The sequence below is a fragment of the Danio rerio genome, chromosome 2, assembly GCF_049306965.1.
Source record: "Danio rerio strain Tuebingen ecotype United States chromosome 2, GRCz12tu, whole genome shotgun sequence".
Taxonomy (NCBI): Eukaryota; Metazoa; Chordata; class Actinopteri; order Cypriniformes; family Danionidae; genus Danio; species Danio rerio.
This window is the reverse complement of record NC_133177.1, coordinates 24746664-24853933: the sequence shown is the minus strand read 5'-3', so window position 1 is coordinate 24853933 and position 107270 is coordinate 24746664. Positions and strand designations below refer to the sequence as shown.

The window sequence follows — 107270 nt, the reverse complement described above, 5'->3', positions numbered from 1 at the left end:
ACTTGCTACTTTTAAATGTAGCATGTGAATGTAATATAATATTGATATTTTTTATTTCAGTAGTGACCATTCATTAGTATAGACAAGTCATGCAGTCAAGCCTGCAGTTATTTATATCAGGGATATGAATAATTTATGGCTTGACTGTATATTTATGTAGCGTATTTCATGCACAAAGATAATTATATGCATAAAGGTGATTTTACTGATATATATGAAACTAAAAAGATAAATTTTTTGCCAGTAGTGACCATCTTTTTTGTTTGTATGTATATATATATATATATATATATATATATATATATATATATATATATAAATATAAAAAATTATCATTTATTCTAATGATATTTGATAGCAATAGTTGAAATCTATCCATTTTAATTATTTATTAAAAACTAAATCATATTAGCCAGCATTTTATTATCCAGTTTAATAATTAATTGAAAGCTTAAAGATATTAATAAGCAACTAACATGTATCCCAAATTTAAATAGTAATTGCTATTGTTAGCCCTATTGTAATGTTATGATAATTTTTATCTAAAGAGTTGGGCTGAACAATATATTGTTTGAGCTTTGGTATTGTAATGTGTGTATCCGCAACAGTTACATCGCAGGATTAGATTGAAGATTAAAAGATAAAGATATTATTAAAAACTATACATTAGCAATTCCATACAAATGTCAACCTTGCCATGAACAAAATTAAGTTTTTTGTGTAGGCTTGCATTTCACAGTACTGTAAAATACTCAAAAATGTCTTTGTCGATGTTTTCAAACTATTATATTTGATTTACCGTCACACAAGTGGCAATTTTACATCTGTCACATCCATAATGGAGAGGTGTCACACATCAATAACAAAGCTTTTTTTCTCATAAATGCAAAAATGTCAAATGAAATAAACTCAGTCATTTTAATTTTACATAGAGCCAAGTTTCATCCTTTTGATGAGCGTTGTTTCTTTTGGGTTGTGCACTTTAATTCAGAGAATTTCTACAATGTATGTTATATACTATACTGTAAACTCGCAAACTTTTTTGGCCACATCTATAACGCATGTTTATTTTCCACATTTAAAACCTAAAAAAATGTTTACAGATTGATATTTTTTGATCCCATAACTCTGTGGTTATTTGTTTTGGAAAATATGAACTGATGTTTCAATATAATGTTAGCATGTAGCCATGTACTTCATCTGTGAATTTATGTTTTGAGTTTTTACTGCAAATGTCACATCCATAACGCTGGAATTGCATATACAGTTGAAGTTAGAATTATTAGCCATTCTGAATTATTATATATATAATTTAATATATAATTTTTTCCCCAATTTCTGTTTAACGGAAAGAAGATTTTTACAACACATTTCTAAACATAATAGTTTTAATAACTCAGCTCTAATAACTAATTTATTTTATTTTTGCCACGATGACAGTAAATAATATTTTACTAGATATTTTTCAAGACACTTCTATACAGCTTAAAGTGACGTTTAAAGGCTTAACTAGGTTATTTGGGTTAACAAGGCAGGTTATGGTAATTAGGCAAGTTATTGTATAATGATGGTTTGTTCTGTAGACTATCAAGAAAAAATAGCTTAGAGGGGCTAATAATTTACTTGCTAAAATGTTTTATAAAAAATTAAAAACTGCTTTTATTCTAGCCGAAATAAAACAAATAAGACTTTCTTCAGAAAAAAAAAATATTATCAGACATACTGTGAAAATTTTCTTCCTCTGTTAAACATAATTTTGGAAATATAAAAAAAAAGAAAAAAATTCAAAGGGGGGCTAATAATTCTGACTCCAACTGTATATACCCCCCACCCCCCATTTATTTCCCCCCCAATTTCTGTTTAACGGAAAGAAGATAGCTGATTTATTATATCTTCTACATAATGACAGTAAATAATATTTTACTAGATAGTTTTCAAAACACTTCTGTGCAGCTTAAAGTGACATTTAAAGACTTAACTAGGTTAATTCAGTTAACTAGGTTAAGTTATTGTACTATTGTTGTATTGTATTATTGTACAGGGAATGTTATTGTATTGTTGTGCACTGTATAGAAAACAACTTGATCATCCCAGTTTACCCAAATTAACGAAATATTCCCAAATAGAGCTATTCAAATCATGTAGTGAAATTAAATTCATATCGCATTATATATTACAAAAAACAAAATATTAAAATGTCCGATTTGTCCAATGTAGTGCAGCCTTACTAGAGAGACACTGAAGGAAAGGAAATCATTTTAAATGTGAATTCTTTGTGATTGTTAAAACATTCTACTGGCCAGTATATTCCAGTTATAAACAGTAACATTTGTAATCTTAGAATTAGTGTAAATAAACTATAGTATAGACTTATAAGACTTTTTATCTACATTTTAGAAATATTTGAAGAAACAAAAGGATGTTTAACAGAGCAAGGAATTTTTCACAGAATTTTCTTTTATATTTTTTCTTCTGGAAAAAGTCTTATTTGTTATATTTTGGCAAGATAAAGACCAGTTTTTAACTTTTTTTTTTTATAACCATTTTGACCAATATTATTAGCAATATTTTTTTAATTTCTACAGATCAAACCATCATATACAATGACTTGCCTAGTTACCCTAACTTTCCTAATTAACCTAGTTAAGGCTTTAAAATGCACTTGAAACTGAATACCAGTATCTTAAAAAATATCTAGTGAAATATTATTTACTGTCATCATGGCAAAGATTAAAGAAACAAGTGAATAGAAATGAGTTATTAAAACTATTATGTTTAGAAATGTGTTGGGGAAAATATTAGTGTTAAACAGAAATTGGGGGAAAAATATAACTACTAATAGTCTACTAGGAGGGCTAATAATTCTGATTTCAACTGTATATAACTAATAAAACTAGCAGTTATCATTAAACTGGGGAAAATGTGTTTATTATAATATATAATGATGTTTTATACAGGTATATCAACACATTTAGTGCTTATTTAAAGCATTTTCTTTCTCATCACGCAGAAATAATGTTCAACAGCAATGGCTACTTACAACACGCTGCAGGATCGTATCAGAGTGGCTAAGGAGCTGCTTGAGCGAGTGGATAAAATCTGTAGCCGCCAAGGCCGAGAGGTCGAAGGACGTGCAAAACTGTGCAGTAAACTCCGCGCTGAGCTCAAGTTCCTGCAGAAGGTGGAGGCCGGCAAGGTCGTGATCAAGGAATCGCACCTTCAAAGCACAAATCTCACTCATCTGAAGGCCATTGTTGAGTCTGCCGAGAGTTTGGAGAAGGTGGTGAGCGTCCTGCATGTGTTCGCCTATGAGAGCCCCGACGGCCAGAAGCAGACGCTAGTAGTGGATGTGGTGGCCAATGGAGGACATACGTGGGTCAAATCCATCGGGCGCAAGGCGGAGGCGCTGCACAATATCTGGCAAGGCCGTGGGCAGTATGGGGATAAAAGCGTCATTCGGCAAGCGGAAGATTTTCTTGAGGCAAGTCGGCAGCAGCCGGTGCAGTACAGCAACCCTCACATTATATTTGCCTTCTATAATGGTGTTTCCAGCCCGATGGCAGACAAGCTCAAAGAAATGGGCATTTCGGTGAGAGGCGACATCGTTGCTGTTAACACGATTGAAGGTGGAGAAGAGGAAGATGAAGAAGACCAGGAGGGAGATCACGAAGATCTGGTTGAGGAAGAAGAGGATGGTGAAGATGATAATGATGATGACAGCGATGATACAGACCTCACGCACACTCGAGTCGATCGAGACACCATTGTGGCCAGTCTTGCCTTCCCTACCGAGGTGAAAGTGGACGTGTGCAATAGGGTGAACCTCGACATCACCACACTGATCACATACGTGTCTTCTCTGAGCCACGGCAACTGCCACTTCACTTTTAAAGAGGTGGTTTTGACGGAGCAGGCCGCACAAGAACGGCAAGAGAAAGTCCTGCCACGGCTGGAGGAGTTCATGAAGGGAAAAGAGCTGTTTGCTTGTCAGTCTGCGGTGGAGGATTTTCGTGTGATTCTGGACACTTTAGGGGGCCCGGGAGAGAAATCCCGAGCGGAGGAGCTTCTGGCGAGGCTCAAAGTTGTTCCGGATCAACCGTCTGAGCGCACTCAGCGATTGGTCATGAGCTCGAAGGTGAATCGCAGATCGCTGATGATCTTTGGGACAGGGGACACGCTGCGGGCCATCACCATGACCGCTAATAGTGGATTCGTTCGAGCTGCTGCTAATCAGGGTGTGCGCTTCAGCGTGTTCATCCACCAACCTCGCGCTCTCACTGAGGGGAAAGAATGGAGAGCCACTCCTATTTGACTAAAGACATACGTCAGCATTTAGTGTTTAAGGTTATGTCGTATTAGAGATGTGCGTATATGTAATCTTGCTTAAAACCAGAGGCACTACTGTATAGCAAATGTATCACACAGCTGGTTGCAGATTCAAACATTCAGCAATCTTTCTCGAAACTCCGTGAGCTCTGTGCCTCGATTTCAGCACTTCAACGCAAAGCCAGAAAAGATGTCAGATTAACCAAATGTATGATTATATACAAAAACAATAAATAAATATAAATATAGTGTCAACAACTGTTTTAAAAGAGGCATATACTTTTTTTCACAGTCATTCCCTACATGCCTCAGGGTTTGTTTTTTGTTTCACATCCATTTTCATATTTACAATAAACACTGTTCAAATTGCTTTACCTCATGAGAAAGATCTTGTTGTTATTCATTAAAGCCAAGAGAAATTGGGGTGATTGTAAAATGATACATGGAAGGCTTTCATTTACAATAACTGGTCTTTAAAACTTTCTATTCATCAAATAATCTTGAAAAATGTATTTCGGATACTAGACTGATGTCTCAATAACAGTCTTCCAAACCAGCATTATGAAATTATTTCTGAAGGATTGTGTGACACTGAAGCCAGGAGTAATAATGCGAAAATGTATGCTTTGCCATCACAGAAATTAAAATAAAATAAAATATTATAATGCAAAAAAAAATTATTATATTAAAAATATATTTATCAATATCAATTGATTTAATCAAAGCATTTCCAAATATTATTGTCATATTTTTATTTAAGGTGTGCAGCCAAAGTGTCCATAGAAGCCAATTATTCCTGACTTTCAGAAATACCAACCCTATATTTTTGATAGCTGGTATTGTTACAATGTTACACACGCATGCACCTACATAAATAAAAAAGATCAAACACCCAAAACCCAACTGTTGATAGGCTGCAAAAGTGTGCTGGGCCTTGGTCTGATACTGGTCGAAAGTGCTTTTCAAATGTTGCTTATTAATGCACCTTTATTGTGAGCTACACTTGTGTGAACTTTGGTGGAAATGAGTTCATACCCTCAAAATGACCCCAAGACATATAACTGACTAAAAATTATTTTAGAAATCCTTCAGAAAAGAGAACTGATTTGGATATAAATGTACAACTTGCATGTTTTGCAATGAATATTAGACAGAGAAATGTGTTATTCTGTTTGAGATGAGGGCAGCACGGTGACTCAGTAGTTAGCAGTGTCACCTCACAGCAAGAAGGCAGCTAGTTGGAGTCAGTTGGCATATGTGTGGAGTTTGCATGTTCTCCCAGCGTTCACATGGGTTTCCTCCGGGTCCTTTGGTTTCCCCCAAAGTCCGATATAGCTTAATTGAATAAACTAAATTGGCTGTAGTGTATGAGTGTGTATGAATGCTTCACAACACTGGATTTCAGCTGGAAGCCCTGCTGAAAAAAAAAAAAACAGTTTAAAACAACCTAGGCTGGTTGATGGATTTTAGCTGGTTGACCAGCATAGTTTTAGAGGGGTTTTGGCCATTTGCCATTGGTCATAGCTGGTCAGGCTAAAAAATGACCTATAGGGTGGTTTTACTTGGTGATCTCCCAGCCTGACCAGCTAAGGCCAGGTTGAAAATGGCTGAAACCCCTCTAAGACCAGGCTGGTTGACCAGCTAAAACAAGCCAACTAGCCTAGGCTGGTTTAAGCTGGATTTTTCAGCATGATGGCCATCCACTGTGTAAAACATATGATAAATTGGCAGTCCATTCCGCTGTGGCAATCCCTGATAAGTAAAGGAACCTAGCCAAAGGAAAATGAATCGATGAATGTTTGAGATTAACTGGTAAGTTTAAATCATGATTTAAGTACATAACAACGTGAGCAATGGAACTTCAGCTTCATACTGTTGGCTGCTCGAGCGCTTTCCTGCTAGTACAGTAGGAGACCTCTAGGCGGACAATTTTCTGGTAAAGATGACTAAAAGCAGATGCTAGATTGTGTCTACAGTAAACCCCGTCCAGTAACGTTATATGTATGGAGTCATTGTAATAATTTAAAAAGTTGCAAGACAACACTAAAACGGTTTTGTATCTTAGAAAGTAACGCAAGTCTGAGACGTAACCCATCGAGTTTCGTGGCGTTGACTAGTTTAGATATTCGCATACATTAACAACATTTCTTTCCGTTCAGAAGTAAATTCTTAGTCCGAGTGAGGAAGACCAAGCCCAGTCAGCCGAGGCTGTCAGCAGTGCTGCTCCCTTCTCTGAGTCATCATGCACTGAGCAAAACAAATCTGCCGTAGCAGCAAAGCTAACAACACCTTCAACACACCAGTGCCTGTTTATTTGGTGAGTATCTGTAAACACTTATAATACAACTTTTACTGCGCTAACACAACTCGTTTACTTGCTTAGCTGCGGATATAGCACTTAGTAGTACTCGGGCAACTCGTTTCTCTGTTAGCTACAAAGTGCTAAAACGAAATCCTCTATAAACACGGAAGTGATGTTTAACGCACTTCGTGTATTTAAATAATACAGGAAAATCACTCATGATTTTACACCCATGACCAAGTGAAGTACAACAGCTCGTACTACGTTTCATTTCGAAATAACGATAACGGATTTAGCTTGCTAGCTCATCAGCAGTCATAAGCTCTTTCTGTGAACTCTTGAATTTGTCGGGATTTCCTGTTTGAATGATGCGACTGGGGCGAAATGATAATGATTAAAATATGTTGATTAAAATAATTCACTTATGTGTAAATATTAAACCAGTTCATTGTAGTTTTCATGTAAACAGATGTACCAACGGAACAGGTGTCAAATATCACGCGCATGCAGGCTGTCGTTTAATTGTTGGGGAGTGTAGCACTTATCTGGGAGAAACGAGTCATGGACAAGTTTTGAACCTAATATTAATCACCATTCATATGTACCAGCAGCAGGAGATGCAACCTATCTTACACGAGTGTTGCTGTACGTGAACTTTTGCATTATAGTTTGTTGTGTAGTGAATGTCAATTTACATTGAAATGCTTGTAGTCAAATCAAAGCAATCCTCTGCTCTGGGCCAGTCAAGTGTCATATCTAAAAGAAGCATTCATAAGCAAGCTTGAAACTTTGTTGCTTGTACATGCTGCTAGTCTTCATGTAGCTACAGAAAAAAAACATTCTAAATCTATGAGATACAGCTTTAATATTGTCATACAGCTTTTTCTGTTATCTTTTCTAAAATCTTGTTATCAAACTCTGTTATAATAATTACAGATTTAAATTATTATAACAGACCTTGATGACAGGATTTTAGTGAAGATACATTGTATAATGTATCAATAATAAGAGAATTTGTGATGGAATTTGTAAACCCAGCACAAAAATGTGTTTTGAGCAGATTATAACTAATGTTAATAGCTCTGATTGCTCATTTTATTAAAGAAAAAATTATATCTGTAATTGCTATTGTTGAGCATAATGAGAAAAAAATGTAAATAGAAACCTTTGATGCTCTCAAATGCACAAAACGAACACAATTGCACAGAAAAAAAACTAAATCTGTTTGACCAGTATCACGTTTTAGGCATATAGGAATATTACGGTTTGATAACCTTGGATTAAAAAAAAAATCACGGTTTCACAGTATTGCTGCTCTAAAATATATGTTCTTTTTAAATGTCTGCGTAAAAAACAAACTTTTTCTACCTTTGAACAAAAATATTTTAATTAGAGAAAAATGTAAAATATTTTGGAGCAGTAAACATGTCAGGGTAAATAAAATAAAAAAAAACACAGATTTCTTTACAAATTAATGGATCTCTTTTCTGCTGGAGACAGTGTTGTCCTAAAACACTTTATACAAAACATTAAAAAAATCTTACTTTTTTCCAAAGGAACGTTATAGCAGGAAATTTTGGCAGTTTTAAAGCCTTAACTTTAACCAAACCAAACCATGGAATACCTGAATATGGTAATCGGCCCATGCCTAATCAAATTGGTGATTCCCTTGAGCTGTAAGTGAAAACTTACCTTGCTTATTGTCCCACCCTGTAGATGAAGGCTGTTACAGAATCTGCAATAAAGGGATTGAAAATTAAAATTATGTCATCATTTACTGTAATAATAGACTACTCTGTTTATCTAATGCATGTGCAGGTTTTTGATGATAGTCTCTTTTATTTATATATTTTGTAAAGTGATTTAAAAATCAAAAATTCTGTTATCATGTACTCATTCTAAGCCTGTTTGAGTTCCTTTCTTCTGTTGAACACAAAGGACGATATTCTGAAGAATGTTGAATTAAGCAGCAGCCATCCACAGTACTTTTTGTGCTCTACTATGCATGTCAGCGACCATGACGAAGGAAGAAATATAAGTGAACCACTTAAGTGTAAATAAATGGTGAAGAAACTTTTCAATTTTAGGTGAACTACTGTGTGTTAGCTATATTGTCAGAAAAAAAAAACTAAAAACAATAATTAGGGGTACAACAGCTTTTCATGCAAAAGTAACCTTAAAGTCCCAAGGAACCAGAAGCGGCAACTATTTTTATTACTATTACTTTTTTATTGTGATGCAGTTCCTAGAGAAACATAATATTAAATGAGAAAACAGTGGGCGTGGCTTTAAATTTCTACCGTATTTGAATTAATGTAGTACAGTAGGCATTTCATTCAGAAAGATCAGCAAAAGGGTTACAGGACAGTTATTACAAACTAACAGACTCCTCCTGCTCAACATTTCTGTTTGTTGTCAAAACGGACAGTTAGAGCAGCGTGATTAAATATGTTAGCAACGCTCATTTCCTAAGATATATGTAATCTGAAAATTTAACTGAAAAAAAAAAACAAACAAACAGGAAGTGCATTTTTAGATTTAAATTAAAGATTAGAAGGGCAAACTTTTTTTTTCTTATTGACGTGAACAGATGAATTGTTCAGCATAAAACTGGCAAAAAGTTAACAAAATCATATGGTTACTTTTTATTTTGGGGGGACTTTGAAGGGACACATGCTTTTTCTATTCCTAAAAGAACATAAGTAGTAGACATTTGCACTTCAGTTAATTCCATCTAGCAAGCCAGCTATTCTTAAATCATCAAAATGTTTGTTAAACTTTAGTCCTTGTACTCTGACATGCACAGGCTAACACAAAAATGTTAATTTGGAAGCAAAGCTTATCTTTTGATAAGGTGCTTTCTTGCATATTTCCTCTGACCTTGACATCTGCATGAATTAACAAAAGACCTTTTCATCAGCACTGTCCTCAAATATTCATCAACCAGTTTAAAACTGCAGTCTTTGGTTCAAAATTAATTACTCCTATCTTCATGTAACTACTTAGATTGCAAACCTGCAACATTCTCTTCTATTATGAAAATGAGCCCAAGGCCTCAAACAAAAGCCCACCGAGACACATCAGTGCCCACTCAATCAAGTGCTCATTTCAATTTTATCACATTCTTTATACTAACAAACTTGTCAATGTGGCGTCAATCACGTGCAGTCGTTCAACTGTGCTGCATAATGTAGATCACCATTACCCACACCCTTTGCATATACACCACAGACGAGCTGTGTAAACTGAGTATACCTAAAACAACTGCTGTTGTTAGCAGTCTGCGCTTGAGCCAACAGCAGTAAGCCTATATTATTGTGTGACTCCACCAGGATTTTTGTGTATAGTGATTACATTAGTAAGACTGCACATGACATATGGTCTCACAATCAGGGGTGAGTTTCCCAAACAACGACGCAACTCGCAGCTGAACTATCATGGTATGATGCATTGTTTTGGGAAAAGAACGATGTAGTGACGAGTGTTTCCCAAAACGCATAGTTTCTCGGTCGCAGATCCATCGCTTGAACCGCGTCAGTTATAAAGTAAAACGCCCATAATGATGCTCTAAACTGGGTGGAGTAACAACTTCTTTATAGAGGAACCCCATCATTTCTTTGTGCAAATTATATTATTTTACACAAACACGCATTTAAAATAAAATCCAGTAATAGATTTGGTAAAAACATGCTCTCACTTTTCATATTAATTGAAATATATGGCACAAATAGGGCCTGTTTGCTTTACAAGTATTATTGAGAATGACATGTCATATTCTAAAACATAAAATTACTTACAAAAGCTAACACGTGTTCTAATATCATATATAAATCATATAAATAAATAAACAATGAGGCTATTTATTAGGAAATAAAATGTATTAATTATGTATTATAAATGAAAAATAATATTAATAGTATTAATGATGATGATGATGATTATTGTTGTTGTTGTCGTTATTATTATGTAGGATATTGTTTATTTATTTATATTTTTAAAAGTCTACTTTTGCAATTTGACACATGTAAACCACAGCAGAAAGTTCTAACCAGCAGGCCCATGTCATATACTGTACAGATACTTAATAAACAACCTACAATAAATGAAAATAATTAACTTATGCTTTTTGTTTTCACAAGCTTTGGAGACGTAATAAAAATTACGCTTTTAAATAATAGGTCACCTATAGCTTTCGCCAAGAGGTTGTGTTCTAAATGACATCAATGTTTTGAAAGTGCACAGCGAAGGGAGCACAATTGTAAACATGAAGATCGCTAAAACTGAATTTTAAAAATAGTTAGAAAGCAAATTACACCTAAGAGAGATGACTTTAAAGCTTTTTTAATTTTCATAATTCCAACTTTAAATGGAATGTTGCGAATGTTTGTTGGAGCGACGGATTTGGGAAACAGCAAATCAACAAACTATGTTTGTAACAACGGAACTTGCAACGTTAGTTGGCTAACAATGGTGTTGGGAAACGCACTTATTTGTTTGTTGTTAAAGTTAGGACTGGATTTACATTCATTCAGAAATATATTTTAATATTTAATTTCTTTTAAACCTTACTAAATTCTTTTACTTAACAGATTCTCAGTTAAAATTGGGGTTTGATTTACATAAAATCAATGTACATTAACTCACCTATTATATGGTTCTAATCCAAATCCATGACTGACTTTTTGAATATATTTTGAGACATGTCTTTTTCTTCTTGTCCTTACAATGGAAGTCAATGGATAGCCAGTTTTAATGGCTATCTATACTACATGGTTATATATGGAAATCATACATGTAAGGAACAACATTAAATGGAAAACGATGATGGTAATCGTATATAATATGAACTATTGACGCTCTTTAAAAAGAAATTAGGAGTTTGAGTGTGTGTTTTTCCCTTGCTTGAGTGAGCAATGATGTCAGTATCAGTTAGGAAGGGAACCGACAAACGCTACGCTAGCCTTCATGAGAAGCCGCATTGTCTTAGCATTTTCTCAAGAGCCAGAAAGAAAGTAGGCCTGTGTTATCATCATTACATGCAGAGTGACTACTGATGGGAACAGAAGAAAGCTGATTATTTATAAGTAACTGCTCAAACACGTTTAACTGGCTTAAAAGGCTGCAGGGATATTATTAATGAATTATGGCTAAATTACCAGTTTCAATGAGTGAATTACTAGTCTTATGTAGTTAAAACAGCAATAACATGTGCTTTCTTGTTCTAGGGCTCACCTAATACCCATCTACCTCTGACCTTACTTCAATACACTGCCATTGTCTCGCTGCTTGAAGCCATGGCTGCCAACAGGAACGCTTTGGCTCTTCACAAAGTGATAATGGTGGGAAGTGGCGGTGTGGGCAAGTCCGCCTTAACTCTGCAGTTTATGTATGACGAGGTAAGATGGATGTCACGTCATGGTAAAATGCACATTACCCGTGTAAGACAATAATTATGTTGACCTCTTTCAAGTTTGTGGAGGACTACGAGCCCACTAAAGCTGACAGCTACAGAAAAAAGGTGGTTCTGGATGGAGAGGAGGTGCAAATTGACATCCTGGACACGGCGGGACAGGAGGACTATGCTGCAATTCGGGACAACTACTTCCGCAGCGGGGAGGGATTTCTCTGCGTGTTCTCCATCACAGAATCTGAATCCTTCGCTGCTACAGCAGATTTCAGGTTGAGATGACACTGAAATATTGATCAATTCTTGTGTTATTGAATGTTCATGCTGTAAATGCATTCTTATTTATTACTACATTTTAGAGAACAGATACTTCGGGTTAAAGAAGAGGAGAATGTACCTTTCCTTCTGGTGGGAAATAAATCAGACTTGGAGGACCGAAGACAAGTTGGTTTGGAGGAGGCCAAGGCCAGAGCGGAGCAGTGGGGAGTCAGCTACGTAGAGACTTCTGCCAAAACCCGTGCCAACGTAGATAAGGTAGGCCTTCACAGCCATTACATGCAATAATTATGGGACAGTTCACCAAAAAATCAAACCTAAGGGTATGTTCACTCTTGTTGAAACAATACATTTTGTCCTTGTTCACTTAGCATGCACAGTCGTTTGTTTTTTTTTTTTTTTTTAAATAGACCCTGTATTTTTGGCATGTATTTTCTGACAACTTAAAGAATATATGCAAATAATGCTAGGTAAAACACACTTGTGTGTGTACATAAAATTGAACCAATTTATTTACCAGTTCAGATCTTATAAAGAACTTAGAAAAAAAGTCAAAATAATTGCAAGAAAATACTTTGTTAGATGAAGATCTACTGCAACAAGCACATCTACGTTGAAAGGTTACAAGTCATGATAAGTCAAATAAGTCATGATTCATACAAAATGTATTCTTAAACAATACCACATATATGCAACTAAAAAACAAAAATCTGCTCTCTGTTAAACAGAAATTTGGGGGAAAAAAATGAACTAGGGTGAATACATCAGGGGGGCTAATAATTCTGACTTTATGAAGAGCCCTAAATATAATTTGATTCACAGTGTGAGCGAAAAGTAACATGAAATGAAAAAATTCTAATACAATATGAATTGAATTATTACGTTTGACGGTTGTCAAATTAATGAAATAACTTACCAAACTAACTGCATTCATCATCAGGAGGTGGTACAAATCACTCCCGTAGGAGAATTTTGGCTTTTACAATCCAAAATAAAATAATCCAACGTCAGCGCGTGAAAGTTCCGCCCCTTCCGCTACATGAGCAAAGCTGCGACCGTCGAGTGCATGAAGTGACCAACATTTCACACTTAATTTTATCTGTTAAATAAGTGCATCATCTGGGTATTTAATATGCACTTAATATTTTTGGAATAAAAAGAATATTTCAGTGTGAATGCACTACATACACTATTTATATTACAAGATGGCGTAGAATAGCGCACAAGTAAGCAATTTAAGATGCACCTCATATACTTGGAGGCCTGGCTTTCTTTGCATTTTGTTTCAGTGGCATTTTGAAGAAAGCCCTTATATGGAGCTGGTTTAGGCGTGTATTATGCAAATGTGGATGCGCAGTTAGACACACAAATTCACTAACAAAAGAACAAGTTTAAGAATAAGCTCATGTGCGTGTACACACGTTTTGAATTAGATTTAGTGTATGTATGTTTTGAAGCATGTTTAAGTGGACAATTATTTCGTTGACAAAAGGTTTCAACAGGCAGCATTTATGTAAAATAAGAATTTTTAAATCAATTATAATATATAAAAAACTGGATCATATTGTTATCTTATATAGACAAAAAACATTCTTCATAATAGGGTTGTGTAATTAATCGCAATCGAATAGCAATCATAATTTGAAATGTTGTGATTAGCTAATTGCAAGAGGCTGTGAAATGAAATATATTTGTATTATTTAATTTTCCCCGCCTAGAACAAATGCGTGACTGTCGTCTGTGTGTGATAGTCTCACTAGCCAATTGAGTGAGCACACTTTTGTTCTTCCCAATCAGAATTGCGCAACCAAACTATGCAGAACAGCCACAATAAATAAAAAAACACACACACACAAAAAAAGTGCGGACAATTGAAATAATGGCCTCTGCTGCATCAGAAGCATTAATAGACAAATTAATATCTAAGAAAAGAAAAGCATAGGTAATATGGGCAAATTTTGGTTTCAAAGTCACAGACCCAGAACAAAAACAGGTCATTTTTTTAAGAGATGTCGCAGAATTGTTGCCACTGCCTACAGGTTATTGACCTGAAGTTTGACTATATAATTAAATCGCAAATCTAATCAAAATCGCAATATGTGTCAGTAAAATCTCAATTAGATATTTTCCCCAAACCCACAGCCCTACTTCAAGATATACTTTTGTTCCCCACAGGAGGTGGTCACAGAATGTTACATTAAAATACTACATTAGGGACTATAAAACAAATTATTGACATTTTTGTGTGAACTATAACTTTGCACAAGAAATAATTTAATATCAGGGGAACTATATAATGATGCATCATACAAACTTGTTAATGTCTCCAGGTGTTTTTTGATCTCATGCGTGAGATCAGAGCCAGAAAAATGGAAGACGGCAAAGAGAAAAATGGAAAAAAGAAGAGGAAAAGTTTGGCAACGAGGATTCGAGAAAGATGTTGCATTTTATAATGACTGGATCATGCAATATCGCTGACATCTCTACCCTTTCACTGCTTCCAAAAAACCCATCAGGTTTCATCCCTCTTCAGACAAATGCTGAAGATCATCTCCTACAAACACATCTCTCCATTTCCTCCGGTTGTTTTTCTCAATGGGTATAAAAGGGCAAAACTTCAGATATGCATTAAATAACAAATAATGTCAAAGGTCTGACATATCAGATACAACATTTCATTTCCCAACTCTCTGTAATAGACTGTTAGATTGTGTTCACTCTTTAGTTGCTTTTAGTTAAATGTGCTAAACTTTAACACTGTAAGAACAAAATACTACTCCAAGCTGTTTGCTTTTGAGTTCATGGTGTGTTGACATTTAACCTCCTGTTGTTAAACTAACTAAAGTAAAGCCTAAATAAGATTAATCTAAAATTTAAAGGTAAACTGCACAGATGCATTTAGGATATCGTTTAAAAGTATACATTTCTTCCAAAAATGGGCACTGAAGCAAATGCACAAATTATTAAATGAATTACTAAATATTGATCTTAATTTATCACTTTACCATTTTTAACACTAAAAATGATAACTCATTCCTTCAGCAATGCTAAATATTTTATATATTTCCAAGTTTGTCCTTTTACCAAAACCTTTCCAACATGCTTAGCTATAACATCCTGTTCATTTCAGAGAAGCTGGCACTTTTATTTCAGTTGAATAATTGTAGTGTAACAGTATATAAAACCTGTTTTAAATGTGATATATTATGACCCAATCTCTCCTTGAATACACATACATTAACTATTTGTAGTCAAAGGGCTTATTCACTTCTATTTGTGTGTGGCAGCAGATTTGGAGTTTTGGTTTTGTGCTATCTAGGGGTCCCAAATAACACATGAATATTTCTAAAAAGCGTCATCTTGCTTGAGTCAAATGTACTGTGAAAAACAGGTTGGAATGTTTTATTACACAGACTGAATTGTGTACTTTATTATAACTTATTGAAATTTTATTGTAACTTATCCAGTGTAATTAGATTTTCTATTGTACATTTTAGTTCATTTAGGGTGAATGAGGAAATAAATACTCTAAAAGGGCTGGAAAGGATCTGTGTTTCAAACTGCAGGTCTTTGCGGCTACTCTGTGGATATGAGAATACTCACCCTTTTATGAATGGTTTTGAATAAGCACATCCATGTGGAAGTAACTGTTGAGCTTGACAGTTTATTGCCATATTATTCTGGCATCTACCAAACAATTTCTCTTTCATTTTGCAGCTAAAATGTTTAACTCTGCTGTTTTTAATCCAAATATATGTTACCTGTGAAATATGCAAGATTTTCCTCTTATTTTATCACTAACAGTCAGTTATCATCCCTAAAAAGCTGTATTTGTGTGGTAAGCTAAGCGTGGGGCAATGATGCTGAAATATCAACAGCTGATGCCTCATTACTCTTGACTGACTTTGAGTGCTAAAAAAGCAAGTCATTTTTATATAAACCTCTTTCTTGTACACTTAGTCTAAATGTCTTCATTTTAATCTGTATTTGGAACGCCTCTTGGCAAACGCTGAGTTTTCAGATGTTCGAAAGGTGTAAAGCCAAATTATAGAAGGATGTTCAAAATATCGAGGAGGCAACAAATGCTGGGGCCACTGATGTGATGTAATGTATTATTACAACAGATAGTGTGGTGATACAAGTGTCCAGTGAAAGATGCAAACTGAACTTCAGTGTAAAATGTTGTTTCTGTTACATTAATAAAATCTATTTTTGTAGACCTCTAATATGAGATTCGTATGTTATATCCTACACTGTAAAACCCAACAGTCTGCTTTATCAAATGAAATGAGTGTAGTTAACTCAAAATTGACTGAAAGTTAATTCTGCTCATTTGAAAAGAGTTTTGAACTCTGTGTTGAAGGTAATGAGGTAATGAAAGACCTCATTACTTCAACTTAAATGGAGTAAGTTCACAGTACTCGTATAGATTAGTTTTTATTTTTACTCAAATAGTTTGTAGCAACTGTTTCCTCCAACAGTTTAAGTTGCCTTGACTTATTGGGTTTTACAGTACTCAGTTGGTTTAAGTTCTCTTTATATATTGGGTTTAACTGTGGTTAAATTGCTTTGTTTACTCAAATGGATTAAGTTCACAGTACTCATTAGGATCAGCTTTTGAACTTAAATGGTTTGTTGCAATCTGTTTCCTCAAATGGTTTGAGTTACCTTCACTTACTGGGTTTTACAGTGTGAAGCAAAAAGAGTCCAATGCCTACAGAAAAAAATAAAGCCTAAATGTGTGCAGTAATAAATGTATTGGTGATTAATCTACATGACCTTTGAAAATGAACTGTAATATTAACTATGTTTTATTAAACATAAATAATATTAAACATGTTTTGGTAAATAAACAGTGACATTTCCACCTCCAATATATTTTTTGACAAGGACTACATTACAAACTTAAGTTAAATTAAGTTTATAATCCAACAATTGTCCTATCTGGACATTTTATGATGACAAAGTCTTTTATAAGTCCATGTTTACATATGTATATTACTTTTTTTAACAGAAAAAAATATCAGATTGTAATAAAACCAAAAGCGTCACCGAAAATAAAAAATACAAAAATGAGTCCATAGAAAATTTTGAAAGGAGCCAAGCCTACGAATACTTGACCTGATCTGTTCTAGTTAACTGCACACCATCAATATGGAGAGGTAGATAGACGTGTTGATCAGACATCTTAGTTAGACTGCATTTTGAGATTGAAGACGTATTCCTCTGATTTCAACAACATGTTTGCAAACTCCATGGGAGAGGCGGCAAACTACTTTAAATAGGCTGCTGGTTACAAAAGCACATCATTTCTATGCTCCTGCTGTTGAGGTGTTGCTATGTTTATACAAGAAAGTACATATGACTTTTAAAATGTCAAGACTTATTGCTGGTGAATCCTGCCTCAGGTCCTTGAGTTCGGCTGGCTCCGTTTGACTTTTAAAAAATTTAGCGCACTCTCTGGTGCACTAAATTAAAAGGACTGTTCAGTGGCTTTCCCTGAAGTTAGAGAAATGCACTGATGGGGTTTAATTGTAGTACCTCCCTTGTCTGCTTGTATCGCTTTGTTTGGAGGTTTTAGACTGAGTTTGTGTGACCGAGATAGGCTGAAGGTCAGCCCATGGATCTTGGAGCATTGAAGGTTTGTAATACTTTTCCATATCATTTGTCCCTCTATCCCTGCCATGCGCTGAACCAAATGGTGTGGATGTCCGCGGTGAACCCTTAAGGAGAAAATTGTTATGCAAAAAGGCATTAAAAGTCTATAGTTAACCAGATATTGTATTGCACTGTCGCATCCAATAGAAAATAAATTAATTCGGAGCAACAAAACACTACTTTTTCCTGCTGGGGGGCAAAAAATATCAGCTAACACCAACCTTGGTCGAGACGGTTTTTTGATTGTCTCTAAACTTGGTCATAGCAGGCATTTAAGATGTTTGACCACGTTTTAGCAAGTTGTTTTAAGTTAAACAAAGCTAAAGTTAAATCAAATGAAAAGGCTGAGCTAAAACCCAAGATGTTTGCTGGTTTAATGTTTAGTCAGGAAGTAGTTGGTTTAAAATCCTCTAAGCGCAGCTAAAATGGACAGTTTACCCAAAAATGAAACTTCTGTCATCATTTATAAACCCTTGACTTGTTCCAAACAGTTGAGTTAATTAGGGATAGATATATTAAACACCGCTGGGAAACAGTAACTTAATGACTTCCATAGTAGTTGTAATAAAATGCTATAAAGATGATTGAATACAGGTTAACATTTTAATATATTTAATTTTGTTTTTAACAGTACAATAAATCAATCAAAAAATGGTTTGAATAAGTAAATGATGGGTAAATGGTAGAATTTTCATCAAGTAGACAAAACCGCTCGTAAACAAGCCATGACCAGGTTTGGAGACCCCTAAAACCGACTTAAATAAAGGTTGGTGTTTGATGTTTTTTTTGTCAGCAGAGTTGACCGAAGAAGCCAAATTACAATACATAAATATGTTTAAGTCCGTGCATTATTATAACACGGACCTGAACGCGAGTAAACTACCTGATATCCAGAGTGTCTTCCGGGGCTCTCGTACGGCGAGCGTCTGAACGGCGCGCCGCGGGGACTGGGGTTCGCTCTGCGCGGTGTGTGACCCGGAGACTGATCGTTAAAATATTTCCCACCGCCGCCGCTGCTGCTCCTATTACCCCCATACTCTCTCGGTGGGGTATTGGGAGAACACTGACCAAACCTCGGCCCAAACGGCGGCGGTGGGGTTGAATAAGCCCACGGAGGCGATGGAAACATACTCCCTGTCCTGTCGAAGGCTGGTGGAGGGCTGCGAAAACCTGCTGGCCGGGGACCCGAGCCCGGACGGGGATGGCGAAACTGTGGTCTCTGCATTGTGTCGAGGTATCTTCCAACACTGACTTTTAAACCACAACAGACGACTTTATATACAGCCTGACAAAACTCGTTTTCATTTAGCACAACAAAACTGGTCGACCCGGAACAAGAGTCTTTTCTCGGCGATTAGCATTTGAATGCATCCAACTTGAATGACTCGATACTGCCGCCTGTTTTCACGGCGTGTTAAGAGCCCATACCTCCATACCTGTGCAGATGTGAAGTTTTGGTGTAGCTTTATCAAAACAAACTTTTAAAACAGACGGTTCATTCATTCATGCAAAAGTGCTCGGTTCTACCCAATACCTTCATGTTGTCTCAACACAAATAGATTAAGTTAACTTAATCATTTTTAAACATTTCAGTGGATTGAGCATAAAACAATTAAGTTGTGCCAAAAAAGAGAGAATTTTGTTGATTCATCCTTTTCAAATGAGCAGTTTAAACAAGCTCCAAAATTATTCTTTTGAGTGTACATACATACACATAAACCAGACTCATAGCCAGGGGGTGTTCGGGAGATTTGAAAGACCCACCCCTCACTGACAAAAGTCTAATTTGTCCCATTGATGAGCTCATTTGTCCTATTTTGAATGCTATGCCATCATAAATGGTAAAAAATAACCCATCAAAAAGGCTTTAAGACCAAGCAGAATCTTCCTCAGGTAATCAGTTTTGGCCAAATTAATGCAAACAATTATTTTTTTTATGACTCCAACATCCAGCTGTGCAAGAAAACATCTGACATAAAAGAAGTCATCTTGAGCTACTTAATTGTTTTTAAATAGAAGACATTTGACAAGTAACTTTTATTCAAAATCTTGGACCTTATTCTTGAAAGAAAACATGACCAATAAAATAGTATGAAGCTCCAAAAGCAGCTCATATTAAAATGATTTGTAAACTAATTTGGCTATTGTTGTTATCTGTGAATTTTCAAATGTACTTTTTTTTTCCATCAATCATTATTAATATTATTATTATTATTTTTTATCATTACTATTATTATCATCATTGTTATTACTACTACTATTATTGTTATTATTATTATTATTATTATTTGAATTTTTTTTTTTTTCAAATGGCCAAATTCTGACTGAGGAATGTGCTGGCCAGTTTGTTATTCACCTCATAAATTACAATAGGCTACAGTTTTTTCTAATGACATATGATGTAATAAATTTGTGTTTAAGTATTTAGGAAATATTTTGGTATATCAGAAAGTGTGGTTATGATGACCATCCAACAAGCTAATTCAGCTAAAAATAGTGCTTAAAATGTCACCTAAATTCAGTATTCAAATCTTTTAATTAAAAAAAAAAATGAGGCAATTAACTGCAAAAAGGTCCAGGTTGAGAAAAAACTACTCTTTTCAACAGGCTGGCTATGGGCCTGTAAACACATATTGCAGTGTCCTGTTGACTGCACAATACATTTCTTTCTTCTTTTTTTTCGGACTCACTAAAAAGTTTTTCAGTGTAATAATTAATATAACAAATACATTTTGTCAGATATATTTGTATAAACCATTTCAAAATAAAAATAGCTCTAATTTAAGGATCACAGTGCAACCGTGAAATTATAATTAATTGGCATTTTAAGAAGTTTAATTTATCATTATCCTTAAAAACAAGTTTTATTCATTTGTCAGCAGGATGGTTTTGATCATTTAAAATAGATGCAAATAAAATTATTTTATAAATTGTAAATTTAGTCTGATGCCATCTTTCTTTAGTTACATATAAAATAATCAACTGAAGTTCAGTTTGAAATAACAAAAGCTTTATTTTAATAGTCCTGCATAAAATGTAAAACTTCAGGGGTAATTGTACAGTATTTGTGAAATATTCAGACACTGAAATATCTTGCTTATCGGAAAATTCTGCCATCATTTACCCCCCCTTCTCTTATTCCAAATTTATTTGAGTTTCTTTTTTCTGTTGAACACACATAATATTTTTAAGAAAGGCTGTAAACAACCGACTTCCATAGTTTGTTTTTTGCTATTCTGGAAGTCAATTATTACAGCTTTCTTCAAAAAAATTTTTAATGCTCAACAGAAGAAAGAAAGTCACAGCGTTTTAAATCTCTTTAGGGTAAGAAAATAGTGAGTATTTTTTGGGTGAAATATCCCTTTAAATTACACTGTAAATTAAATAAAAAGTGTCCCAAAAATTCCCAGTTATCCCATTTAGTTGATGCTTCTCTTAAGCTGTCACTAGAGGTCAGTATTACCACTACTTTCTACAAGGAACACCTTCATACACAGTTCTGCACAGTCCTGAGCAATAAACTGATTAATACATTTGAAGTGGATAAACAAATCTGTGCTGTAAAATAGTAGTAGAGCATAGTTAAAACCAAAATGAAAACCTCTCGAGTCCCTACACTCTCTGCCAGATGGGGCCAGAGGTGCTGTTGTTGTAAATCTTCAGTTGAGGTCACGTCGGTGTTTTATTAGCTGTGCTCTTGGAAACACATCATAATTCATCATACACCGTGTTTTGTGCTGAGAGGATAAGAGGTTTACAATAAGGAGGAATTATGCTTTCCCACAGCATTAACATTAGGATGGAGGCCTGCTGATGGATTGAGTTCTCAAGCATGTTTTCCTTTGATACATTCTTTTGTTCAATTCAAAGCTCTCGTGTCAGTTTTATCGGTGGAACAGCGCTTGGTTTTGTTATTATTTCATTTGGAGGTCAGCGAGCAGAGAAAATGTGGCCTTAAAAGGCAATTTAAAGGTTGAGAACTTATGTTTGGGAACTTAGTAGCAGCAACAGTGAGAACACAATGGTAGCCTACTAGACGTTTATAGTTGTCACTACTTTATTTGGTATTTATTATAATGTAATTTGGAAAATTAGTTTGCTAAAATGTATAAATCAACCAAAAATGAAAATTCTGCCATCATTTACTTATCCTTTACTTGATTCAAATATTTATGATATGTTTCCTCTTTCTGTCAAACACAAAAGAAGATATTTAAAAAAATGCTGAAAACCTTCCTTGACTTCCATAGTATTTGTTTTTCCTATATGGAAGTCAATGGTTACAGGTTTTTAACTTTCTTCAAACTATCTTCTTTTGAGTTCAACACAAGAAAGAAACTCCTGAAGGTTTGAAACTTGAGTGCATGTAAATTTGGGGGTGAACCATCTCTTTAATTGATCTGATGTTAAATTGTTAATTTTGGATCTTAAAGTTTGGATGTACTTACTGGCCACTTTTTTAGGTACACCTTACAAGTACCGGTTTCAGAACTGCCTTAACCTTAAGATTCAACAAGTTACTGGAAATATTCCTCAGAGATTTTGGTTCACATTGACATGATAGCATCACGCAGTTGCTGCAGATTTGTCAGCTGCACATCCTTGATGCGAATCTCCTGTTTCACCACATCTCAAAGGTTTTTTGGACCATTTTCTGTAAACCCTAGAGATGGCTGTGAGTGAAAATCCCAGTAGATCAGCAGTTTCTGAATTACTCAGACCAGCCCATCTGGCACCAACAACCATGCCATGTTCAAAGTCACTTAAATCCAGTGGTGGAAAGAGCACTAAAAATCATACTCAAGTAAAAGTATCTGTTTAAATATTATTCACCGTATGAGTAAAAAGTAGTTTTTTTCAACAGTATTCGAGTGTAGTGAGTAGTGAGTATTACGCTGTGAAAACCTGATGCATTTACATGTAACTTGTGGATGTGTGTATACATAACATTCTGTAGTGCATTTAGTTATTGCACAGCAGGTGCACAAGGTCATAAGTTTATTAGGTTAGATTTAGGTTGTGATGTCAGGTGACTAAAATTCAATGTCTAACTGGCAACATAAGATAACTAAGATAACATAACATAACTAGGGACAACATTATTTTGACGTCCAATAATGACATCAAATGACGAAAATGACCAAAATCCAACGTTAAGCCAACATCTTAAACCAACGTCATATTGAAATCAAATACTGACATTTATTCGTCAGGTATGGCAACCAAAATCCAACGTATGATAGACATTGTGGTAACGTCAAGACAGCGTCAAGCTGTAACATCGTTAAACGATATTTGGTTGGTTTTAGGTTGGACGTTGGCGTAAAGTTCTGACGTCAACATGATTTTCATATTCAAACAAAATGTAATGTCCCCGTGATGTTATGGTACAATGTCAATTTGACACCATGTCAACGTCTTGGCAGTCATCATACAGTAAACATCCGTCATCTTCTCATCAATGACATGGATCTAAACAGTCAATGCATGTAAAGATTTTGGACATCTTCTCGAACAGTTTTAGAACTTCCAAATAGTTTGCTGCAATTATAAAGCACCCATGTCTTGAGGTAGTTCATTATGCTGTGATTTACCTTCTATGTGTGCTTTTATTGGAAGGCATCACAGGACTGAACTTTCTAATCCCCATAGACAAGAAAAAATAAAGTAGTAACTGCAGGTTGAGGGAAAGTAGTGGAGTAAAAGTACAGATACAGCACTAAAAATGTACTCAAAGGAGAGTAAAAGTACACTTTTTTAAAAACTACTCACTAAATTACAATTCCTGTGAAAAACTACTAAATTACAGTAATTTGATTATTTGTAGTTAGTTACTTTACACCACTGCTTAAATCACCTTTCTTCCCCATTCTGATGCTCAGTTTGTACTGCAGCAGTTTATCTTGACCTTGTTTACATGCCTAAATGCATTGAGTTGCTGCCATGTGATTGGCTAATTAGAAATATGCGTTAATGAGCAGTTGGACAGGTGTACCTAATAAAGTGGCCAGTGAGTGTATGTGTGTGTGTATGTATATATATATATATATATATATATATATATATATATATATATATATATATATATATATATATATATATATATATATATATATCATAAAAGGTTTCTTGTAAAAGCTTATAAATTATAGTTTGCAAAAGTTACATCTGAAAAACCAAAGTCTATTTGACCTAAATCATGATGTTTATCAGATTCTCAGCTCAGATATTACGTTGACAAACCAGCAGTGTTTTGTCGTCCAGTTTGAGAAAGACAATGATGACCATTAGTGGGCTAAAGACTAGACACAGGCTTGACCTGCATGACAAAAATAACAAGCAAGTAAATGCACACCAGAAAACGCAGACGGGCACATGAGGGATCCTTTTGTCTACAAAACATGAGGAACAAAATGTTTTATGGGACGAAACTGTGTCACCGAAGTCAAAGGCCATCTCACGGAGAAACAATGTGGCACTCAGATGAATCGTGTTCCCTCTTAAGTCTCCCAGGCAAGTGACCTATTTCCTCACACCCCAGATTTTGCTCATTTTCTAGCCCTCCAGTTCCCATGTTTCCATCGTTCCCAGACCAACTTTGTCCCACCTCAAATGCCCCTCCATCATCCAGTCACTAAATGTTGGTCACTTTCGCAATGCACTGTGATTTCTGCCGTTCTAAAAACATTCAGAGCCCCTGGCTTGTCCTTGTCTTGTTGTGTGTACTTGTGGAAAAATGTAGTCTGTTGAAATAATATTCTGGATCTTGAATTGTGTTGGTCAAGCAGGAGATTAAGGTGGTATACAGTTCACCATTCAACTTATTTGTTCAAAATGCCAGTTTATTCAACAATAAAGTTAGTTGTGTCTAATACTGTGTTCTCTGTGAGTAGGTGATTCTTTTAAGGTAATTAATTTAAGCCAGTTAACAAAGTATGTTTCATATATCAGTTATTCTTAATTGGGTGGTTGCGACCCAAAAGTGGGTTATAAGATTGTTTAATGTTTTATTTAAAAACTTGCTTGAAAGCTTGAATGCCGTTGATACATTCAGGCACGGTTCAAGTAAGTACCTGAGAAAAATGTTCAGATTTATGTTTGTGTTAGTTTGTCTGACCTGTCTGCTCTGTTATGTTTTTCACGAATAAACTGCAGGAAAGTGTGTATATTTCAGTGAAACCAATGTCTTAAGGAATGAATCACTGAATCATTCATTTAACCAAATAGTTTGAAGCAACCATTTCTTCAGAAGCACAACATGTGGACGTCTTTATAAAGTGCCCTCCACTAATGTTGGCACCCTTGGTAAATATGAGAAAAGAAGCTTTTTAACATCATGGTATTTTGTTCAAAATGTTATCCTAAAAAATACTGTAATTGTTTTTATCAAAACACAAATATCTTTTTTAAATATATGTGCAACAATTATCGCCACCCCATAAATTTATTCATTTATTTTTCTTCGGCTTAGTCCCTTATTTATCAGGGGTTGCTACAGTGGAATGAACCGCCAACTATTCCAGCGTATGTTTTATGCCCTTTCAGCTACAACTCGGTACTGGGAAACATCCATACACTCTCACACACACACTCTCTCACACACTCTCTCTCACACACACACACACACACACACACGCGCGCGCGCGCACACACGCACGCACGCACGCACGCACGCACACACACACACACACGCGCGCACACACGCACACACACTATAGCCAATTTTAGCTCATCCAATTAACATATCCCGCATGTCTTTGGACAGTGAGGGAAACCGGAGCACCTGGAGGAAACCCACCCGAACACGGGGAGAACATGCAAACTCCACACAGAAATACCAACTGACCCAGCCGGGACTCGAAACAGCAACCTTCTTGCTGTGAGGTGACAGTGCTAACCACTGAGCCACCGTGTCACCGTTCCATAAATTTATTCATTTATTCATACATTCATTTTCTTTTCGGCTCAGACCTTTTATTAATCTGGGGTTGCCACAGCGGATCGAACCGCCAACTTATCTTGCACATATTTCACGCAGTGGATGCCCTTCCAGCTACAACCCATCTCTGGAACCCATGCGAACACAGGGAGAACATGCAAACTCCACACAGAAATGCCAACTGACCCAGCAGGGGCTCGAACCAGCGACCTTCTTGCTGTGAGGCGATTGTGTCCAGTGTGCCATCGTGACTCCCCCCATAAATTCATATGAGCAAAATATTTTCCCATTCATATTTTATATTAAATTATTTAAATTAGAAACAGGACATTTTTCAGTCATAAGGGGGAAGAACAAAACTTCACACAATGGAATCTGTTAAGAATTGCAAAAATAATGAAACTACAATATCATAGCAATTGTTAAGACATTTTGGAATCAGCCTGGAAAGGGACACATCATCTCTATCTTGCCCATAATACAGATTTACTTAATCAAATTTTTAAAAAGACTTAACTGTTTATCGAACCAAACACCAATACTGTGTGTTGACTTGATTCTGTGGCAGTCGCTGCATTTACATGACGGCAATGAAAGGAAAACAATTTCTGAAAATAACTAAAGTATCTGTGTTTCATGGAACGAAACCATTCAGAGAAGGTTGCTTTATAAAGAAACACACCATTACTGATTTGACTATCATGGATGCCTCAATATTGAACATGTAAAACAGATCCACATAATGGATCCGTTTCACAAAACCATGTTCCCAAGACAGCTCTGTTTGTTGATAAAACATATACATTATTTATTCTTTGACAAGACAAAGCTATGTCCATATTATTTAGTAATAACTTTATCACATAATGCTTGAAATATTTTTTACTTCTATATGGTTTCCCAGTGGGTTGCCGCTGGAAGGGCATCTGCTGCGTAAAACATATGAAAAATGAGGAACTAAGCCGATTGAAAATGAATTGGGTTGGCGTAGGTTTCCTCCGGTTGCTCCGGTTTCCCCCACAGTCCAAAGACATGTGCTGTAGGTGAATTTAATAAGCTAAACTGGCAATAGTGTATGGGTGTTTCCCATTATGGGGTTGCATAAAACATATGCTGGATAACTTGTTGGTTCATTCATTCTGCTGCTGAGACCTCTGAAATACAGATTTAGCCAAAGGAAAATGAATGAATGAAATATACTATGAAGTCTTCCACGTGCAGTTTGCTACTGAGTCTCTAGAGGTCATCTTTGCTTTAGCTGTGATAGAGAGAGACAGTGTGTGTTTTACAGGACCACTTCCTATCCTGTCACTTTGGTGATTAATCTCTTTAGATCCCAAACTAAAAGTCAGCTGCAAGAGTAAAAAATCCTCCCTACTTTTAGTATAAATCATCCTCTTGGCTTTCGGCACATGATAGAAGAGATGATGTCAAGTGATCATCTCCCAAACCTTTTTTTTTTCTCTAAAAACAGAGGTTTTGAAATCCTAAATATGTTTAGATATGTCAATTCTTTGCGTCACGGTGGCATAGTGGGTAGCACAATCACCTTACAGCAAGAAGGTTGCTGGTTCGAGCCCGGGCTGTGTCCGTTGGCTTTTCTGTGTGAAGTTTACATGTTCTCCCTGTGTTGGCGTAGGTTTCCTCCGGTTGCTCCGGTTTCCCCCACAGTCCAAAGACATGTGCTCTGGGTGAATTTAATAAGCTAAATTGGCAATAGTGTATGTGTGTATGGGTGTTTCCCATTATTGGGTTGCATAAAACATATGCCGCATAAGTTGTTGGTTCATTCCGCTGTGGTGACCCCTGATTAATAAAGGGACCAAGCTGAATAGAGAATGAATGAATGAATGTCAAATCTTTTCACTCTGGAATCTTTTGGCATTAGTTTATGGACCAGGCTTGGGGTCAGTAACTTCGGGAATGTGTAACTGACTGGGCAACAACTTTCCTTATTGGGACATGACCGTGGTCTCGCTGTATCAAAGGGCCGAGCCATACCTCAGTGTAGACTATTTATCTCGAGTCCAGAATCTCTCTGCATTGGTATACTCATGCTCTAATAATCAAATCTCATCATTTGGCTTCATGCTTTGTTAGTCACATGCTATTTGCACCCTTTTCACTCTGGCTGCTACATTGAGATTCTTTATGGTACTTCAGAGTGACTTTTGGGATGATTTTAACACATATAAAGACTTGTAATGGGGTATATGCATAGTTTTCCAGCCAATGATAAACTTTCGGGAAAGGTTAATGTAAAACATCAACATTGTAATGTAATTACAATTTATTTAGGCATTCATTTAGTTGTTCAAGCGTAAAACAATATAAAAGACAGTGTAAGCACTAGCGCCGTCGAGATCAGCAGGCAAGTGCAGAAACTCCATTGAAAATACTGAGGTAAAATACATTTTAAAGACATGGCGAGGGAAATTGTCATTTAATGCAGCGTTTCTTGTTTGGTCTAAGACCCGTATACTTTATATCGTATATCAAGATCACTGGTTTTAAAAGAAAATCAGACCTTAAACGTGACAATTTTATAATAGAAAGACTGAGGTTGGCTGACTGAAATTAAAAGTCTGTGTGCATTTAGCCCATTGTCTCTGTTAATAATTTGTATTGTTTTTACACTTATGTCCATCAAATGCTACTGAGAGAGGAGGAATTGAAAAACTTAATTGTTTGATTTCTTACGCACCTGGGAGCACAATATCGATGACATTGATAATCTCGTCATTGATAATCATGAAAGCCATATTTAATACTCGTTCTTTGTGGTGTCAAGTCCAGTTCCTGGAGAGCCGCAGCTCTGCGCAGTTTAGCTTTAAACCTAATTAAACACACCTGATCAAACTAAATCAGTCTTTCAGGCTTGTTTGAAACCTCGCAAGTGTGTTGAAGCAGGGTTGGAACTACTCTGTGCAGAGCTGCAGCCCTGCAGGAACTGAGTTTAACACCTGTGGTATATACTATTACTAGTTTTTAGTTTTGTTCCCAAAAATTTACTGGTTGTTGTTACCACCTTCCACAGTGAGCTCTTCTGGGCCTCAGAAGCATTTCCATTCCAACAGATCACAAAATGTTGCAATAAAAGCACTATTAAGATATATTTTCTGGGCCCTCATAGCGCTTTACACATAGGGAATCTCCTCATCCACCACCAGTGTGCAGCATCCACCTGGATGACGCGACGGCAGCCATTTTACGCTAGACCGCACACCAGCTGATTGGTGGAGAGGAGACACAGTAATGAAGCCAATTATGATATGGGGAGGGTTAGAAGGCCATGATGGATGGAAGCCAGTCGGCAAATTTGGCCAGCATGCCAGGGTGAAACCCCTACTCTTTTTCCAAGGACATCCTGGGATTTTTAATGACCACAGAGAGTCAGGACCTCGATTTAACGTCTCATCCAAAAGACAGCGCTCACTGAGCAGTATAGAATCCCTGTCACTCTACTGGGGCATTAGGACCCACACAGACCGCAGGTTGGGTGCCTCCTGCTGGCCTCACTAACACCACTTCTGGCAGCAACCTACCTTTCCCATGTGGTCTCCCATCCAGGCACTGACCGGGCACAGCCCTGCTTAGCTTTAGTGGGTGACCATGTGAGAGTTGCAGAGAGCTAGCTGCCGGCAACATTAAAAGGCAATAGTTTCTGTAAGAAGTATATTGTCTGTTAAAGATTTTTCCTTATACAGTCAGTCCATATATCCCACTTCAGTTTATTGTCTAACGTCACACCAAATATTTATAACTTATTACTGATAATTTGCTCCCTCTTAATTAATGTGGGATGAGTTTTGCTTTGTGCTCTCTCTCTAAAATCAATAACCATTTCCTTAGTTTTAGGAACGTTTACGAGAAGGTTTGAATTTTCACCAGTCTAAAAAGAAGTCAAGAACAGGCTCTTGTTCTTCCTCCTCTTCATTTAAAAGGCTCACCAAAGTGGTATCATTTGCATTCTTTACAATTCCTTTATTTTTAAACGAACTAGTGATATTGGCTGTACGTGAGGGGCTTGAAAAATCAGGGAATCATACACTTTAGTCCATAAGACCAGTCAGGAGGCGATTGTGGATATCTGTGCCTTCATTTTAACAAGTCTGCCCACATTGAAATGCAACTCCTCCATTTTCAAATAAAAAAAAGTGTTTTTCGAAATGCTCCATTTTCATAGATTGACTTTTGATGTTGAAAATTTAACTCTACAGTTTAAAAAAAAAGATTTTTATTGACATTTTAGTAGTTTGAAACAATATAATGTATATGAAATAATAAATAGAGAAATAAATCTGTAAAATAACAATAAATGTACTGGCAGCTTATTATAAGGTTTTTGTACTGTAATATGCAACACCAACCCAGACATAATATCACTTTAAACTATTAAAATTTTTTATCTATTTTTCTAATTTATTTTAGGGATAAAAGTTGTTATATAAAAAATCAAGGTCTCATAATGTGATTCAAAAGCATCAATAAACATTGATAAATAAAAACATGAGTCACAAAATATGGAAAACCAATGATTTACAGATATTTTTTTACAGTGTCTTTTGATTCTTTCTGCTGATTAGAGAGAAATTTTCTTAAACATATACACACTGTATTTTGAGACACACCTTTACTTGCTTTAATGTTGATCTGAGGGGTATTGCACAATAGTAAGATAAGTGATTAAGCAGGGATTTTGAGGCTAGGATTTTGAGCATGAACATATATGGAGATTTATACAGGATGTTAGTTGTGTTGCTACAAGATGTGTTTTACAGTCACTCCATGCTCTTGGCTATTTACATATACTTTCCAACTAATTTTCTTTTTAAATATTTTCCAAATGATCTTTAACAAAGCAAGGAAATTTTCATAGTATGTCTGACATTTTAAGGTCAAAATTATTAGCACCTTTAAGCTATATATATATATATATATATATATATATATATATATATATATATATATATATATATGGGTGGCGGGTGGGGGTTGCTAATAATTCAGGGGGTTTAATAATTCTGACTTCAACTATATGTTCATATAAATTAATTTCAGATTTAACAATAGAAGAGATATAGATAAAAGAGATTAAAAAATAGATAATTGATTAGAGAAAAAAATACATATACAGGGCTTATAGCATAAATGACTACAACCCCTTTTAAAAATGAATATTTTATAAATTTTTCAGAGAATAAAGACAATAATTTTTGGTGCATTTAAACAAAACAGTTTTATTTAACAGTTATATTCATTAAAATAAGACTTTGTTCACCTAACATTTTTAGATATACAGTAGAAAGATAACACATTTAAATTACAAATTAAAAAATAGAAAATGTCAACAATTTTATATATTTTTTTTATGTTTTATCTAAAATAGACCTGCCGTGTTGAATTTGTATTTGCAATAATCTTCATGATAAATTCGTCAGTAGCATGAATGTCCACTGGTCAAATTTACCACAAAGTGAAAGATTTAATTTGTTAATACACATCCTCATATGTTTCTGTTAATTCTCTGAATGAAAGTAATAGGAGTCCCCAGATTAGTGGGCGAGAGAAGTGTTTTTCAACTCCTTACATGGTTGACTTACATCAGGTTTTATCCACACTTGCATCATTAATACTGTAATCGATTCCATGGTATGTTAACAAATGCGCACTTATGAGCACACGATCGCCCACTGAGATTCTCTGCATGTCCTCTTGTGCATTTGTCTTGCAGATGACCAGCCTTATGACATTGTAAAGATGCAATTTTCAAGAAATCTCAAATTTGGAAATTCCAAGACGAGTAATTTCCCTTTGAACTTACTTCTGGTTCACTATCCCCTTGAAACACAACATATTAAACAAGGTCATTCATCTTACTTTCAGAGGAAACGAGTGAATCATGATGAACGGTGCTGTTGTTTGTGGACTCTTAATGGAACCAGAGAGCTCTGGGAGTCTCTTAGAGGAACTGGAGGAGTTCTAGGCAGTGTCAGACCTCAGGTGAGCAGAAGCTTGCACCTGCACCCTCCAAGAGTTCAACAGATTGAAGCTTTTTTGAGTAAATCCACTTCTGCCGTCACATTTGGTGTTTTTTTTTTTCTTGTCATTTTGGCAGCTGTGCAGAGCCTCTTTTTAAAATTTGACCCTGGAAAACTTTTCACTGATGCAATGAGACAGTAAAATCAGCTTTCTCCCTTCAATCACTCAACATGCGCATAATGCTGGCCTCAATCATCATTCTGCTAGATAGCATCTGAATTTCAGTCCATGCCGTCTTTACATTCTTTACAGAAGTGTATATGCAGTAAAACAGCAGAGAGTGGAATTCTGGGAAGAGTGCAGTGGTCTGATTAAGATAATGACTTGAGTATTCCTTAGAGTGGAATTATCATCTCACTTTGTCTGGTTCGTCACTGTATAAAATACAGCAGGTTGTTTTTTATACCAGGATATAGATCTAAACACACCTGCTTGAGCTTTAGGGTATTATTTCGCTAATTTGTTTTCACATCCAGGCTGACTTTTTGCAGGTGTGTGTGTGACACAATCGAAAAACGTTCTTGAACAACATGGTGTTGTACTTCGTGATGGCTGGGATGAAATCCCAAACTCGTGACTTCCTTTCTTCACAATCGAACCTCTATTCTCGGACGAAACAATGCACCCTTGAAATGCCATCCTTTTGATGTGTAAAACTGTTTCATAAACACAGTTGTGAAAAGAAAGAATGTATGTGTTAACAAATTAATTGATCGATGACAATACGTGTATTTTTAGACCAATTAGGACACGAGCCAAAATAGATGCCTGTTAGTTCTTCCTGCCAAGTCTGGATTGGAGGTAGCAGTTGGTTATGTGAATAGCTGCTTCGCCTTTGAAACATGTCCGTTGTCATTTGCGTGGCAAACGAGAGATGGGGTCATGCAGAAATTTTTCCAAACAAAAGAAAATAGTTGGATAGCTAGATGGATCAAATAATAGTTTAGTAAATGTTACGTAACAAAAACGTTTGGGATCTTAATATGGCTGCCAGAGAAATGCTCAATCTTGCGTATAATGGCTCTGATGTTATATAATACCAGCGGATTGTTTACTTTGTCCTTTTAACAACAACATTTTGATTAATTTAGCTCTACCCACATTTTAATATGGACAAACAGGGTTGCACGTGTTACACTTGTGAACACGTTTTCATGTGTGCTCATGAAGATGACAGAGTTAAAACAATGAAAGTTTTGTCACACTTTATTTTGATGGTCTGTTTGTTGAATATAAGTTACATTGCATCTACATGCCAACTAATTCTCATTACATTATAAGTAGACTAGGTTGGGGTTGACATGTACTTGCATAGTTTCTTATAGTCGGTTAAATGTCTGTTGAAGAATCAGTATCAGCAGATATTAAGCAGACAGTCTAATCCTTAAATGGACCATCAAAATAAAGTGTTATCAAAAGTTTTTTTTTAACAGTCAAAAGAAACTGAAGGAAATATGGAAATCAAACAAACACCTGAAAATGCAGAGGCACAAAAACAAAGGCAGATAAATGAGGAGCAGGTGAAGATAATTAGTAAACAAGCCAACTAACAAGTGGGAATCTGAAACAAAACTGAAAGAAGCCACAAAAACAGAAACATAGGGGCAAATAAAAAAAACTTGAACATAAAAAAGACATTTACTGAAGGTGCATATGCACGATAAAAGCATGGCTTTTCCATTACCTAATGTTTTGTGTCTTAAACTACATTTTTACCTCCTGCAGTAAATCAATCTAAAAAGCATAAGAATAGGGATGGCCGACGTGAAACTGACGTTTCCACACAGTGTTTTAAAACAATGCACCGAAGCATGATCCAAAACACCTAGGTCATGTAGCTAAAGTGTTTCGCAACACCAGGCCACGTGACTAAAGTGATTCAAAGCATCAATCATTTTAGAAGTGTTTCGAGACCTTGCAAATCTGGATTTGGCTGACAGGGTTGGGAAAAAACTCATTTAGCCTAGAGGACCATGCATGTGCACAGAGTAACTGTGCTGCACATGGCTTGAGTTCAAATCACGACTTGTACAAAGTAGTATAATGCTTATTTTTATGACCTTAACAAGACATATTTATAAGTGTTCATTTGGATGTCAGAACAATGTTAAAACAAAACTTGTTACAGAAAAAAGCCTTTAGAGCCTAAAAACTAACATCTATAGTTGCATCCCGCTGGATCTCTGTATGCTTGTCTGGAACTCTCAACGCTTCACTTGAAATCACTTTAAGCCTCAACTACGTGGGTTCAAATCCTGGTTTATACAGTACTTCTCCGTCGAGTGATCGCGTGACCCAGGGCGCATGCCTTGCATGTTGCTGTGCATTTATACTTCTGCGCGCGGTTTGTGTTGCTCTGCAATAACACTTCCAAAACGCTAGCTGGCAGTGAGGTTTTTATGTTCCTCTGTGTCGAGTATCTTAGCTGGTGTTTTGTTTTTTCTAAACGCTACCTTAATGTACAAGTAGCTCAAACTCACTCATTCAGAGGCGGAAACCGGCAGACGTGCCACAACTTTGATCATAAGGTAAACACAAAACAAAACTTTCCATCTCTAGCTCCTTCACGGAACTCGACACTTGTAAACACTTGCAACGTGTTGGTGTGGCTCTTGGCCCCGCCCACACTGGTCAGCGCTACCAAGCCGACTAATTACAGAGCTTGCACTATGTGTCGTTGTGCCGCATAGTTAAATTTTTTGAGAGATGCATGTCAGCGATGGTGGGAGATATGCAACCGCGCACAGGCGGCGCCGGAGCATACACATACACTTGACTCAGAAGTATAATTCAGCCTTAATACCTCAATTTGCTTAACTGTTTCTTTGCTGAAGCTGTTCCAGAGCAATACATAAAAATGACCACGAGGTGGCCCTGTAGATATGGGTTTTAAAGCTGCGACACATTTGCTTTGACTGTTTTAGTGTTTCATGAAGCCTCATTTTGCCCATCACTACATAAGAATGGATGTTGGTGTCACAATTGCCTGCGAGCTAGCCTGGGCAGAGCGATGGAGAACTACACATCTATAACTGAACTAAACTACAAATACTATCATGCATCTCACACACACCAGTTCCTGATTCCATCTGATTACTCACACACAGCTGTAAGCTCACAATGAACTGATTACCAGGACTAAAAACATGATTTTAAGCATTGTAAAAAAGTGGACGAGGTTTTGGGTGCGTGCTTGAACAGACATATACAAATAATAATAATATTACTTATTCATTCATTTTATTTTGGGAAAAGTCCCTTCATTAATTAGGGGTCTGCACAGCGGAATGAGCCACCAACTTACCCAGAATGTGTTTTACATAGCTGATGGCCTTCCAGCCGCAACCCAACAACGGGAAACACCCAACACTCTCACATTAATACACATACACTACGGCCAATTTAGTTTACCCAATTCACCTATAGCGCATGTCTTTGGACTGTGGGGGAAACTGGAGCCCCCAGAGGAAACCCACAAGAACACGGGGAGAACATGCAAACTCCACACAGAAATGTTAACTAACCCAGCCTGGGCTTGAACCAGCGACTTTCTTGCTGTGAGGCGACCGTATTGTAATAATAATAATTCATTCATTCATTTTATTTTCGGCTTAGTCCCTTTATTAAATCTGGGGTCACCACAGCTGAATGAACTGTTAACTTATCCAGCATATGTTTTCCGCAGCAGATGCCCTTCCAGCTGCAACCCACCACTGGGAAACATCCATACACACTCATTCACACTTATACACTATGGACAATTTTAGCTTACATAAATTCACCTGTACCACATGTCTTTTGACTTGTGGGGGAAACCGGAGCACCCGGAGGAATCCCATGCAAACATGACGAGAACATGCAAACTCCACACAGATATACCAACTGACCCAACCGAGGCTCGAACCAGCGACCTTTTTGCTGTGAGGCGACATCGCTACTCACTGCACCACCGCGTCGCTAATAATAATAATAATAATTACTATTATTAATAATTAAGAAAACCCCTTATTTTCACATACCATTGTCAACTGGTATGTGGTTGTACCCCGACCCCATAGATACAGTTGGTAGGTGTATGCCTACTGCACAAGCAATATACAAGAGACACAACATCACTGTTTAAACAAAAACAGATTTTTTGTGGTCTAAACAGAGACATTAATGATATTGTTTTCAAAATTTAGCATTTCCAGGTCCCCAAAACACTATTGTTGACACACACAAAGAAAAAGTGAGAGAGACAGTCATACGCACACATGTACAGCTATCTTTCTGGATATTTCCCATAAGTGTAATGATTTTTATACTGTACAAATTGTTTATTCTATCCCCTACCCCTAAACCCAACCCTCCCACAAAGCAATCTGCACTTTAAAAGTTTTAAGTACTTAATTCTGAGTGATTTACGAGTTGTTTGCCTCATAGGGAGCAAGAAAAAAAAAGTCCTTACAAGGTCACAATTTTAATGGTATTGCTGTACTTGTGGCAATATTTGGTCCCAAAATAAGGTACACACACAGCTTTTAGTTGAAAACAATGTTGTATAAATCATATTAATGAAAACAATGTGTGTTTCACTGGTTTACAGTTTGCATTTCCACAGCTTTTATAAATAGAACAAAGGCATTTTAATGAGTGTATTAAATGAAATTTAAGTTGGTCAATAAAAACACTTAATTTAATCCAGCTGATATTGCAAAATAAAGGCATTAAAGGTAGTGTTATGTCTATGAAGCTCAAATGTACCTGTTGACTATAGTAGCAAAGTTTATATTAAACAAAAGGTTAAAGGTAAACAAATAACATGTTTCTATTTTATCTCTCTCCTAATGATGTAATCATATTTGATAGATTTATCCTGTAGTCTGGCATGTACTTTCCTCTTGTTCCTGGCACAACAATCAAAAGGCGTTTCTGTGTAGTGATAATGAGAGGATTTCGCCATTCCAAACCAATGTGCAAGCTAAGAACAACAGTAAAATACCTCCTGTGGAAGTTTATGTTCATGCACACCCAATTTACCTTGGACAAGAGCTGTTGCTATTTCTGATAAAGAAGACGGAACGGGCACCTCCTTCTTCCTGCGCTGACAGAAGCAAAGCTGGAGGCACTTCACTGTAGAAATTCACAAGCAGAATTGTAGAAATTGTATGCTTAATAATGAAGTGCCTGTGTAATATTCTGTACTCGAAACTGAGACATAGAGTCTATTTTTCTTTCTTTCTTTTTTTTTTGTTTGTTGATAATTCCGTTACAAATGTTATTAAAGAAGTGGAAGTTTTCCAACTCAAGCTCATTCTGATTACGTACCCCTATATACATTTCTGAAGAGAGCAAAATACATCCCAGGAGCTAAGTTCTTTATTGCAGTTTTTGTTTTCACGAATCCACCAGAGGCTGCTGTGTATGCTTTTTGAGATCCCAAATTACTCTCGCGATTGCCATTCCCGCTTGCTGTTCTTGCATAAATCCACCAGAAACCGCTGTTGACTGACTTACTGACAGACCAACTGACCTCCTTCTCTAAACCTAACCAATAGTGTTTTAAAAAGGACAGATTGACCCACCCACCTTCTTCCCTAAACCCAACCGCAGTTTTTTAAAAGCAATCCAGAAAAAGAAAAGCCCTCTAATTTTTATTACGTTTTCAGATTTTACCGCATTCTCACCTTGTTATTTACTTGTCTATTTTGTTTTTTAGCTTTAGTTTTAGTCTAAAATGCTTTCTGGAACTGTTCTTTGCAAGACTAAAACCTCATTGTCATGTTCAACTCCGCCCTGCATCTCATGTCGAACTATCGTCCATACGGAGGCAAGCGGTCACCACCCTGTATTGTTTGTTTTAAAGGTTCACCAAACCCTTGGATACTTTTTAAAGATTTTAACAGATTTGTGTGTGTTGAGCATCAGTTAAGACAATGTTAGCACCTGTCAGCTTTAATGTTGGAGAAAACTGGATAATTTTGAGCTTTTGGGGCTTTTTGGGGCGGGATCAAAATCTGTGACGTAGCGCAAAATTGCAAGTGCAAAGATGAGGCGTCAGTTTCTCATTATTATTCATAGCGGACTTTTCTTATCCTATGAGAAGAGCCTGCTTCTTAATTATTCATGACTGCACGTGCTTTCCGAAGGCAAGGCAGACCTGCCAGTGCCAAGCTGTGAGACACACACCCACGGCACACAGTATTTAGCTGTTCATGAAGGGTCGTATGTGTTTGTTTTCAAGATTCACAGGGTTTGTTGCATGTTTTTCCCAGCGATCCTGTCAGGGCTGATCAGGGCCGATACAGCAAAGCTGTTTGTGTGCAGCAAGCATTTTTGTCGGGAGAGCAGGATGAGAATTGGAGATTGGTGGACGTTGACTTTATCAGGAGTTCGTTCACATTTAGACACATCGCCGTGCTGCTGTGTTTGCCTAAATCCTCTAGATTACCGATAGGGCTAATGGTTAAAATAGACAGGGCAAGAGACCTGCTGAACTGAGTCTGCATTCAGACCTATGATTCAAATGTACATTTTTTTTTTTTTAATTTTGACGTAGATTTGAACCGAAAGTGAGGGGTGTCATGACCCTTTAAAGATGAAATGCAGTCATACGTAGCTCTGGCTAGATAATTCGCAATCTCCAGAAATGTATATAGGGCTACGTTTTCAGAATGAGTCTATGTTGAAGTTTTCATTGTTGGGTAAACTTGACCCCAACAGGGATGATTTTACAATAAATTACAATAAATATTTTTGTGTCTAGACATTTTCAAGACACTTCTATACAACTTAAAGTAACATTTAAAGGCTTAACTAGATTAATTGGGTTAACTAGGCGGGTTAGGGTAATTAGGCCATTTATTATATAACGATGGTTTGTTCTGTAGAATATCGAAAAAAAAAGTTTAAAGGGGCTAATAATTTTGACCTTAAAATGCTTTTTAAAAAAAATTTAAAACTGCTTTTATTCTAGCTGAAATAAAAGTTTCTCCAAAAGAAAAAATATTATCAGACATACTGTGAAAATTTCCTTGCTCTGTTAAACATCCTATAGGAAATATAAAAAAAAAAAATGGGGTGCTAATACTTCTGACTTCAACTGTAAGTGTATTTACACATTCATACTATAATCAGCTGTATGACTTTATAGAAATCCATAAAAAAGCCACAGTATTTTTTGCACTGGCTTATCTAATGGGTTAATGTTGCCAACTGATGATCAGCAGGAAAAAAGTATGCATTCTACCTTTTCCCAACAGGGAAAACCAACAACAATCAAGAATGCATGATTACAGTGACATGGCTTTGCAATCAGAAAATGTCATTATAATGGAAGTTAAAGGGGCAAAAACAGCCACAAACATAATGAAAGTGTAGTAAATTTAAACAATACACAAGGTTAAAAAACTAGCATTTTCTAAAGTTTAGGACAGGAGAAAGATCGCAAAATTGCCATCAATCCCATATTTTTATATATTGTAATTTTTACATTGTTTTCTGTATAAATTGTCACCTTGGAATTATAAGGTTCTATCTGCGTTCTGAATGATTTTAACATATTGAGCTTCAAAGTTTTTGCATTTCATAAAGCAAACAGTACGTGCGTAACATTTGTTTTTAAATAAAAAGTCTTGAAAATAAACAACTTATAAAAAAACATCCCATAATGAAAATAAGTTGTCATTTATTAATAATATGTCAATAACTCAATTTTGACAAAAATGTCAGATAGAACCTTATTATTCTAAGGTAAAGAAATATTAATTCTTAAATATTTCTATTTAAATATGTAAAAAAAAAATCCTTATTTTTCCTTCACTCTTGATTTTTGTCATAATCTTTCGATCTGATCATTCTAATAATATAATTTGGTGCACATTTATTATTGTCAATGTGGTGTTTTTTAAATATTTTTATGCAACTATTTTTTAGGATTCTTTGATAGATGGAAGATCCCAAAAACAGTTTATTTATTATAATTTAAATTATTAGAGTCATCTTCCCAATTTAATGTTTCTACAATTATAATCACAAAAAATCTAATTCTAATGGAGCTTGAAGCAGACCTTTATTGAGGGTTAAATTGAAGAGTTTTACTATTTCCTAATGTTAAACCTTTACCTGTTAAGCTAAGCTGATATGCAGCAATGGGAACTTGAAAGAGGCATATTATTTCCCAGTTTTGCAAACTTCTGATAACGAATTCACTTTTATGCATCTCACTGTGGAGTCAGTGGAATGTGAGGCCAAAAGGTCAGAATGTTTTATTAAACAAGTTGAGATCATTTGACTAAACCGAGTACAGAAATAGTTCAAATGTTGGTCCTCATGAGTGTTTAGTAGATAATGGGTGTTTTAAGAAGACAAGTCTTTAGGTATGAATGACACCACAGAGACACAACTGTTGATTAATACATTGTCTCCATCGTCAATCTTACAGCACAGGTCTTCCCGAATGTTCAAATTGCTTCTGTCCCACTGAGGCCAAATGTTAGATTGAACATTTAATAAGGTTTTCTGGACAGCAGACCCTCCCTGCTATAAAAGGGATAGTTTATCCAAAAATGAAAATTCTATTATTAATTACTCACACACAAATCAATCCAAACCCCTGAGATCTTCATCCATCTTCAAGAGACAAATTAAAATATTTTGTATGAAATCCAAGAGCTCTTTCTTGTTCTATAGACACAAAGGGTTCCGAGACATTCATAGCCAAGAAAGGCACCAAAAAACATTGTCAAAACAGTCCATGTGAATAGTGTTAACACAGAGTTAACCAATTAAAAATAGTGTTAACCCAGTGTTGAAAATTTTAAAAAGTGTTAACCAATTCAAGTCAATGTTAATCCAGTGTTAACCAAATTCAAAATAGTGTTAACAGTGTAACCCAGTGGTAATCAATTCAAAATAGTGTTAACCCAGTGTTAACCACTTTAAAATGGTGTTACCCAATTCATGATAATGTTAACCCAGTGTTAACCAATTCAAAGTAGTGTTAACCCAGTGTTAACCAATTCAAGATAACGGAAACCCAGTGTTAATTAACTTAAAATAGTGTTGAGCCAGTGTTAAACAATTTAAAATAGTGTTAACCCAGTGTTAACCACTTTAAAATGGTGTTACCCAATTCAAGATAATGTTAACCCAGTGTTAACCAATCCATAATAGTGTTAACCAATTCAAGATGTTAACCCAGTGTTAACCAATCCATAATAGTGTTAACCAATTCAAGATGTTAACCCAGTGTTAACCAATTCAAAGTAGTGTTAACCCAGTTTTAACCAATTCAAGATAATGTTAACCCAATGTTAATCAACTTAAAATAGTGTTGACCCAGTGTTAAACAATTTAAAATGTACTCTCTTTGGAACAATCTCTTTGACTCAATCCCTATAGTAGCAGTTTATAGTTTGACTTTAAATTTGACTAGTCATACTACCTCTTCTTTGATTTCAATTGAATTGCTGAGCTCTGTTACAATTCCTTTATGTTAGTTATTATCAAACAAATATCAAGCTCTCCAAACCAGTGTCTGCACTTTCTTGTACAGTTCTGTTCCAGACCAAATGTATTTATCATAGTACATAAACTGAGTAAAAAGGCTTGTATTACATTTTATTTTAAGTTGTCCTTACACTGTGTAATAACTCATTTATCTACCGACTAATATATTTACTATTTATTTGCTATGTGTATTTGCCATGCGGTTAAGTTTAGAGTGTGGGTTATTTTGTAGGGTTAGTTATGCAATTATGCGTATAGTGTTGTAATTACTAAGGTAAATACATGGTACATGTAACAAGGACATAAATAAAGTGTTGTCAAAGTTAAACACAATCCATAACCTACCCATAACTTTAACCTATGTAGTTACCATATACAACCAGTAGACTTTCTTTGTTAAGTACACTATTAGTGTACATGCAGTGAAATAAAGTATGTAGGAATGCACTTGCAGAACTCTCTAAATTAATTACAGAGCTTGCTAAAATAGTCGATAAATGATATTGTTGCAACTGTAGAGCTGTCTAACTGGAATTCATACAGTGCAGGAATAGAGTCTGGTGAAATCAGTAATTGTATTCTTAGCAGTGAAAATTTGATTAAAGAGCTCTTCAGTAATTTCGACTAATTGTAATTACATTGCAGCTCATGATTCAGTAGCATCTCATTATGCTAATTGTGCCTCAAGCTGCATGCATATTCATCTGCCTGGTATATTAACAAGGGGGAGAATGTGGCATGTAAAAATCAAAACAGATGAAATGGTGAGAAGAGCAGCAGGCAGCATTATTTGCATTTAATTGCATTTTAAATGCAGTTTTGTGTATGCAACAAGTTGTAGCAAGAGACATAACATTTTGTCATGTATGAGCAAGTTATATTGCTCAAACAATCCTGTAAGACATCAGCTGAGTACTCTACATTAGATTCAACACATAAAATATACATATGGGGCAGTTTACAGTTAGTCACTTGCATTTTAAGGGACACATTTATGTGGATCCATGTGAATGAACCAATTTCACAAATCAGCTAGCTGTACAATCAGAGAAAACACATGCCCTACATGTCAAAATACAACGCCAAATCAGAAAAGATTGGGACAGTATAGAAAATTCAGATAAAAGATTTATAATTTTATTTTGACTTGTATTTTATTGTAGTCAATACAACAGCACTTTGTTTAATGCGTTTCTCATGATTTTTTTTTTTTTTTAAATAAACACGAATTGCAATTTTGGTTCTTGTAACACATTTCCAAAAAAGTTGTAACAGTAAAGCATTTACCATTTTGTAATGTCGCCATTCCTTTTTACAACACTTAAAATAATTTAGGGAATGAAGACACCAAGTGATGAAGTGTTTCAGATGTATCTTTGTCCCATTCCTTTTCTAAACAAGTCCTAAGGTGGGCAACAATATCGGGTCTTTGTTGTCTCATTTTGCACTTCAAAATGTGCCACACATTCTCTACTGGAGACAGGTCGGGACTGCAGACAGGCCAGTCAAGTATCTGCATCCTCTTCCTCTGCAGCCAGGACTTTGTAATGTGTTTGGAATGGGGTTCTGCGTTGTCTTGTTGAAGTGTGCATGTGCATCCCTGCAAAAGAAGGCTGCAGATTGTGCTCCAAAATCTCTATGTACTTTTCAGCATTAATGGTGCCATTACAGAAGTACCTTTGGCAAGGGCACTGACACAATCCCATACCACGACAGACACTGGTTTTTGGACTTGTTGTTGGTAACAGTCTGGATAAACCTTTTCTTTTTTTGAAACGTACACTGTGTCCATTTCTCCTCAAAAATGTGTGAAATACTGATGCCTCCAAGCCTAGAGAAGTCAATGGCGCTTCTGGACATTGTTAACATAGGGCTTTCTTTATGGCACAGTAAACTCTCAGAAATAAAGGTATGTGAGGTATCTGGGCAGGTACCTTTTTATAGGGTACAAATTTGTACCTAAAAGGTCCATATTAATACCTCAAGGGTACCTATTAGTACCTACAAAAGTGTTGCTCTTAAAATTTTTAGGTACTAATATGTACCTTTGAGGTACCAATTTGGTCCTTTTAAGTACAAATGTGTACCTTTTTAAAAGGTACCACTCCAGTGACAGCTTGCGTACCTTTATTTCTGAGAGTGTACAGTTTTATCTGAAATAGTTTGCCAAAGTAGTCCTGAGCCCATATGGTGACACTACCTATATGAATGATGATTCTTGATGCAGTGCCACATGAAAGATTGGAGATCATGGTATTTCAGCTTAGGCTCGTGTCCTTGTCCTATATGCACTTAAATTCCTCCATATTCCTTAAATATCTTTTTATTATGTAATGCACTATTGAATTATCCAAATGTCTTCTTATCTTTTTTTGAGGAACATTGGTTTTATACATTTCAATAATTTTCTTGCGTATTTGTTGGCAAACTGGCAATTCTTTGCCTTTCTTTGCTCCTAAAGGACTAAACCTTCTTCTCCTTTTTGTTTTATGGCCACTAAGCCATTTAAAGAACTAGACCTTTCTTGAATGGGTAAAGTCTAGATTGAATACGCGTTAATAAAATTAAAAAAATGTTTTTTTTGGTGACCAGAGTTCAATCTTTCCCCTCTCTCTGTTCCCCACACTTTCCTGTCTACTCTCTACTGTCCTATCCAATTAAAGGAGAAAAAATTATTATAAAAAAAAACTTCCGGCTGCAACCATATCCAATCTAGCACCAATCTCTTGGATGCTGCTTTTGTACCAAATTATAATTACAATCACCTGTTGACATCACCTGTTTCAAATCCCATTGTTATTTAACCTATTGACCAGTGAACATGCAGGACGGCTATTTTTTTAAAGGATTTTTAGAGCCTTATGAAATCTGTAAAAATATGGCATACATATGTTCAATCTTACAGTCTGATCATTCAGAACAGTAGAACAGACTTTGGTTGGACCCACTGGCTCATTATTACTGGTTTATATACATGCTGCTGCTGATCAGACTGACAGTTTTGACACACCCACAACCAAAAAAAACTATTCTCAAACCCTGTTGCACACTCTTTCCAAAGAACATTTCCTTAAACTTGGAAACCGTAGCAAAGCATTGTTCACCGTTTTGAGCTTGAAACGGTCCCAGGGTGCTCAAGGCATCATTGTTTGCATTTAAAAATGTTCTGCAATGTTTTTTTCATGGATGAATGAAACCTATGCCATGCAGAAGGACAGATTTAAATTTAGCCATTGATCAATGATGTACAGAATGTTCCAATCACACCAGTGTGATTGTTTGCAGGTAGGCGTGGTGGTTAACTCAGTGGTTAGTGCTTTCACCTTACAGCAAGAAGGTTGTTGATTTGAGTCCCTGCTGGGCCACGTGGCATTTCTGTATGCAGTTTGCATGTTCTCCCTGTGTTCCTCTGGGTTTTCTCTGGGTAGCTGGAAGGGAATCTTGTGTAAAACATATGCCAGAGAAGTTGGTAGTTCATTCCACTGTGGTGACCCCTGATAAATCAGGGACAAAGCCAAAGGAAAAAGAAAGGAATGATTGTTTGGTCCAGGAACCTGCCAAGGCTGATCACACAAATGTGATTGTATTCGTCAAAGTGTTACCGCTACAAAGTTGTTTCCCTGTTTTATTTACAGTGATATCACAGGACATAGTCAGTTGCTAAGCGGAAGCTGTCATGATTGCGCACTGTTGACTCAGTAGATCCACCTACTGCACATCTCCAGGGGCCTCATGTACAAAGACTTGCGTGGGAATCATACTAAAACATTGCGTACGCACAAAGCTGTAAATGTGTGTACGCAGAAAAAAATTCAGATGTATGCATCCGAATGAACGTGAAACTGAGCGCAACATGCACGAGCACAAAACCCCTCCCTGCCTCCTCCCCCGTTTGAATATGCTAATGACTCTACTTTGGCAAAACCCAACGAAAAAGCAATGGCAAAAGCAAGCAAAAAGAGAAACTTTGAACAGAATGTGAATTGAGGGTGCTCCTTTCGGAGGTAGACCGGAGAAATGTGGTGTTATTTGCAAGTTTGTGTCCGGAATTAACAACAAAAGAGAAAAATAGAGTGGGAGAGTTTAGCTGATGCGGTTAACACAGTTGGGTCTGAACATCACTGAGTGAATTAAAAAAGAAATAGTGTGATTTATAGGTGTAAAATGTTGCAGCACCTTCAACAGTTTCAGTGGCGCAGCTCGTAAAACGCATGACAACATGTTTTGACACGTTCGAGCATGAACTCGGTTTGGATCCAGCGTCTGATGAACTCTTTCTTGTTTTTTCCCCCGCTACATATCAGATTTTGCCCACTATTTATCACGAGAAATACAAGTAGGAATTATTAATAAGTTTTTGCATCATATTTTATTTGCACATTTATTGAATGAAAATGTTTCTGATTCACGCATGCAAATTCATCTTCAGTGTCTTTATAGCAATGTGCGTGCAGTAGATAGCTCAGACTACATTGGGAAAACTGGCGATCGCTGCAAGTTGTGCTTTAATGTTTAGCTGGTCAACTGTATGGTATGGAAATATACCTGCTACATAAACTCGTCTCATACAGCTGCCATTGCAAGGCTCAGACACTTTGTAGAGAGGAATTTAACACAACTGCCTCTAGGAGTCGCCAATGGAAATAAAACAGACACGCACAAAAAATGTGCGTACGCCAGCCATAAAGCTGGCTTGGAGCTGCGCACATTCCCACGTTCAGTTCATCATTAGTAAATCCAAACGTGAACGATTCTGAGCGTGAAACCTGGCATACGCAAAGTTTTTGTGCGTACGCAGCGTTGATACATAAGGCCCCAGGTGTTTGTCTTTTTGCGGGGAGAATTGGAAGGCTGTAACATTGACCTAAAGGTATTAAAAAACCTAAAGACTTTTTTAAATGAAAAAACAGATGCAGTACTAGTTGGTAATGGTTCTACTACTGGTACTCAAGATTAATATGGGCATAATATATCCCCTTTGGAAGGTGACTGGCACATTTGATCATTATGAGGTTCCCTGTTTGTCTAGGGCAGGGGTGCCCAAACTTTTTCTTATGAAGGGCAAAAAACCAAGCTTGATTGAGGGGGTGGGCCGAAGGTAAATATACCAAACTGTTTCATTAAGCTGCCATAGTAATTTACAATAAAAACATAAACACATTTGTAACACAATGTTGTTCAATGCTAAATACGCAAGTCAAGCTGAACCTCCCTTAAACTGCTCATCGATGTCTTGTGTATTGTCCTCTATCCTCTATATATAAATCTGATTCACGCACAACATTTAATTGAAACATTTCATTTCAGATGACTTTTTTTTGCAGCTCAACAATTAAACAAACAAACAAACAAACAAAAGGTTATGTTAAATTAGAAATGATGATCTCTGTTGAAGGCATTTGCAGCAAACTTCATTCTCAATATCTTCTCAGGTGGGGCGGCGGGCCAAATTAAAGGTTACAATGGGCCAACTTTGGCCAGCAGGCCCTACTTTGGGCATCCCCGGGTAACAACAAAAATGTCAACTAAAAGAGAGATTGAGTTGTTTTATACTTCTTTGGTTCACTCAGTACTTATTGGTGATGAGAATCATTCATTCATCAACCCTGAGGAAACCCACGCAAACACGGGGTAAATGCAAACTCCACACAGAAATGCCAACTGACCCAGCAAGGACTCAAACCAGCGACCTTCTTGTTGTGAGGTGACAGTGCTAACCACTGAGCCACCATGTCACCCGTGATGAGAATCAGCCGGGTCACAATTAGCAGCCTGTGACAATGAGAGAGAAAGAGAGAGTGTGTGTGTGTGTGTGTGTGAGAGAGAAAGAGAGAGAGAGAGAGAGAGAGAGAGAGAGAGAGAAAGAGAGGGAGAGAGAGGGGAGCAAATTGCAATTTAAAAGGTTTTTCAAAATCAGGGGCAGAGAGGACAGGAGCTGTAGAAATAGAAAAACACAGAAATATGCACAGAACACAATTAAAGCATGCACTGAGACCAGCACACTGGCGTCTGTGCCCCTTTTGGGAAAGTCCAGAGGCACTAATTAATGTCCCAATTCTGCTGTGCATGAACTGTGTGACCACAGACCTGTCAACCCTTGCACTTCGGTCAGCACGTGTGGACCCACATTTTCTCCACCAGTAGCTCTTTTGTCTCTCTAATCAATGGGATTTTTTTATTTCTTATTTTATTAAAACAGAGAGCATTCAGAGTACTTCGCAGCTGATGCACAGAGTGTCCTGTCAGAGATGTTCTTTTGAAACGCGTAGACCTGTTTTCCTATTCACTGCCGTGTCTTTTTGGATTACTGTATTGCCCATTTACTTCACATGGGCAATACGCCAGCAACATTAATGGCCTGATGCTAAGTATGTCTCCAACTAATTCTCATCCATTATACTGAGTATTACTGGATTAATGAAGAATGGACTTGCTCGATCAAGTGTGTAGAGACTCAGAGGCCAGGTTTAATTGATCAGAAGCTGCAGAAGTGTGATAAAAAAGCCCATTTAGAGGAAAAAAAATCTTTAACCTTGATACATATAAAACCCATCCTATCCAACTGCTAAGTAACACCGATCTTTTGTTGCACTGGCCTGTAGGTGCTGTTCTTAAAACATACTCATCTCTTAAGAGTCCTTAGGTAACCTCTAGTCTGCCTCGAATATGTGCACTCATTTAGACACATCTTTTAAAAAAGGTATAAGTATATACTAGTCCACAGAGGAGCTGTTGGAGGACAAAAACTTGACAAATGTCTTGAAATACACTACCTGACTAAAGTTTTGTTGCCTGTCCAAGCTTTAGAAACAACAAATAATAACCTGACCTCAAGTAGATCATTTGGTATCAGAAGTGGCTTTTATGAAAGGGAAAAGCCTCTAGATTACACTTATTTTACCAAAATAAAATATGATCATGCCTTGATTTTTAATGATTAAATAGGACAGTAAGGTCTAACTTTGCTAAGACAAAAATCTTGTCACTTAACAGAAATAATATACAGTATAGAGTATAAAGTCATGATGCTGTGAAAAAAGAATGAATATTGTGTATGACTCCCATGAGCTTAGAGGATTTCAATCATACATCTCTGCAATGACTCCGATAACTAATTAATAAAGTCATCTAGGATGGCTTTAAAAAAAAAAAAAAACATTCTTGCAGGACTTTCAGAGTCCAAGATTCTTTGGATTCATCCTCAATGCTTCATCCTTCATCTTACCCCAGACATGCTCAATAATGTTTTTGTCTGGTAACTGGGCTGGCCAATCCCGGAGCACCTTGACCTTCCTTGCTTTCAGGAACTTTTATGTGTGTGTGTATGTAAAGGAGCGCTACCCTGCTGAAGAATTTGCCCTCTCTTGTGGTTTGTAATGTAATGTGCAGCACAAATGTCTTGATAGCTCAGGCTGTTGATGTTGCCATCCACTCTGCAGATCTCTCGCAAGCCACCACACTGAACGTAACCCCAAATCATGATTTTCCTTCATCAAGCTTGACTGATTTCTGTGAGAATCTTGGGTCCATGCGGGTTCAAATAGGTCTTCTGCTGTATCTGTCATGACTGGGATGCAGCTTAACGTTAATTGTTGGAAAAACCAACCTTCTGACACTTTTCCAAATCATCAACTAAAAGTCAACTTATTATTTGTTGCTCTTATTACTGGGATCAATGACAAACTTTTGTCAGGCAGTGCATTGTACAACATCTAAACTTTTGAACAAATATAGTGTGGTAACTGTGGAATAACTGACTCAAGGCAATTTAATTCTTTAAAAATAAATGCACATCTGTGGCAACAGCACATTACCAGTCACCTACATTGCCCTGAACCAACCTTTTGACGGGACTTGGTTGAGTAGTGACATTGGAAAGATGCAATTTTTGAGAAATCACAGATTTGTCGTCCTTTTGGCCTTCAGCTGGACTACCTGTTGTTGGAGGCTTTCAGTCACTTGACATGCTATGTAAATTTTTATACAAATTTTGAAAGGATCACGTGCTTATGATTGACCACAGCTGTTCTCATATCAACAATCACTAAACAACCAATCAGATTCATTCAAATGCATGTAAATAGTCTGCTTTTATTAACTTAGTTATCATTGGGGTTTTTTTCCGACAAAACCCCCTTTCAACCCAGACTACTACCACTTCTACCTACTCCAATAGCAGGTGAGTTCTCAAGACCTACCCAAGCTTCCTCTTGTGTAAACGGAGGGTATTGATCTAAATGTTCTCTATCCTTATTTAGTGTTCTTCTTAAAATATCTAATTTAAGGTTTTATACCTTATATAAATGGTCAGTTCCCTAAAAAGAAAAAATAAGTTATTAATTGCGCTCTCTCATGTGATTCAAATACCCAGAGACTTTCTATAGTCTTCAAAACAACAAAAACATTGTCAAAACAGTGACTTTAGTGGTTAAGCTGTAATTATATGAAGCATATGAACAGTTTTGTGTGTGCCAAAAATAGTTTTATTACTGGTAATATAATGTTGTAATACTGACTCTAATCTCAATACTCCATACTGCCCATAGCTAACAAACACCCTGACGACTTGACGCAGGAGAGAACATATAGGCGAATCTAGTCATATTCACAGTTTTTGCCCTAAAAATTTATTCTTTGAGCTTCATATACTGTAATTACAGTTACATGCAGTGTGCTATCCGAACAGTGCCCAGGCCCATTTCACGGATTGTTTGAGAAGTGTGAGTGATCTGAGTCGGGCTCAGGCATGGTTCACTTGGCTGGCCCAGGCCCGGTTGGAAGAGGTGTGCCAGAGCTCGGTTCACTTGGGCTTTGGTGCGGTATGCTTACAGTGTGAGTGCAAAGGGCACCTAAGCCTGAAACTGAGGACGAGACGTGACTTTTACGGAACTGTTTTATATGCGTTTATTAATAATTGTTACTGTTCAATGAACACAAACTGTTGTAGATTAATAAAGACGCTCACCTCTCACTGCACGACAGCTGCACCTTCAGCAAACCTCCTAATTCCTGCAGCATGAGTAGTTTATTATTGTTTATGAGTGTTAAAAGTGTCTGATCTGTTCGGCGAAATATTTGACTGTGTGTCACTGCATATCAAACAACTTAAATGATATAACTTAAGAAATCTCCACTGTGCTGAGCAAGTTACTGAACAGCACATCATCGATGATGTAAGCGTGCCCAAGCCCGAATGTAATGTGAATGCGGGCCGTCGGGGGAGATGGGGGGGGAAAGCGAGCTTTGGCTCGGTTCAAGGCAACTGCACATATGCTGTCATATGTACATGTTTACTGTCAGATTTCAAAAATTTGGAGGGGCGGTGTCCTGTAGATTTTAGCCCCGATTTGCTTCAACACACCCGCAGGAATGATTATAGAAAGCCCAGTAAGAGCTTGATTAGCTAGCCCAGTTGTGTCTGATTGGGGTAGGAAGCAAACTTTGCAGGACATCGGCCCTCCAGGACTGAGTTTGGACACCCCTGATCTAAAACATCTTAATTTGTGCTCCCAAGATGAACAGTGTCACCGCCAGGCCAGAGTCTTCTTCACGATCACCTGAATTCTAATCAGGCACACACCTGCACGTCATTCCTGTTCATCACTCCTGCACCATAAATACCCTCACTGACCCGCAAGCAGCAGTCACACTGCACTTTTCTCCCCATAGACTTCCATTCATACGCATGTGAATGCTTCAGGATGGAAACGCAAGCTCATGCCACAAGTTTTGCAGTGTTGGATAGTTCAAGCTTGGTGAACTCTGACCTGCGAAATTGCATCACATGATTAAATGAGACCAATCAAAGATCAAAACATGACCTCTCTGAACAGAAATTTAAAACATGGACCAATCAATCGCTTTTTTTAATGTCTAATCATCTTGTTTAATCCCGCCCCTTTTCGCAGTGCCATACAACAGAATTTTGCAAATTCTAGTGTGACCGCAGCATCACTCCGTGTCCGGTCTCGTTGCTATTAAGAAGGACTGCACTCTCCACATGCATGGTTTCTCCTGGTCCCTGCTCTGGTTGTTGTCGATCTGAAAATCCTGGCTTCACTGCAATAACTCCTCTGGTTACTCGGATCCATCTGGTCATCCATTTCATTCATGCAAAGCATCTACATTGAGTTCCGTTTAACCCCGCCATCCTACATAATAAAATATTATACTTACATTTTTGGTTCCGGTTTCTCCTTGTGACAAACGGAGGGCAGCGTGAGTAATTAATAACATTCTTTTTATTTTTGGGTGAAGTAACCCTTTAAATACTTCAGAATATATGAAACTGATTATATGAAACTTATAATTTGACACACATACAGGCCCGGATTGGCTAATTGGGAGGAACGGGAGAATTCCAGGTGAGCCAGTCTGTTTTTTGGCCGCGAGGGCCGGTGTCCCTAGCTGCTTGCACGCTCAGCAGTCGCACTTTTTCATTTATTTATTTATTTGACCATAGCCTCACTCTTTTTATTCATTATTTTGCTGCAGATGTCCTCTTTTTATTTATTTTCTCGCAGCCCTGTGAGCAAAAGGCAGCCCGCAGGTTAATGATGATGTAACTATCATTTGACCCCAAACAGCGGCACCTTAGTGAAAATAAGAATTTGAATAGTTAATATTAATGAATATTACACCTGCTCAATGAAAATCAGATGATTCAATTAATCTGACATAACTTGATCAGAAATCTAAAAAGGGGAGAAAAAGATTTAGCCATCAATAGAAAGTAATACTGTCGGGGCGAAGCAGTGGCGCAGTGAGTAGTGCTGTCCCCTCACAGCAACAAGGTCGCTGGTTCGAACCTCGGCTCAGTTGGCATTTCTGTGAGGAGTTTGCATGTTCCCCCTGCGTTTGCGTGGGTTTCCTCTGGGTACTTCGCTTTCACCCACAGTCCAAAGACATGCTGCAGGGGAATTGGGTAGGCTAAATTGTCCGTAGTGTATGAGGGTGACAGGCCGGCCGGAATGTGTAAAAAAAGTCGTTATCATATGGACAAGTATAAATGAAGGACTAGTTCCAAAGAGCCAACCCCGTAACCATACGGGACTTAGGCCAAAGAAGAAAGTAATACTGTGGTTAAGAGTTTTGCAGATAACAGTGCAATACTTGTTTTTTATTTCAAAGCACCAGCATAACAGTGCCATTGTGGTCCAGTCGTTTGCGTTATACTGACCCAAGTTCAAAGCACATCTGAGTAAAATTTCTTTTTTCATTTTTAGTGTTAAGACATATAATACTGTTTGGGTTACTTATGTAGTTGTACATTTTCTATTTTTTGTGTGACCACTGTTACAAAGCACTGGATATCTATAAAGAGTTTTGCACAGAATATATATATATATATATATATATATATATATATATATATATATATATATATATATATATATTCAGATATTGCAGGAAAGGACATTGTGATGTTTTAAAAAATAGTGTTGGAGATTTACCTACCCTTTAATCTCCTCATATTTAAGAAAAACATTTGAAGGTCTAAAGCAGCTGTTTCCTTGAAAAAGACGTGGTAGTGTTGTTAGAAACGGAATTGGAAATGATGTTATTTTAATCGTGAACTAAGGTAGGCCGGTCTTATGCTTAAAACTTCAGGGCTGAAAAGGAGTCCCACTCCGGCCCTGCATACATATACAACAAAATATGCATAATTAAAACATATATTAGACAGTTTTTTTATTTGATGTATATTTCATGAAATATTTCAAGCTTTTATACATGGGGCTATTTGAATTACTGTAATTCAACTGATTCATTGTTTTGACCTCATTCACAGAGATCCAGGATTTGAATGGAAGGATTCATGGCCATGAGAGCTGAATGAAGCGAGTCAGCATCAGGGAATGAGACACACTTGTGTTACAGCAGTCCCATGGCAAATCATGTCAAAACAATTGATGTTGTTGATGATATGCATATTCTGGATGATGTGCAACATCAGAGGAACCTGCATTAAAACGTCTCCAAATGGCAATACCTGCAGTCATGAACTGGAAAACTGGAAGAAAGCCAGAGGGAAGAGATTTATGGTCCTAGCCCCGAGAATGTGGGAGCCGCTTTGTAGTTAGTATGTTTTTTTTCCCCCAGGAGGTGCTGTATCTGTGTAAAGACGACCACACGTCTTCCATGAAAGCCACACAATTCATTCTGGCATTGTAAAAGCTTTAATTTGCATGCGCTCATTATTTACCTCTCCTGATTGCCTAATCAAAACAAAGAGCCTGAGCGAGAGAGAATATCCTGGGATGAATTATGGCCAGCTGTTCACTGTGTTTCAAAGATATTTTCACACCTCACATCCTCTAACATTTCACCTTTTGTCTTGAAATTGAAAAGACCTGATACCGTGAAGTGTTTCTGCAGAAATCAGTGGCGCAGGAAAAGAGCTTAACCATTTCTGTCAGCCGCTGAAACTTTTTTTCTCTATAGCTCTCCCTGTGGATTTGAGCAGTTTTCCAGGGATCTGAGATTGGCTGCTGTAAAGCTGTAAAGAAAAAAAACTTCCCTGCTCATGTACACTCATATCCTCCCAAGGTGTTGGTCATTCAAGACTGCATTTCCACATTATCACTGCAAAAAATGGGGAATTCATGTCTGGGGGTTTCTCCTGAATATTATTAATTGAAAATTATCCTAATTCTGTTTGTTGTTGTAAATCTGAAGATAAACTCTTCACAGTTCTGCATCAAAACACAATACACTGCCTGACGTAAGTCTTGTTGTCGATCCCAGTTGTAAGAGCAACAGATAATAACTTGACTTCTAGTTGATCATTTGGAAAAGTGTCAAAAGGTAGATTTTTTTCCAGTTCATCCTGCACCCCAATCATCACAAGTACTGCAGAAGACCTTTTGGAACCCACGTGGACCCAAGATTCTCCTAGAAATCAATCAAGTTTGGTGAAGGAAAAATCATGGTTTGGGGTTACATTCAGTATGGGGGCATGCAAGAGATCTGCAGAGTGGATGGCAACATCAACAGCCTGAGGTATCAAGACATTTGTGCTGCCCATTACATTACAAACCACAGGAGAGGGCAAATTCTTCAGCAGGATAGAACTCCTCATACTTCAGTCCCCACATCAAAGTTCCTGAAAGCAAAGAAGGTCAAGATGCTCCAGGATTGGCCAGCCCAGTCACTAGAGATGAACATTGTTGAGCATATCTTGGGTAATATGAAGGAGGAGGCATTGAAGATGAATCCAAAGAATCTTGATGAACTCTGGGAGTCCTGCAAGAATGCTGTCTTTGCCATCCCAGATGACTTTATTAATAAGTTATTTGAGTCATTGCAGAGATGTATGGATGCAGTCCTCCAAGCTCATGGGAGTCATACACAATATTCATTCTTTTTCCACTGCACCATGACTTTATATTCTGTACTGTACATAATTTCTGTTAAGTGACAAGACTTTTGTCTAAGCAAAGTCAGATCTTACTGTTCTAATTAAATAATTAAAAAATCAAGACATTGGTCTCAAGCAGTCAAGTGATGCGATTTCGCAGGTCAGAGTTCACCAAGCTTGAACTTTGCACCGCAGCAACCTGTGAAACTTGACGCATGACCCTGCATTTCCAGTCTGATGCATTCGTGTGTGTGTATGAATGGAAGTCTTTGGGAGGAAAAGTCCAGTGTGACCGCAGCTTTATATGGAACTTAAGGGTATTTATAGTGGCTTAGGAATCGTCTGATTGGTGAATGATAAATTGAATAATGCTGACCTCAGTCTCATAAACTGAGACATTTGTTCATCGTCTGAACACAAGTTAAGCTATTTTAGATGAAATATGAGATCTTTGTACACTTCAACAGTCACATGACTTTAGTGGCTCAGCTGTAATCATACAAAGCTCCAATTGTGTGTGCCAATAAACTGTAAAAACAACTTTGTAAGCCTATGTGTCCCCTGTCAGATCAAAGCATACGTTTACTATGAGCAATATGATACTCGAGTGTTGCACTGCTGAGTCTATATTGGCAATACATCAAAATGTCTGTGATAAACATGCACCCTGACCTGATGAGGAGAAGGTATAGCCAAAGTCTATATATTTGCTTTTTTTGGTACACAAAGTTGAAGCTTTATGTGATTACAGTGTTGCAAGTCACATGGAATTCTCTGACAAAGTTTTTGTTTCCTTTTCTGGACTTTGAAGGAGTCTATGCTGTCTATGGAGGATGAGAGAGCTCTCAGATTTAATAAAAAATATCTTAATTTGTGGTCAGAAGATGACTGAAGGTTTCAAGGGAAATCAAATCACACAAGGGTGAGTAATTAATAACAGAATTTTCATTTTTGGGTGAATTAATCCTTTTAATTAAGATCTGGTAATGAGATTTTGTGTTTCCTACATCCAATATAAGTGATAAAGCAAACAAAACCAGGATGCTTTTGATTGGATGATTGATTATTTTGGTAAGCAAACAGGGCCATATGACATTAGAGTTCAGTTCATTGTGTTAATGTGAATGCTGTCTTTTGAACTGAATACAGTTTATCCAAACCCCTTATGATTCACTTCAGATGTGAACACAATCACACCAAACTTTGGAAGTGATCAACTATTATTCATCTATGATTTGGTCAAACGGTGTATTCATTTATTCACTTACTTTTCTGACATACAGAACTGATCTGCTGTCAGCAGAGAGAATGTTTATCAATATTTTGCTCAACTTTAGAAAAAAAGAAGATTTTCTTCTTGTTCATTTGGCATTTAAACATTACATTCATGATAAATCGTGCCGAAGTTTAAATCCAGCCATTTCGTAACTTTTCCCACACTACTGTATAAAATCCAAAAAATTAAGGTAACTCAAACCATTTGAGGAAACAGATTGCAACAAACCATTCAAGTTCAAAAACTGATCCTAATGAGTACTGTGAACTTAATCCATTTGAGTAAACAAAGTAATTTGAGCACAGTAAAACCCAATAAATAAAGAGAACTCAAACTGAGTACTGTAAAACCCAATAAGTTAAGGCAACTCAAACTGTTTGAGGAAACAGTTGCTACAAACTATTTGAGTAAAAAATATCTAATCTATATGAGTATTGTGATCTTACTCCATTTGAGTAAATGAAGCAATTCGAGCACAGTAAAACCCAGTAAATAAAGAGAACTCAAGCCAACTGCCAAGTACTGTGAAACCCAGTAAGTTAAGGCAACTCAAACTGTTTGAGGAAACCGATTGCTACAAACCATTTGAGTAAAAAAAAAAAGCTAATCTATATGAGTACAGTAAACTTAACCCATTTGAAGAAATGAGGTATTTCATTAAGTCAACACTGAACAAGAAGTTCAAAACTCTTCAAATGAGTAGAATTAACTTTCAGTCAATTTTGAGCAACTGCACTCATTTCATTTGATAAAGTTGACAATTGGGTTTTACAGTGCACAAGCAACATCTGCCACTATAGAATGATGCGAGTGTAGCAGGGTTCGAAACCAAAAACAGGGGGAACGGGGTCAGTCGAACTCAGGTGCAAGCCAGGCAAGAGAATTAAATGTGAAAACTTCCTTGGACTAATCAGGGGCTCTAAACAGTAAGATTGAATTATTTAATTAACTGTTTTTGACACTGTGAGAAAAACATTTTTTACCCTCATATAGACCATTTCAATGTGGCCATGTCATTGGCCCATGAACATTTCCTGCTTGTTATCAAACTATTTCATAACTGTAACAAGAGGCAATGATAACTTACTGTTAAAACAGCTATGATATCATTATCAATGTGTGGCTCTTTGGATTCTCACAAGCTATAGAAATTAAAAAATGTAAAACAAGAAATACGATGGGACTACTGTTATTGTTTACATCCCTCAAAATGATCTATAAGAACTCCAAAACATAATTGGAAGCTTTACTTCAACATTATAAGGGCACTTTAAGAACGTCGAGTTCAGATAGGTTCACTTTTATAGTGTACATTTCTCACAGCAATAGGCTGAATTATCTCATTCAGTCACACAACACAAATCTAAAGTCTTTTAATCTATTTAAATCTCAGTCTGCAAACGATTAAGATGCAGATGGGTGCGGCGGTGTGAACAGTTGCTAATTCTGTAGCAGACTCTATGTCATGTGAGTTCAGCAGATGTTCTTACACTGATCATATTAAGAGCTTCTCACTCATTGCAGAAGCAGTGATGCTGCATGTTTTACCCCAGTGAGCAGCTCCCGTCATACTCTGAAGCATGCCGTTATCACCACTTTCCTCTCCAGACATAGTTCAGAATGGTTAAACTTTGTTTCAGCTGAAGCTGATTTTTAGCTGTAAGAATTCTGTTTTGCTGTTTAGCGTAACATAATTGAGTCATGTTCATCCATCCTTGGCAATGTCTATAATTGAACTATTTCTTTACGTTAAAGTCTGTATTATGGTGGCTGATGAAATGTCTCGTTACAAGGGCCATTTAGTATAAAACCTATTTTTATTTACATATATGCCTTTTCAACCCTATACATTTTTAGGTGCAGTAGGTGATTGTTTTAAGAAACAGTTTTTGTTGTGCTGGTTGAAAGTCTCTTCACATTCCAATAGTAATGATTAAAGTATGTATTTTTATATTCTGAGTAAGGCATAAGACTTAAAGTGTTCATCCAATTAAAATGTGTCAGGACGACAATTCTTATAATTCCGATAAGTAGCCCAAACTGTCTGTCAGATTTGTAGATTTGTACATCTGCGCACGCTGTATTCATGTGCACACGAAAAAAGGGACAGCAGTAAAAACATGCTGAATTGAAAATTTAAAATCCTGAATCAATATTAGAGTTACGTACGCTGGAGGAAGGATGACACCATAGCTGAAGTATTTCTGTTAGACAGGTAATGTTCTGTTTTAAAACTCTTAGTCACACAAAGTTTATGTAGATTTTGTTGTTTTACAAATGGGTTATATACACAGAAGTGTTGTTCAGCCACTGAAATCTTCCGACGAAAGACTGATGAGATTATTTTAAATTTCATAAGGGTCCTTTTACAGCAGCAATAATGTAGATTTATATTTAGTTTAACAACAAAACATAAGTAACTAGCACTATTCCGCCTAGCCTGCTTTACTGAGGCAAAAAGCATAGAATTACCAAGAGGCGACCCTCTCTTGCTATTTGGGAAGCAGCCACTAGTGTCACATGGTGGCAGCCATTTTGGAATATACATTTCTACAAGACAACAGCATGGATAACTAACGTTAGATAGAATGAATAAAATATTGAGTTAAAGATGAGTTAAAATTAGAGCTGTCAAAATTAGCGTGGTAACACACGTGATTATTTTAAAATATTTAACTAACATAAACTTAATATTTAACAAAATAAATAACGCAGTTACAGTTTTTTTTATTGCCTGTTGTGGCCGACGTGTGTTCGGGGATGGTGCGTGCATAGAGGCGACCTAGGCGGCCACCTTGGGCAGCAGAATAGTGAGCGAACCCCCCGGTCCCGGTCTTTACTTTCATCAGCTACACCCACTCTCTCCTTCACGGTCCTTGCTTTCATCAGCAAACAGGTCACTTTCTTTTTTACTTTCGGGTTAAGGGCGGCGTGATTGTCGTTTGCCCAGAGCGCCAGTTTAGCTTGCCCCGGCCCTGCGTGTGTTTAACGTGCAAAGAAATTTGGATAAGACCAAAGACGCGCTTTTAGAAGGAAAGTTTCAGTATAAAACCATTAATGTTGCATCACCAGATTATTCTGTGTTTCCTCCAGAGTTTCATGCAATTTCGGGTGTTTCATTTTTAATCTTTAGACTTTAATTGCAGTTCAGCAGTTCACTCCCATTCAGCATATTTTCATTCAGGATGTTCTAATGGACTTTGTTACCTCATGGCGAACAGAAAGAAAAACCTCCGCAATTCGGGACTTGCGTGATCCTTTAGGGCACAGGTGTCAAACTCAGTTCCAAAAGGGCCGCAGCTCTGCACAGTTTAGTTCCAACCCTAATTAAACACACCTGATCAAACTAATTGAGTCCTTCAGGCTTGTTTGAAACCTACAGGTAAGTGTGTTGGAGCAGGGTTGGAACTAAACTGTGCAGGGCTTCGGCCCTCCAGGAATCGAGTGTGACACCCCTGCTTTAGAGTAATCAATAATTGCTGCTTACATGGTAGACTCTTAATCAGTTGCCTACTATCTTAATCATAAAAGCGGAGTATTGGTGTCCATGTAAATGTACTCCGTGAAAATGGCAGATGAAGTGGCAAGCTGTCAAAGACAGCCCTATTCTCTGCCTTTAAACTGCGTCCATGAGCCCTCACATTTCATAAGTTTACGTTGCTGTGTCAGAGTGCTTGCTTGTAAAATACAGCCATACTTTAGAACGCTTAGTTTAAGCAAATTTGATGAATGCGATCGTGCATGTTGATGAATCTGAAGGGATCTCTCCCTTGCTCACCAGGTCCACTATACTACGTGCGTTGTGTGTGTGTGTGTGTAGTCCACTTAGAATGCAACATCATTTTTGTTTGTTATTGGCATTGATTGTTTTGTATTCAAATGGCATTTAATGCCTGTGTTTTTATTTCTGTAAGAAATACAGCGTTTTGTGATTAATCATGAATAATTACAAAAAAAGTGTGATTAATTATGTTAAGTTACGTTTTTTAATAATTTGACAGCCCTTGTTAAAATATTAAACTAAGACAGCAGCAAGACTTCTATGCATAGGCTGAACAAGTTGGCCACTTTTTGCAACATCTATCTTTTTATTTAAAAATGACTCCTCGTTTAAAGTTGCTTAAAGAGACGCTCAACTTAATGTCTCTTCAAAATTCTCCATTTGTGTTTAAACGGATTCAGTTCAAGAGACATATTTATAATACTATATTAACATATCTATATGGTTATATAATTTCATAAACTATTAAATTTAAGTAATTTAAAATAATTTCACCTAAATGTGACAGTTTCAAGAAAACAAGTATGGTTAATATATTAAACATTAGGTCTGTAAAATAAACTATTAAAAATGCTGATGATCACCAGTCTTCTGATTGTACGTGTTGTATTGTCGTCTTTCAGGTTGTATTTCAGCTTTAATGTGCTTTTTAAATGAATAAATAAAAAACAAAGCAGCTGCTTGCCATCGCAACAGCAATAAGATCCAATGGACGGCCGATCACTGTCACTTCAAAATGGCGGAATCACAGGGCTGTTGCTGGGCACTGCTGTTGCAATGGAATGTTCTATTGAGTATCTAAGCTCTTTGCTGAGGTGAAGTTGGTTTTATATTCACATCACATTGGTTTATTTTTAAACAACGACAACCTGTGACATGCTCCTTTTATTGTTTACCATGCTACTGTGAATATTTGCTCTGAAATTGCATGTAAGTATGGCTTAGAATATGCATTAAAAGCCAATTTGGCTTTAAAAAGTGGCAGGTCAGTGATTATAAGAAGCTCAGTGGGAAGGGTATTCCAGAGTTTAGGACCTGCCACTGCAAAAGAGATCATAGTGTTATGAGACTATAAAAAAGGGCCCAGATTAATAATCACAGGTCTGTGTTAAATTAATATCTCATTAAATTTGTAAGACGGATTGGGGTATAATTGTAATGTTGGGATTAAAGCAGTTCTTCACCACAAATATAAAACTTACTTACCCTCAAGCTTATCCAAACCTGTTAAAGTTTCTTCTTTCGGTTCAACACAGAACATATTGTGAAGAAAGCTGAAAACCTGTAACCAGGGACTTCCATGGTAGGAAAAACAAATACTATGCAAGCCAATGGTTACAGATTTCCAGCTTTCTTCAAAAAAAATCTAATTTTGTGTTCCACTGAAGAAAGAAACTCAAAACAGGTTTAGACCAAGAAAAGGGGGAGTAAATGACAGATTTTTTGATTTTGGGTGAACTATCCCTTTAAATTTACATTAGAAATGTAATTAAAACGTTTTAAAACTATTAAATTAATTATTTTTAATTAATTAATTAATTGATTATTAATTAATTAAAAACAAGTAAAAGTTGTGCAGTGTATTCAATTGCTATATCACTTAGATAAAGTTAATATTCTCCAAAATAATACACAAGTATAAAACTCCTGATTTGTTTTAACCACAAGATGGCATTTGTAGTTTTCTCACAGAATTCGTCATCCTTCAGCATGTCACTTTCTTCACTGTCCACAATGTAACTGTTAAATATAAAAGGAACAGCACAACACCAGCAATTCCGCATTTGTTAAAAAGTGCCAAAATTAACAGAAACAAGAGACATGAATTGACTGTATGAAAAAAAATATTGAACTGGGACAGATTTTTTTTCTCACAGTACAGCAGTGAAGAGCACTTTTCAAAAGTGGACAACAGGCATACTTCAGACTTGACTGAAACCACATGTCTGAAGCATCTTGTTTTCACATCTGCTGTTCGAAAAAAGCCTGTGAAAATGAATTAGTATCAAGCAGATTCTCAGTTCAAGTAAATGTGCAAACAATAAAAAAGTCAATCACTTTGTGTTTTATAAAACTCTTTGTTTTCATACTGCAAGTTTAATTCTGTTAAAGTCAGCATGAAATCAGTTGTTCTATTACTTTATGTCAAAATATATATTTTTAACCATTATACTACAAGCATGCCATTTATTTCCTGCAAACACTGAGCCTCTGAAAGCAAATTATTGTGAGTGGTCTGCTCATCTTTCAATCACTTTCTAACTCTGCCAAAAAAAGAAAGTTTAGTATGTAGCCACTGCAATAAACAGGTGACCATTTAACAATTAAAATGAGAAACTCATCTGTAAGACAACTCAGGTTTTGAGGCATTATATATATATATATATATATATATATATATATATATATATATATATATATATATATATATATATATATATATATATATATATATATACACACACACACACACACACACACACACACACACACACACACACACACACACACACACAGGCATTATATATATATATATATATATATATATATATATATATATATATATATATATACACACACACACACACTCAGCGGCCACTTTATAAGGTACACCTTACTCAGGAAGACTGTGGCATCGATACAAAACTCAATTAGTAATAATGGGTCCAAAGTGAGCCAAGAAAATACCCCCCACACCATTACACCACCACCACCCGCCTGAATCGTTGATACAAGGCAGAATGGATCCATGCTTTCATGTTGTTCACGCCAAATTCTGACCCTATCATCCGAATGTTGCATCAGAAATCAAGACTCAGACCAGGCAATGTCTAAAATCTATTGTCTAATTTTGATTAGTCTGTGCAAATTATAGCCTCAGTTTCCTGTTCTTAGCTGACAGGAGGGCACCCGGTGTGGTCTTCTGCTGCTGTAGCCCATTCGCCTCAAGGTTGGACGTGTTGTGCGTTCAGAGATGCTCTTCTGCATACCTCTGTTGTAATGAGTGGTTATTTGAGTTACTGTTGCCTTTCTTTCAGCTCAAATTAGTCAAGTCATTCTCATGACCTCTGGCATGGACAAAGCATTTGTGCCCACAGAACTTCCACTCACTGCATATTTTCTCTTTTTCTCATTCTCTGTAAACCCTAGAGATGGTTGTGCGTGAAAATCCCAGTAGATCAGAAGTTTCTGAAATACTCAGACCTGCCCATCTAGCACCAACAACCATGCCTCGTTCAAAGTCAAGTAAATCACCTTTTTCCCCCATTCTGATGCTTGGTTTGAACTGCAGCAGTTCGTCTTGACCATGTCTACATGCCTAAATGCATTGAGTTGCTGCCATGTGATTGGCTGATTAGAAATTTGCATTAACGAGAAGTTGGAAAGGTGTACCTAATAAAGTGGCCGGTGAGTGTATATTTATGAAGAGTTCAGATCCAAAAGCCTCTATTTGCCATCTAAAATTTTCTTCTCAAATGAGCATTTTTCTCAGACTCCTGTGTCACTTTTATGGAGATTAATAAGTTTTTTCATGGTCTTTAAAGTGAAAAAAACTGAAGATAGAAGAACATAAGAACATTATGAACGGAACTTTTTACTATAGACAGATTTCACATAATCATAATTTGTATGGCTTAAAAAAAGACCCAGCAACATAGAAGTCCCGGAGGTGCACTGCTTTGTCACCATCATGACGAACTAAACTCCAGGGGAGCAGCTGTTTGTGCCCCAGAGGTCACCTTGATCTAGAGGTGGGTAGGAGGCTGGTGGACGTCAACATCCCACAACATGAAAAAGCCTATTGATGGAAGAAGCTTCCTCTGATGCCTCTATGACTCACATATAGGAAAGAAGCGACAGGAGCCATGGAAGATCAAGGGGAATTCAAACGGCGCATTAAATTCCTAGTTAATTCTGCTTCGTTTTGTCTCGCTCTCCTATTGCACCACAATAGCCGAAGGCATTACTGCGATTCTCATGTGAAAGTTTGTTTAGTTATCACATCAAAGCATCTGAAACGATTGTCACATGGGATGCACATTAGCCTATCATCTTGCTGACACAGCCTACTGCTCTGGAAACACTGAGGAAATGAGCTTGTTTATGACTTGCATTTACATTGTTTAGTGCATGTGGCCTGCACATTTTCTCTTCGACTTTCCGGACGGAGCGTGTGCACTTTTTCCGAGGTCAGACAGTTGTATTCTTGGATGTGCTGTGAGCGTTTGCGAGTGTGTAACCTCACACTTCTCTGTAACAGGTTCCCAGACTCCAGAGGGAGCAGTGCGGATTAAAATGTGCTTTCAGGGTAAGGACTCGTCACCTCTCTGCTTGTCAGCTGCGGACATCTCTGCTTTGGACAGACCACGTTTTATGCAAAGGTAATGAAAAGTTTATAGGAAACAGGTGGACGTTAAATGAGTTCCACAGTGTCAGTCTCATCTGCGTCCCATTGTGCGAGTTCAAAAATCCAAGAAATCTGAACACGAGTGCCTAGTAAAATGTTCCTTTATTGTCTTATGTCAGTCGTGGTGTCTTTCTCTTTACTACAAATAAACTAGACTTTGGTTGTTGGTTTATTTAGGTAGAAATCACTAAATAATGGCCGGACTAGTTTGTTCAAGTGTTCACTGCCACATTAGACTAGTAGTAGTAGGCTAGAACTTGACTAATTGAAAGTTGGACCCACTTTTGCCTTTAAAACTGCCTTAATTATTCAAGATGTAGATTCATATGCTGCTGGAAACTTTCTTCAGAGATTTTGCTCCACATTGACATGACAACAACACAATTGCTGCATGTTTGTCAGCTAAAATGCGTGTTTTGTGAATCTCCCATTGCAGCAAAAGCCAAAGTGCTCTACTGAAGTGGGATCTGGTGACTGGAGGCCATTTGAGTTATATGCAGGAATCCTAAAGATAATTTCAATACCTTTTGAAGACTTTTTAAAGACCTTCTCAGAATATTTTAAAGGGCACATAGTTTACCCCTTTTTATAATTTAATATTAATATTATGGTTCTCTTGTGTGTGATAGTTTAGGTTCAGTTTAAAACACAACTCAGATTTTTTTATTATAATGTGTTATAATGTGTCATTTTGGGGGCGTGTACACAGCTCACTGTTTTAGGGGTGTGATGCTTTACATGAAAGTTAGCTTCAATTTATCGACCAATGTAACAAGGGGGCGGAGCCAAGAGCTCCCTCTCTCTGTGTTTGGCAACAGACAGGCAGACAGAGAGAAGCAGGCAGCATGAATGAGAGGATCAGTATTCAGCCGTACATGTACGCCTCGAACAAAGACCAAGCAGAGTACAAAATCATTTTTGTCTTTGTATAGTTTTACAGCCAACTGTTGTATACCGAGACTAATAACCATGCACACTGAATTAACTTTGACTGAGGCACCAGATGACCCGCTTAGAGCCACGACACGACACATCAGACATGCACATTCGCATGTTATTTAAAATGAAACTATTCTGATGGAGCTCTGTGGCGTGGCAGAAGCATGAAGTGTCCCGAATCCTGACTAGGCGCCGCGGACAGCCGCCGACTTAAACGCCATTGTGTGTACCCTGATAGAAACTTATGTTTAGAATTTTAAAATGCATGGCGCTGCGTGGCGTGACGCTGCGCTTCACCGAGCAGCGCTTCTGGTGTGTGACCTGCAGGCAAGTTTGTTATTTTATTTCCAATGGAGCGACACTCACGTGAGGAAAAGGCGCTCGCACTTTCAGCACCACCTAGTTAAGATCACACTCACAGGGAGCTTCTGTGACCTTGAGAAATGCAAACGGCTGAAGTTCAAGGTAGACGCAATGAAAAGTACACTAGTTTGCAAACCTACCTACAAACAAAGTTACAAACAATAATTTAGATTCGAGCGATCATGTTGTGAATGCTGATCTTGTGTTGAGCCCAATGAGCCTTGGATCTAAAAATAGAGCAAGTGTGTTCCTTTAGTGACAATGCTTTGACTCACACGCTGAAAATGGCGGACGTTAAATGACAAACTGAGGATTAGGTGACACGTGCCTGTCAATATTGGTGTATGGGGGACCACACTCCTACGTCAAGTTGTGGTCAATCTAAAAAATGCTCTAATTGGTCCACCGTTTTTATGTTGTTAAATTGAAAAAAAAGAAGGACTGTGTGTTTATATCATCCCAATATGATGGTCTATACACACGTCAGTCAAAACAGCTTGAAAAGTAGATTTTTCACAATAGGTGCCCTTTAAAACCTCGTAGCCACTTCAAGTTCTAATCAGTTTCAAACCTTTAACCTAATAAAGAGTTGTAGTTAAATAAATCTATGGAGCACAACCATGCAACAGAACTCAGATAAGCTCGGAAGAAACAAAGCTTGAAAGAATAAATTATGCAGGTTTTTTTTCAGCGACAGACTTCAGCTTCTGTTTAATGGCCCGTTTCCACTTAGTGGTACTGTATGGTACGGTACGGTTCGGTACGCTTTTATGGCCATTTCCACTGCCAAAAGGTACCTAAAAGTGAACCGTACCATACCACTTTTTGGTCACCTTTTAAAAAGGGTACCGAGCACGAGAAAGGGAACTAAAAGGTGGAGCTACAAGTGCAGCTGATTGCTGATTGGTTACAGAAAAAACGTCACTCGCTCGTGGAGCTAGCTAGAATAAAAACAAAGGAACCGCCATGTTTTATATACACAGCTGAAACATTACATCATAATACTAAATGCATATAACGAGCCATGGTCGACCCAAGCTCAAACAAACCCTATTGCTGTCTTGATGTACAGCCACAAAACCAAGAAGAACAAAATCTGCCATGTCCTGTTTTCCTTTTACGAGGCCGTCTAAAAGTGCGAGCGGTTTCGCTTTCTCCAGGGAGCTTGTAATCACGTGTACATTTGACATAACGAACTTCTTGAGCTGATGATAATAATGTGTGCGTGATTATTGAAGTGCTTCTGACATCCGATACTTTTAGAATCAGACAAACACGAGAGTGAAGCACAAAAAAACAAAGGAGAAGCCTGATGACAAAACACAGGAGCAAATTGTTTCAGCAACCTGTTTCATGAGCAAACTGCCATGTTTATCATTGCCTTTTGGACTATTATGAACTCTGAATGACAGAATTACATTATAACAGAGGTTACATGTGCTGGGGAAGAATTAAGATACAGATGAGAGGTTTCCACTGACTGTAGGCTATATGTTGAATGTTGTTTTTAAACCCATATAAGGACAAAATGTATGCTGTGTGTAGTTTTTCTGTAATTAGTAACATACTGGAGACTGTAAACGTCTGTATGTGTTCATATATGTTGCATTTATTTGGTACCATTGGTACCCTTTAGGCAGTGGACATGCAAGCCTGATAAAGGTGCCAGTACCGACCCGTACCGTGCTGTACTAGTCAGTGGAAAAGGGCTATTAATTCAACTTTCTCTAACCAGAGTACGCAAACTTACATTTTCCCTTTAACTATTTCCCTTTAACTATTAACTTTACATTTTTAAGACCCAGCATAGGAAAAATAAGACTTGTGCAAAAATATTTAAGACCTAGAACAGCAAATTTAATACTTTTTAAGGCCTTAAATTTCGTTTTTTCATTTTAGACTTTAAGACCCCGCGAAACCCTGCCTACCAAAACCCTACATTCTCAGACATAGGTGCGCGAGTTTTCACTGGGGCAGTACCTTTAAGAAAGGGTACACATTTGTACCAAAATTAATATCTAAAATATACATGTTAGTATCTACGAAAGTGTTCTTTTTTAAAATGTACAATCCCAGTGACAGCTGAAAAAAGCAGTAGTCTAGAAGTTTTTAATAATTAATGAATTTCATGTCATCTGGTCTGGATTCATTATTCAGAATGAATAATTTCTTCTTTCCTCAAAAGGTCATGACACCCTTAATTGCATTTTCTGAGATATAACATATTTATGTGTATTAAGCCTAATTTAAGACAAGATTTGCATATATTATCTTTAATTATTGGGAACAGCTGGCTTATATTGAGCTTATACCCTCTAATTTAATCTTCCAGGTTTAAAATCTATATTGAAGAACGTCACTGGGAGGATGTAACATGAGACTGTGAGTACTTTGATGATGTGTCGGTGTCTAATTATTATTTATCTCCCACAAAAATACCAACTTCTATAAGTTTTTTCTATAAATGTGATGACAGCAGCATTTTCTGCTTGCATTTTGAACACCGCTTATTGGCCATTATGCTCAACAGATATGACTGATGTGATTGGCTCTAATGATCACTGGTTTACAAGAGCGCTTCACAAAGACTGGAGCATTTGAAATTCGCATCAATCAGCTGATCTGTCAGCACACGTCATGGCATGACATTCAATAGCACAAGTACCAGAGGACTTTCTGTCCCTTCAAAGCAAGTATATGTTTGTCTAAATATTAAATTAACCTAAGAATTTCTCTCCCGCGTTGCCTCATCACACCCACTCCTCTATCTTCTGTTCACAGCTTTCCAAGCCAATTTTTCCCAAAAAATCAGAGGTAAAAAAAATGGGGCTTTAAAAATAATACTTAAGTTCCATGCAAATAATCCTCATGAAATGTTCTGATGTCACCCTCAACGTTCGCTGTGACATCACTGCGCCAGGAAGAGTATCACCTCCCACCCCCTGCTTTTTTACAGCGGTGCGGAGAGCAGAAGTTGTGAAAGAGACTACGCAGAAGGAATCCCCTCTTACCTCACTTTATCTCTTTCCCACAGATGAGCGCTTATTGACACAGCGAGATGTGTGGGCAGCTCCGCTCGAGGATGTCTGCATACGTGGGTGCCTGCTGCGTACGTGTGTTTATACCTCTTTGCGCGTCCGTAACGTCGAGCGTGCACGAATGCGTCTGTGCGCATCGCACTTCTATATCTGTGGCTAGATGGATGAAACATTCCTTGACCACACTATGTGGGCACCACAACCATCATCATCATTCTCATCATCATCATCCCTGAGACATGGATGGACGGCAGGGTGTAGGTACACACAGTGTGAGGGCCACTAATATGAGAATGACACCTCTCTGCCCACACATGGCCTGTTCCTCACCAATCAGAGTCACTCACAGAGGCATGCAGGGTGGGCGGCCGTATCACGCAGGCTAAGTAATGAAGGTGTTGATGGAGAACACCACCGTTTTCACACGTCACGCCGGGCAGATTGGTCATATGGTGAAAATAAAATGACCCGTGTCATCAGTACACATACACAAATAGATCACATGAAAATGGTACTGTTTTATTTAATTAACTCATTACCCGATGGCTGCCTACCGGTGTCCTTTTTTTTTGTTGGGGTGATTAAGCCTGCGTTTCTATTATGATTATTACACCCGCTCACAAAACACACAGAACCACATCCCCAATTACCAGGTCTCTCATTAGCTTTAGATTAATGATCCCCTGAGGCTTCGCTTGTGTGAAAGAGCGCAGCCCCACCAACCCACACACTGCTCACACACATGGGCATTTTAATTGGCAGCCAAATCCAGCCATAGTAATGCTCTTACAAGTCTGAGTCATCCTCGCAGCACTGCATGCGAAACACAATACTATTAACTTTCAGCGCATTTATGTGTTGATACTTTGATATGCACACTAATGTGAGGAAAAGCAGGGCTCAGCCGAATTTGCATTCTTTTACAGCTGCTATGGATGAAGGTATGGAATTAGAGTCAAAAGTATACAGATGCGACAACTGATTATTTCTTTACCTCTTCAGGGTTTCATTTATAAATGTGGGTTCGCTACTTCCCACGCAAAGGTTGTGATGTATAAAAAACAAAGTGCTTAAATGTGCGCAGCTGCAAGTCTAAGTAAACATTTTTAAATTAAATATTGATTTAATTGAACCACTTTAAGTCATCATATGAGCCATGATCATTAATAAATTAAAGTGTATTCTGCCGTACGTTCATTTTTAGAAAGGTTTCTAATGTAAAGATTTATACGTGAGACCCTTTTTGGTTTACACAAATTAAACTTTTTGTTTCTCAAATGTATTCATTCATTTTCTTTTCAGCTTAGTCCCTTTATTAATCTGGGGTCGCCACATCGGAATAAACCGCCAGCTTATCCAGCATATGTTTTATGAAGCGGGTGCCCTTCCAGCTGCAACCCATCACTAGGGAAACACCCATAAACACTCAATTACACACATACACTACGGCCAATTTAGCGTACCCAATTAACCTACAGCACATGTCTTTGGACTTGTGGGGGAAAAGGTTTCACCCTTTCACTTCATATTCGTTTTTAGACAACACAACACCAATTTCTAATTTATGAAATCAATATTTTTGTGGAATTTTCAATCACACAACAAAAACATTTGTTAGTCTGACCAATTGATATTTTCTAAATAAAAGCTATAAATGCAATGTGCTTATTTGCATATTCATCAGACTTCATCAGACTATAGAATAAAGCAAAAATTAACATTTAACTCTAAACCATACCTAATAATTCCAGAGAAAATAAAATCTGATATGAATGTTTGATATTACAGTGTACGCGCATGCCTCTTGCCTCTGATTCACTATTATTGTGATGCAGTTCAAAAGACTCAAATGACAAGATGCTCTTTGCCTAATGACACTAAGCGTGAATGATTCAGAAAATGAGCAAATAAAAGCCTGCTCTGACTCAGATTGTATTATTGGTATTCAATATTTATTATTTTCACTTTTACTCTACCAAACTGGGATCTGCATTAGTTGCCAGAAAATGTTAATTGAATGCGTTTTCACTCTCTCTCTCTCTCTCTCTCTCTCTCTTTCTCTCTCTCTCTCTCTCTATATATATATATATATATATATATGTGTGTGTGTGTGTGTGTGTGTGTGTGTGTGTACGTCTTAATACAGGGACACTGTTGACTTTGCATATTAGAATTATCTCCACGTTCAGTTGTAACTAACAACTAAAATTGCATTTGAATGAAAGAGCACACTGCACATGTTGCCAAAATTAAGTTGCGATCAACAAACCATGTGGTGCCAGAGACCTTCCTGGAGAACAGGTTTGGAGGATCAAAGGGGGATAAATGTACCCGTTGCCATCTGCAAGACCAGCATATGTGCCTACACTGCCAGTAAGAACAGCATGGAGAATGTCAGAAGGGAATAAAAGCGGTTCGCTATTTGCTGAAAGGGAACTCAAATAAAACCACACCGCTGACTCAGACACCCTCCATCCAACCACAACACACAAACTGCTGCCGTAGAGCTTGAAAATATTACACCTGGTCACTCGCCGTAGATTTACAACCAAACTCTACAGCCGTTTAACAGACCGCAAGCTCAAAATCACTCACTGGCACCTGGAAACGGGTCATTGGGTCTTGAGTTACTGTCAGTGTGAGTGTCTTTTATACAGTCGTTCAAAGAGCTCCAGGCAAACATTCCCCTGGCATGATTGTGATATCACACATTAACTGAGCGTGAGGATGAGGTGCACCTGTTATGATTGTCACGCCTGTCATGAGGTCTGAGCACATCACTCTATAGGGATTCAAATAAGGACCTGTCTACCATTCATTGTTGGAAAGAGTACTGAAAAATCCTACTCATGTAAAAGTACCATTACTTGCCACAAAATGTAGTGTGAGTAAGAAAATCTGTTCTAAATACTAGGGATGCACCGATATGGATTTTTTGGCCGATATCAACAATTCTTCAGTCTTGGAGGCCGATAGCCGATATTTATAGGCCGATAATTATAAATATTTCAAAATGTTATATTTTATACAGCAAATTTGATAAAAGCTAAACCTCAGCTGTTTTAAACTGAATAGCCTATACTCAAAGCAAAAAAGCTATGATTTCAAAATTGCAAGGTGATTAAATAGACCTATATTCACGATTTCACATAAATCAGCATGCAAAAAATACATAATTTTATTTTCTTCATAGCAAATGAACATGCAAATTGACTGTTACATAAAATTAAAAAGGTTAAATAACAAAATTGGATTTAATCAACAAGCAAGTTAAATATATTTTAAACAAAATGAAAATGAAAAGCTAAGGACTAAAACCAGCTCATGTGTTCTAGAATAAAACGTGTTACAGTAATGTAACTTATGTGTACAAATATGTCATGTCTGAAAAAGACTTTTTTTAGAGGTGTTTTGACAGTTCAGAGCCACGGTACGAGTGAAAAGCTAGATACAGAATGTATTATTTTAAAAAAATTAGACATAAATTAATCCTATTAGGTGTTTTAGATTCTTTTGAACACATGTAGCATCAACGCTTCTGTGTTCGTTCTTGCTGTCAATGCTGACAGAATGTGTGGCCAGTATGCTGGATTCAGTGACCGGTGCACCTAGGCTCTCCCCTGCTGATCTGTGAAGGCTCAAGGCTGTGTGTGTGTGCGCGCGCGCGGTGACAGCTTTCACTCACGTTCATTATAATCAATATGAATATTCCGATTAAACTGAATACAATCTTACATCAACAACACATGGCAAGCAACGCGTTGATAATACCAATCATATCAAGGAGCGCTTTTTTTTTGCAATGAGACCAAGGTACGTGTCCTCATTCATTCACCGGCTGCAACTAAAAGAAACTAATATTATTCGCCCTGGAGTAATAAGTGAATCTTCCCTGCTATCTCTAACACAACAAAGAGACAGAGCAGGAAAGGCTTACATATGTAATATTTTTTCCTGAGGCGTTTTGAAGCAAAATACACAATGACACTCAATCAAACATATCTAAAATAATAAGGAACATGGTTACTAACTGAGTTTTAATGCACAGCAATACCACGTGAAGAAAGGACAGACTTTAAAGGAATAATCAGTGTGAGGATAGCTCCATTATAGTGCACTGGACAAGTCTGAACATGCGTGCGCGGCAGGCAGGTCTGTACAATTACGTAATTATTCGGCTTAAAGATATCGGCCTAATTTAGACATCGGGATCGATAACGATAATGTTAAAAATAGCATTTATCGGCCGATAACAATATGGCCGACGATGACGTGCATCCCTACTAAATACTACTCAAAAGCAGCCCTAAAAGTATGCATGAGTAGTAAGCATTTTGTTACACCAGCATTTTACGCCTCAAAAGAGAATCATTAAGCACTAATAAAATACACAGTAATTGTCATGACAAAATGAATGAAGAAGTCATTGAGTGGAGATGCAAGGTGGAGTTGCTAAATGAATGAATATAATATGTCAAATAAATCTGTTGAGGATTAATGTGGAGAAAACTCATGAAAACACTTGGTGAAAACGTTATCTGGTAAGTATTTTCGCCATCTTGCCAACAACATCTCATTGTGACATTTAGCAAGGTTCAGTGGGATCTCGATAACTGCAAATTACACCTCTAACTTACTACAAGTTACGCCCCCTCATGTTACACCCCTGTCCTGCAGTCCACAAACAGATACATTTGCTGATATGCACAATTTTATTGGACAGGAATCATGAGACAATAATAATCATGATTATTCTATGTGAGGTTTTATGCGACGTTTTTCCTGCGAAATTTCATGTTCATGAAAGTTAATGTTTCATGTTTAGTGTCATGTCAAGTTTAGTCACACTCCCACTCTCTTTTTCATTCAACGACACATGAAACAAATGCTTACTATCAGGGCTTAACATTAACCTTTTTGATCACCAGCCACTTTGGCTAGTAGTTTTCCAACTTTACTTGCCACTCGCAATTTTCACTAGCCACAATTTTGTTGTTAAATAAATAAATTTGACTTTGGCATGCTAAAATTACTAAATTTAGATTTAGTGTTATGTCCACACGCCTCATTAATTTAAGTTTTTCAGTGTGTTGTGTATGATTTTGCTCAATGAGCATGAGCAAATGGGTTGGGGTTTCATAGTGTCACATTACAATTAGTTTTATTTCACATGACTTTTTAGGGCTCAACACTAAGGATTTACTAATCTTTTCACTGGCCACACCAAACTAATTATTTCCTTGCTACAAATTTCAAGTAATGCACCAAAACAAGGAAAATATAACAAAAACATTTTGTGCGCGATAATGAGAGGATAATCAGGTGCACACAGTTAATGTTATGCTTATTAATAATCTGTTCAAAGAATGGTTAAAGTGAAAGCGGCAACCACTGCTGCTTGCAAAAAATCTCAAGCTCTTGAATGGAGCAGGATTGTGGGTGCACAAGCACTGCTTTTTTTACAGTCTATTTCAAAGAGAAACAATTGTACCAGTTGTATTTCGAGACATGGTTGCTTCACACAAAAGAAACGTGACAAGTGGGAACTTTTAAGCAGTAGCATGCATCACCAGATCATACTTTCATTCAGTATTCACCTATTTTGCTCGCGCAAACACTTAAACTAAAATTCTCATCTTTAGTGACAAGGCAGCACTGGCATTTTAAAAAAATATTTCAACCAGCCAAAGTGGCTAATGGGGCTGTCTGTCTAAATGCCACAGGTGAAATCCACCCTCATTTGGCAGGTTGGCAGGTGTTAATGTCAAGCCCGGCTTATACTGTTTGAGATACGATGCACAAAGAATATACTTTATATCCATCTGTCCATAAATACATCTTGCGTATTGTGTTTTTATTTATATACTTTAATACACAACATGACCATGCAGATAGGAATGCCAAGCATGCAAATGCTATAGGCTATGGATTCATTAATAATTACCAAAAAACAGTATTTTGTAAGTTTATTTTATACACAGACAACCAGACCTTTAATAACAGGGTCGTCTGGTAAAAATGGCATATTTCTCTCTGGTGACATTTCAGAATTTTCCAATCATTTTATCTGCCTAAGCCCTGCTCACACCTTTGTGCCCAACACCAGCATCTCAAAATTTTGAAAACTACAGCTAATGTTAAGGAAATAAATAAGGAACATGGAGCCAATCTGGCAGTTTTTTAAATAGTCTGTGAAACTGTTCAAGTCTGAATGCAGACAACACGTGCTGTTTCTTCTCCACAGCTTTGTAGAACGAACTGCACATCAACATGGCACTGAATATAAATAAATGAACAACACCTGTTTTGCTAAGCGTTATGATCCAGCAATCTCCAACTGTGACGTACCAGAGCTCATTTGTGATTATCTCCTGAAAAGCAGCAACGAGAGTTTAAATCTATACAATACAACAAATAGGTGGATGGAAATGTGTGGTCCAGTTTTGTGACTCACAGAGGAACCTGAAGAGACTGGCAGAAGACATATGGCACATACCCCCCTGGTTGGCCCGTCGTGTTCTCTGATGTGGCTGATTACACATCAACATCCAGAACAAAGAGAGCAAAACAGAGAGCACCCCATGCGGTCAAGCATGCGTGACAGTCCTTAATTATCAAAGGTTGGAGTGGGATTTTGGATTGTTTATCACTGCACGGTCATTGAAAGTGGGAAAAAACATCCCATACTTCCATATCTGTGAGTGAAGTCTTGTTTAAACGTGACAAGAGGATGGCACACAGCCCTTGCCTGGGGCACATAATGCTATCAATTGTAAAGGAGAAGCTTTGTATTTAAATGTAAACAGTGCGCCCAGAAGATTTTTCTTTCGGACAGTGTTTTTGTTAAAAAGCAATGCAAAAAGATGTAAATAAATGTCAAACCTATAATTTTTCCTGCTAAGGTGAGGACAATAAGGTCATTGCAGCCTGAATACAAGTCATTTGTATGACAGTATGACAAAAATAAAAAACAATCAAATCCAATGAAACCAAACTGGCTGCTTGCTGAAAATAGCCTTATTAGCCTTTCCTCTGTGAACATATTTGTTGTAGGTTACACACTTTGGCAACACATGTTGAAAAATGTTTCAGAGTTAATTATCTGAATATTAAGAACAACTGTTTAACTCATTCATTGATATTTTTTCAGGGCAACCCTTCCATTGCCATGAGAACCAATACAAAATCATTAGTTTTCTGGCATTGGATTTATGGCAGATATCTCCAGAATGCCATCCAAAACCTGCCATGTACGTTTGAATCTTGCTTAATTAGTTTGTCTTTTTAATCTTCAATTAATAAATGTAAATTCTGGTATGTTTCTCATACAAAAGGCTTTATAAGCCCTGCAATATAGTTCACACTGAAATGCAGTACAATATAGTTTGCAATTTACTCGCTATTTACTCACCTTTAAGTTCCAAATCCTTAGTGGACTCTGTTTTAATGATCTAAGCAAATGGAAGGGCACTTAGGGCAGAGATGGCCAAAGTAGAGCCCACGGGCCAAAGTTGGCCCATTGTAACCTTTTTTGGCCCACCATCCCATCTGAGAGAAGGAGTATGATGAAAAGGGTTGGGTCCAACACCTTTAACACAGAGATCGTCATTTCTGATTTAATGTCTTTTTTAAAATTTATACCTGAGCTACAAAAAAAAGCAAACTGAAATTAAATGTTTTAATGTAGTGGAGTGGCGTGTGCAATCAGTGACGTGCTTTAGCCTTTCAAGCACAACTAGTTTAAAACAATTCAACTTTTCAGAATGCAGTGAGTGCACCGTTAGTCAGGTGACAAGAACAGACCAATCAGCTTCATATTTTGATTGGAATACACACATTTTTGTACACAAATTATCTCAAACACAGAACACCCAAACACCGCAGTGTTTTTTAATTTTCTCCATAAATAAAGTTTCACAAACTAATTTCGAGAGGAGCTCGTGATATGATTGACTGCACCTGGCCACTCATCTACACTCATTGGCTAGCCAATCGGATTGATCCAAACTCACTATAAGTAATCTAGCTAAGAACTATTCCCTTATCTTTGTTTTCCGAAGAAACCCCCCATCCACCTCTTCTCCTCCTTTCCTCTTTTGCCGAGGGGAGCTCTCGAGAACACCTGACCTCGTACTCCCCACACATGCTTTATGGGCCTGGCGGGAGCCCTGGGCTCAACTATCTTCGAGCTCAGGGTTCTCTCAGCTTTTTATCAGCCGAGATGGTCACCTAGCAATGAATGTGTGTAAAACCCCTCATCAAAATATCCCCCCACCACCATGTGACATGTATGTTTTTGGCGTATATGTGACATGTATGTTTCTGGTCTTTATGTGACATGTATGTTTCTGGCCTATATGTGACTCGTATGTTTCTGGCATATACGTGACATGTATGTTTCTGGCCTATATTTTACATGTATGTATTTGGCATATATGTCCCATGTATTATTTTGCCATATATGTTACATATATGTTTCTGGCCTACATGTAACATATGTTTCAGGTGTATATGTGACGAGTGTTTTTGGCATATATGTGACATGTATGTTTTTGGCATATATGTGACATGTAGGTTGTTGGCATATATGTGACATGTAGGTTGTTGGCATATATGTGACATGTAGGTTGTTAGCATATTTGTGACATGTAGGTTGTTGGCATATATGTGACATGTAGGTTGTTGGCATATATGTGACATGTAGGTTGTTGGCCTATATGTGACATGTATGTTTCTGGCCTATATGTGACATGTATGTTTCTGGCATATATGTGACGTAGGTTGTTGGCATATATGTGACATGTAGGTTGTTGGCATATATGTGACATGTAGGTTGTTGGCCTATATGTGACATGTAGGTTGTTGGCCTATATGTGACATGTATGTTTCTGGCATATATGTGACGTAGGTTGTTGGCATATATGTGACATGTAGGTTGTTGGCATATATGTGACATGTAGGTTGTTGGCATATATGTGACATGTAGGTTGTTGGCATATATGTGACATGTAGGTTGTTGGCATATATGTGACATGTAGGTTGTTAGCATATATGTGACATGTAGGTTGTTGGCATATCTGTGACATTTATGTTTCTGGCATATATGTGACACGTAGGTTGTTGGCATATATGTGACATGTAGGTTGTTAGCATAAATGTGACATGTAGGTTGTTGGCATATATGTGACATGTATGTTTCTGGCATATATGTGACATGTATGTTTCTGGCATATATGTGACATGTAGGTTGTTGACATATATGACATGTAGGTTGTTGGCATATATGTGACATGTATGTTTTGGCCTATATGTGACATGTATGTTTCTGGCATATATGTGACATGTAGGTTGTTGGCATATATGTGACATGTATGTTTCTGGCCTATATGTGACATGTATGTTTCTGGCATATATGTGACATGTATGTTTCTGGCATATATGTGACGTAGGTTGTTGGCATATATGTGACATGTAGGTTGTTGTCATATATGTGACATGTAGGTTGTTGGCATATATGTGACATGTAGGTTGTTAGCATATATGTGACATGTAGGTTGTTGGCATATATGTGACATGTAGGTTGTTGGCATATCTGTGACATCTATGTTTCTGGCATATATGTGACATGTAGGTTGTTGGCATACATGTGTCATGTAGGTTGTTAGCATAAATGTGACATGTAGGTTGTTGGCATATATGTGGCATGTATGTTTCTGGCATATATGTGACATGTAGGTTGTTGGCATATATGTGACATGTAGGTTGTTAGCATATATGTGACATGTATGTTTCTGGCCTATATGTGACATGTATGTTTCTGGCATATATGTGACATGTAGGTTGTTGGCATATAAGTGACATGTAGGTTGTTGGAATATATGTGACATGTAGGTTGTTGGCATATATGTGACATGTAGGTTGTTGGCATATATGTGACATGCATGTTTCTGGCATATATGTGACATGTAGGTTGTTGGCATATATGTGACTTGTAGGTTGTTGGCATATATGTGACATGTATGTTTCTGGCCTTCATGTGACATATATGTTTCTGGCATAAATGTGACATGTAGGTTGTTGGCATATATGTGACATGTATGTTTTTGACCTATATGTGACATGTATGTTTCTGGCATATATGTGACATGTAGGTTGTTGGCATATATGTGCCATGTATGTTTCTGGCATATATGTGACATGTAGGTTGTTAGCATATATGTGACATGTAGGTTGTTGGCATATATGTGACATGTATGTTTCTGGCATATATGTGACATGTAGGTTGTTGGCCTATATGTGACATGTATGTTTCTGGCATATATGTGACTTGTATGTTTCTGGCATATATGTGACATGTAGGTTGTTGGCATATATGTGACATGTATGTTTCTGGCCTATATGTGACATGTATGTTTCTGGCATATATGTGACATGTAGGTTGTTGGCATATATGTGACATGTATGTTTCTGGCCTATATGTGACTTGTATGTTTCTGGCACATATGCGACTTGTAGGTTGTTGGCATATATGTGACATGTAGGTTGTTGGCATATATGTGACATGTATGTTTCTGGCCTATATGTGACATGTATGTTTCTGGCATATATGTGACATGTAGGTTGTTGGCATATATGTGACATGTATGTTTCTGGCCTATATGTGACATGTATGTTTCTGGCATAAATGTGACATGTAGGTTGTTGGCATATACGTAACATGTAGGTTGTTGGCATATATGTGACATGTAGGTTGTTGGCATATATGTGACATGTAGGTTGTTGGCATATATGTGACATGTATGTTTCTGGCATATATGTGACATGTATGTTTCTGGCATATATGTGACATGTAGGTTGTTGGCATATATGTGACATGTAGGTTGTTGGCATATATGTGACATGTAGGTTGTTGGCATATATGTGACATGTATGTTTCTGGCCTATATGTGACATGTATGTTTCTGGCATATATGTGACATGCAGGTTGTTAGCATATATGTGACATGTATGTTTCTGGCATATATGTGACATGTAGGTTGTTGGCCTATATGTGACATGTATGTTTCTGCCCTATATGTGACATGTATGTTTCTGGCATATATGTGACATGTAGGTTGTTGGCATATATGTGACATGTATGTTTCTGGCCTATATGTGACATGTATGTTTCTGGCACATATGTGACATGTAGGTTGTTGGCATATATGTAACATGTATGTTTCTGGCCTATATGTGACATGTATGTTTCTGGCATAAATGTGACATGTAGGTTGTTGGCATATACGTAACATGTAGGTTGTTGGCATATATGTGACATGTAGGTTGTTGGCATATATGTGACATGTAGGTTGTTGGCATATATGTGACATGTATGTTTCTGGCATATATGTGACATGTATGTTTCTGGCATATATGTGACATGTAGGTTGTTGGCATATATGTGACATGTAGGTTGTTGGCATATATGTGACATGTAGGTTGTTGGCATATATGTGACATGTAAGTTTCTGGCCTATATGTGACATGTATGTTTCTGGCATATATGTGACATGTAGGTTGTTGGCATATATGTGACTTGTAGGTTGTTGACATATATGTGACATGTATGTTTCTGGCCTTTATGTGACATATATGTTTCTGGCATAAATGTGACTTGTAGGTTGTTGGCATATATGTGACATGTATGTTTTTGACCTTTATGTGACATGTATGTTTCTGGCATATATGTGACATGTAGGTTGTTGGCATATATGTGACATGTATGTTTCTGGCCTATATGTGACATGTATGTTTCTGGCATATATGTGACATGTAGGTTGTTAGTATATATGTGACATGTAGGTTGTTGGCATATATATGATATGTATGTTTCTGGCATATATGTGACATGTAGGTTGTTGGCCTATATGTGACATGTATGTTTCTGGCCTATATGTGACATGTATGTTCCTGGCCTATATGTGACATGTATGTTCCTGGCCTATATGTGACATGTAGGTTGTTGGCCTATATGTGACATGTATGTTTCTGGCCTATATGTGACATGTAGGTTGTTGGCATATATGTGACATGTATGTTTCTGGCACATATGTGACATGTAGGTTGTTGGCATATATGTAACATGTATGTTTCTGGCTTATATGTGGCATGTATGTTTCTGGCATATATGTGACATGTAGGTTGTTGGCATGTATGTGACATGTAGGTTGTTGGCATATATGTGACATGTATATTTCTGGCCTATATGTGACATGTATGTTTCTGGCAAATATGTGACATGTAGGTTGTTGGCATATATGTGACTTGTATGTTTCTGGCACATATGTGACATGTAGGTTGTTGGCATATATGTGACATGTAGGTTGTTGGCATATACGTGACATGTAGGTTGTTGGCATATATGTGACATGTAGGTTGTTGGCATATATGTGACATGTATGTTTCTGGCATATATGTGACATGTAGGTTGTTGGCATATATGTGACATGTAGGTTGTTGGCATATATGCGACATGTATGTTTCTGCCCTATATTTGACATGTATGTTTCTGGCCTATATGTGACATGTATGTTTCTGTCATATATGTGACATGTAGGTTGTTGGCATATATGTGACATGTAGGTTGTTGGCATATATGTAACATGTATGTTTCTGGCATATATGTGACATGTATGTTTCTGGCCTATATGTGACATGTATGTTTCTGGCATATATGTGACATGTACGTTTCTGGCATATACGTGACATGTAGGTTGTTGGCATATATGTGACATGTAGGTTGTTGGCATATATGTGACATGTATGTTTCTGGCCTTTATGTGACATGTATGTTTCTGGCCTATATGGGACATGTATGTTTCTGGCATATATGTGACATGTAGGTTGTTGGCATATATGTGACATGTAGGTTGTTGGCATATATGTGACATGTATGTTTCTGGCAAATATGTGACATGTAGGTTGTTGGCATATATGTGACATGTAGGTTGTTGGCATATATGTGACATGTATGTTTCTGGCCTATATGTGACATGTATGTTTCTGGCCTATATGTGACATGTATGTTTCTGGCATATATGTGACATGTGGGTTGTTGGCATATATGTGACTTGTAGGTTGTTGGCATATATGTAACATGTATGTTTCTGGCCTTTATGTGACATATATGTTTCTGGCATAAATGTGACATGTAGGTTGTTGGCATATATATGACATGTATGTTTTTGACCTATATGTGACATGTATGTTTCTGGCATATATGTGACATGTAGGTTGTTGGCATATATGTGACATGTATGTTTCTGGCCTATATGTGACATGTATGTTTCTGGCATATATGTGACATGCAGGTTGTTAGCATATATGTGACATGTATGTTTCTGGCATATATGTGACATGTAGGTTGTTGGCCTATATGTGACATGTATGTTTCTGCCCTATATGTGACATGTATGTTTCTGGCATATATGTGACATGTAGGTTGTTGGCATATATGTGACATGTATGTTTCTGGCCTATATGTGACATGTATGTTTCTGGCACATATGTGACATGTAGGTTGTTGGCATATATGTAACATGTATGTTTCTGGCCTATATGTGGCATGTATGTTTCTGGCATATATGTGACATGTAGGTTGTTGGCATGTATGTGACATGTAGGTTGTTGGCATATATGTGACATGTATGTTTCTGGCCTATATGTGACATGTATGTTTCTGGCATATATGTGACATGTAGGTTGTTGGCATATATGTGACATGTATGTTTCTGGCCTATATGTGACATGTATGTTTCTGGCATAAATGTGACATGTAGGTTGTTGGCATATACGTGACATGTAGGTTGTTGGCATATATGTGACATGTATGTTTCTGGCCTATATGTGACATGTATGTTTCTGGCATAAATGTGACATGTAGGTTGTTGGCATATATGTGACATGTAGGTTGTTGGCATATATGTGACATATATGTTTCTGGCACATATGTGACATGTAGGTTGTTGGCATATATGTGACATGTAGGTTGTTGGCATATATGTGACATGTATCTTTCTGGCATATATGTGACATGTATGTTTCTGGCCTATATGTGACATGTATGTTTCTGGCATATATGTGACATGTAGGTTGTTGGCATATATGTGACATGTATGTTTCTGGCCTATATGTGCACTGCAAAAAAATGCTTTTTTCACTAGATTTTTTGTTTGTTTCTAGTTCAAATATCTACAAATTCTTAAATCAAGAAGCATTTTCTAGACGCGCAAAACATATTGTCTTGTTTTAAGAAATAATATACCAAAATGAAGTTAATTCTTCCTCAAATCAAGCAAAATAATCTGCCAATGGGGTAAGCAAAATAATATTGTTTTTCGATTTGTTATAAGATATTATCACAATTATAGACATATTTGTTTCTGGCCTATGTGTGGCATGTATGTTTATGGCATATATGTGCAACGTATGTTACTGGCCTAAATGTGGCATGAATTTTTCTGGCATATATGTGACATGCACAATTTTGCCATATATATGACATGTTTCTGGCATATATTTAACATGTTTGTTTCTGGCCTATATGTGACATGTATGTTAATGGAATAAATGTGACATGTATGTGTTTGGCATATATGTGCCATGTATGCTACTGGCCTAAATGTTTGTGGCATATATGTAACATGCTCAATTTTGGCAAGTATGTGACATGTTTTTGGCATATATTTGACATGTTTGTTCCTGGCCTATGTGTGACATGTATGTTATTGGCATATATGTGGCATGTATGTTTTTTGTTATATATGTGACATGTATGTTTCTGGCATATAAGTGAAATGTTTTATACATATATGAACGTATGTTACTAGACAATATGTGACATGGATTGTTCTGGCATTTATGTGACATGCATGTTTCTGGTATATATATGACATGTATAATTTTGGCATATATGTGACATATGTTTCTGGCATATATTTGACTTGTGTGTTTTTTGTATATATGTGACATATACAATTAGGTCCATAAATATTTGGACATCGACACAATCCTAACATTTTTGGCTCTTTACACCAAATCAATCGATTTGAAATGAAACAAACAAGATGGGTTTTAACTGCAGACTGTCAGCTTTGATTTAAGGGTATTTACATCCAAATCAGGTGAACGTCTTTCTATAGAATACAAACATTTTGTTACACTAATTATCTCAGACAAACACAGAACACATAAAAACTGCAGTGCTTTTTAATTTTCTCCATAAATAAAAACAGAGCAGATTTGCAGCAATGTCTTGCCAGCTTGTCATTCACTGAGATGGTCAACTAGCAATAAATGTATGTACAACTCCTCATCAAAATATCACCCCTCCCCCTCGGGCCGCGTTACAATTGTCAAGCGTTGACCAGTCAGAGGTGATAAAAAGGTTTGGGACCACTAATGTAGACCATTCATTCCACCATGCCTCCTGAGGTGAAGAGGTTTTCATATTTAGGTAAACAATAATGATCTTTTAAATTTTAAAAGTGCTGTATGTAAGTTGTTGACTCTCCTAAAGCATAAGTGAGGTTTATTCATAATCTAATTTCGAGAGGATCACGTGCTTCTGCTTTATCATGGCCGGTTCCGTATTTTGCTAATCACTATCTTCCAATCATATGAGCCCTAAGCTACTATAAATAACCACAGTTTCCAGCTCATTTTATCTTCGTTTGGAAGAAACCCCCTCCTCCCCTATTCTCCTCCTTTACCTCTGATTGGGCGGCCCGGCGGCCCAGTGGTTAGCACTGTGAGCCCCACAACAAGAACACTGCCAGCCCTGGTCCCTTAGGGCCGGTGGGTGTTTCTGTGAGGAGATTGTATGTTCTCCCCGTGTCCGCGTGGGTTTTCCCCGGGTTCTCCGGTTTCCTCCCACTATCCAAAAACATTCAACACATATAACAATTAAGCATTTGTCTAACCCCTCTGTTCCCTTAGCTACCGCAGTCGGGGAGTTCTGAGATCCACATCGAGCTCAGGCTCCCCTCTCGCTCTGCCAACGGGAGGAAGCCCCGGGCTCGAGGATCCCTTGAGCTCGGGGCTCTCTCACCGGACAGCATGCCAAACAAGCTTTTATAAATCATCAGCTAATTGTGAACTCTTGAAAAATACAATAATATGTTTGCAGATATTTAAGAAATATGCCAAGTGAACATTCTTGTTTATTTGAAAAACAATGCTAAAGTCAGTTATTTTGCTTTGAAAATTTGCCAGAATGCTTTGTTTTGGCTTTTTTAACCCGCCTTATGCTAGTTTAGCCAATTATATTTCAGGACCCCAGGTTGCTTTGATGAAAAACAGCGTATTTCATTCATTCATTCATACAGAAAGGCTCTCAAAACATGCGCTCGAGATCGAAATCCTATACACTGTTACCACCTGTAATGAGCACATAAAGTAAATTACTGTAATTTATTCTTTACACCAGGGGTTCCCCAACTTTTCAGAATGCACTTTGAGAACCATTGCTTTACACTACACAATTTCATACAAGTCTTACTCCTTTTTCAGTAAAATACTGATTTCTTTTATTACAGCAAAACAATGGCTATTTTACAGTTATTTACTGCAAAATCTACAGTAAGGGTTAATGTAAGTGATTACATGATCAAAAATGTTTTCACATAAAAATGCTCTAAAAGCACACGCTGTTTGTGTTTTACGTGTTCCATTTTGGTTTCACGTGTGATTTTAACATGACTGCACATCATGTGGTATTTCTGGGGGTTGCAAGGGCTGCAAACCATCATAAAAATAAGTGACCATCATTATTCTTTGCTCAGAAAAAACAAACAAACATAGAATGTAAGAAATGATTTGATGTGACGTTTTTAATCTTTTACCCATGAACACATTCATTAATGGTTAAAAGAATACATTATTGTGTGATAGGAAAGACACTGAGTTTAACTTTAAAGCTACACATATACTCGTACGTATAGCTTTTGTTAGTCAAGGCTGTACAGGCATTCAATAAAGTCCACACCACTGTCATTCCAATACAGCCTTTTCAAAACCTCTCCAATGAGACTCAGAATCACGTTATAGCTCTTTGCCAACCACACGTTTCATTACAGGAAACGTCAATAATGGATTCCGACCGGTGAGGCTATTTACAAGGAGGATATACATGAGACAAATGTACTGCAACCACATGGCAGTGCATGCAGAACTATAAGTGTGAAGCATCGACACATAATAAGCTCAGCTGAGAGTGTGGGAGATGGAATAGGTGTAGGTGAGCTGTAGGGTAACCTTTTGAGGCAGATCTATAATGAAGTTATTATTTTCCTTCTCTCTATGTAGTGAAGTGGGCAGAGCCGGCGTGAGAGAGAGAGAGAGAAGCCCAGCTCTAAGTGGGTTGCATTTAAGGGTGGGCATGTGGTGGGGGGGCAGGTCACCACCACAGGGACGAGAAGAAACATGGTGCTGCCTCGTGACAGATGTGTCATCATCAACACACCGGCCATAGCCAAATCCAGCCCTGTATTGTGAATGCTAAAAGGAGCCCAAGACTTGTATGGATTGATTTAACCAGTGTTCCCACTCTAGGCCAGATATCAAATTCCTTGACTTTCATTGTCTAAAATCGGAATTTCCATGAGCTATAATTATCAGAAAAACGGGCTATTGTTGTGTGTTGCATAATATTAAAGTGGTTTTAGATTAAAAATTATTTTGTAGGACTTTAATAGCCACTACAACAGCCACCGTGGATATATAAAAGGAGCCCATATATACACAGCAAATTTCTGGAGTTGAAAAATTAGGAGTTAGGCAAAAAAGTGTGAAAGAGTTAATTTTTTTGAGTTTATTTTTAAACTTTAACACAATTTTGTGTTATGGGATACCCCTTGCTGTGTTGTATTTTGGAGTTCATTCTCTGGTGTTCAGAAACGTGCTTTAACTCCTTACTGGAGTTAAATTTTTAGAAAGTCCGCCATTACACAACTCTGCCGAGCAGCACATGAGAACTGGAGTTATGTTCTTCGTTGTGAGGTAGGTAAAAGTGCATTGTTATACAATTCTAAAAGCTTTTTCTAAATGTTGGATGTTTTGTAGCAGAAGTGTGTTTTGCTGTAGCTGTTTCATTTTGTACTGTTAGGCTAGTGACTGCATGTGGCTAACTTAGCATAGCATGTTAGCTTTTCCAATGTGGCTGTTTTGTGCAGTTTTTAAAAAAAATTTGTGGATGTGAACAAGCTAACTCTAGCTAATAATCTTTTCTTCCCCTGTGTTTCTAAAAATGTGTGTTCTGCTGTCAAAAAGAAGTGGTAGGCCTACTTGATCAGATGAAGAAACCTGCTGTTCACATTTCAAATAGGCTAACTTACACAACAAGGTAATGTCATTATCTTTTATCCAGCAATAGAGCTTTATGTCTGTAAGATTTAATATGTGTAATATTGCTCGTGTAATATGTGTAATAGTGACCGTGAGAGTATGCTGTTTTCAGCTATATTTACATTACATTTTCAATCACACTAACATAAGTTGTTAAATAACATTTATCTTTTTTATTTCAGGCCACGATGCTGATAAAAGTGCAATTTGGAGGCAAGAAAAAATATATTAAACTGGAAGAAGATTGTTTCTTGGATTTTTTCAGTGCGGGTGAGTTTTAGTGTAACAGAGTATTTTTAAAAAATTATAATAATAATAATAACAGTCATTTTGAAATTTATTTGATAAATTATACATTGTTGTTATGTTGTAGTCCAGCACAAGTTTGTGATACCAGAGGAGACAGCATCAAAAGCCACAGATGACCATGGAGTTGTTATTTCAATGGGGATGTATTTCAAGAACTTGCAACAACCAAAGAAACATGTCATCCACACTAATGATGGTAGGTTATTTAAGAACATTTTTATAGATTTTGAAAAATGGTCTCATGACTCAGAGTGAAAGTGTGCATTTCAGAACCATTTGCTGACACGTGTTGTTGTTGTTTTTTCATCAGATTTGACTGTCCTGCAGCAAGGGGCTATTGAAGTGCCCTCCTCCCCAAGTATGACAGATACATTGTCTGTGTCAAGCAGTTTGAGCAGCAGTGATTCTGGATCTCAAATTATTCAACCTTTAATGGGCAGTGTCCAAAAAAATGTAAGTTTTTTTTAAACTTCCATATACATAGATATTATACCGTAAACATTACAAAATAATGTTACAAAATGAATGCATTTTAAAGTAAAAAATAGTATAAACACAGTTATTAGATTAAGTTTTTTTTTGTTAAAAAGTATTAATTTTGGTTATTTTTCTAAATACTTTTTTTTTCTTCGTTTCAGAAAATCGAGCAAATTCTAACTTCAAAGCCAGCAGAGTTGACTGTGATTAAGGAGTATGACAAGATATTTTTTTGCTGCTTTTGATTCCTGTGAAGTTAATTTTATATAATGTAATGTGTTGATTTTCTCATGCAATTTTACTAAGCCATTGGTTTTAGTTGGCACTAGCTGCTAACATATATTAATTGTAAATGTTTTGCTGTTAGATTTAATGCTGTGATGACAATTAATTTCAAAGTGTGTACATCGATGGAAATTCTAAATCTAATGTGTGGATTTGCATGAATAAAAGCAGTAAGTAAAGAGTATTGCATCAGTTCAGTCATTTTCAGTTATTATATATATATATATATATATATATATATATATATATATATATATATATATATATATATATTGTTTGAAGTACACTTTAACTCTAAAAAGTGTTACATTTTAACATTGGTAAGGAGTTTATATTATACCCAAATGTAAAAGTACTCTTTGTAGGATTACAATTTTAACTCCAGAAAGTGTTATAATCTAACTAAAAAAATGTGTTAAAATTCAACTCCAAAAGCAGAGTGATTTTAACTCTGAATGGGAGTACATTTGATGGTCACGCATGTACACTCAGATTGAGTTGATTTTGACTCCCAGGGAGTTTATTCCAAAGACCAGAATTTGCTGTGTATGGTGTAATGAATCACAACTCTCATGGTTTGTATCACATTATGGTTTTTAGTCATGGATCGGACCATTTTTTTGCATCAGCTAAAAAGGGAGGGGACAAATGTAATTTGCTTTCCATTTATTACAAAAACAGTGCTGAAAAACGCTTTTGGCTTTAACAGACAGAACTGAGAACCCGTAATCTTTTTTAAAAATAAAATGAAGAAATAATCAGTTGAATAAAAATAAATATTCAGTACTGTGAAAAATTCATTGTTACCACTGTTGCTGATAACGCCCAAAGTATAAATCTAACATTATAATATGTACAATTAATATTTATTTTTAGTCTCATTTTCAATAAATGATTCAGTTATTCACTCATAAAACTCCATGTTTCATTGCTAGATGGATAATTTATGAAGAATTATTCAGTGGCATATTTTTGATGGCCACCTATTGGTAAAATAATGTAATTGCTGCCTACAATTTTCATTTTTGAAGTAAAATGCAAATGACAGTGATTTTAATCTTTAACATAAACATCAGTGGCTTTATCTAAACTATAAACTGTTATTTGACTGTTTGTAACTTTATAACTAACTCAAAAGACTAAAGACAGAATCTCTTTCTTGATTTTTGCGTTTTCTGATTTAAATGCAGCAATTCAAAGTGTTAATAAACATATGCAAATTACCATCATTTATAATTTATGTTGTGTTGGTGTTGAGATCCTGAACTTTTAATTAATCATGCAGCTTACACTGAACGCATTGATGGAGGCTAAACAATTAGTGACAAAAAACATCTTTAATGAAACTCACCACATCCCGAATAACCCACAACTTCTTCCGTCATCGTTATATTTTACAGAAGAGCCTAAATGCTTCATATGATTTGAATGGCGCAAGAGGTGATCTCTCTGTAATTGTTACAAATTTAGGAATAATCTACCAGTAAAAAATTATTAATCAGCAGGCTTTGTGTTCAAACAGTGGGCTGTGATCCAAACAAATCACGGATCCGTCATGATCCATTACAACCCTATATATATATATATATATATATATATATATATATATATATATATATATATATATATATATATATATATATATATATATATAGTTGAAGTCAGAATTATTTGCCCCTGTTAATTTTTTCCCCAATTTCTGTTTAATAGAGAGCAGATTTTTTCAACACTTTTCTAATCATAAGTTTTATTAACTCATTTCTAATAACTGATTTATTTTATCTTTCTCATGATGACAGTAAATAATATTTGACAAAAAAATTTTCAAGACACTTCTATGCAGCTTAAAGTGACATTGAAAGGCAAGTTATTGTATAATAATGGTTTGTTCTGTAGACTGTCGAAAAAAATATAGCTTAAAGGGGCTAATAATATTAACTTTATAATTCTCATTTCTATTTTAAAGCAACCATTTATTTGTTGGTTTTAATATTGAGCAACAAAAAGCAAACTGAAATTAAATGTAAATAAATATGATTTTCCTTTTAAATGTACATACTGTCACTTAACTAATAGGGGACAAAGCAGAAGACAAAAGCATGCAAATCAAGGCAAAGGCAGGTTCAGCGTGACTAGTGTATTAAGCATTGAACTTCATTGATTGGATTTTTTAAATGTTTTTTTAAAGGTTTTTAAATAAATATATACTTTTTCCAAAATTAGAATGCATTATTAAATATGTGTGAAGTATTTTTTTCTATTTATAGATATTATGAAATAAATAAGAAAATTATCATGGCAACTTTAATGTAATACAGTTTGGTATATTTACTTTCGGCCCACAGCTTCTGTAAAGCTTGGATTTTGGCCCTTCATTAAGAAATAGTTTGGGCACCCCTGATTTAGCTAAATTTTGGACAATAGGGGGCGCCATTTTTTTTTAGGTGTGCAGTGACGTCAAATGATTGAACAAGGTGAGATGCTGGCACTGCCTGCTGCTAACTATTAAAACAATGCCTCATTCCTTCGGTGACAACAAAAGAGGCAAGGTTTTTACTTTCCTAGCAATAAAGAAGTGGTTGACTTCTTGATCACTAAGCTCTTCTATGATATGATCCAGAAACCTGGTAAAAATGTTGCATATTAATGTCAACAACAAAATGAATTTTCTAAAGTATTGTTATATACATATAAAGCATATTAAATGCAAGTAAAAAGTTACCTTTAATATTTCTAATGATTTTTGTACAAATGTTAAAATATAGTTGATGTAATCTATGACACATAACATATACAGTTGAAGTCAGAATTATTAGCCCCATTTAAGTTTTTTTTTAATATATATATATTTCCCAAATGATGTTTAACAGAGCAAGGGAATTTTTACAGTATGTCTGATAATATTTTTTCTTCTGGAGAAAGTCTTATTTGTTTTATTTCGACAGGAATAAAAGCAGTTTTGGATTTTTAAAAAAACATTTTAAGGTCAAAATTATTAGCCCCTTTATGCTATATATTTTTTCTCGATAGATCACAGAACAAACCATCATTATACAATAACTTGCATAATTACCCTAACTTGCCTAGTTAACCCAATTAACCTAGTTAAGCCTTTAAATGTCACTTAAAGCTGTATGGAAGTGTTTTGAAAAATATAGTCAAATATTATTTACTGTTATCATGGCAAAGATAAAATAAATCAGTTAATAGAAATGAGTTATTAAAATTATTATGTTTAGAAAAGGTTTCTCTCTTCTCTTTGTTAAACAGTAGAGGGGGAATAAACAGGGGGGCTAATAATTCAAGGAGGCTAATAATTCTGACTTCAACTGTATATTTCTATATAAAAAAGTAAAATAAATATGAAACACTAAACAGTCATACTACATTTTCTTATATTTTAATTAGAAATATAAACCTAGTGATTAGAAAGGGAGTGGCAAAGAATAAAGATTTAAATTAGAATTTGTATTTTGGAGCTGCACAGTGAAATTTAAATATAATTTTTTTGAAACATTTAATCAAATTTGTAAAACTAATGTTACACAAAATTAGATTTAAGTGGTTATTTTTGTAAAAAATAACACAGTGAACTGTATGCTGCTACAAAATCGGCACATTTAAGGTCTGTTTTCTTTAAAAATCAGTGATCTTCACTGCCTGATTGAGATGCAATATAAAGTGGGTCTCATAATGTACAAGAAGCAGTGCATTAAGTTACATTTTATTCCAATGGAATTTTTGCCCCCGCCTTCTATCTTTACATGCGTGTGCGTGTAAACAGTGTCTTATCTTGTTATATGCTTAAACAACTAAATGAACGCTGAAGTCTTATTAACATCGATGCTGTTAAAAGAACCATAAAAATTTTAAAAAGTCAATTTGAAAAAGTTAACCGTTCACTGAAAATGTATCAATAATTTATCAAGAAACACTAGCTGTGCATATACCCTATTGTAAAAAAGCAAAAATAAAAAAATTTAAATTTTCCCAGAGATGGGTTGCAGCTGGAAGGGCATCCGCTGTGGAAAACATATGCTGGCTAAGTTGGCAGTTCATTCCGCTGTGGTGACCCCAGATTAATAAAGGGACTAAGCCAAAAAGAAAATGAATGAATGAATGAAAAAAAAATCCTCTATGACCCTTATTTCAGAACTACAACCAATCACCGTCCTATCTTTGAATGATCAAACACAATGCTTAGTCTCTTGATCTCCTTTTTTAACAGCAAGATCTTCTATACAATCAAGATCCAGAAACACATATTTCGAACAAAACTTACCCAGATGTTTATTGCAGAGTAAGCCCGTGATTGGCTGTGTCACCATCACTGATCCGGCTGCAAACAATGTCGACCCTGTATTGTGGATATTAAAGAAAGTGGTAAGCTTCCTGATCAATAAACAATTTTTATACAATAGGTATAGGATGAAGAAATTCGGACAGTTCAGACCATTCCCAGGCACATATTCCAGAGCAAGTCTGTGATTGGCTGTGCTGGCTACAGCCAATCCCTGGCCTTTTTTTGAATCATTAAAAAAAAGGCTTAGATTCTTGATCTTTTTTATACAATATGTTCCAGAAATTTGAAACAGACAGGCCTTAAAAACAAACCATTACAATTTTGTCCAGTGGAAGCTGGTGATTGGCTGGTTTACTGTTACTTCACCGGCTACAGTCAGAGATGGCCTGTCTTTAAATAATTAAAATAAATGTTTTGACTCTTGATCACTTTTATACAATGTGCTCCAGAAACTCAAAACGGACAGACCTTTAAAACAAATACATCTTAAGCATTCGTTCCAGAGGAAGGCTGTGATTGGCTGCATTTTCATTACATCGGCCACAGCAAATCACAGCCCTGTCTTTGAAGCACTAAAAGAAATGTTTAACTTCTTAATCTCATTCATTCTTTTTCCTTCAGCTTAGTCCCTTTATCCATCATGAGTGGCCACAGCAGAACGAACCGCCAACTGATCCAGCAAATGTTTTATACAGCGGATGCCCTTCCAGCTGCAATACAGTACTGGGAAACATCCATAGACTCTCAATTACACACATACAATATGGCCAATTTAGTTTATTCAATTCACCTATAGCACATGCCTTTGGACTGTGGCGGAAACCGGAGCACCCGAAGAAAACCCATGTGAATACAAAGAGAACATCCACATAACATGCATACAAAAGCTTCAGACCAACAAAAACCAACCAACCTTTGAACAAACCATTCCCAGACATTTCTTCCAGAGAAAGCTGATGATTGGCTTCTTCATTACCGCACCAGCTACAGCCAATCGCAGGCCTGTCTTGAATCATTAAAGGAAATGGTTAGCTTCTGGAATGTGCTCCAGAAATTTGAAACGGACAGACATTTCAAACAAACCTTTCCTAGACATTTATTACAGAGGAAGCCTGTGATTGGCTAAATGACCATTACCTCAGCAGACCACAGCCAATCACATACCTTTCTTTGAACTGCTCAAGGAAGTGGTTATCCTCTTGATCACGAGGTATACAATATCAAAAATCTGACAGGCCTTTCAAACAAACCTTTAGCAGAAGTTTACACCAAAGGAAGTGTTCTGAAATCCTCCGACATTTAGAGGTAATTAGGGCTTGGAACTCACGCATGCTGTTTACTTCAGGCCCTAAAATCCGACGAGCCTTTGACAAGCTCGTAAACTCGGTAACAGAGAGCGAGGTATTAAATGTACCCCTCCAAATTGGCTCACGCTGGCGTGAACACTGAGATCCCCGTATAAAGTTCAACACAACATGTTTGGCTTTTTAATTACAGCCTCTCCCACAGTATACGGCGTCTTTACAAAGCTCGTGATATGTGAGAGACTCTCCGTTTGGCCCGTCTGACATTTTAGCAAATATGTCGTTACAGTGTGTGTGTGCAATCTGTGGCAATTAGCAAGGTCGGGACCACCCACCACACGCATTCTTTCTTAATAATTGTGCGACGTGTTCTTTAGAGTGAAAAGCCCGACTGAAGACATACAAACGGTAATATAGCCTCTCTCTCTCCTAGTCCCTCTTCCAACAGCCTACATCCTTCACGAGCCCCCACACATTGTGTGCCATGTCCTTAACCGATGTGCGTTACTCACCGTGAAGAGAAGTGTGGCCTTCAGGAAAGTTACAGCTGCGGTTTGATCTTGCGTTGCACACACTCTGACAAACCCTGACAAAACAGCATGACTACTTTGCTTTGTACATGTGCAGTTGTGAGTTTGAGATTTGTTTCTGTTGCATGACCAGTCAGGCTGTATGTGTGTGTCTGTGTGTGTATGTGTGCATGTGCAGTATGTGGAGGTGGCACACATGGCATTACACTTTAATCACCCACTATAGCTGTAGGAGTGAGTCAGCATCTCCAGTCTCATCAGAGGAAGGATGCATCCTGAGCCCAGCTGACACTCCACCATACACAAGTCCATAACCGGCTCGCTGATTCTCCCTAGGAGGACTCAGTACACACTGTGCTGATGCTTAGGACACAAATCCCGAAGCTGAAAATTTTGTAATCTGAATCGAACTGTCCGCTAAACACCGTCCAATGGTGAATTAGAATTTGATTGGGAATGAAAGGAAGAGGAAGTTACTGACCTGCAGTTCAAAGAAATGAAACAGTCACACCGAGAGCATTAAAACATGAAAAGCTGCGCAATTAATTTTGACAAGTTACTATTAATTAATATTTTAATTTTCAATCTATATATTTTCTGAGCTGATTGGACAATAGCATTTTATTATTAAACAAATACTAAAAAATAATACTGACTTGAAATCTGGAAGCTATGCATTATATAAGGGATTCATAAACAACTTAAAAAACATTCTTGGGTTGAATTAAACTGAAGTAATTAAACATGTATGTTTACATAAGATATATTGTAGATGTCTAATAGACATCTAAACAAAGTCGCCTTGGCTAAAACAAGGCTAATTTTGGGCTATCAGTGAAAATTTTAAAGACGGCTAAGAATAGGCCAAAACTAAACTAGTCATCAAATAAACAGAAACGAATGACTACATATAAAGTCTGTCTAGAATTTCACTGATCCACAAGTTTAGTCTTGTTTTAGCCAAGCTGTTTACGTTTAGATGTCTATTAGACGTCTATTAAACGTAAAATTGTTTGCTGGATCAGAGCCTTTCATCAATGTTGTCCTAAAACTGCCAAAGCACACCCATTATTGCACATTTTATAAACACTTTAGTTGATCCGTTTCAAATGCTAACTACGCTACTTTTGCTGTCGCTTTAAGTAAATACATTACAGGGTAGGGAAGCAGTGTTGTGACAGTTAATAAAGTGTTCACCTTTATTAAGAGTATGACAAAATAAATGGACTTACGTAGCATCTTTGTGGTTTATGATGAGGGAAGAAGCTGCAGTAGCCCGTGCTGGAGCTTGTTATAAAATAAAATCGTCGAATAGCTCCTCATGCGTGTGCTGCCACCAGATTTCATTTTCAGTTAGGATATTTAATCTGATTCATCATCATTTACCAGAAGCGCAGAAAAAACCCAGCCTTTGATTGGCTATTATTTTCCAAAGTTCAACAAAAACGATTATGATTGGTTCTGTTTCTCAGCGCTAAGTGACGATCTGTAACATTCAGAAAATGGTCTTTTTTGGGTTTAATTCGCGTAGTTTTCATTATTTTTTAATTCATTTAAATTTATATTTAGGATTTAGTTTAATTTTGCAGCATATTTTGCCCTCTTTTCTTGAACAAGTGCCATTTTTGAGTGCATTTCGCCACTTATTGTTTTTGACCCTGATGTATTTTTGTACTTTCTAAATTAAAACCAAATTCCTTTCCAAACTCAAAAAAAAACGTGTGTATGAAAAATTTATTAAAAGTAAGCACTATAAAAAAATGAAACACAAGTTATCTGCAAGCACAGACGTAGCAACCGGGGGTGGGGGGTGGTCGCATAGTTACCTTACTTTTAAAGCCAGACCACTTAGAAAAGGTTGATTAATAATTATATGAACATAAACTTTTGCATCTTGTTTAGCTGTCCCCTTATAAAGTGCCCGCTACACCCCTGTCAACAAAACCAGTACAGTAGGTGGCGATAAATTACTTTAGCCGTTTTAAATCATGATCATCCTGAATGAATAATTGAACCATTCACTCAACCGATTCGTTCAAAATCATTGAATCATTTGCACGGATACTCGACGGCTCTGGCTTAATTTGGAACTGGCTGAGCAAACTGAGTAAGTTATGTCAATAATGTCTCTAAATAATTCAGCATTACGTTTTGTCTGTGTTTTTAAAAGCTATTAGCACATTTCTTTTTCTGAATATCAGTGAGCTCGTGCTGGTCCTGATATTCATAGCAAGTCTTTGTCTTAAATACCTCAGACAACAGTTCACAAGACAGTGTAAAAACAATATCTCACTTGAAGCAAGTGTACTTGCCAAAGTCATATAAAATTTATGAGAACAAACAGTTACCCAACGCTAATTCCCGTCACACAGCTTAAATCTGTTCAATTTAGAAACACATTGTAATCAAAATATAATCTGCAAGGCTGAAACTTATGTGATAAACACTTTCTGTGCTTCTTTTCTTTTGCCATGGTTCAGTGGCAGTGGTGAATATGGATACTATTTGCTGGAATGTAATTTGTCGCAGTCCATTGGAGGTATTCACCATAACAGATGCGGCAATTCATAAAATGTAGATCTCATCTTACCCTGGAGAGTCTTATTGTACACAAAATGAACACTAAGACACAAAAAAGAGAAGCAGCACACAAAGCTTTTATACTGCAGGCTAGAGACGAGGCTCTGTGAAAAAGGGCCTATCAACAGCGCTCAACATTTTTGCAAGAAATAATATTTAGACAGTCCCAAAGGGAGCATGAGGTCAACGCATCAGGAGACAATGGCTGCCTATTTCATCCACGTCACTTCCCTATGCCTAGAATAACATGAGGACAACACTGGCCCTCAATGAATGAGCCTCGCATCAGAGCCTGTTCTCAAACCTGGCTGCTATCCCAACAGGCCAACTCAAGCATGAACATCCTAAAGCAAGGCATTTTCTCATTTTTCTCATCTCCAGGCAAACTCAAAACTGTACCCACCCCGTCTTCTTTCACCCTTGTAAACTCAAATAAATAGACTTAGATAGACCTCGTACACTTGGATAAATAGGGACAGTTAATGTTTTAAACATTTCAAAATATATTTTACATGTAGTTTGTAAAAGTGTGTTTGATTATTTATTGCTTTGCTTTCCATATAAATACATCTTAATCTGCATTATAAATGTATTATTACTCATGAAAGTTGGATATGTAAAATAATTAAAGGGTTCAATGCAGATTTTTTCTACTGGCCCGATCGGACCAGTGGTTCAGATTTTTACTTGACCTGCCAAAATTTTCACTGGCCCCACCAAAAAAAAAAAAAGTTAATAGCTGTTTCTTAGCCACATATTTTTAATGATGTGTAAAAAAAAGAAAGAAAATAAAACGTCTGTTAATTTAGAATTTAAATATTATTTTAAAAAACTATTACATTTGTTTAATTTTATAATGTATAATGAGCAAAATGCAAAGTATCATGCAAGCAAAAAGAGCAGTATGGAAAATGTGCTGGCATTTTATTGTATTTAAGGTGGCTGACTTGTCAAACTGATGGCAAAATGTGTAAAACATCTCTTCATTTTATTTCATCATGTTGTTCTCGTGTAAATGTCTAATTCCAAGACGTTAGAAACAGGCGTTTTCTTTTAGCCTCATAATTTAGACGTTACCACCATGCTGTAGTGTCTTCGCTGTACTGGCTGTTACCAGGTTACGGAAAAAAATAAAAGCTCACAATGTGCTCACAACATCCAATCAGATAGGAGGAACCAAAAAGCTATATGGTGTGTACGACTTCACAAAGAAGGTACTGCAGTTTCTCGAATTTTAATACTGTATTTTTGCTTAATTGACAAATAGTTGCAGGCAAATTAAACTTTAGTGACAGGGCAGCACTGGCCCAATCGAGCCATTAACGATCCTGTCTACTGACCCAAGCGTCTTGCACGCTGGCCCTGGGCCATCGGGCAGTCATTATTGTTGACCCCTGAATTATTTTTAACAATTTCTTATAATTAAGTTATGAATATAGAAAATGTAAAACTTGTCTCTACATTTATTTGTTTTTCCTATATGAATATGTCAACACATCTTAATCATTGTTAATTAATATTTTAATTATATTATTAATAAACTTAATCCAACATAACTTATTTATAATGTGTATTTTTATAAATGTAGATTATAGAAATCTTTTATAATGAAGTTTTATGTCAGATATTCATTAATTCATTTTCATTTTGGCTCAGTCCCTTTATTAATCTGCGGTCGTCACAGCGCAATGAACCGCCAACTTATCCAGCATAGGGCTGGGCGATATGTGGAAAAAAAAATACAGTTCAGTTTTTTCTCCTGCTTAAAACTGTTGCACAACATTTAAAATTATTTTAAAAAATAGTTGATGAATAAATACAGTACAGTTTTTTCCTACTTAACACTATAAACAGCACTACTGTGCTGTTGCTCAAATAACAAAGTAAACAGAACCATAGAAAGCATAGCTACATTGTCAGAGCAAAAAAGGAACACACTTAAATAGTGACACAACAAAAAATATTGCAGGATAGAAAAGAACTACATTGAACGTAAATATGAAAAAACACAGTATTTTATGTCACAATTACAGTGTTGTTATAAGTAATCCTGTATACCACATTTGTGTGATTTATAAACAACAATTAAATGTAAGCTGTATATGTATTTAGTTACACAATTATATGTATGTATTGTGCACAATTATTAAACAGTGCACATAGAAGATATTTCTAAAGATAAGTCTTTCACTCCATGTAAAAAATCCTACATTTTTTTTTTGATTTTGTTTTGACTAAACCTTTTACTAAATATTAAAAAAGGAGATAAAAACGAATAGACTATAGATATGAGAAGTAACAAAATAGTTTCAGAGTACTGTGTTGAAATGCTGGTTAAGCATATAAATAAGCATGTAAACAGTCATTATAACAGACCAGAACACAGAGATAAATGTGTTATTACGTTAATGTAAAGAAAAGACCGTCTGTAATAAATACTGAACTTGTAATCAGTGAATATATGGTGGTTTCACTTTCGAAATGCGGTATAAATTCGTCCCATTTTGGCGTTTTTAATTCTAATGAACACATTCTGGTGCTGCTTGTCAATTTTGCGGAATGATCGATAAGAGGTTTCTGATAAACTATGATTACACATACTAATATATATAATTAATAGTAATCATATTCAATAATTTGGTTTACTGAATCTTGTGAATACACCAACTATAATTAAAAAATCATTGAATTATAATCTTTATAAATATTATTTAGGGCCTCATGGTGGCGCAGTGGGTAGCAAGAATGCTGCTGGTTCGAGCCTCGGCTGTGTCAGTTAGAATTTCTGTGTGAAGTTTGCATGTTCTCCCAGTGTTCACGTGGGTTTCCTCCAGGTGCTCCGGTTTCCCCCACAGTCCAAAGACATGCGGTACAGGTGAATTGGGTACGCTAAATTGTCAGTAGTGTATGTGTAGAATGAATGTGTATGGGTGTCTCCCAGTGATTGGTTGCAGCTGGTAGGGCAACCATTGCATAAAATATGTGCTGGATAAGTTGGCGGTTCATTCCGATGTGGCGACCCTGGATTAATAAAGGGACTAAGCCGAAAAGAAAACGAATTAATAAAACATGTCTGTATATTGAGTTATGTTATCACATCTTAATCAATGTTAATTCATATTTTAAGTATATTATTCTCCAAATTTAACAATTCAGCTTTTTTTCAATTCAGCTTTATTTGTATAGCACTTTTACAATGTAGATTGTGTCAAAGGAGCTTCACATAAATGGTCATAGTAACTGGATCATGGTAGTTCAGTTTTTAGTGTTTAAGTTCAGTTCAGTTTAGCTCAGTTCAGTGTGGTTTAAAATCATTACTGAGAGTCCAAACACTGAAGAGCAAATTCATCGATGTGTAGCTCTACCGATCCTGAACCATGCAAGCCAGAGGCGACAGCGGAGAGGGAAAAAAAACTTCACTAATAGGAGAGTGAAGAAAAAAAACCTTGAGAGAAATCAGACTCAGTTGGGCACGACCATTTTAATTTCTCCGCTGGCCAAAAGTCTTGTGCAGAGCTACAGTCTCAGCAGTGGAGGCTGGAAGCTGGCCTCAGCGAAGACTCGTCTGTCCCTGGAGCGTCACTGGAATCAGTCTCATACTCTCCACTCCCCCATGAGCACCAGCGCAGCAGCAGCTCAGGATACGGCCTGGTCCCGGATATGGAAACCTTGGGATCATCTCGTCGCTGATCTTGGATCCAATCAGTGACTTCGCATAATCTGAGGACCCCCAGGTGGAAATGGAGAAAATAAAGAAAATAATTAGCGTAGCTGCTGTTCATAGTGTATATAAGCAAGATGCAGAAACTTGTGTGGAAACCCATTAAGTGATGCATTGAGTGTATGCTTTACTAAACAGATAGGTCTTTAATCTAGTTTTGAATTGGGAGAGTGTGTCTGAGGCTCAGACATTATCAGGAAGGCTATTCTAGAGTGTAAGAGCCATCAAGGAGAAGGGTCGACCTCCTTTACTCGACTTTGCTATTCTAGGTACTACCAGAAGCCCTGAGTTTTGAGATCTTAAGGAGCGAGTTGGATTATAGCGAGACAGAAGGTTGGTTAGAAACAGGAGCTAGATTATTTAGAGCTTTATTCACCTTATTCTCAGCTGTCGAGTGGGCGCTGCCATTTGAATCATTTTGTCTCGCGACTTCCGGTCACATTCACTTTCATTCATTTTTTGACGTTAACAACTGCTCGTTACGCTGCTTGATGTTGCAATTTAATATTTTATTATTATATTATGCTACTTGGTCTGTGTAGTCATGCAAACATTTGTTTGTTGAGCAAGTAGTTTGGCCATTTTCTGCCGTTTATTATTCCTAGTCATTTCTCCCATAGGCGACTGAATCGGAAGTTCTAAGACAATCGCGAAAACAGGCGCACTTCCGCATTTTAGAATAAGGTCAATAGGTGAGAAGTAATATTTTAAATTCAATACGAAACTTAACAGGCAGCCAGTGTAAGGAGGATAAAATTGGGGTGATATGATCATATTTTCTAGACCTGGTCAGAACTCTGGCAGCTGCATTTTGTACTTATTGAAGTTTGTTAATAGAGGATGCTGGGCAGCCAGCAAATAGAGGATTACAGTAATCCAGCCTAGAAGTCATAAAAGCATGGACTAGCTTTTCTGCACCAGAGATGAATAGCATACTTCGTAATTTAGCGATATATCTCAGATGACAGAAGGCAGTTTTTGTGACATGGGATATATGATTTTCAAAAGTTAAATTGCTGTCTAATATGACACCAAGATCTTTTAGAGTAGAGCCAACGCTAACTTTGTATCCCTCTAATTGTAGATTGAGTTGCAAGATCTGCTGTGTACAGGATTTAGGCCCAATAAGTAATAATTCTGTTTTGTCAGAGTTTAAGAGAAGAAAATTGTTGGTCATCCAGTCTTTAACATCTCTAATACACTCAGTTAGCTTAGACAGTTCAGACATCTCGTCAGGTTTAGTTGAAATATATAATTGAGTACAGGGCTGGACTGGGGCAAAAAATCGGCCCTGGCATTTTGGGCCAGAGCGGCCCACTACATTCAATCAAAATGCTATCTATCTATGCACGTAGAAAATGTTTATCAACTCATATTTTATAAAACACAAAAGCCATATATATGAAATAAATAAATAAATAAATACAAACTTTAATCTCAGTTTAATTTCTGTAAACTGTCCATAAAGATATTTGTTGAGTTCTAAAAAAATACACTATTCATTCATTTATTTTCCTTTGCATAAGTCCCTTATTTATCAGGGGTTGCCACTGCATGGGTAAATCTTCAAAGGGAACAGTGTACATTATAACCTCATTCACCTCATCCTGTTTGCTGTTTCACTATGAAAACAATAATATAAGGAAATTTGTTTCATTTTGATATTATGATTAACAGACACCAAACAGCCTCGTGTAGCTATATATTTATATAAGCGTCATCTTCACTATGCATATTTATAACAAAACAGGCCTTAAATAAACTACCTCCTTTCATTTTCATTTAAAAGAACAAACTTTACCCCATCTCTTTTGCAGAATATCAGCTTTAATAATCAATAATGGCCATTATAACAGTATAAAGTACAATAAATTTATATGATAAAGGTAAGCAATCAGTCAATGTGCCGAAACAGTGTATGTTACATAAATTAATATATTAGCTTATCTTTGCACTCAGCCTAAACAGAGTTACCTGATTCAAAGAGATAAGAGTTGTTAGATAGACAACAAGATGAATTCAATATCACGTTTAACAACTATAGTGAGATGAGATCCAGTAGATGAACTGTCTGACATGCACTATACTCTCACCTCGGGTTTTTGCTCTGCCTCTGAACTACTGGCTGCAGCTCTTGGCAGAGAGTGTGTGGTCACGTGATTTGCATTTTAGCCATGTACTAGAATGAACAGAGAACTTTTCTGAACCGCTAAACGAAACGTCGGTATATTTCCCGCGACTTCTCTGCGCCTCCCTTCGGTTTCTTCTCTCTGACTCTCGACTGTTTTGACAAATACACTCAGACAACGCACGCTCACGCATGCTCGCTTCTGTACTGTGATGAGCCCTGAAACCAGACTGAAACACTTCAAAATTATTGTTCGTCTGTAGAAAGGAGCATAATTGAGTAGAAACAACTTTTTCTAGTATTTTAGACATAAATGGAAGATTTGAAATAATTAGCTAAGTTGTTGGGGTCCAGTTGAGGTTTCTTAATAATAGGCTTAATAACAGCTAGTTTGTAAGAGTTTGGAACATGGCCTATAGATGAAGAAGAGTTGACATGGATATTAATTTATTTACATTGTGTAATTTGACGAATGTAGAAATCTTGTTAAGATGTTCAATAAACTTTTAAGTTATGCATAAGATTACTCACACTTATAAATAATATTATTCATATTTAATAATTTGATTTACTAGATTTTGTGAATACATCAAATATAATGACAGAAATTATTGTAAAAGATTATAATTTTTAAAAAAATATAATTTATTTTATATTGCGAAGTCACAGCACATTGGATTTCACAACCTAACCTAATATTGCCTGAAATGTAAATAAAAAATAATTCAAAAACTAATAATGACACTAACACATGTAAAAATCTGAATAAAAAAGTATTTGTTTTAAAAATGTTTTTTCTTTATTTTATATATAATATTAGGTAAGTTGCATCATCCATTTTGTACAATAATTTACATAAATATATAAAAATATCAAGTAAAATTAATATGAGTATAATAAATAAATATATAATAAGTATAATACATCAATATACGTAGGATATCCAACTTTGTTCATACATATTATTAATATTTTTATAAATAAATCAACAGATCTATTCAGACAAATAAATGGAAATCATATAACTGTGCAAATTATATATAATATATTAATAATACAATTTATAATATTATAAACTGTAGTCTAATTCATCTAGATTAATTCCATCATTGATTTATGCACATACTGTTATCTAATGCTTAGATGCATGTTTTTTCTCTCAAAGTCTCAGCTTTGTTAGGCAGGTTGTGTTTATTTGAGATCATAAATAATTACACGGCATAAGCGCTTCGCTGACTGATGTTGTACAGTCCAGTCTGAGCATGACTTTTACGGCATTTTGATCAGTAAATATTGCACCACCCGCTGGGCCGCCTCACCATGAGCCTCTCCAAGCAAGTGTTTCCGAAAGAAGCGCTGACTAACCTGTCAACAGGGTCACTGCACTTTGTCTGTTTGCAGAATCTTTTCCTTATTTATCTTCTTTCACTCAATCCACCGGCTCCCCCTTTGCACCAGAACAGATAAGATCCACAGTGCACTAAGGGGACCGCTTGAATAAACTTTACCCGTTTGTGAAATGGAAAGAAAGTTTACTATAGTTTACTGTGTTGTGCAAACTAAATGTGTTAGGAATGCAGATTGATCAAATGAACAGCGTGCATTACTTCCTTTGCCTGAAGTGACTCTTGTTAGGCTGTTTACTTTCGGTGCATGAGGGAAACTGAACTATAATGTGTTTTGGAGAGGATCTTAATTGGTCATTAATTTGTAATGGACTGTCTGGTGGGAAATTTGGAATTTTATGTTGAAGCAAGATGCATTAAAAGCAACTATAAAACAAACAAAAAGAAGATATCCAGTAATTATAGAGGACAGACGTGCAAATTCTCTGAGGAAGGGCAAGAAATGGAAAAAAAACAATGTTTTTTTTTTTAAGCCATGCTGCTTTCATTTAATTACTGAGTGGCATTTACTTATGCTTAGGTTTTTCCCCTAAAATATCTTCGGCATTCATTGCTGTGGGATATTTACACTCATGCTAAGTGATGTCTATTAAAAGATACTGTTGATTGTATCTTTTTTTGATGCAATGAAAAACAGACTAAAAAAAGTAGCAAGTGATTGAAACTGACTATCAAAGCTTTAATTTGTGAGCAAACCATGTTATCAAGCAGCGATTGCAGTATAAAACTAAAAGCGTCTGTTTTTAATGACTGTTTAAAATACTTTTTTTGTTATAGAATCAGGAACTTAGGTGGCATGATGGCTCAGTGGTTAGCACTGTCATCTCACAGCAAGGTTGCTGGTTCGAGTCCTGTTTGTTTGTTTGTTTGTTTGTATAGTACATTTTTTACAACACATGGCGACGCTGTGGTGCTGTAGGTAGTGCTGTCACCTCACAGCAAGAAGGTCGCTGGTTCGAGCCTCGGCTGGGTCAGTTTCATTTCTGTCCAAAGACGTGGTACAGGTGAATTGGGTAAGCTAAAAATTGTCCTTAGTGTATGTGTGTGAGTGAGAGTGTATGTGTGTTATCCAGAGATGTGTTGCAGCTGAAAGGGCATTCGCTGCGTAAAACATATGCTGGGTAAGTTGGCTGTTCATTCCGCTGTGGTGCCCTCGAATTAATGAAGGGACTAAGCCGAAAAGAAATCAAATGAATTAATTAATTTTTTACAACACAACGTTGCCCAAAGTGCTGAACACAATCAATCCTAATTAAAATAAAACCGACAACACATACATAAAAATGAAAGGTTCGCGAAACCCTTGAGTACTTTTTTGAGATTTTAACAGATTTGTGTGTGTTGAGCATCAGTTAAGACAATGTTAGCACCTGTTAGCTGTAATTGTGGGAATAACTGGATAATTTTGAGCTTTGGTCAGCTAATTTCATCTTCCGGGTTTAAAATGATTTTTGGGGTGGGAAAGTTTGCCTAAATCCTCTAGATTACCAACAGGGCTAATGGTTGAAATAAACAGGGCAAGAGACCTGCTGCACTAAGTCTGCATTCAGACCTATGATTCAGACCAGGTGATTGAGGGAAAAGTCCTCATTTATTGTGTTTATATAAGCATAATTATCTTTATAATGATATAAATTGTGGTTATCTGTATATGAAATTACAAATAACAATTGCTGCATTAAATTACTGTTTATTTCTTTGCATTTTAACTTTGTAAACTATAAAATCATGCGTCTCCTGTCTGATGTGGAGTAGAAGGCAGTTCCAGAGTTTTGGGGCAATAACAGCAAAAGCCCGATCCACACTTTGCTTACACCGGGACCTTGGTACCGAAAATATAAGTTGATTAGAAGACCTTAGTGACCTACCAAGATTATATTCATGGAGGAGGTCTGATAAGTAAGATGGCAACAGCCTTGGCAAATCATCCATATTTGATGATCAGATGATGTCACAAGCTGTCAAAGACAGTCCATTCCTCACCTTTAAGTTGATTTCATGAGCCCTGAAATTTCATAAGTTTGACTTGTTTCCCCCGTTACACGCAACTTTTGTAAAGCATCTGCTGCATGTTGGTGTGTCAGAATTTCTGCTTGCAAAATATAGCCATACTTTAGAATGCTTAGTTTAAGCAAATTAGATCAAGCAAGTTGATGAAGGGAGTCGGCTCACTGCATTCGCCATATTGCGCGCTTTGCTTTCTATAAGCAACAAGAAGAAATTCCTGACATCCCTGACGGTGTCTGTATCACTCAAAGCTGTTTAGAATATCCCAACCCTATAATCTAGTAGGTGGGATGCACATAAAGAAAACAAAGAAATCAAAATGCCACTCTGGCGACATCCTTACATCCTTTATTTACAATCTCTTCAGTGCTGCTGTATGGCACTCATTTTTGCATGTGTTGTTATTCTGACCTGAAGTGATAAGCGCGAGTGCGTGGATTCCTTTACCGTTTATATGGCGTCTTTCGTAACTTGGTGACTGTTTGTTCAGAGGATGACAAAGGGACAAATCATTGCTGCAGCTCCGATGCAAGTTTATGGAGAAAAGTAAAAAGCACTGCAGTGTTTGGATGCGCTGTGTTTGTCTGAGGTAATTAGTCTACGTTACAGAAATGATTCCATACAAAGTGTGAAGCAGATTTGTTAGTTCAGGGTTGTCCAAACTCAGGCCTGGAGGGCCGGTGTCCTGCATAGTTTAGCTCCAACTTCTTTCAACACAGCTTCATGGATGTTTCTAGTATACCTAGAAAGAGCTTGATTAGCTAGTTCAGGTGTGTTTAATTGGGGTTGGAACTAAAATATACAGGACACCGGCCCTCCAGGACCGAGTTTGGACACCCGTGTGTTAGTTCTGCTTACATGAATCGTGGTGCGCGCGCGACATTTATAAAAGTTTAGATGTTTTTCAACTAGGTGTACCTGGAAAATGCTTGTGCGTCACATGTGTGCCACTTGCACAGCATGCGTACACCTCCATTAAAAATGACATACTGACGCCCTAAGCTTATTGGCATTGCTTCCAAGGTGCATGCTCAGCTGCCACATTTGAATAAAACTATAGCGCTTCATACCGAAACTTCATACCGAATCTTTTTTTATCGATATTACCAATGGTGTTCTGTCAATAATTACCGATTTTGATTTTATCATCCAGCCCTAGTAGGTTGATTGGGTGTCCTATGTGGATGCCTAGAGACTCAGAGTGAGGGTACTGTCTCTATAATATTTTGGTA

General features: G+C 36.8%; 3 protein-coding genes and 2 long non-coding RNA genes across 5 annotated transcripts in view; 4 read left to right on the top strand and 1 right to left on the bottom strand.

Moving 5' to 3' along the window:
- The window catches only part of zgc:55781, a 5300-nt gene extending 596 nt beyond the window's left edge, over positions 1-4704 (top strand). The window contains exon 2 of the mRNA NM_214694.2: positions 3011-4704. Within this exon, the coding sequence (NP_999859.2) occupies positions 3029-4312 (1284 nt within the window). The 5' untranslated portion in view covers positions 3011-3028 and the 3' untranslated portion in view covers positions 4313-4704. The remainder of the gene's footprint in view (positions 1-3010) is intronic.
- A 1832-nt stretch (positions 4705-6536) lies between these two features.
- On the top strand, positions 6537-16537 carry ralab (v-ral simian leukemia viral oncogene homolog Ab (ras related)). Its single transcript, NM_001007321.1, has 5 exons — positions 6537-6643; positions 11854-12024; positions 12099-12307; positions 12395-12569; positions 14642-16537. Exons 2-5 carry the CDS (start codon positions 11923-11925, stop codon positions 14762-14764), a joined length of 609 nt encoding a protein of 202 aa, NP_001007322.1. The 5' UTR covers positions 6537-6643; positions 11854-11922; the 3' UTR covers positions 14765-16537.
- A 529-nt stretch (positions 16538-17066) lies between these two features.
- Positions 17067-19342, bottom strand: mplkip (M-phase specific PLK1 interacting protein). Its single transcript, NM_001202486.1, has 2 exons — positions 18853-19342; positions 17067-18034 (listed from the first exon to the last, which is right to left on the bottom strand). The coding sequence occupies exons 1-2, from the start codon at positions 19192-19194 to the stop codon at positions 17840-17842; spliced, it is 537 nt and encodes a 178-aa protein (NP_001189415.1). The 5' UTR covers positions 19195-19342; the 3' UTR covers positions 17067-17839.
- Positions 19343-31794: 12452 nt separating this feature from the next.
- LOC141378046 (uncharacterized) lies at positions 31795-55830 on the top strand. Its single transcript, XR_012391484.1, has 4 exons — positions 31795-31911; positions 51351-51660; positions 51768-51806; positions 53234-55830. It is a non-coding gene; the product is annotated as an uncharacterized lncRNA (long non-coding RNA).
- An 8107-nt stretch (positions 55831-63937) lies between these two features.
- LOC141378047 (uncharacterized) lies at positions 63938-70534 on the top strand. Its single transcript, XR_012391486.1, has 5 exons — positions 63938-64049; positions 64121-64241; positions 67902-67951; positions 68100-68258; positions 68351-70534. It is a non-coding gene; the product is annotated as an uncharacterized lncRNA (long non-coding RNA).
- The last annotated feature ends 36736 nt before the right edge of the window (positions 70535-107270 follow it).

Excerpts from the sequence above, each read along its gene's own strand:
- ralab (NM_001007321.1), top strand. The coding sequence starts at position 11,923 with ATGGCTGCCAACAGGAACGCTTTGGCTCTTCACAAAGTGATAATGGTG. Across the intron at positions 12,308-12,394 it reads GCTGCTACAGCAGATTTCAG|AGAACAGATACTTCGGGTTA; the intron begins GTTGAGATGACA and ends ACTACATTTTAG. Across the intron at positions 12,570-14,641 it reads CCCGTGCCAACGTAGATAAG|GTGTTTTTTGATCTCATGCG; the intron begins GTAGGCCTTCAC and ends TAATGTCTCCAG.
- mplkip (NM_001202486.1), bottom strand. The coding sequence starts at position 19,194 with ATGCAGAGACCACAGTTTCGCCATCCCCGTCCGGGCTCGGGTCCCCGG. Across the intron at positions 18,035-18,852 it reads GAAGACACTCTGGATATCAG|GGTTCACCGCGGACATCCAC; the intron begins GTAGTTTACTCG and ends TTTCTCCTTAAG.